This window comes from Microcaecilia unicolor, chromosome 2 (assembly GCF_901765095.1).
Source record: "Microcaecilia unicolor chromosome 2, aMicUni1.1, whole genome shotgun sequence".
Lineage (NCBI taxonomy): Eukaryota > Metazoa > Chordata > Amphibia > Gymnophiona > Siphonopidae > Microcaecilia > Microcaecilia unicolor.
Window position 1 is genome coordinate 338,930,006 of NC_044032.1, and position 140,135 is coordinate 339,070,140.

General features: G+C 43.6%; 1 protein-coding gene and 2 long non-coding RNA genes across 5 annotated transcripts; 2 read left to right on the forward strand and 1 right to left on the reverse strand.

Moving 5' to 3' along the window:
- Positions 1-3,555: 3,555 nt before the first annotated feature.
- LOC115462446 lies at positions 3,556-5,331 on the forward strand. Its single transcript, XR_003940850.1, has 2 exons — positions 3,556-4,978; positions 5,024-5,331. It is a non-coding gene; the product is annotated as an uncharacterized LOC115462446 (long non-coding RNA).
- A 12,830-nt stretch (positions 5,332-18,161) lies between these two features.
- SLC25A51 (solute carrier family 25 member 51) lies at positions 18,162-70,579 on the reverse strand. 3 transcript variants are annotated; one of them, XM_030192450.1, is made up of 5 exons: positions 70,573-70,579; positions 56,177-56,246; positions 55,668-55,707; positions 21,342-21,433; positions 18,162-20,009 (listed from the first exon to the last, which is right to left on the reverse strand). In XM_030192450.1, exons 3-5 carry the CDS (start codon positions 55,689-55,691, stop codon positions 19,085-19,087), a joined length of 1,041 nt encoding a protein of 346 aa, XP_030048310.1. In that variant the 5' UTR covers positions 55,692-55,707; positions 56,177-56,246; positions 70,573-70,579; the 3' UTR covers positions 18,162-19,084. The 3 variants fall into 3 exon arrangements, with proteins under 3 accessions (XP_030048310.1, XP_030048311.1, XP_030048313.1); XM_030192451.1 differs by lacking the exon at positions 70,573-70,579 and having other exon boundaries at positions 56,177-56,273; XM_030192453.1 differs by lacking the exons at positions 55,668-55,707; positions 70,573-70,579 and having other exon boundaries at positions 56,177-56,273.
- Positions 70,580-86,719: 16,140 nt separating this feature from the next.
- LOC115462448 lies at positions 86,720-104,450 on the forward strand. Its single transcript, XR_003940851.1, has 3 exons — positions 86,720-86,820; positions 103,333-103,360; positions 103,740-104,450. It is a non-coding gene; the product is annotated as an uncharacterized LOC115462448 (long non-coding RNA).
- The last annotated feature ends 35,685 nt before the right edge of the window (positions 104,451-140,135 follow it).

Consider the following 140,135-nt stretch of genomic DNA (forward strand, 5'->3'; position numbering starts at 1 on the left):
AGGCCAGGCCCGAAATTTCAAAGGACCGCTTCAGCGCGGATTCCAGCCGCCAGTCCTGCATGTCTTTCAAAGCAACCCCTCCCTCTACTGGGAGAGTGGTCTTTTTAGTCACCGCCATGACCAACGCATCCACTTTAGGCATCCCCAAAGGGGCCAAGTGCTCCTCACTCAGAGGGTAAAGCTGACCTATAGCCCTGGTCACTTTCAAAGGCCCATCGGGGTCAGACCATTGAGCTGAAATAAGCTCTTGGATGGAGTCATGCACAGGAATGGCCCGAGTAGGCTTCTTAGTTCTCGCCATCCTAAGATTAACAGAAGAGGCCTCGCCTTCAGCAGGATCAATCGAGAGGGCCTGCAAGGCGTCAGCAATGAGAGCTGGCAGCTCGTCGCGGTGGAAAATCCGAACCGCATTGGGATCATCCAAATTCAGTGGCAAACAGGCACCCTCCTCTGGATCATCTGTTCCTGAGGGCCTGCCAGATCCCCACAGCCCGACCACGGGGGAGGGGGGGGGAAAGGATATGCACCACTTTCAGACAGGGAATTTACCCGTCTATGTTTAGCGTGTTTCCAACGCTCAGGGGAGGAAATAACATCTGAAGCCATCCCCGGGTCATCAACACCCGGAGGGAACCCAGGATGCAACACAGTGTCAGATACCTGCGGCAGAGCTCTTTTCAGCATGAACGCCTTATGCATTAAAAGCACAAACTCAGGGGAGAAAAACTCACCCTGGCCCTCCGCCTCCGAATTAGGAGAAATGGATGTAGGAGCTCCTCTGGCAGCCTCTAAACGAGGCATCCCCCTGCACTCAGACTCCAATGCAACCGCGAGGGTCGAGATATGTGGTGCTTCCAAAATGGCACCTGCTGCCAGCTCCATCGAGCGGGAAGAATCATCGCTTGGCATGCTCGTACTAGCGCGTCTAAGGAGCATGTTTTGCACAGCCCTGCTGCTCATCTGCACTTGCCACAACGGGAGCAGCGCTTAACTCCCTCAGCAGCCATCGCCCGACTGAACGGAAATATAGCAATAAGATGGCAGCTTCGCGCCAAAATTTACCCCGTTCGGAATGGCGTCCGCGGGACCTGCTTGGAGGAGCTGGGCACCACTCTCATCTTAGAAGACAGAGTCAACGAGCTCCAGTCAAGCTGCACTGAACCAGAATATCTGGAGAAAGCCTCAGAACAGCCACGCAGTAAAAGCGCGCTTTTCTATTTTTTTAACGCTGTGAGGAAAGTTGGAGGCAGGCAGCAACAGAGGGACTCCGGGAGGAGGGGGGAATGGGTAAGGCAGGGAAAGGACGAACCTGTATGCCTTTAAAGTGGGCACCACTAGCCACAACACCCCTGCTCAACTGGCAAAGCACAGGAGCCACCCCAAGCAGAAATCCAGGAGCTGATCAAGCTACGTCCACACCTGCTGGGAGATAGAGAAATACTGAAGGCAGTTGGGGCTAGCCATCCAAGGGTCACTGTGGTTTTTCAGTGTTCTCTATCTCCACCTGCTGGTAGGCGGATACAACCCATCAGTTAATAGATTCATCTGCTGCTGATGAGAAGGAAACATAGGTTTCAATCGATACAACATATACAAATGTTTAAATGTCACCTGAATTACATTCACAACCTGTGGTCTCATTGTCAATTCACTATCCAAAATAATCCCCAGCAATTTCATCTCCTTCCTTACTGGTACACTTTTTAAAAGTTAGCACCAGCAGCTTGGTTCCATTCCGGTTAAAGTGGAGCCCCTCCTTTCGGAACAGTCTCCCACTTTCCCAGAATGTTGCCCAGCTCCTAACAAATCTAAATCCCTCATTCCTGCACCATCGTCTCAACCACGCATTGAGACTTTGGAGCTCTGCCTACCTTTTGGGTCCTGTGCATGGAACGGGGAGCATTTCTGAAAATGCTCCAAAGTCCAGATACTCACCTAGCGTATCTGAACTTCAGATTTGTACCTAAGTGCCTAAATTTGGCTTCCAGAATCTCCCTCCCACATTTTCCTACATCATTGGTACCCATATGTACCAAGACAGCCAGCAGCTCCCCAGCACTAAGATCCTGTCTAGGTGATGCGTGAGGACCACCACCTTCACACAAGGCAGGAAAGTGACCAGGCAATCCTCACGTCCATCCAGCTATCTGCATGTCTAGTGATGGGTGGGATTGAAGACTAAACTAGGCCCTGCTGTGCCTTCTAGAGGCTATCTGTTAATGTTGTAGGCTGTGGCAGAAAGTTTAAGTTTTAAAATTACGGGTTTTATATTATGGAAACTAAGCTGTGCTGCAAAACTAACGTTAAATCTCTAAACTTGGGTTTCCTGTGATTATCAGCTCTATATTTCTAATTTGAACAGGCTAATCTGTGCTGCAAAGTTAAAGTTAAACTCTACACTGGTGTTTCCTGTGACTATCTGTACTGCTCTACACTGGTAAACTCTAGAACAGTCCCTTAACTGCTAGCCTAGGAAACTGTAATAGAGACTTTAAATGCTAAACAGAGAAAACCCTAAATTCCTTAAACTGCCTTTGATAAATAAGTAAAGTAACTTCAAAATAAAGACACTGAGATAACCTATTTAACTGTAAATCTACTTTTCCCAAGTTTAAAAGCAATTTCCCAGCAAATACCAATGAAGATTTATCCTGCTCTGGAAGTCCTCACTTGTGGACGGAGAAGAACCACTGCTAAAATTGTTGCACTGGTTGCTCATTATCACATTAAATGTAAAATTCTGCTCTTAAGTGTTTAAGATCTTAACTGGTCAGGTATCAGAAATACTGGCAGCAAAGTTACATGTGTATCAACCCTTGAGAGCTTTAAGATCTGCACAGCAAATGTATTTAGATGTACCTTCAAATGGGTTGTAAGAGTGAATGAGTACAGAGCTAATATTTTCTGTGTAGCAGGCCCTACTCTATGTAATAGCCTTCCATTACAGCTTAAAAAGATACAGAATGTAAAACAGTGCAAGCGAGAGTGAAAAAAAAACTTATCTCTTCATACAGGCATGAGCAGCAGCAGCAGACAAAAATTGAGTTGACAGAAAGAATTACATTTCTTTTTATTTTATTCTGTTTTAGTTTGTTTGAAGTTTTATGTTTGTATAAATTTTTTTGTGTATATGTAATTAACTGCTGAGAAATTATGGATTGTCTGGTATAGAAATGTTTGAATAAATATATTCAAATTCTGCAAAGTCAAAAATATATAGTATTCAACTAATACTAGATAACTATTAAATAGCAAAATTGTCAGCTACTGTAAAGCTTAAAACATGATTGTGTCTATATAAGAACGTACCTGTCACCAACTGCTCTGTAAGAATTGAAAAACACAGTAAAAATAAACTGTACAAAGCTGGGTACTCAAGGGAAATCTGTTGTAGGCTTCTTTTCAATGTTGAGATATGCCCAAGGCTTTTCTGTCCATTTTTCCAGGGAATTTATCAATGCATTACAAAAAAAACAAAAAACAAAACAACAACCCCCCCAAAATCAAACAGAAAATCAAGGGAAAAAATCAATGCAAGAAACACTCATGGGTAACTGTCATGGTTTATTTTAGTGGATATAAGTATGGAGTGCTGTCCAACTGCTTCTTCTGTGCTAACAGTAGAAAAGTACCATAATGGTAGTGGAGTGTGCTGGTGGACAACTCAGTAGGGAGGAGAGAGAAATAAATACCTGAGACAGTCAAAAGCTATTTTATCTATCTGCTGCCTATTACAACATCAAAGTGAAAGTCAGTAAGAGCTGATCAATACTTGCAAAACAAGAGCATTTGGCAACAATTTTGGTAGACCAAATACGAGACAAATGAGAAAGCATATTTAACTACAACAATATTGCACAGATTTCATTTAAATACATTTGATCACAAAGATTCAAGTGTTTAGAGAAGGAGCTTCAGATACAAGGAACAAAAAATAAACAATATTTGCAAAGCATGAATTTAGAAAAACATACCTTAAAATGCATTCATTATTATTTAAAACAAAATTATATTTTCGAGCTAACAAAAAAATATGGCATTTCATGAATATTTGGTAAATATTTTATGTAAATGCAAATCTATTTTCAAGATTTAGGGGTCATTTTCCTAAGTTGAATTAGGTGTTAGAGCCTGCCTAATGCAGCATAAAATGAAGTACCATGGGATGTGTCAGGTGTCTTGTGGTAACTTTGAAATCTAAATAATTTTTTCTGATTTTGAGGCGGCATGTCATGAACAGAGAGTGAATGTTTTTGTGCTAATCAGTTAGCATGTGATAATGTAGATGGATAAAACAGGAGCCCTTACTGCCTACAAAATGGGTGGCTATAAAGTACTCATGGAGTAATGAAAAAATAAAAGTGTGGTAATGACAACATTGGCAAATGGCCATTAATGCAAAAAAAAAAAAGTGGAAATAAAAGGCATTTTTATGGCTGCAGTAAAAATGTCCTTAGCTTGCCAGAAAGACCCATGTATGGGTACATTAAGGCCTAGTTTTACTGGAGCTTAGCAAAACGATCCTTTAGTTCATTATTTTAAGATCCTGTCACCAATTATTTTTACCATGTGTGGAAAGAGAACGGCAACAATGAATTCAGTAAAATAAAATCAGTGGAAAAAAAAAAAGCTCACTTTAGCTTTTTGTCCGTCTCTGCCTTGTAACATATTAATGGCACAACTGTCTTTAACAACAGATAATTCATGTCCATATAGCTACTCTGTTCTTCTAGAAATAAACAGTTAAGCAATCTTTAAACAACACTGCAGTCACCAAAAGTGAAAAAATATGTATTGTCTATTCTAACACTCTCTCCTATGGTGCACAGAGGTGGCTCTACACGTCTATTTAAGCCACAAGACCATGTGTAAAGATAGGTACATCTTTTCGTTCAATACTCTTAAATGTTTAAGTATTAAAAAAAAAACAAGTTACAGAAAAAAAACCCTACTAAATGTTCAAATAACTGGTAAAAAGGTTGTGATTGATATGTATGCTCCCAACACAGTCCTGAGGATTCAGACCATCTCTCCACTCTTCAGAGTAGCTATTATCTGTGACAGCAAGGATGCCTATGGATGCCTATACCTTGCAGCTGAATAGGAAGCAGGTATCTCAAACAATATGCAAAATTAAAGCAAAAAAAAAAAAAAAATGAATTACAACTAAATTACTACTGTAACTATGGGATTCCAAACAAAGCCTGGCCATCATAAACATCTGTAATAAGCAAATTTTTGCTAATTCTCTGCATTTAGAAAAGTGTCTATGTAAGCATTTGTGATGAACAAATCCTCAACAGAATCTTTCAGCCAAGCATAAAACAGAAGGAAAAAAAACAAATGAGGCACCTCACATTCAGATACCAAGACAGAGAACAAATTTACATCACAGGCAATCACTATCCTATATTTAAATATAATTCTTTGCTATGAGAAAGAGGCTAAAGGGTCAGAAAATACTTTGTAATTTGAGCTCTCAGGATTGGTCCAATGACAAGTCTATGAGTTATCATGCAGCACACTTGGGTTTATCAGGCTAAGCAATCTTCCTAGTGTACACCATCCCTGGAGAAGAGAAGAAGCCACAGTCATCCTACAACTAGAAGCTAGGGTCCATGGTGACATGATCAAGGGCAGAATGTTCCCGAGCAACAGCCGAAAAGCTGGCACTGGTTTTAGCCTTGAAGAACCTGCTCTTTTGCAGTAGGCAGGTTGAAAGGCCTTTTTTTTTGGGGGGGGGGGGGGGGGGGAGGAGAATGATAGAAGGGAGAGAAACAACCAAAATGACAAAAAGGAAGCAAAAGAAACCAGTCAAAAATTATAACCAAACCAGAAAAATTGACAAAATAAAGCAAAAATGGGAAAAATGATTTGAAATGGACAATTAAAAGCAACAACAAAAATAGATAAACATAATAGTAAAAAGGAAAAATTGTTTACCTTGCTATTTAAACATCAAGGCTACAAGTCAATTTTTATTAATTTTCCAAAAGGAGCCTTGATGCATGGTCCCTGGCCAAAAAGCTGTCGCTATACTGAGTGGACTAGGGGAGTAATGCAAAATCTTGTATTAGAACCACATGCTGATGGCTGAGTACATGGCTTCTTAAAATCAACACCATAGTTTTATCCGCCAATACAGTAAGTTCAATTTATTTGTTATACCGCCTACATATCTGGGGAAATCTAAGTGGTCCACAAAATTAATAAAATAAAAGGGAAGGGAAGGGGGAGTCATCTATAGGGTAGGAACATCTACAAAGGAGCTGGTACAAAATTGAACACATTCAAAAGGATGGGGAAGAGGGAAGGGTTGAAATATTATATGGGAGAGATGGCTAAGGGAGACGTAAGAGCAAAGCTCAACAACGTTCAACACTGGGCAGAGATGCAACCCAGCTAAATTTGTCACCAGTCAAGAACTATTCCATGATCGAAATTTGAAAACCAGTAGAAAAGTAGAAAGCTTTCAATAAGGCCTTAAATTTGTTTTCAGAAGTTTGAGAGAGAGAGAGAGAGATTATTCCAAAAGGTAGAGACAACCATACCAAAACAGGATATCTTGATGGTTATCTAAATGGATTTAACAGGAAGTTGGGATAGTCAGATATTGTTTAGAAGAACAGGGGAGAATAAGGTACAAATACGCTAGCTTGGAAGGATGTATGCCGTGAAGATTGGATTTGATGGGAAAGAAGAAGTATCTTATAAAGAATCTTGTAGGCCACAGGGATCAAATATTCAGATAAGAAGAGGGGGGACAGTCATATTTCTTGTGACTGTGGAAGAGTTGAATGGCAGTATTTTGCACTATTTGTAGTCTGTGTATTTGGTAATTTAGAAGGCCAATAAGCAAAGAATTGCAGTAGTCTAGCTTAGAAGTTACTAAGGCATGTATGAGAATGCGAAGGAAGATTCCAACAAGGGTCTTATCAAATGTTACCTGTCTAAGTGTAAAAAAACAGGAGGAGACTACTTTTGAGGTAACTGAAAAGTTAATTATTTATCAAGAGTGACTCCAAGGATTTTGATAGAGAAGGTAGGCATAACAGCAAAGGAGGGATCAGAGAAGATTTCAAAGCTTCTGATTTATTGATATTCAGCTGCAATTTCCAGTGAACCTGTCTGCTATGATGTCTAATTTTGTTGAGAGGCAGGCTTAGAAGGTATCTGTGGTAGCATCTAGGGGATAGACAAATTGAACATTATCCATGTATATGAAACAAGTAAAACCCAGGGACTGAAGAAGTCAGAGGAGATAAAAAGACATTAAAGAGAATTGTCCCAGAGTAGACTCCTGAGAGAAGGGGATTGTGGTGTGAAGGTAGACTCAGAGTAATTTCGCTACAAAAGAGCACCCCATAAGGTAAAGTGCAAACAGGTCGAGGTAATCCCAAGATGTTAAGATTGGACAATCTCTGAAGCAAAATAGCGTGAATAACCAGATCAAAGGTGGCAGATAGATTGAGGAAGAACAATGTCCCTACCACCACCAAGGATCAATCTGACATAATTCACAAGTCCTAAAATGTCTGCTCCATAGAGTGATGTGAATGAAAGTCTATTTGACGCAGGTGTAATGCATTTGTTTGTTCTAGATCAGTGATGGCGAACCTTTCAGAGACCGAGGGCCCAAACAGCAACCCAAAATCTAATTATTTATCGCAAAGTGCCAACAGGTGCTGGTACTCATTACAGGCGGGGTCACCACATGACTCCACCCCTATGATAGCCACACCCCTTACACCAGCCATGGCGCATATAAACAGACATCATTGAAAATATTATACTAGTATAGGAGAAAAAAATATGATTTTTTTTCATTATACATCATTTCTGTAAGCTGTTACAGCTCCAGTATACCCAGTGCAAACTAAGACAGCAGCACCCCCACCGTCAACTTCCACTTCCAAAAAAGCATTTATACTTCATAACAGTGTTGAAAAATGAGCACAAAATTCAGTTTACCCACCCCAACCCTCAACTTCCACTTCCAAAAAAGCATTTATACTTCATATAGAACAGTGTTGAAAAATGAGCACAAAATTCAGTTTACCCACCCCCACCCTCAACTTCCACTGCGAATTAAACGTCAAAGTTTACCTGGGCTCTGTCTGCTCTGCTCCTCCAACTACAATCCGATTCTTCTCTTCTGCCGAGTGCTGACGATACCGGTGGCTCGGCGGGGGTGGAGTGCAGCACTGCAGCTGAAGCACAAGGCGGCTTAGGCGGGAGTCGCGGCTGCATGCTGGCGCACAGGGTGCTGCAGGGGAAGATGCAACGCCGTGACGTTTAGTCCAGATGGGCTGGACTGGAGACGCAGCAAACTTCCTTGGGCGGGACTCAGGGAGCCTTACAGGAGACGACACAGTGAGCGAGGAAGGTAAACGCCGGCGACACCCCCCTAGCTGCAGAGCTGAACAGCCAATGGGATGGCTGCCCGGGCTGCGGTGCCGCGATTGCTTGATTTTTGTCACGAAGGATGAATGGAAAGTGGCTGAGCGCATGTGCCCTCTCTGGCACGCGTGCCATAGATTCACCATCACTGTTCTAGATAATCAGTGCACTAAATCTCAACAATTTTGGACACACATGCAAGATAGGCCTATAATTGTTTACTGAAGAGAGATCTACTTTGGGATCCTTGATGTGAAGGCGTACTATAGCTTGTTTCACTGCACTGGAAAATTCCAGGTGTTAGGCTAATTAAGATCATAGTCTCTAAGAATGGAAGAAGATTGACTAAAGTACTGCAACAGGTAAGCAAGGAGTGGGTCAGTAAGAGGGGAAGACGTTTTAAGCTAAGATTAATTTTGTCAGCGTGTTCAAGAGGGAAGTTTAAAAGGAAGAGAAAGAAGCTGACAGTGTGTCATTAGTGACTGAGCATTCCACTGGCGGTAGGGAGGGGGTGGCAGTGGCAAAGATGTGGAAGGTTGTGTAAGATTGGCTATCTTTTCATTGAAACCTGTTTAAAATAGCTCAGCAGAGATGGGTTGAAGATGTCCAAGGTATAGCCAAAAGTGTTAGAATCATGTCAAAGAAGTTTGGATAGCCTTTGCTTTGGCTAAGACAGTTCTACAGAGATTTCTTAAAATGTTGGAGGGTAACCACTGAAGGGAATGTGTGTTCCATGTGATGAAGTTGATGGCATAAAACTAATCATATACAAATTTAATGTGCAAGAACTTGTATGCTAATCAAGGAGAGCACACCAGATATGTGCACAAGGTTCTGCGTGCAGGGCAGCTAGTATTATGCACATGTCCGACCAAAAAACTGTATACGTACACATCTGCACACGTGCTGGAAAGTTATTCTGCCCACACATAAGTTTTTTTTTTCCTGTAACTTCTTGCATGAAATGTTTGCAATGTCAACATCTATGTGCAGAATAACATTCCAGCACATGTGCAGATACTATTTTCTGCTCAGATCTGTGTGTAGAATTGTCTTAAAAGTTGCCAGTGGTGTTATGCTCGCAGCAAAAAGTAACAGGCATTAAATCCTCACAAACACTGCTGCAGAAGAACAAGCTAATTGTGCAAAACCTTATTCTGCATTATGTGCCCTGAAAATTGTGTGCAAATGTTGTGCTAACCGTGCATTAGTCCCTAAATAAAGAACAGAAATATAGAGGAAGATTATTTAGAACGTTGTGAATAAAAGTCTCAAGCTACTGCAGCTTGAAAGAGGTCAATTCTGATTGAGCTCGAAGCCCAAAGGAGGAGTAGGAGGAAACTACAGGTCCCCTTATACAATTAACTAAGTATCTGCAGAGTGGAAGGTGGTAGGATATTTAGCTCATACCCAGCAACTCCTCTTCTAGCACTAGTTAAGAGCCCTGAGTTTGACAGAGGCCAATTTAGTTTGCTAATTTGCTGCTCTGTTCACAAACCCACTCTAGGGGAGTAGATACTAATGTGCAGTAACACATGATATTTGCCACTTCATACATGGTAAACAGCAAAATCATACCTTATTTATACCACAATGCATATTAGTTTACCACAATACATTTAAGTAGAGATGGAAAGCATGCAAATTGAATAATACAGCTTGGGTTAAAACTTTGTAAGCTGTGTTAAATAAAATGCCAGCTTTGGCTGCTCCAATCTTATAGGCAAACACAATTTATGAGAAAACATCCATATATAATTAGCTCAATTACAATAATTTATTTATTTGTTGCATTTGTATCCCACATTTTCCCACCCATTTGCAGGCTCAATAATGCTTTCTCAAGGAACAGCTTCACCTTTGACCTCGGAAGTGCAGTTCGCCAATATGTATCTTTCTTAATTGACAAAAGTTCCACCCCCTCATCAGTCATTATGGTGATTATTTATTATCTCTATCTACTAGTATCTTTTCTTTATATAGCAAACTTTATCCAATTAAAATTCTTCTTTCAATTTTTAGAAAAATATACTCATCTCTTAGACGTAAGTTTTTGCCTAGGGAACGTCTTCCAACATAGCCTATGTCTTGCTATATACAAATAGCAGTCTAAAGGAAATTCCCTAGAATCAACAGGCATCAGGAACCTCCATTCTTTGGAGGCATATAGCTTGATACTCCATGGAGACCACTGAAAGGACCTACCTCTGCAGCCTCTGGTGTCTAGGCTGCTAGGTTCCAAAGCTTCCAAATAAGGGGTTAACTAGTACCACTTTGAACCTGGCAATCTAGTGGGCAGGAGTAACTGGGGATTGCTGCTGCCTCCCCACCATCACTGGTACCAGGGATTGCAAAAATATGTCTGGGGTGCCTTATTTTATGCACCAGCCCCTTTAGGAAGGCTCCCTGGAACATTGAGCCATGAGTTAGCAGTCCAACATTCCCAATGAGAAAAATGATGCAGCTTGGGAGGTTGAATGCAAGCTGCATTATTCATTTACTGAGAGTTAGTAAGCTAAGGTAAAATGTGATATTCTACCACAGCTTTGTATTTTCTCCCCTTAGCACCCAACAAGTCACAACAAGTGACTAACAAAGTACCCACCCTGACCACTAGAGATATTTTTAAAAAGTGCAAAAAAGTGGAGTGCTTACACCTTACAAATTATTTGTCTAAAAGCATTGCCATTTTTCTCCATAAAAAGTCAGAAACATCTTCCACAAAAATTCACTTGTTTAGTTTTTCCATTTTAACTTTGCATTACGCTACTGGACTTTCACTCATATTCTTTTTGTAAAAACTTTAGCCAAATTGCAGTTATTCATACAGAAAATTTTGAAAGTCTAATGGCCAGGAAGGAAAAATGTACAGCAACTCTGACTCTGGCCAAGGCTGAAGGCGTAGATACCTTTGGAACCAAACTCCTTCCTTGGGGAAAATGAGGCACCTTTGCATTGGCACAGGACACCATCAGGTCCACTGTTGGCATCCCCCCATTACCGTGCAGTCATTTGGAAGACCTTGGGCGACAACTCCCATGCCCCTGTGTTCAGAGAGTGGTGACTAAGAAAATCCACTTGAACATTCAAGGACCTCGCTATGTGCGCCACCAACAACATGGGCACATGCTACTCTGCCCAGAAAAACATCTGAGCTTCCAGAGACAGCTGGGTACTGTGAGTGCCTCCTTGACTGTTGACATATGCCACTGCCATTACATTGTCTGACAAAATCCAGACTGGATGGCCGCCGAGAATGGTCTGAAATGCCACCAGGGCTCTTCAAACTGCACAGAGTTCCAGGCGATTTATGGGCTGGAGAGATTGTTTTGTTCCTGGGAATAGTGAAGGAGAAGACAATGTGCTCCCCAACTTGTTAAGCTTGCATCCATGATCACCACCACATTCCACTGGGTCGACACCAACAGATTTCCCCTCTGCAGATGGGTGGATTGGAGCCACCAGGACATGCTGTGTGCTTTGCTTAAGGAATTCAAAACAGATGAACACTGTAATTCTGGGTCATTGGGGACCAGAGAGACAAGAGAAACTGTTGGAGGGGATGCATGTGAGCTCTGGCCCATGGAACCACATCCAGGGCCGCCACCACATATCACTTGCAAGGATTGGGGATTAATCTGCTCCTGAAGCTTTAACCTCCTGTGAAGTGGAAGAAACACCAGGCCTTGGCTAGTGTCAAAACGCTCCCCCAGTACTTTGTCTGGGAGGAGTGCAATTGGCTCTTGCCAAGGTTGATCACCCAAAGACTGAAGGAGCACTGCCACCACAGTGGTGACTGACACTGTCTGGAAAGGATGAGACTCTGATCAGTCATTTGTCCAGACAAGGATGAACCCCTGATGCCCTCTTTCCTAAGCAATGCTGCCACAACCATCATGACCTTGGAGAATGTTCTGGGAGCTGTTGAAAGCCTAAAGGGCAGTGCCTGAAACTGAAAAAGATGCCCACACACCGCAAATTTTAAGAAGCGTTGATGTGACGTCTAAATGCTACTATGAAAATAGGCTTCTTTTAGATCCAGGGAAGAAATTGTCTTGGAGATACCGCCGCTAATCATCAAGTGCAGGGGCTCCGCGCCGAAATGCTTGACCAAGAGAGACCTGTTTACCTGCTTTCGGTTGAGGACCAGTTAAAAAAAAAGTTTCCTTTCTTGGGTACTATGAACAACAGCCTTGACTCCATCATGGGAGAGTACTAAAGTGACCACTTGCAGCGGCTATCAGGTTTTGAAGAGTGGACCATACAGCTTCCTGATTTTGCAAGGCTTTGCAGGGGGGACTCCAGAAAACAATCTGATTGCAGAACTCTAACTTGTAATTGTCTTTGATAATGTCTAAGACTCTCACCGGTCTGAAGTAATCTTGGTCCACTCCTCGTAGAAAATAAGACAACAACAACAACAAAAAACCCACCCCAAAAACCTCAAAGCAGAACTTGAAAACAGACAAAACAAATAAAATAAATATATAAATCTTTATTTGAGGGATTATTTTTAATTAAAAAGCAAGACATTTCCTAGCTCCAAAAGCATTTGACTTTTTCTAAACATTTTTCCACTCTTGGAGATGCATTGTGTTGGAATTTAGGCTGATCAATTATATTGCACATTGTTTTTGAGTTTTATTTTTAATTACTCTTATTTTTAGTTTTAATGTATTAAGGGGTAATTTTATAAGTTTTTAGCATGTATATGCTGTTAGGGAGGCGTTTTGGCAGAGTCACGAAGTACATTCTTTGGTTATAAAATCCTCACTTCAGCCCTAATGTGAACAGATATTGTACAGGTATTTTCTGAATACAAATAACTGCCTATCAGGCTCATTTTCAAAGCACTTAGCCTCCCAAAGTTCCATAGAAACCTATGGAACTTAGCCTCCCAAAGTGCTTTGAAAATATGCCTCTATGTGTCTCAAGTATATAGGTGCTTACTTGCCCTGCTGACCTAGGCAACATATTATAAAAATTACCCTCCATACCCCAGATTCCATATAGCGCAACATAAGTTGCACGCACAAATCCAGTTGTATTCTGTAGTTGCACACACAACTTAATTAGGTAAAGCCAATCAGTACTGATAATTACCAATTTACAAGCAATTACTGACACTATTTCGCATTAATTAGAATTTACAAGCAGAACAAAGCATATTCTATAATGTGACGTGTGTAAATTCTAAGTCACATAGTTGAAAGGGGGCGTGGAATGGGCAGGTCGTGGGCGTTTCTAAAATCTATGTACATTGTTGTAGAATACACCCAGTCCATGCCTAATTTAGGCATTACCATTTACATCAAGTTCTTGGCTTAACTGCCTGCGACTAAATTTAGTTACGCGGACTATTCTATAAACCAATTTAAGCACACTTTATAGAACATGCCTAGGTATATTTTTTTCGGTGCCGATTTTTTAGGTGTGATATATAGAATCCAGTCCCATATGTATTGACCTAGGTGTGCTATGACAATGAGAATCAAGCACCAGCTGTGCTGCAATGCAAAAATGGTTGGAAATCGCTGCTCTAGCTAATGAGATTTTCTTATAAATAGAAAGTTAAAAGTTATTCTCAGATTGTTGAAGAAATCCTCCTATATGGCCCAATGTCACAGCAAAGCATTTTCAAAAATGGTCTGTTGGCAAAACCTGAACTTATGACACAAGAGCTATTCCGTACAGCATAAAAGCAATAGTGGCACTGAAGCCCTTCTTTTTCTCATAGCAGTCATATCTTTAATTAACAACAGCTAACACCCGCATCCCAAAAATGAGCAAGATATACCTACAGATGGTCAGATGCTGTATGCAATAGAAAAGTAGCAAAAGCTTCTCTCTGCAAATATCCCTTTCAAAATATAAGGAGTGCAAAGGCTTGTATTAATGCGGAAGCCTAAACTCTGACTTGTAACATTTTTCGTTATGGAAATGTCTTTATTTTAACCTAGTAATGAGTTAATTTTTTTAAATGGTCAGTATGAATTAAAATACCTCCAGACCCAATATTTTCACAAACACATTTTGGGGCTTATTATCAAAACAAAAAAATATCCAAAAAAACCATGACAAGGTGGCAGAAGGACGTTTCTCTCTCTCTCAAAAAACAAACAAACAAAAAAAATATATATATCCAAGCACCCCAATTTTAGACTATTTGCCCCACAGTTTGTCCAAATTTCAAGGAGGCATGTTTTGTGTGGGACATGGGTGGCACCAAAAGATAGTGACTTTTTCTGCAATAATGGAACGAAATGAAAACGTCTAAGGCAGAATTAAGATGTTTTTGGCTAGACCTGTTTCAATCACAACTAAGTGACAAAAGGTGCCCCAAATGACCACTGAGTGATTAAGGCATAGCCTCCTTTAATTCCCCAGTGGTCACTGACCCCCTCCCAGCCCCCTAAGATGCAACAGTGACAATATAGACCAGGCTCTGACAGCTTCAGATATTACAGCCATTTCTATTACAGTAGTAAGCTGGTCCCAGGAGTTGCCTAGTGGTCAGTGCAATGGACTGTAAAGAAGGGACCCCAGGCCCATATCCCCTTCTAACTAGTACACTTTTAGTGGAATGTGTGAGCCCTCCAAAAATACTGAGTATCTACTGTACCTACATATAGATGACACGTGCAAGCTTGAGAGCTAGGTAGTGGTGGTGTACAGTGAGGTACAGTAGGTATTTTCTGTTCCTGGAGGGCTCACCATACAGTATAAGGGGGGGGGGGGGGGGGTGATGGCAAGATGTGTACCTGGGACCTTTTATGTTAAGTCCACTGGAATGCCCCACTGCTCTTCTGGGATATCTGTGGCCTGAAGAAAAAACTGTTCCATTCTGCCAAAGACATGGGACCAGGGAAAAGATTCACCTTTCAGGACAATGACCCTAAGCACAAAGCAAAAGCAGCAATGGAGTGGCTCAGCAAGAAGAAAGTGTATGCTCTCAAATGGCCCATTCAAAGCCCAAACCTGAATCTAAAAGAAAATTTGTGGCAAGACTTGAAAACTGCAGTCTGTAGACAATTCCCCAGCCAGCTTGAGCTAAGGGGCAAAACTGTACTATCCTGCTGTGCAAAGTTAATGGACCTATACTCTAAATGACTAATGGATATTCTTGCTGAGAAACAGCTCCCACCAAGTACTGTGTCAAGAGCTTGTGAAGACTTATGCAATCAGGACATTTTGATTACAGATTTACTCATATGTTCTTGCAGTGAAATAAACTCACAATTTTTTAAATGCATTAAATTAAATATTTAGACAGCACAATGAGCATTTTTTCAAGGCACTATTTCTCTCTTCAGTTTAAAATCCCCTCAATCTAACTACAATAGGAGGTGAGCAGTGATTTATTTCTACAGCATCTCTATTCTACCAAATTCTTAGCAAAGTAAATGAATGAATGTTTGGGAGACATTTGGGACTGTGGCTTCCCCCCCCCCCCCCCCCCCCCCCTCATTCTGCAGAGATTATCCTCTGAGCCAGCCCAGATATTCAGCTCAGTCTGACTAACTGAACTTGGCAAACAATAAAACACTTTCTCATTTTGAACATGAGTGTAAATAAGATTTAATAAATATTTTCATTGGTTAATAGTAGGGAAAATCCTTACAATATTCAAAGTGGGACCTAGTTTAGTTGTACATCAAGGTATAACTAGAATGTTTTCACACCATAAAATCATCTCCGTTTTCAGACCTCTCTGTCCTCCAGGACTTGATGGTTATAAAGAACCTTCTTCAACCTAGATTCTTAAGTGACTAAGAATCCTTGCATAGTCTTCAAAACCAAAAATAAATTAAACAATAGTGCCAACAGTAAAACTAATTCTAGATGCCAGATTTCCAGGTCGGTAGGTAAAGAAAAAAAAAAAGTGACGTTAAGCAAATTTGCAGACAAATCAGCATCTAACGTCTCAAGAATTAATCTGGCAAGGTCCCTGAACTACATATGTCAGGTATATCAAACTCCTGACTAATGATGGGCCGCACTAAAATATCCACCCTCCCTATTCTCCCTTACAATTAATTAGAAGCCAAATTTACATTATGTAATTAACCAGATGTTAAATTTAGAATGTGTATTAGATACTATGATGTGAGCTGCATAGAACTTCCCTGCGAGCCACATCTGCATGTCTGACACACCTGACATATGTATATGCAAGACCCGAACACTTTCACACTACTATAAACTAATTTGATGGAAAAAAATATCAAAGAGCTGATTTTGCCCCAGAAAGAGAGCAATTCTATAAACGGGCACCTATCTGGAGCCTATTCTATAAAGGAAAGTAAACGCAAATATGTGCATATATTTTAAGCACAACCAAAGTAGGTGTAAATGCTTGTGCCTAGAGTGCTAAAAAAAGGTCAACAACCCCCCCCCCCCCCCCAAAAAAAAAAAAAAAAAAAACTTGTGTAAATTATAGTATTCTGTAATTTACATGCCTAACTGAACACCCCACCCACAGGTCTATCCACCTTTAAATTACACACCATTGTATTTAGGAACCCATTTCATAGAATAGCATGTAGCTGGAATATCAACATTTACATGTGTATGCACACATATTATGCACACACATGTGCACTGATATGACTACAGTCTGCTCATTGCTTGCTTAGGACTTCATGCAGCTGTACTACCACAGTGCTCACTATGCATTATGGGAAAATGCCCACAAAGTGCTACCAAATAGAACTTTCAAGACACTTATTTACTATCTGTGGACTGCATGTCATATGACATTGGTCACCAACATTTTGATTCCCTAGCATATTTTGACATTTTACTAGCTTCTTGGTTATCAGTACAAGCCAATCCTGGATATTTGGTAGACTAATATTCACAGACTACCTCAGAAGTGGACCCAATTATGCAGGGCTCAACATCAACAATAAGATTTTTTTTTTCCCTTTATAGAACTACTAGTAAAAAAGGCCTGTTTCTGGCACAAATGAAACGGGCGCTAGCAAGGTTTTCCTCGGAGTGTGAATGTTTGAGAGAGTGTGTGTGAGAGAGAGAGAGAGTGAATGTGCAAGTGTGTGTGTGTGACAGAGAGAGAGTGAGACTGGGTGCAAGTGTGTCTGTGAAGAGAGACTGTGTGTGTGAGAATAAGAGTGTGTGCCATGGGCCCCCCTCCCTCTCTCCGAGTTCCAGGATCGTCCCCCCTCCCTCCGAGTTCCAGGGGCGAGTTCCAGGGTCGTCCCCTCTCTCCCTCTGAGTTCCAGGGGACCGAGTTTCAGGTTCCCCCCCCTCCCTCCCAGTTCCAGGGTCATCGTCCCTCCCTTCCTCCCAGTTCCAGCACCTCTCCCTAAGAATTTTAGAAGTCATCTTCACTTACGAAGTCGGGGTTATGGCGGCTGTCAGCAGCGGTAAAAGGCGTGCAGGCTCGGCCCTTCTCTCTCTCTCAGCTCTGGTCCCGCCCTCATTTCCTGTTTCTGCAAGGGCGGGGCCAGAGCTGAGAGATAAGGAAGGGGCGAGCCTGCACGCCTTTCACCACTGCTGTCGGCCGCCGTAAACCTGACTTGGTAAGTGAAGATGACTTTTAAAATTTGGAGGGAGGGGGCCTGGAACTGGGAGGAAGGGAGGGATGACGACACTCTCATGCGTGTGACGTCGCGTTCCGTGGCCTGGCAACTCTGCAGCGTTCCCTTCTAGTGATTGGTCTTTACGAACACGGAAGTACGTGATGTCATTTCAGGAGATGGATACAGCAGGAGCACGAATGCTTCAAGGCTTCACTTTCATAGAGTCAGCTTTAGAATGTTGGAGGTGCTTTTTATTATATAGGATAGGAAGATTAGCAATTAAAGGTGCACTAATTATGTCAAAGTGAAAAACCACTGTTATTACTTAACACTGCACAGAGAATTCAAAGAACATTATAAACCTTAGATCAAACTTTTCCAAATTCTATATCCCTGAAATGGAATTACACATTAAAAAGAGCTCAAAAAATGATTCAAAAAAATAGACATTTTCTTCTCTGATACGACTACTATCACCAATCCAAATTAGGAAGATAGAAAAGTAGTTTTGACATATCAGCAATTAATGACAGCTTCTTTCTGACCTATGAACAAATTTCTCAATTATAGTGAAACAGGAATCAGAAAATGGCCTTATTTGATAAAATCAATTTTGGTAATGTGCTTTACACTGTTGTCTATTTAACTTCAATAATTAAATGTGTACTTCTTCAACTCCTACCAAATCTGTATAAATGAAACCATTTAAAAAAATTCTTCTGCTGTTCTAGGAGACAACAGCTAAATTTGTTTTTTTTCTTTACTTTACTTAAATTAACTTGGAGTTATCAGACCACACCAAACCTAGTCAGATAGTGCATAGCTTGGAATCCCAAGAATAAGCCTGACTAGTGCAAAGTACAGCCAGATACAGTACTTCAGACCTTCTTATCTAAATATCTGCAGTATCAGCTGCTCAAAAATGTTGCATTACTACAGCAAAACAAAACATGCTTCAATTAAAAGGTTCTTCTAGATTTAAAAATTTCTCACCGTATTTACAGAGAATTGGTAAAATTGACAAGTTTTGCAGCTAAACAGACACCAGGAAAATCACTTCTTTACTGGTCAGTATGCAAGGAAATAAGTGATGTTCTCTAGTCCTTGTGCCTAGCAAATGATCAGCTCAATCTCAACCTCTTTCATAACAATTTTAACAGGAGCTCATACATTGCATTGATGATGCCCCAAGAGAGAATGGAGCGATGGTAATTGAGATGAGCACCTCTAAAAAGATGTGTCAGTTTTCTATCACGTTCAATCCAGATAGTCATAAGCACTCTCCCGAAAGACTGAAAGTCCCCACCGATCTGGGACTGCATACGAGCTTTCACCACATTCACTGGGTAAAAAAGGAAACTTAACATGGCACCCAACAGCCCCCCGCAGATAAAATCATTGACTAAATTAGCACTATGCGTTTTGGCTTCAGGAAGACACTGTTTGATGGGTCCTCGTAGACCAAAGAAGAGAGCATTACTGGGTCCATTTCGGAACAAAATTGGTACCAAGCCCCTATAGTATTCTCTGAATCCATAGCTTCTCAGTACCTTAAAAGCTTGGAAAGTGTTTGTAAATTTGTCATGGTGTTTGTAGTCCTGTAGCAAAGTCTGAACCCGCTCAAAAGGTGTTAGCAGAGCTTCTGTGGTCCCTGCCAGCACAGCTGCCACACTGCGAGTCATAAGCTCAGGAGCACTTGTGTGCCTAAGGAGAAGGCTTGAGAAATCTTCGTACAAGCCAAACATCAAGGCCAGTGTTGTGGTCTTTTGCATTAATGGAGGAAGAATACCACGGTACAAGTTTCGAATTCCATCTCTCTGCAGTTGATGAATGGCATCTCTGGTTCTCACACCATAAAGTTGTTGGCGAAATAGTGCTTTTTGGATAGGAAAGGTAATGGATATATTGGTGAAAGCAGCACAATAGCCACAGATATAATACTTCCCTGAGCTAACATTTACAATTTGATCTTTGATGTCTTGTTCTGAACTTGGTAAAAGAGCTTCTGTATCCATCATAACGTTAGACTGTGAGCTTTTTTCATAGAGCTGTCTTCTTTTACTAGAGCTGAAATTAAAACAGCACAAGCAACAATTAAGAGTGATTTTAAAATACAACAGCATAGTATTCTGCCCATTATCTATATGTTATCTTAATGGATGGGAGTCAAGTGATTTCTTAGCTAATAGAAATAAAACTATGAAGAAGCAACACATAACCATAAACAGAAGAGTACATTTATATAACTTATTTTGGTCTGCATCTTTATATTAATTAAAACAACTTAAATCATGTTTAACATAGTAACATAGTAGATGACGGCAGAAAAAGACCTGCACGGTCCATCCAGTCTGCCCAACAAGATAAACTCATATGTGCTACTCTTTGTGTATACCCTACTTTGATTTGTACCTGTCCTCTTCAGGGCATAGACCGTACAAGTCTGCCCAGCACTATCCCCGCCTCCCAACCACCAGCCCCGCCTCCCACCACCGGCTATGCCACCCAATCTCGGCTATCAGAGAACTCCTCTGGCTCTACGTCCCCAGGACTCCGCAAAGTATTCCACCTGATCTACTACGGTCTCTTTTGCAACCTATCGGGATACCCTATCTTCCCTGTTTTGGTGATATCTTTGAAAGAGTGGCCTAGTGGTTAGGGTGGTGGACTTTGGTCCTGGGGAACTGAGTTTGATTCCCACTTCAGTCACAGGCAGCTCCTTGTGACTCTGGGCAAGTCACTTAACCCTCCATTGCCCCATGTAAGCCGCATTGAGCCTGCCATGAGTGGGAAAGCGCGGGGTACAAATGTAAAAAAAAAAAAAAAAAAAAGATACCTTATCTCGAACCATGCGCTTTTGAGAGGCTGTCGGCCTTCCCCCAGTTTCTAGTTTAAAAGCTGCTCTATTTCCTTTTTAAATGCCGATGCCAGCAGCCTGGTTAAGGTGGAGCCCATCCTTTCAGAATAGGCTCCCCCTTCCCCAGAATGTTGCCCAGTTCCTAACAAATCTAAAACCCTCCTCCCCAGACCATCCTCTCATCCACACACTGAGACTCCGGAGCTCTGCCTGTTTCTTGGGCCCTGCGCGTGAAACGGGTAAGCACTTCAGAAAATGCTACCCTAGAGGTTATGGATTTGAGCTTATGTTTATATAGAATAATTTTACCACTTTAACACTATCATGTAGTCTTACCCCAAACCTGCTACTGTAATTCCCTTTTTCAGGGGCTCTTTAAGTGCTTGTTGACGTGCTTAAAAATATTAAAATTCAGCTACTAAGCTATGTTTTAAGAATGATAATGTGATGCCTTGAGTAAAATTTCATGTTCGATTCAAGCTTGGATGTTTAGCTTTTAGATTCCTTAGTATTTATGAATATTTTTACAGTTTAGCTCATACCATAATGCAGCAATGCCATATCTAAGGCAGACAGTTGTTCTCTTCACTTTCAGCTGGCTGTGGATACCTGCATCATTTTCTCTCTGTTTTATCTGGAAGAGTATAAAATGTATTTTAGAATTCAATAGCAATCTGCTCCATAGTTTTGTTTCATTAGACTCTCTCTGTATGCACATTATTCTTGTATTCTCTGCCCTCCCTAACTGCCATAACAAACTGCAGAGATGAAAATAAGATAATGGAATTTAAAAAAGTAATGTCATAATATAGAAGTAGCAGCAAAAAAGAGGGTCCAAAAGTACACAATCAAAACAGCAAAAAAAGCACAAATGAGCCCTCAAGAGTGGAATAATGGACAGTCCTTTAATTCAATAGACCCGACACGGGCCATGTTTCAGCACCCACTGTGCCTGCCTCAGGGGTCAAATTAGTACTCTCAGCAATGGCAAGTATAATCCAAGAAGGATCATTCAAAACATGTTTGAAAATAATATCAGACAGCTTACCGTTTTAAGTAATAGCTCTTAATGGCACAAGCATGGAACAAAACACTGAGATAATCTACACAGAGTGATGCTTCTACTCACAAGAGGAGCAGAATGACTACTGCATGTCCAAGAAGCAGAGCAGTAAGCTTGCACAAAACAGTTACAACCTTACCGGAAATGACTGGATGGGCCATGTTGGTCTTCATTTACTGTCACCTACAACATTACTAAGGGCCAGATGCACAAAGGTCCCGTTAAGAATCCGACTGTATTTCCAAATCGGTAAAAATTTACCGATTCGGAAACACAGAGGGATTTGTAAAGAGAATGCATGCAAATAAGCTACTTGAAGCTTTTGCGACCCAGCTCACTGGCATGCGATATAGGGGAAGCCAATCAGTGAGCTGAGCATGCGCAGGTCAATTGCTATGAGTGGCTGCTCTGCAAATGCTACAGATGGCTCTCATACACGCAGACAAGCTGCGTGTATGAAAGCAGTAGATGCACTTTTTTTTTTTTTTGCAAGCTTAAAAGCGCTTTTGTTTTCGGATGAGCAGACCTGTGTTGGGGCTCCCTGCCCCCCCCCCCCCCCCCCCCCGCTGCTGGGAAAAAGTGGGAAAAGCCTCTCTGCTGCTCTCAGCTCTCATTTTCTGTGAGGAATCAGCATCAAGGCTTGGTTCCACCCCCTGCTATTCCTGCTGCTTCCTTCTATTGACCAGCTGACATCCTAGAACACCCATCTCCCTGAAGAGACTCCCGCCCTACAATAACCACTACTTCCAGGAATCTCCAGGCTGTCGACGCTCCCACTTTATCCTCTAGTATCTCTGATCTCCTCCCTTCCGTCTTGTCCTCCGAGTCTGTTGACAAGGCTGTCTCCACTTACAATGCCACTCTCTACTCTGCACTGGACGTCCTTGCACCATCCATCTCCCGTCCCACAAGGTGTACTAATCCCCAGGCCTGGCTGACCCCTTGCACCCGATACCTTCGCTCTTGCGCCCGATCGGCTGAACGCCTCTGGAGGAAATCTCGCACCCACACTGATTTCATTCTCTACAAATTCATGCTATCCTCCTTCCAGTCCTCCCTATTCCTCGCCAAACAGGACTACTACACCCAATTGACTAATTCCCTCAGCTCTAATCCTCGTCGTCTCTTCGCCACCCTTAACTCCCTCCTCAAAGTCCCCTCCGCTCCCACCCCCCCTCACTCTCTCCTCAATCACTGGCTGACCACTTCCGCGACAAGGTGCAGAAGATCAACCTCAAATTCACCACCAAACCATCTCCTCCTCTTCACCCTATAGCCCGCTCCCTCAACCAACCAACCCAGGCCTCCTTCTCCTCTTTTTCTGATATCACCGAAGAGGAAACCGTCCATCTTCTTTCCTCCTCGAAATGCACCACCTGTTCCTCAGACCCCATCCCCACCAACTTACTTAACACCATCTCTCCTACTGTCACCCCCTCCATCTGTCATATCCTCAACCTCTCTCTCTCCACTGCAACTGTCCCTGACACCTTCAAGCATGCTGTAGTCACACCTCTGCTCAAAAAACCATCACTTGACCCTACCTGTCCCTCCAACTACCGTCCCATTTCCCTCCTACCCTTTCTCTCCAAGATACTTGAACACAGCCATTGCCTTGATTTTCTCTCCTCTCATGCCATCCTCGATCCGCTTCAATCCGGCTTCCGCTCCCTATACTCGACTGAAACGACACTATCTAAAGTCTGCAATGACCCGTTCCTTGCCAAATCCAAAGGTCACTACTCCATCCTTATCCTCCTTGACCTATCTGCCGCTTTTGACACTGTCAATCACAATTTACTTCTTGCCACACTGTCCTCATTTGGGTTCCAGGGCTCTGTCCTCTCTTGGTTTTCCTCTTATCTCTCCCACCGTATCTTCAGAGTACACTCTCATGGCTCTTCCTCCACCTCCATCCCGCTCTCTGTTGGAGTTCCTCAAGGATCTGTCCTTGGACCCCTTCTTTTTTCAATCTACACCTCTTCCTTGGGCTCGCTGATCTCATCTCATGGTTTCCAGTATCATCTTTATGCTGACGACACCCAGCTTTACCTCTCCACACCAGACATCACTGCGGAAACCCAGGCCAAAGTTTCGTCCTGCTTGTCCGACACTGCTGCCTGGATGTCCAACCGCCACCTGAAGCTGAACATGGCCAAGACTGAGCTTATTGTCTTCCCACCCAAACCCACTTCTCCTCTCCCTCCACTCTCTATCTCAGTTGACAACACCCTCATCGTCCCTGTCTCATCTGCCCGCAACCTTGGAGTCATCTTCGACTCCTCCCTCTCCTTCTCTGCGCATATCCAGCAGACAGCCAAGACCTGTCGCTTCTTCCTCTACAACATTAGCAAAATTCGCCCTTTCCTCTCTGAGCACACCACCCGAACTCTCATCCACTCTCTCATTACCTCTCGCCTTGACTACTGCAACCTACTCCTCACTGGCCTCCCACTTTGCCACCTATCCCCCCTTCAGTCCGTTCAGAACTCTGCTGCACGTCTTATCTTCCGCCTGGACCGTTATACCCACATCACCCCTCTCCTCAAATCACTTCACTGGCTTCCGATCAGGTACCGCATACAGTTCAAGCTTCTCCTTCTAACCTACAAATGCACTCGATCTGCTGCCCCTCCTTACCTCTCTACCCTCATCTCCCCTTACGTTCCTACCCATAACCTCCACTCTCAAGACAAATCCCTCCTTTCAGTACCCTTCTCCACCACCGCCAACTCCAGGCTCCGCCCTTTCTGCCTCGCCTCACCCCATGCCTGGAATAAACTCCCTGAGCCCATACACCAGGCCCCCTCCCTGCCCATCTTCAAATCCTTGCTCAAAGCCCATCTCTTCAATGTCGCCTTTGGCACCTAACCACTATTCAAGAAATCTAGACTGCCCCAACTTGTCATTTCTTCCTTTAGATTGTAAGCTCCTTTGAGCAGGTAGATTGTAAGCTCCTTTGAGCAGGGACTGTCCTTTTTGTTAAACTGTACAGCGCTGCGTAAACCTAGTAGCGCTATAGAAATGTCAAGTAGTAGTAGATGGACTCTCATTGGCTAGCTGCTGTCCCAACTCCTCCTCCCTGCAGGGCTTCCCTGATGACATCACTCTAGAGCTGTGAAGAACTGATTGGATCCAAACTTCCTGGTGTCTCCCTCCGGTAGTGAGTTGGTGGGACATCTCAGGCTGACACTGTCCAATTGGTTTAGCCCTTCTCTATTGTGCTTCTAGCATGGGGGATGCTGTTTCCCTCAGACGCTGTTTGATGGACCCTAGTCTTCCTTGCATTTTTGGTAAGTCACCATTACTTTTATGCTTTACATTTCGGTACTGACCCCCCCCCCCCCCCCCCCCCCCCCCCAATTTCTTGCCAGTAAAATGTCATTTGAAAAAGAAGCACGACACGGCTTTCATACATGCAAAGAAGTTGCGTGTAAGCCGGTGTACTTTTTGTGCTTCCTCCCTACGATTCCCTAATGTGTCTGTTACACATGAACTTTATTCTACCACAACATCACTTTGTATTTATTGATACTGGAATTGGTGAATGCCTTTATGGTACTATGTAAGCCACATTGAGCCTGCAAATAGGTGGGAAAATGTGGGATAAAAATGTAATAAATAAATAAAATAAATAAATCTTCCCTGCCTTGTTTCTCCCCTTCTCCTACTTGCGACAATGAAGAACGACAGCTTCAAACCTCCCGTTAAAATTTCCACGGTAAAGGTAAGGACTGCTTGTGATTGGGGTCAGAAACAGCTGTGCATTGTCTTGCATGCACATTACAAGGGAAAATTAAGTTCTTACCATGGTAATTTTCTTTCCTTTAGTCATAGCAGATGAAGCCATTACGTATGGGTTGTGTCCATCAACCAGCAAGGGGAGATAGAAAGCACTCAACTTTTCACAGTGCCTCATGGCCAGCTAGCTCCACTGCCTCTTCAGTATTTGAAGCTTCCAAAGCAGTATGGCAAACCGCAATGGGAATAACATGAACTTTCCTCATAGCGAACGATGGCCCCTTAACAAGGGCATGAACTCAAAAAAAGGAGGGAATGAACTCATCCTCCTGGAGGGAATAAACTCGTCCTCCACTTTGTATAAACGGAGGGAATACTTGCATCCTCCTGGAGGGAATAAACTCATCCTCCCAAACCATGAACTGGAGGGAATGAACTCATCCTCCTATAACTGTAACAAGAATCCTGAAGACTGTTTTCCGACTCTCCAAGGAAGGAATACAACTTCAGGAAACAAGAACAGCACCCAAAATCAGAATCACTGCAATACAGACAATCATACAGGGAGGGCTCATGGCTTCATCTGCTATGACTAAAGGAAAGAAAATTACCATGGTAAGAACCTAATTTTCCCTTCCTTGTCATCAAGCAGATGAAGCCATTACGTATGGGATGTAACAAAGCAATCCCTAAATAGGGTGGGAACAAGCCACACCACGCGCTAGCACCTGTGCTCCAAAACGCGCATCCCTCCTGGCAGCCACATCCAGCCTGTAATGTCGGGCAAAAGAGAGCTTAGAAGCCCATGTTGCAGCACTGCAAATCTCATGAAGAGATACTGCTCCAGTTTCTGCCCAGGAAGAGGAAATCGCTCTTGTGGAATGTGCCTTAAAGGCTTCAGGCGGAGCCCGGCCCGACAGCAGATATGCTGAAAAGATAGCTTCTTTGAGCCAACGGGCAATAGTGGCTTTAGACGCTGAAGACCCTCTGCGAGGACCTGCAAACAGCACAAAAAGATGATCAGAGGTCCTGAAAGAATTTGTAATTCGCAGATACTGCAACAGAGACCTGCGCACATCCAAAAGGTGCAACTGCCCAAATGAATCTGGAAACTCCTCCTCAACAAAGGAGGGAAGAAAAACAGGTTGGTTTAGGTGAAACACTGAAACCACCTTAGGCATGAAGGAAAGCACGGTCCGAACCGTGACCCCTGACTCTGAGAATTGCAGAAAAGGGTCTCTACAGGACAGCGCCTGGAGCTCTGACACCCGTCTCGCCGAGATAATGGCCACTAAAAAGACAGCCTTCAGTGTCAAATCTTTCTCTGAAGCACGCCGAAGCGGTTCAAAGGAAGCCCCCTGAAGGGCCTTCAATACTAACCCCTGGTTCCAAGCTGGACAAGGTGCCCGCACGGGAGGACGGAGCCGAAGCACCCCTCTAAGAAACCGCGCCACATCTGGATGAGCAGCTAAGGACACGCCTTCAACCTTGCCACGCAGGGAGGCCAATGATGCCACTTGCACCCGCAGGGAATTATAGGCCAAGCCTTTGTGTACACCATCCTGCAAAAAGTCCAGAATCGACGAGACAGGAGTCCGCAACGGAGAAAACGCTCTTGAAACACACCAGACTTCAAACTGGCGCCAAATCCTGGCATAAGCCACGGAAGTGGAGTGCTTACGGGCCTGCAGGAGAGTGGAAATTACCTTATTTGAGTAGCCTTTATCTCTCAATTGCGCCCTCTCAATCACCATGCCATAAGACCAAAGCGGCAGGCGTCCTCCATGGCCACCGGACCCTGTGACAACAGGTGCGGAACCAGAGGTAACGGAAAGGGAGCCCCCAACAGCATCTGTCGGAGGTCCGCATACCAAGGCCTCCTGGGCCAATCCGGGGCGATGAGCACCACTTCTCCTGGATGCAGCCGAATCCGCAGGAGCACTCGCCCTATCAAGGGCCACGGAGGGAAGACATACAGCAAGCACAGGGGCCTGGGTTGAGCCAAGGCATCCAACGCTGCCGAGCGAGGATCCCTCCGTCTGCTGAAGAAGTACGGGACTTTGGCATTGGAACTGGTCGCCATAAGATCCATCACTGGCTTGCCCCATTTGGCACATAACTGCAGGAATACATCGTCTGCTAGTTCCCACTCCGCTGGATCGATCTGATGCCTGCTTAGATAGTCGGCTTGCACATTGCTCTGACCTGCAATGTGAGCTGCTGACAGGGACTGTAGATGCAGCTCGGCCCAGTGGCAAATTTGTTTGGCCTGTGCGGCTAGAGCTCTGCACTGAGTGCCGCCTTGTTGATTTATGTAGGCCACTGCTGTCGTGTTGTCCGACATCACTCGGACAGCCAATCCTTCCAGGGTCACTTGAAAGGCCAGAAGCGCCTGAAACACCGCTTTCAACTCCAGGCGGTTGATGGACCACTCCGACTCCTCGGGTGTCATAGACCCTGGGCATGCTTCCCCTTGCAATGTGCGCCCCAGCCCTTCAGGCTGGCATCTGTCACTACTAGACACCAATCGGGGAGCGCCAGCGGCATTCCTCGCTGCAGCATGCTGTCTGAGAGCCACCACTCCATGCTGAGTCGGGCCGCAGGGAGCCAAGAAAGTCTGCATTGATAATCCTGAGAAACTGGAGACCATCTTTGAAGTAGGGAATACTGTAGAGGTCTCAGGTGCGCTCTCGCCCAGGGCACCACTTCCAATGTGGCTGTCATTGATCCCAGCAGCTGGACAATGTCCCAAGCTCGCGGGCGGGGCATCCTCAGGAGCAGACGGACCTGATCCTGAAGCTTGCACTGCCATAGCTCGGGTAGGTATACATAGCCCGAGTCTGTGTCGAACCTGGCCCCCAAATATTCTAGAGATTGTGAGGAGGTCAGGTGACTTTTGGCCATATTGATGACCCAGCCTAGACATTGAAGTACTGAGACCACTCTGGCTGTAGCTTGATAGCTCTCTGTTACAGAGTCTGCTCTGATGAGCCAGTCGTCTAGGTACGGGTGAACCCTGATACCTTCTCGTCTGAGCAAAGCAGCTACTACCACCATTACCTTCGAAAAGGTTCGGGGAGTTGTGGCGAGGCCAAAAGGCAAGGCCCGGAACTGGAAATGATTTCCCAACACCGCAAACCTCAGAAACTTCTAGTGCGGGGGCCAAATTGGTATGTGCAAGTAAGCTTCTTTCAGGTCTAGAGACGTGAGAAACTCTCCTGGCTGTACCGCAGCAATGAAGGAGCGCAGGGTTTCCATGTGAAAATGCCGCACTCTCAGGGACTTGTTTAATTCTTTTAAGTCCAGAAAAGGACGAAAAGCCCCACCTTTTCGCGGCACCACAAAGTAGATGGAGTATCGGCCGTAGCCGTGTTCGGCGGGAGATACCGAGGACACGGCCCCTAACTGAATCAGACCTTGCAAAGTCTCCTCTACCGCCACCAGTTTGGCGGCAGAACCGCATCGGGACTCCACAAACACGTCTCTTACTGGGGCGTTGAATTCTATTCTGTAGCCATCTCTGATCAGGTCCAGAACCCACTGATCTGAGGAAATATTGGCCCACTCCTTGGCAAAGAGAGAAAGACGTCCTCTGAAGACAGGAAGCGAGGTGGCTGGCGCACCATCATTGAGAGGGTCGCCCCTGAACTCCAGGCCTAGAGCCAGTGGCTGCGGAACGCTTGTCCGAGCGAAAGGATTTCCTCTGCTGAAAAACGGACACGAGAAGTGAACCCAGCAGAATGCCCCGGGCGGTACCTTCTAGCTTCACGGAAGCGAGGTCTATAAGAGGAGTGGACCGCCTGGCCCTTGGAGGAAGGCCTCGGCCTATCTTCGGGCAAGCGCTGGGGTTTAGGATCTCCCAGGCCTTTAACAATTTTTTTTCCCAACTCCTCACCAAATAGGAGAAGGTCTTGAAAGGGCAACTTCACCAACCTTTGTTTAGAGGCCATGTCCGCTGCCCAATGTCGTAGCCAAATAAGACGGCGAGCCGCCACTGCTACTGCCATTTGTTTTGCCGAAGCTCTGACAATATCATAAAGGGCATCAGCCAAAAAGGACAAGGCCGACTTCAGCTGCGGAGCCACATCCGAGAAGGGCTCTGCTCCATCTCCGGACTGTTCCACTGCCTGTTGCAACCACGCCAGGCAGGCTCTAGCAGCATAACAACTGCATGCAGACGCCCAAACAGTAAAACCTGCAATTTCAAAGGACCGTTTAAGTGCTGCTTCCAGCCTACGGTCTTGTATATCCTTCAGGGCAACTCCTCCTTCCACAGGGAGGGAGGGTAGTTCTCTTTGTCACCGCAGTGACTAGGGCATCTACTTTAGGCATTGCAAAGCGAGCCAAATGCTCCTCACGCAGAGGGTATAATTGCCCCATAGCCCTGGAAACTTTCAAAGGTCCCTCGGGGTCAGCCCGAAATTGTGGATTTTTCCCAAGTCCATTTAGTAGCGGTCTACGGACTTGTCCTTTAGGAAACCGTCCAACCCCTTTTTAAACTCTGTCAAGCTAACCGCCTTCACTACGTTCTCCGGGAACGAATGCCAGAGTTTAATTACGTGTTGGGTGACTGCAGATAAATACCTGAACGGTCCATCCAGTCTGACCAACAGTCACACCCATTATCAATTCATAATTAAATCAACAATGAATGTGATACTATATACTTTATCATGAGTCTCTCTTTGGCATTTCTGGGACATAGACAATAGAAGTCCACCCAGATCTGTCCTTATGTTCCACCTGCTAGAGTTGCCGTCAAAGCTCACTCCAGCCTATCCAAACCGTATTGTCATTTGCGAGACCCAGACCTTAAAAGTCTGTCCAGCACTGTCCTTGGTTCCAGCTACAGAAGTTGCCATTGAAGCCCTTTCCAGCCTATGCTAAACTGGATCGCCATACACAGACACAGACCTACAAAGTCTGCCTCCCACTGGCCTTAGTTTTTCACAGCCAGAGTTGCCATCCAAGAGTTACTCACACATCCAACCCCTGCAGCCATTTAAGGTTTTTAAAAAAAATTATTTATTTTTGTTTTCTACCATTTTCTAAATAGGGATCCTCTGTCTCTACCACCTCCCTCGGTAGGACATTCCAGGCAACCACCCTCTCCATGAAAAAGAATTTCCTGACATAAATCTACCACCCCGCATCCTCAGCTCGTGTCCTCTAGTCTTGTAATTTCCCCTTCTCTGGAAGAGATTTGTTTCTATATTAATACCTTTCAATTATTTAAGTTTCTGTATCATAGCTCCCCTGTCCCTTCTTTCCTCTAGGCTATACATATTCAGGTCTTCCAGCCTCTTCTCATATGTTTGATGGCACAGGCCCCATATCATTTTTATCACCTTCCTCTGGACCGTTTCTAGTCTTTTTATATCCTTAGGAAGATACACCCTCAAAAACTGAACATAATACTCCAGGTGGGGACCTCACCAGCAACTTGTACAGGGGCATCAACACTTCCTTTCTTCTGCTGGTTACTCCTCTCTTGATCAACCTAGCATCCTTCTGGCTACGGCAACCGCTCTGTCACACTGTTTTTTCGCTTTAAGGTCCTCGGACACCATTACCAAGGTCTCTCTCCCCATCTGTGCATATCAGCCTCCCACCTCCTAGGACATACAGCTCCCTTGGGTTTCTACTCCCCAAATGCATCACGTTGCACTTTTTTGCATTAAATATTAATTGAAAACATAGGAGGGGTGGGTAAGATTGGCTCTTTCCAAATACTGGAGAAGACGTATGATTGTAAGTAAAAAGTAAGGTTTATTACAACAACTTGACTCAACAAAGCCGTGTTTCAGCGCCGTAGCGCCTTCTTCAGGAGTCTATAAAAACAAATATAAAACATGAATAATACAAAGAAAAAGCAATCAAACTAAGGGCGATCAATAATTAATATATAAAAAATATATATCAAGATCATAAAAATTGAAACATGAATAATACAAATACAAAGCAATCTTAAGAATAAAAACATGAATAATGCAAAAGGCAATCAATAATAGACATATGAAGCAAACGAAAGGCAATCAATAGTAAATATGTAAAAAAACATTTTATAAAACATATCAAAGATTCAAAAACAAGATCATAAGATTTAAAATACACTTAAAAACACATGGTATTTAGACACTGTAAAATGGTGTTGCAAAGAAAAAATAACATAAAAGGCATGAGAGATATACAGTGGTGGAAATAAGTATTTGATCCCTTGCTGATTTTGTAAGTTTGCCCACTGACAAAGACATGAGCAGCCCATAATTGAAGGGTAGGTTATTGGTAACAGTGAGAGATAGCACATCACAAATTAAATCCGGAAAATCACATTGTGGAAAGTATATGAATTTATTTGCATTCTGCAGAGGGAAATAAGTATTTAATCCCTCTGGCAAACAAGACCTAATACTTGGTGGCAAAACCCTTGTTGGCAAGCACAGCGGTCAGACGTCTTCTGTAGTTGATGATGAGGTTTGCACACATGTCAGGAGGAATTTTGGTCCACTCCTCTTTGCAGATCATCTCTAAATCATTAAGAGTTCTGGGCTGTCGCTTGGCAACTCGCAGCTTCAGCTCCCTCCATAAGTTTTCAATGGGATTAAGGTCTGGTGACTGGCTAGGCCACTCCATGACCCTAATGTGCTTCTTCCTGAGCCACTCCTTTGTTGCCTTGGCTGTATGTTTTGGGTCATTGTCGTGCTGGAAGACCCAGCCACGACCCATTTTTAAGGCCCTGGCGGAGGGAAGGAGGTTGTCACTCAGAATTGTACGGTACATGGCCCCATCCATTCTCCCATTGATGCGGTGAAGTAGTCCTGTGCCCTTAGCAGAGAAACACCCCCAAAACATAACATTTCCACCTCCATGCTTGACAGTGGGGACGGTGTTCTTTGGGTCATAGGCAGCATTTCTCTTCCTCCAAACACGGCGAGTTGAGTTCATGCCAAAGAGCTCAATTTTTGTCTCATCTGACCACAGCACCTTCTCCCAATCACTCTCGGCATCATCCAGGTGTTCACTGGCAAACTTCAGACGGGCCGTCACATGTGCCTTCCGGAGCAGGGGGACCTTGCGGGCACTGCAGGATTGCAATCCGTTATGTCGTAATGTGTTACCAATGGTTTTCGTGGTGACAGTGGTCCCAGCTGCCTTGAGATCATTGACAAGTTCCCCCCTTGTAGTTGTAGGCTGATTTCTAACCTTCCTCATGATCAAGGATACCCCACGAGGTGAGATTTTGCGTGGAGCCCCAGATCTTTGTCGATTGACAGTCATTTTGTACTTCTTCCATTTTCTTACTATGGCACCAACAGTTGTCTCCTTCTCGCCCAGCGTCTTACTGATGGTTTTGTAGCCCATTCCAGCCTTGTGCAGGTGTATGATCTTGTCCCTGACATCCTTAGACAGCTCCTTGCTCTTGGCCATTTTGTAGAGGTTAGAGTCTGACTGATTCACTGAGTCTGTGGACAGGTGTCTTTCATACAGGTGACCATTGCCGACAGCTGTCTGTCATGCAGGTAACGAGTTGATTTGGAGCATCTACCTGGTCTGTAGGGGCCAGATCTCTTACTGGTTGGTGGGGGATCAAATACTTATTTCCCTCTGCAGAATGCAAATAAATTCATATACTTTCCACAATGTGATTTTCCGGATTTAATTTGTGATGTGCTATCTCTCACTGTTACCAATAACCTACCCTTCAATTATGGGCTGCTCATGTCTTTGTCAGTGGGCAAACTTACAAAATCAGCAAGGGATCAAATACTTATTTCCACCACTGTATTGTATGATGTCATGTATAGTAATCATGAATATTAAAAAGCAGTACAGATATTCTTTAATAACATAAGTACATAAATAATGCCACACTGGGAAAAGACCAAGGGTCCATCGAGCCAGCATCCTGTCCACGACAGCGGCCAATCCAGGGCCAAGGACACCTGGCAAGCTTCCCAAACGTACAAACATTCTATTCGTTATTCCTGGAATTGTAGATTTTTCCCAAGTCCATTTAGTAGTGGTTTATGGACTTGTCCTTTAGGAAACCGTCTAACCCCCTTTTAAACTCTGCTAAGCTAACTGCCTTCACCACGTTCTCCAGCAACGAATTCCAGAGTTTAATTATGCGTTGGGTGAAGAAATATTTTCTCCGATTTGTTTTAAATTTACTACACTATAGTTTCATTGCATGCCCCCTAGTCCTAGTATTTTTGGAAACCGTGAACAGACGCTTCACATCCACCTGCTCCACTCCACTCATTATTTTATATACCGTTCCACTCCACTCATTATTTTATACACCTCTATCATGTCTCCCCTCAGCCGTCTCTTCTCCAAGCTGAAAAGCCCTAGCCTCCTTAGTCTTTCTTCATAGGGAAGTCGTCCCATCACCGCTATCATTTTAGTCGCCCTTCGCTGCACCTTTTCCAATTCTACTATATCTTTCTTGAGATGCGGCGACCAGAATTGAACACAATACTCAAGGTGCGGTCGCACCATGGAGTGATACAATGGCATTATAACATCCTCACACCTGTTTCCCATACCTTTCCTAATAATACCCAACATTCTATTCACTTTCCTAGCCGCAGCAGCACACTGAGCAGAAGGTACATAAGTACATAAGTAGTGCCATACTGGGAAAGACCAAAGGTCCATCTAGCCCAGCATCCTGTCACCGACAGTGGCCAATCCAGGTCAAGGGCACCTGGCACGCTCCCCAAACGTAAAAACATTCCAGACAAGTTATACCTAAAAATGAGGAATTTTTCCAGTCCATTTAATAGCGGTCTATGGACTTGTCCTTTAGGAATCTATCTAACCCCTTTTTAAACTCCGTCAAGCTAACCGCCCGTACCACGTTCTCCGGCAATGAATTCCAGAGTCTAATTACACGTTGGGTGAAGAAAAATTTTCTCCGATTCGTTTTAAATTTACCACACTGTAGCTTCAACTCATGCCCTCTAGTCCTAGTATTTTTGGATAGCGTGAACAGTCGCTTCACATCCACCCGATCCATTCCACTCATTATTTTATACACTTCTATCATATCTCCCCTCAGCCGTCTCTTCTCCAAGCTGAAAAGCCCTAGCCTTCTCAGCCTCTCTTCATAGGAAAGTCGTCCCATCCCCACTATCATTTTCGTCGCCCTTCGCTGTACCTTTTCCAATTCTACTATATCTTTTTTGAGATACGGAGACCAGTACTGAACACAATACTCCAGGTGCGGTCGCACCATGGAGCGATACAACGGCATTATAACATCCGCACACCTGGACTCCATACCCTTCTTAATAACACCCAACATTCTATTCGCTTTCCTAGCCGCAGCAGCACACTGAGCAGAAGGTTTCAGCGTATCATCGACGACGACACCCAGATCCCTTTCTTGATCCGTAACTCCTAACGCGGAACCTTGCAAGACGTAGCTATAATTCGGGTTCCTCTTACCCACATGCATCACTTTGCACTTGTCAACATTGAACTTCATCTGCCACTTGCACGCCCATTCTCCCAGTCTCGCAAGGTCCTCCTGTAATCGTTCACATTCCTCCTGCGACTTGACGACCCTGAATAATTTTGTGTCATCGGCGAATTTAATTACCTCACTAGTTATTCCCATCTCTAGGTCATTTATAAATACATTAAAAAGCAACGGACCCAGCACAGACCCCTGCGGGACCCCACTAACTACCCTCCTCCACTGAGAATACTGGCCACGCAATCCTACTCTCTGCTTCCTATCTTTCAACCAGTTCTTAATCCATAATAATACCCTACCTCCGATTCCATGACTCTGCAATTTCTTCAGGAGTCTTTCGTGCGGCACTTTGTCAAACGCCTTCTGAAAATCCAGATATACAATATCAACCGGCTCCCCATTGTCCACATGTTTGCTTACCCCCTCAAAAAAATTCAGTGTATTATCGACGACGACACCCAGATCCCTTTCTTGGTCCGTAACTCCTAACGTGGAACCTTGCATGACGTAGCTATAATTTGGGGGGGGGGGGGGGGGGGGGGGTTTCCCACATGCATCACCTTGCACTTGCTCACATTAAACGTCATCTGCTTGAAGATGGCCGCCAACTGAGACAGACATGTTTCAGTGCTCCTGCATTTTTTTCTTACTTACGATTTAATTTCCTCAAAATGCCGAAGAGAAGGGGAATTGCTGCTGCCTCCCAGCAGCAAAGATCTTTAATCTCCTCTGGCTTGATAGAATCATATCTGCAGCGAGCCCAGAGTTCAATGGTAGCGTCGGTGAGCGGTTCGCTGGTACAGCCCAGGATTGGAGACCATGGGGTGAACCCTGAACTGGAAGTTTCTCTAAGCCCCGACGGAAGGGCTCCTCCTGCTCAGCCTGTGGGAAGTAGCTCTCCGTTGGCAGCATCTGCTGCTCTGAATACTGAAGTGTTACAGGGTGGACTCGGCTGGGAAGCATCTTTAGCTACAGCAGAGAAGCAGGGAGAATTTCCAACTTACTCCCTTTTAGCACACACGGTCGGGAAATCACAGGAGGAGTGTGAGAGACAAAGGAAGGTGAGAAACATGTTTCACAGGAAGAAAGTGAGAACATAGCATTTGCAGAACTTTTGCAAAAACCGAAAGAAGTGACACTGGATAACTTGTGGCTGTTGATTGCTGAAATGGGGAAAACTTTGTGTCCCCAAATGAAGAAAATAAATAATGAAGTAGTGATATTAGATGGAAAAGTAAAGGAAATAGAAAATGAAGTGAAATCAATTAAAATAGACTTGGTTAAACAAGAAAAAGACTCCTCACAGATGCAGACAATTACAAACGATAATGCTTAAAGATTTGGTTAATCTGAGGAGAAAATCAGAAATGCTGGAGAATTGTTCAAGAAGTAATAATTTACGTTTTATTAATTTCCCGAAACCACCACTAATTTCTCCGAGATATTGAAGAATTACTTTATAGACGTCCTAGAGATAGAAGACAAAGATATACCACCCTTTTCACAGGTTTTTTATATTCCTGTGAAGGGAATGGAAAATCAACAAAGAAATAATATTCAAAATGATCAACCACTTGACGTTTCAGGTTTGTGGGAAATGTCGGATACTGAGCAAATAACAGCTACTACTCTATTGGCTACAGTAGTGTGACCCTCAGATAAGGTCTGGATTTTGAAAAAAAAAAGTTTTCAGAAGAAAGAAAAAAATTTTCATGGGTTGCAAACTCGTGTGTTCCCAGACCTATCGAGGGAAACACAAAAACGACGACAAACGTTTTTGCAAATTAAGCAGGAGGTACTCCAATTGGGAGCATCATTTTATCTTAAATACCCATGTAAATGTTTGATTTCCTACCAAAGCAAATATATGACAGCCAGAGACAGGATTCTCTGTTGAGAAAAAAAATATATATGTAAATAAATATATTTTGTTTTTCATGTAAGAACAAAGGTTACAATGCGAACATTGTGGTGAATGCATATGGATGAAGTGTGTGAAATTAGTATGGAATAAGGTATATAAACAAAATAAGCATCAATATACATGGTTACGTATAACTGTGTCCCAGAGCAAACAAAAAGCAGTAAAAAACTGATGTATGTAGCTTGATAGAAGTGTCATTGGCATGGAGAGTAAAATTGGTCATATTATTTCACCAATATTGCAGGTTAATAACAAAATAATAATAATAAAAAGTTTTATATATAGCAACTTCTTGAATAATAGAAAAAAAGAAAGAATAGAAAAAACATAAAGGTCAGTAGCAATTTCAATAGCTCCTTTCAGCCTAAACCACTGTCTTTCCACTTCTCGTATGTATTCCCATCCCCTCAGCTCTTTCTTCAGGTATGCCTCCATTTTGTTAGTCAGTATGTTTGAAATCCAGCACTTTTGAGTGGCTGCCCTCTGCTCTAGCCGTTATATCAAACCAAACCATTTGATGATCACTACTGCCCAGGTGAGCACCTACTCTGACAATTTCCCCATTTGTGAGCACCAGATCCAGCACTGCTCCTTCTCTCGGATCCATTACCATCTGTCTGAGCAGAGCAATCTGAAAGGAATCCACTATCTCCCTACTTCTTTCCGATTCTGCAGATGGAACTGGCTGCAAACCTTAGGCGCCAGGTCTGCTTTTTTAGTCACCATGGCGACCTGGTGCCTGGGGTTTGTCGAGCCTTGGTTCAGAAACTGGCAACTAAGATTTAATGCTAAAAAATGCAGGGTCATGCACTTGGGTTACAAAAATCCAAGGGAACGGTATAGTATAGGGGGTGAAGTACTTCTGTGTACAAAAGAAGAGTGGTACTTGGGGGTGATCGTATCTGATGATCTTAAGGTGGCCAAACAGTTAGAAAAGGCGATGGTCAAGGCCAAAGGATGCTCGGGTACATAGGGAGAGGAATGGCCAGAAGGAAATAAGAGGTGATAGTGCACACTGTATTCTAAAAGGGCCTTATCAGAGACTTATTCAAGTCTCTGATAAGGCCCTTTTAGAATACAGTGTGCAATTCTGGAGACCACACATACAAAAAGACTGAAACAGGATGGAGTGGGTCCAGAGGGTGGCTACAAAACTGGTCAGTGGCCTCTGTCATAAAGCTTATGGGGATAGACTTATAGACCTCAATATGTACACTCTGCGGGAGAAGAGATATGATAGAGACGCGTAAATATGTCTGTGGCATTAATGTGCAGGAGGTGAGCCTTTTTCAAATGAAGGAAAACTCTGCAATGTGAAGGCATAGGATGAAGTTCAGGAGTAATCTAAGGAAATACTTTTTCACAGGTGGTGGATGTGTAGAATAGTGTGGCGGTGGTGGAGACAAGGACTGTGTCTGAATTTCAGAAAGCATGGGACAGACACATGGGATCTCTTAGGGAGAGAAGATAGTGATTGCTAAGGATGGGCAGGCTGGATGGGCCACTTGGCCCTTATCTGCCGTCATGTTCTATGTAAGCTGGAAACATTTAGAAAAATTGTATAGCCTTCTCCTGCTTTGTAAGAGTGATTTGTCATAATTTCAAACGCTTACACTGCTGGTTCTTTAAAGTAGACTGAACAATTACAAGCTGAGTTTATAAGGATCAGAGTGTCTTCATCTGACTAAAGGACTTAATAAGCCACTAAACTTCTTGGGGATAATTCTATAAATAAGGTGTTTATATGCACCTATAATGTGTGCAAATGATTAAAATACTAGCACATACATGCATATATACTAAAATATAGTGCCTTAACTGCTGTTCCGTAAAATACATGTGTATTTGAAAGGTGAGCCAGTTGATCTGGTATATCTAGATTTTCAGAAAGCTTTTAGCAAAGTCCTTCATAAAAGACTCCTGAGAAAAGTAAAAGGCCATGGGATAGGAGACAATTTTCAGTTATGGATAGGGAACTGGTTAAAAGATAAAAAACAGAGATTAGGGTTACATGGCCAGTTCTCTAAATGGAGGAGTGCATCAAAGATCTGTACAGGGACTGTTAATTTTTAACATATTTATAAATGATCTGGAAATGGGAGTGATGAACGAGGTAGATCAAATTTGAAGATGACAAGACAGCTACTCAAGGTTGTTAAATTAAATGTAGACTGCGAGAAACTGCAAGAGGACCTTATTACTACTTATTTTTATAGCGCTACTACACGTATGCAGCACTGATATATGCAGGCACTTTCTCTGTCACTAGTGGGCTCACAATCTAAGTTTTGTACTTGGGACAATGGAGGGTTAAGGTCACTAGGGTAATCTGATTAACTTTGAAGCAGCCCCCTTAGAATCAAAACTATATAGAGAGGAAAGGCCCAAGGTAACCTTTCTTATGGTAAGTTCTGACAGAAGAGGACATTTCTCTGGGTAAGTGAACATTATTTTACTCTGTGTTTTTGTGAATTAAAGATTGGGGATAAAAGAAAAATTGTAGGTTTACTAATAGAGATAGCTTGAATTTAAAAAAGCAAACTTTATTAACTAGTTGGAGGGTGGCCAATGCAAGGTAAAATTATGTATGATACCTGATAATTTTCTTTCCATTAATCATATCTGATCAATCCATAGACTGGTGGGTTGTGTCCATCTACCAGCAGGTGGAGATAGAGAGCAATCCTTTTGCCTCCCTATATGTGGTCATGTGCTGCCGGAAACTCCTCAGTATGTCGATATCAAAGCTCCATCCGCAGGACTCAGCACTTAGAGAATTACACCCTCAAAGGGACACTCTGCCCAGCTCACCACTGCCGAAACGGGGGAGGGGAATCAACCCAGCTCATCCCCACACAAGTGGGGGAGGGGAATCCGTCCAGCTCATCCCCGCGGAGCGGGGGAGGGACACCACACCCGCCGATGCGGGGGGATCTGGCTTATCCTGCAACCGCAACCGCGGGAGGAGCTGGCTGACCCTAACACCGCCGAAGCAGGAGGGATATAAGGCTGCCCTTCTGCCGCACGAAGTGGGAGGGAGCGCCGGCAGAATTTATGTCTCAATCCAGCCCCGTAAAACGGAGGGGAGAGGAATGCAGCAGCTCACTGTAACACAAAATCGTCTCAACTCCAGAAGAATTCAATCGAAAAAACTTGAACACGAAGATCCTCCTGAACAGGAACTGAAGACTAAACTTGAACCTGAAATGCAACCAGAATATAAACAGTACAGATATCTGGGAGGGGCTATGGATTGATCAGCTATGATTAATGGAAAGAAAATTATCAGGTATGACACATAATTTTACCTTCCATATCATCATGCTGATCAATCCATAGACTGGTGGGATGTACCGAAGCAGTACTCACCCATGGCGGGACATAGAAATCCCTGACCGCAACACTGAAGCTCCAAACCGGGCCTCCGCCCGAGCAGCCACAGTCAAGCGGTAATGACTGGAGAAGGTATGAGCCGATGCCCAAGTTGCCGCCTTACAAATCTCTTCCAAGGAGACGGACCCGGCCTCTGCCATTGAGGCCGCCTGTGCTCTAGTGGAGTGAGCCTTCAGCTGGATAGGCGGCATCTTCCCCGCGGCCACATAAGCTGCTGCAATGGTTTCCTTGACCCATCGTGCCACTGTAGGCATGGATGCCTTACGAGGACCTGCGAACAGCACAAACAGATGATCCGACTTCCGGAAATCATTGGTCACTTCCAAGTATCCGATGATGACTCGTCTCACATCTAGATATTTGAGAGCAGAGTACTCCTCTGGGTAGTCCTCCCTACGAAAGGAGGGTAGGCAGAGCTGCTGATTCACATGGAAACGAGAAACAATCTTGGGCAGGAAGGAAGGCACCGTGCGAATAGACACGCCTGCCTCAGTGAACTGCAGGAAGGGCTCCCGACATGATAGCGCCTGAAGCTCGGAAACTCGTCTGGCTGAAGTGATAGCCACCAAAAAGACTGCTTTCAACGTCAGGTCTTTCAGAGATGCCCTCGACAAGGGTTCAAAAGGCGGCTTCTGCAAGGCTCTTAGCACTAGATTGAGATTCCACGCAGGCACCACCGAGTGCAGAGGAGGGCATAGGTGATTAACTCCCTTGAGAAAGCGCACCACATCTGGCTGCGAGGCCAGGGAAGCACCCTTCAGGCGACCCTTGAAGCAAGCCAGAGCCGCTACCTGGACTTTAAGGGAACTGAGCGACAGGCCTTTCTCCAGACCTTCTTGCAGGAACGCCAACACTGAAGAAATTGGAGCAGTGAAGGGAGAAAGAGAGCCTGCCTCACACCACGATGCAAAGGTACGCCAAACCCTGGCGTAAGCAGTAGAAGTAGAGCGCTTCCTCACTCTCAGCATAGTGGCGATGACCTTGTCTGAGAAGCCCTTCTTCCTCAGACGCTGCCGCTCAATAGCAAGGCCGTAAGACCAAAGAGGGAGGGATCCTCCATCACCACGGGACCCTGATGCAACAGGCCCCGCACCGCTGGCAGCCACAGAGGGCCGTCCACTGAGAGCCTGATCAAGGCCGCATACCAGGGACGTCTGGGCCAGTCCGGACCCACCAGGATTATCCGACCGGAATGCTTTGCCACCCGGTCTAGCACCCTGCCCAACATGGGCCAGGGCAGGAACACATAGAGAAGCTCCTGTGTCGGCCACCGTTGGAGAAGAGCATCTACTCCCAGAGATCGAGGGTCCCGTCCTCTGCTGAAAAAACGCGGCACTTGGCAATAGGCCGATGACGCCATCAGATCTATGCTCGGCTGGCCCCAGCGCTTCGTGATGTCCAAGAACGCCTGAGCAGATAGCTGCCACTCTCCGGGATCCAAGGTATGGCGACTGAGAAAGTCCGCCTTGACATTCATGACTCCCGCAATGTGGGCCGCCGACAGCTGTTCCAGGTTCGCTTCTGCCCACTGGCATAGATTCATGGCCTCCTTGGCTAGAGGGGCGCTCTTGGTACCTCCCTGGCGATTGACATAGGCCACAGCCATGGCATTGTCCGACAGGACCCGTACTGGCTTCACCGCCAGTACCGGGAGAAACTCCAAAAGCGCCAACCGAATGGCTCTGAGTTCCAGGAGGTTGATAGACCACGTTGCCTCTGCAGGAGACCAGAGCCCCTGCGCTGTCCTTCCCAAGCAGTGGGCTCCTCAGCCCGTCAAAGAGGTGTCCGTCGTGACGACAACCCACTCCGGGGTCAAAAGAGGCATTCCTGCGGACAGCTTGTCTGGCCTCAGCCACCAGCTCAGCGCCTTGCGCACCGCTGGATCCAAGGGAAGGCGCACAGCGTAATCCTCCAACACTGGAGTCCATCGCTGCAGCAGAGAGTGCTGTAGAGGTCTCATATGGGCCCTGGCCCAGGGCACTACTTCCATCGTGGCCGTCAAAGAGCCCAACAGCTGCACACAGTCCCAAGCCCGAAGAGGAGAGGCTACTAGGAACTGGTCCACCTGAGCCTGAAGCTTGACAATCCGATTGTCTGGCAGGAACACTCTGCCCACTTGGGTGTCGAAACGAACTCCCAGATACTCCAGGGACTGAGTCGGGCGCAGCTGGCTTTTCTCCCAGTTGATGATCAACCCCAGGGAGCTCAAAAGAGCAATCACCCGGTCTGAAGCTCTGCCGCACTCTGCATAAGAGGGGGCTCGGATCAACCAGTCGTCCAGATAAGGATGGACTTGTACTCCTTCCTTGCGTAGGAAGGCCGCGATGACCACCATTACTTTGGAGAAGGTCCGCGGAGCAGTAGCCAACCCGAACGGGAGGGCTCTGAACTGGAAGTGTCGGCCCAGGACTGCAAAACGCAGAAAGCGTTGATGAGGAGGCCAGATGGGAATATGCAAGTACGCTTCCTTGATGTCCAAGGATGCCAGGAACTCCCCTGCCTTCATTGCCGCTATCCGCAAAAACAAGAAAGGTCCAAAATTTCCACAAAAGTCCAGCACAAAAAAAAGGTGGAAAAATAACTTCAAGAGACCAATCCAAGATAAGAGGTAAGATGCTCCAAAAGAAACTTTATTAAGGACCCAACACGGTCCGTGTTTCGGTTTTTAAAAAAACCTTCATCAGGGGTCTAAAAAATAATAATAACAACAAAACACATATATAATTAAATGAAACATTAAATAAAAACAAATTATATCAAATATGTTACAGCCAAAATAAATTAATATAAAAAATAATAACATAAAAAATGTAATTCTTAATACAAATCAGATTTTCAAATATAAAATATAATGTATAGACTAAATCAATACATATATTATTGCTATACCATCAGACGGACCACATAGAAAGCAAAAAATAGACTATACATAATTTAATTAGCATTATAAGAACCTATTTCCAAAATTATTATATATAAAATGCAGACATATAATAAAATGAAATAAATCAATACATAATTGTGTATGATATGTGACAGAACAGATTTGTTTAAATGAAAAAACTGGTGATAGATATCATGTAATCATTAAAAAGCAGAAACGTACTAAATGAAAAGCAAATAGCGAGGAGTCACTAACAAAAATTCCTTAATACATACATATGAAAATGAAAAGGAAGATAAGAATACAAATAGGATTAGAGATAAAATTGAAATAAAAATGAGATAAAATGAAATAAACATACCAATCAGTAGTTGCACAGGGGATATACTGACAGACAAAGGAGCTCATACAATGTAGTCTCTATAAAAATTTTGTAAATAAAAAATTACAAAAATTATTAAATGTAACATTATAATGAATTATATCAAAACGTTTAACGACCAATATCATAAAAGTTAAAATAATTATTGCATAGAAGATCTTTCATAATAATAAAAACAAGATAATAATAGCCATTCTAAAAATAAGACAAATATTTGGAAAAGTCTTATTTAGTAAAATATATGATAAATCCAACGTCTATACAGAACCATAAAATTGAAATTAAATGTAAATTTAAAAATGCTAATATTAATAATAATATATTTGTTTTTTGTTTTGTGCATCCAAGTATCTATGTAGAGGTACATACAAATAATTTTTATCACAAAATCTATCAAACGCATAGTCGTCAAAAAAGAAGAAGGAAAAAAGGAAAAGGGAGTATACACTCACACACCCCTCAAAAAACGAAAAGAGGGGTGTGTGAGTGTATACTCCCTTTTCCTTTTTTCCTTCTTCTTTTTTGACGGCTGGCCTTTGTTTTGACGACTATGCGTTTGATAGATTTTGTGATAAAAATTATTTGTATGTACCTCTACATAACTTGGATGCACAAAACAAAAAACAAATATATTATTATTAATATTAGCATTTTTAAATTTACATTTAATTTCAATTTTATGGTTCTGTATAGACGTTGGATTTATCATATATTTTACTAAATAAGACTTTTCCAAATATTTGTCTTATTTTTAGAATGGCTATTATTATCTTGTTTTTATTATTATGAAAGATCTTCTATGCAATAATTATTTTAACTTTTATGATATTGGTCGTTAAACGTTTTGATATAATTCATTATAATTTATAAGTTTTGATATAATTTATTATAATGTTACATTTAATAATTTTTGTAATTTTTTATTTACAAAATTTTTATAGAGACTACATTGTATGAGCTCCTTTGTCTGTCAGTATATCCCCTGTGCAACTACTGATTGGTATGTTTATTTCATTTTATCTCATTTTTATTTCAATTTTATCTCTAATCCTATTTGTATTCTTATCTTCCTTTTCATTTTCATATGTATGTATTAAGGAATTTTTGTTAGTGACTCCTCGCTATTTGCTTTTCATTTAGTACGTTTCTGCTTTTTAATGATTACATGATATCTATCACCAGTTTTTGCATTTAAACAAATCTGTTCTGTCACATATCATACACAATTATGTATTGATTTATTTCATTTTATTATATGTCTGCATTTTATATATAATAATTTTGGAAATAGGTTCTTATAATGCTAATTAAATTATGTATAGTCTATTTTTTGCTTTCTATGTGGTCCGTCTGATGGTATAGCAATAATATATGTATTGATTTAGTCTATACATTATATTTTATATTTGAAAATCTGATTTGTATTAAGAATTACATTTTTTATGTTATTATTTTTTATATTAATTTATTTTGGCTGTAACATATTTGATATAATTTGTTTTTATTTAATGTTTCATTTAATTATATATGTGTTTTGTTGTTATTATTATTTTTTAGACCCCTGATGAAGGTTTTTTTAAAAACCGAAACACGGACCGTGTTGGGTCCTTAATAAAGTTTCTTTTGGAGCATCTTACCTCTTATCTTGGATTGGTCTCTTGAAGTTATTTTTCCACCTTTTTTTTGTTCATTGCCGCTATAACAGAGCGGAGAGTCTCCATTCGGAAGTGTCGAACTTTCAAGGCCCAATTGACCCCTTTGAGGTCGAGGATAGGCCGCACAGAACCTCCTTTCTTTGGTACCACAAAGTAAATGGAGTAACATCCCTTGCCAAGCTGATCTTCTGGCACCGGAACGACCGCACCCAGGCGGATCAGATTGTCCAAAGTCTGCTGCACTGCCACAGCTTTGATCGGAGACTTGCAGGGAGAGTGCACAAACCCGTCTCTTAAGGGTCGGCAGAACTCTAGCTTGTAGCCGTCTCTGATGACTTCCAGCACCCAAGCGTCTGAAGTTACCCTGGTCCACTCGCCCAGAAACGAGGATAGGCGTCCTCCAATCTGCTCTGAGCCATGGACCAGGGCCCCGTCATTGGGTACGAGACCCTGGGGGAGGACCGGAGGACGCACCTCCGGGACGGCGGTCTCTGCGAAAGGAATGCTGCTTGGGGGAGAAGTTCCTCTTGAAGGAAGAGGGGGCAGAGGAGCCCGACTTGCCCGGGCGATACCGACGGGCTTCCTGAAACCGTCCTTTGGAGGAACCGGGGCGGGCACCACTGGCCCGAGCCCTGACCTCCGGTAACCTCTTGCCCTTGGACGTGCTGAGATCGGTCACAATCTTGTCCAGCTCGACCCCAAAGAGCAGCTTGCCTTTAAAAGGCAACTTAGCCAGGCGAGACTTAGAGGCGTGGTCAGCAGACCAATGCTTCAGCCAAAGCCAGCGCCGAGCAGAGACTGTCTGAGCCATACCTTTAGCCGAGGCTCTCAAGACATCATACAGCAAGTCTGCCAAGTAGGCCAAGCCCGATTCCAGCGCCGGCCAATCAGCCCTCAAGGAAGGATCCGAGGGGGAAGCCCGCTACACAATCGTCAGGCACGCCCTGGCCACATAGGAGCCGCAAACTGAGGCCTGCAAACTTAAAGCAGCCGCCTCGAAGGACGACTTTAAAGCCGCCTCCAATCTTCTGTCTTGGGCTTCCTTTAGGGCCGTGCCACCTTCCACCGGCAACGCTGTTTTCTTAGTCACCGCAGTGATTAAGGAATCCACGGTAGGCCAAAGAAAGGCCTCCCGTTCGCCTTCAGGCAGAGGATAGAGGCGGGACATAGACCTAGCCACTTTAAGGCTCGCTTCTGGGAAATCCCATTGAGCCGAAATCAAGGTGTGCATGGCTTCATGCACGTGAAAGGTTCTAGGCGGGCGCTTCGTCCCCAGCATAACGGCAGAGCCAGCAGAGGCTGAGGGAGAGACGTCCTCCGGAGAGGAAATCTTCAAAATGCTCATGGCCTGCACTAACAGGGTGGGCAAATCCTCTGAGCGAAAGATCCGCGCTGCAGAGGGGTCATCTGCTCCATCTGAGCAGGAATCCGTCTCCTCCAAGGAATCCCCAAAGGACCGTTGGGAGAACTCATATACGCTGCCCTCATCTACATCAGAGGAGACAGAGTCCTCTAGGGCTTGGAAATCCACCCGAGGGCGTTTGCTTCCGGAGGCCTCAACCCCTTTATCAGACAGGGGAGCAGGGGCAGCGTTTTGCATAAGAAAAGCCTGATGCAGCAGCAAAATGAACGCAGGGGAGAAACCCCCCAGACTGTGGACTTCTGCAGCCTGGGCCACGGCCTTAGACGCACCCTCAACTGGCGCTCGCAAGAGCGGGGCAGAAACATGCTGCGCATCCAAAATGGCGTCCGGTGCAAAACTCCGAGAAGGAGCCGCGCGGGAAGAACGGCGCTTAACTTTTGCCGCTTTCTTGCCGTCGCCCGAATTAAGGGCGACAATAGCATTAACGTCTCCCACCTCGAGGGCGGCCCAAGAAGAAGCCATCCGAGCAGAGTGGCCGGCCAAAATTGGGGGGGGGGGGGGGGGGGGGCGAGCAGCGGGGGATGGGCGCTTATGGCGGGAAAAACCGCCGCACTGGAGGAAGAACCGGGACACTGACCGGACTCCAAACTGACGCCCAAAAAAGGCGATTCAGGCTTTGAAACCCCCGCATCCCCGCGCACACTCGGTCTGGGGAGCGATTCTTCACGCCCTCGCCCTGCGACGCAATAAGCCACGTGGAGACCGATGGGGAACCCCCTGCCCACTACCAAAGGTAAAAATTACCTGCTTCTCGCTCCGAGCTGTACCGAACTGGTGTCCCAGTGAGCAGCTGCAATAAACGCTGATATAAACGTTGAAATAAACGCCCTTAAAGGACGTCCAACATTTTTTTTTTTTAAACGGAGCCAGCGGGAGGGGGGAGAAAAGGAGGGACCTGGCACCACCAGGTTTGCACTTGCTCAAGAAGAGCCCTCAACCCCAGGTACTCAACAAAACCTAAGAATTAGGCTTGGAGACCTAGCCAGAGCTGCTGCTGTGTGTGACCACCACCTGCTGAGATAGAGAACATACTGAGGAGTTTCCGGCAGCACATGACCACATATAGGGAGGCAAAAGGATTGCTCTCTATCTCCACCTGCTGGTAGATGGACATAACCCACCAGTCTATGGATTGATCAGCATGATGATATGGAACGCCGATTTTTAAAAAAATGTTCTAGGGGTAATCCGGAAAATTACAGACCGGTAAACCTGACTTCAGTGCCAGGGAAAATAGTGGAAACTATTATAAAGAATAAAATTACAGACCACATTGACAAACGTGGTTTAATAGGACAGTGTCAGCATGGGTTCAGCCAAGCAAAGTCTTGCCTCACCAATTTACTTCATTTCTTTGAAGGCCTAGACATGTGGATAAAGGCGAGCCGGTTGATGTAGTTTATCTAGATTTTCAGAAAGCATTTGACAAAGTTCCTCAAGAGAGACTCCTGAGAAAATTAAAAAGTCACAGGATAGTAGGCAGTGGTGAACTGGATTAGGAACTGGTTGACGGACAGACGACAGAGGGTGGTGGCAAATGGAGTTCGCTCGGAGGAGGGAAAGGTGAGTAGTGGAGTGCCTCAGGGATCGGTGCTGGGGCCAATTCTGTTCAATATATTTGTGAGTGACATTGCCGTAGGGTTAGAAGGTAAAGTTTGCCTATTTGCGGATGATACTAAGATTTGCAACAGAGTGGACACCCGGGAGGGAGTGGAAAGCATGAAAAAGGATCTGAGGAAGCTAGAAGAATGGTCTAAGGTTTGGCAATTAAAATTCAATGCGAAGAAATGCAAAGTGATGCACTTAGGGAGTAGAAACCCAAGAGTGACGTATGTGTTAGGCGGGGAGAGTCTGATAGGTACTGAGGGGGAGAGGGATCTTGGGGTGATAGTATCCGAGGATCTGAAGGCGACGAAACAGTGTGACAAGGCGGTGGCCGTAGCGAGAAGGTTGCTAGGCTGTATAGAGAGAGGTGTGATCAGCAGAAGAAAGGAAGTGTTGATGCCCCTGTACAAGTCGTTGGTCAGGCCCCACCTGGAGTATTGTGTTCAGTTTTGGAGGCCGTACCTTGCGAAGGATGTTAAAAAAATGGAAGTGGTGCAAAGAAAAGCTACGAGAATGGTACGGGATTTGCATTCCAAGACGTATGAGGAGAGACTTGCTGACCTGAACATGTATACCCTGGAGGAAAGGAGGAACAGGGGTGATATGATACAGACGTTCAAATATTTGAAAGGTATTAATCCGCAAACAAATCTTTTCCGGAGATGGGAAGGCGGTAGAACGAGGGGACATGAAATGAGGTTGAAGGGGGGCAGCCTCAGGAAAGATGTCAGGAAGTATTTTTTCACAGAGAGGGTGGTGGATGCTTGGAATGCCCTCCCGCGGGAGGTGGTGGAGATGAAAACGGTAACGGAATTCAAACATGCATGGGATATGCATAAAGGAATCCTGTGCAGAAGGATCCTCAGAAGCTTAGCCAAAATTGGGTGGCGGAGCAGGTGGGGGGAAGAGGGGTTGGTGGTTGGGAGGCAAGGATGGTGGAGGGCAGACTTATATGGTCTGTGCCAGAGCCGGTCATGGGAGGCGGGACTGGTGGTTGGGAGGCGGGAAGTACTGCTGGGCAGACTGGTACGGTCTGTGCCCTGAATAAGGCAGGTACAAATCAAGGTAAGGTATACACATATGTTTGTCTTGTTGGGCAGACTGGATGGACCGTACAGGTCTTTTTCTGCCGTCATCTACTATCTCCTTCTGTGGACTAGGAACTGGTTATTGGACAGAAAATAGAGGGTAGATTTAAATGGCCATTTTTCTCAATGGAGGAGGGTGAATAGTGGAGTGTCACAGGGAACAGTGCTATTTAACATATTCATAAATGATCTGGAAAATGGAATGACGAGAGAGTGATTAAGTTTGCAGATGATACAAAACTATTCAAAGTTGTCAAAACACATGTGGATTGTGAACAATTGCAGGAAGACCTTAGAAAACTGGAAGACTGGGCATCCAAATGGCAGATGAAATTTAATGTGGACAAATGCAAAGTTATGCACACTGGGAAGAATAATCTCAATCACAGTTACCTGATGCTAGGTTCCACCTTAGGAGTCAGCACTCAAGAAAAAGATCTAGGTGTCATTGTAGACAATATGCTGAAATCTACCCAATGTGCGGTGGCAGTCAAAAAAGCAAACAGGATGCTAAGACCAAGAATATTATGTTTCTGTATTGCTCCATGGTGCAACCTCACCTTCAGTATTGCGTTCAATTCTGGTAACTTGAGGTCAGTAAAATCCTGATTGGCGTAGAATGGGTAGAAGTGAATCGATTTTTCACTCTTTCAAAAAGTATAAAAGACCAGGGAGACACTCAATGAAACTACATGGAAATATTTTTAAAACAAATAGGAGAAAATATTTTTTTCACTCAAAGAAAAGTTAAGCTCTGAACTCACTGCCGGAGGATGTGGTAACAGCGGTTAGCATATCTGGGTTTAAAATAAGATTTGGACAGGTTTCTGGAGGAAAAGTCCATAGTCTGTTATTAAGACTGACATGGGGGAAGCCATTGCTTGCCCCGGAATTGGTAGTATGGAATGTTGCTACTAACTGGGTTTCTGCCAGGTACTTGTGACCTGGATTAGCCACTGTCAGAAGCAGGATACTGGGCTAGATGGACCATTGGTCTGACCCAGTATGATATGGGATAGTGATTAAATTTACACATTGCTACATTGCAAATTTATTGGTGGCAGGCAGGTCCAAAGATGCAAATAAAAGCTTTTTGAATGTGCCTGCCGAAAGGCGGCTCTGTTATATTCAGTGGCTTGCATGACTTGGATTAGTCTTGGCTGAAGACCTTCCTTAATTTTGTAAAAAAAATTTCAATGGTGTACTATCTCCTTTCATGTATCTAAAGGGCATTTTCCATTTTGTTTTTGCTAGTTACAATGGAAGCAGGTAGTGCACGCTAACTCACAGTGGTGGTGGTGGGGGGAGGGTGGAATGTGGGGAATATAGAACTGCAGACTAATGGTCAGGGAAGGGAATCAAAAATGGACGGTTGGGGGGGGGGGGAGAGGAAAGGAATTAAAGAATAAAACAAGATTCTGCAGAGCTATTAGTTGAAATCACTGAACTAAGGAAAAAGCTCTTCATATTGTTAATAATGTCTATAATATCTAAGGTTTGAAAAGCTGCTCCAGGTTGGCTAGAAGGCCATATAGTGATAAGCACACCACAGGCTAAACAAAAAGGATATGAAAAGTGGATGGAAACAAAACTTGGCAGTGCTTAGACAGCAATTCTGGTAGTTGGGAAGTAAGGTCAGTGCTGGGCATTCTATGGTCTGTGTCCCAAATATGGCAATACAGGGCAAACCTTTACAATCTGTGTCTAAATTATGGATGGGCTGGAGTGGACTTTGACAGCAATTCTAGCGATTGAGAAGAAGGACCAGTGCTGGATAGACTTTTACAATCTATGACCCAAGAAAAGCAGGGACAGATCAACAACAAGTATGCCTGTTTTCTGCCACATTCATATCATATGCTGTGAGAATATCTCAGAGGGAGAGGGGAAGACTTCCTAAGGTTGATAGCAAGTAAAATGTTGTTTATGTTTATATACGTGATATACCACCTTTCTGAAACAAAGTAGTCGACAAATCAAAACTCAAACTTGAAGCAGAAAGGAACTACAAAATAAATAGGTTAGAGGAAATCAGAGAACAACAGAGAAAGTATAAGTTATGGGGAAAAAGAATCCTTTGTTTACTCTTTCTAAAACTACAAGGGCTAGGGGGCATGCAATGAAGCTACTAAGTAGTAAATTTAAAACAAATCAGAGAAAATATTTCTTCAGTCAACATGTAATTAAACTCTGGAATTCACTGCCAGAAAATGTGGTAAAAGCAATTAGCTTTGTAGGGTTTAAAGAAGGTTTGGATAATTTCCTACAAGAAAAGTTTATAAGCCAATATTAAGACAGACTTGGGAAGATCCTTTCTTATCTCTAGAAACACAGAAATATGACTGCAGATAAAGGCCAAATGGCCCATCTAGTCTGCTCATCCTCCGTAATCCTTAAGTCCTTCTTTTCCTAAGGGATTCCACATGCTTGTCCCATGCTTTCTTAACTCTGACACAGTCCTCGTCTCCACAACCTCCACCATGAGGCCATTCCACGCTTCCACCACCCTTTCCATAAATGAATACTTTCACAGATTCCTCCTAAACCTATTTCCTCTTAACTTCACCATATGTCCCCTCATTTCAGAGTTTTCCTTCATTTGAAAAAGGCTCTCTTTCTGTATATTAATGCCCCTGAGATAGTTAAATGTTTTTATCATATGTACTCTCGCCCTCCTCTCTTCCAGCGTATACATGTTGAGGTTCATAAGCCTGTCCCTATATGTTTTATGTCCAAGACCGCTTAACAATTTCATAGCCGCCCTCTGAACCGACTCCATTCTGTTTATATTTTTCCATAGGCTTGATCTCCAGAATTGCACACAGTACTCTAAATGGGGCCTCACCAGAGACTTATACAAGAGCACTATCACTTCTTTGTTCCTGTTGGTCATCCCTCTCCTTATGCACCCAAGCATCCTTCTGGCTTTGACCATCGCTTTTTCTACCTGTTTGGCCACTTTAAGGTCATCAGACACAATCACCCCCCAGTCCCGCTCTTCCTTTGTACACAGAAGCAATTCACCCCCTATATTGTACCGTTCCCTCAGAATCTTGTGACCTAAGTGCATGACCTTGCATTTTTTAGCATTAAATCTCAGTTGCCAAATACTGGACCACTCCTCAAGCTTCGCTATGTCCTTCCTCATGTCATCCACACCCTCCTGCAGAATTTGGTATCATCTGCAAAGAGAAAAACCTTACCAGACAGCCCTTCTGCAATATTCTTATCAGTTTCCATATATTCCTCCCCTTCTGCTTTGAGCCTCACAATGGGATCTTGTCGGGTACTTGTGACCTGAACTGGCCACTGTTGGAAACAGGATACTGGGCTTGATGGACCTTTGGTCTTTCCCAGTATAGCAATGTTTATATTCTTATGAGAAGAAAGAAAAAGAGTCCATCAAGAACACCAACCAGACACAATCATCCCATCATTCCCGGGGCTTGGGTGAAAAGATGGGTTTTTAATGCACTTCTGAATCGAAGATATAAGGGTTCTGTCTGGAGAGACAAAGGAAGATCATTCTATAGTGACAGCGCAATGCAGTAAAAAGCATTTTCCTTGTCAATTCAAGATTAGACAGAGAGAATGACAAGGCGTTGCTGAAGAGAACAGGGAGCTTGAGAAGGAGAATATGATGTAATCTGGGAACAGAAATAGAGGAGGTATTTGTGTGTAAACTTAATGAGCATGTCAGGATTTTGTGTTTAAGATAGTATGGATGGAACTGGAAGCCAGTGATGATGGAACAAAAGAGGTGCGACACGATCAAAATGCCGAGCATGGAACAGAAGACAAACCACAGTATTCTGGACTATTTGAAGATGTTTCACTGAACACGTAATGCCTGCATAAATGTTTCTATAGCTGATAGGGGAAATCACAAGGGCAAATAACATTGTTGGATTGCTGGTTTGATTAAGTATTGACAAAGAATGTGACTAATTCTTATGAAGCGTGATTATTGTAACATCATATATCTTGGTTGTAAGAAAAATCTAATAAGAAGACTTAGAACTATTCAAAATATGGCAATTCGTCTTTTATGTGGCCTGAGCACATTTGATAGAATTTCTTTATGAAAGGCTCCATTGGTTGCCAGTGGAGGCCAGAATTCTTTATAAGCTTTGCTGTTTTGTTCATAAGATTTTGAAGGGAATAGCACCATGTTATATGTTCTCAATGATCAATATAATGAATTCTAATTATAAAACTCTTAATAATTTAAACCTCTCTGCCTCTCAAATATGGAATTCTTTACCAATTTTGGTGAAATCTCACTCATGTTATCTGGTTTTTTGTAAATGTTTAAAAAATGGAAAATAAGACACAACATCAAGTTTAAGAAACAGCATGGTGAAAAACAAGATGCAGATGAGATGGGTGCAGAGAGATGGGCATCAAATGTTCTACCAGGCATCATTAAAGAGTATCAACCATTTGACATTTTTAATGCAGATTAAACAGGTTTTTATTGGAGAACTATTCCAGATAGGACGCTGGCTTTCAAGCAGGCTGAGGTGGCCAGAACAAAAGTGCCAAAGGAAATACTGACACTGCTGCTCTCATGCAACATGAATGGAAGTGAGAAATTGAAGTCACTCACAATTGGGGAAAGTAAACAGCCACATTTCTTCAAGAATGTTAAAAAAAAAAAACTTTCAGTGGCCTATAAGGCAAAAAAAAAAAAGCACTTCCATGATTGACTACTCTATTTATTTTATTTATTTGTTACACATGTATCCCACATTTCCCCACCTATTTGCAGGTTCAATGTGGATTTGTGATGGCAGTAGTTGATCATGAAGAAGTGTAACTTGCACAGAGCGGCAAGTGTGACTCTGGCCACCATGTTGAGCAGACTGGATGGACCAGTGGGTGTTTATCTGCCATCATATACTATGATACTCATCTTCAGAGCACATAGACTTACAAAGTTACATAGAAGGGCATTTTCGAAACGTTTAAGTTGGAATTTGGATGTCTTTGTAGAACGTCCAACTTCGGAGGTAGGGAAAAGGTCATTTTCGAAAAAAGATTGGATATCCATCTTTGTGTTCGAAAATACCTTGGACGTCCTTGGATTTTCGGCCATTTTCGAAACCAAAGACATCCAAGTGTTAAACGTCCAAATTCAAGCCATTTGGATGTGGGAGGAGCCAGCATGTGTAGTACACTGCCCTGACATGCCAGGACAGCAATTGGGGACCCTAGGGGGCACTGTAGTGGACTTCATAAAATGCTCCCAGGTACACAGCTCCCTTACCTTGTGTGCTGAGCCCCCCAAAACCCCTACTCCCAACTGTACACCACTACCCTTACAGGTGAAGGGGGCACCTACAGTATATGTGGGTACAGAGGGCTTCTGGTGGGTTTTGGAGGGCTCACTGTTTCCTCCACAAATGTAACAGGTAGGGAGGGTATGGGTCTGGGTCCACCTGTCTGAAGTGCACTGCACCTACTATGAAACTACTCCAGGGGCCTGCATGTGCTGTCATGGACCCGAGTATGACATCTGAGGTTGACAAGTAATATTTTTAATCATGTTTTTTGAGGGTGGGAGGGGGTTAGTGACCACTGGGGAGTAAGGGGAGGTCATCCCTGATTCCTTCCAGTGGTCATCTGATCATTTCAGGCACCTTTTTGTGCCTTATTCATAATTAAAACAGGTCCAGGTGAAAACATCCAAGTTTTAGTCCTGGACATCTTTGCTTTTTTCCATTATGGCTCAAAGACGTTCAAGTCTTAGGAACGCCCAAGTCCCACCTCAACCATGCCCCGACACGCCCCCTTGAGATTTGGACGTCCCTGTGACGGACCTCTGAGAAAGATGTCCAAAATCGGGTTTCGATTATACCGATTTTGGAAGTCTCTGTGAGATGGACGTCCAAGTACCGATTTATGCCACTTTTTGGACATCCATCTCTTTGGAAAATGAGCCTGATAGTAACCTTTGTTACTTTGTAAGTTTATGTGCTTTGATGATGAGTCCCCCTAAGTGAGAAGAAAGCATAACTGGTAGATCTGCAGATAGTATTATTAAGAACTACGCCCATCAGGCATAAGACAGCTTTTCTACTATCAGATTTTATAATTTATTATAATTCAATGGGGCAATCAGTGAAGAAATACCTTATTGTCTAATTAAAATTATTCAAAAAATACAAAAGGAAAGCAATGTTAAGCTTTTCGATGGACAAGAAAATCACAAAGTAAAGCCTACCTCTAACTCTGAACGACTCTCCATTGATCTTAGTTCAAAACTGGCAAAAACATAATGAACAGTAGTAAAATAGAGCTCAAATTATTTTACTGTAAGCTAGCCCCAAAACACAGAAAACACCTTGACTTGCAATTTTTTTCACTTTCTGCACTGCAGAACCTTAAGAGGGATTTATGCATGTACAAAGATGCTTAAACGGAAAACAAATTATTTTTTTTTATAATAAATTAGCACATTAAAATGGCTCAATACAGGAGCCTATGACAAAGCAAGACAACCTGATTAGTCCACACTCCACACCTATCTGCAAAGATACCAAGTCACACACGTTCGACTGTTCTTACACGCCGAGCACCCCTCACATGCGATCGGGGGGGGGGGGGCGGTTTCCTCACACGTATTCGGAATCGGCCTCCCTTCCCGATCTGCCATCTTTCCCTCTATCTTCTGCTCTCCTCCTTGTCCGCGATACGGCACCTCTCCCCCACACCCCCCGGTCAAACTCATACCTGAGGTCGCCCACTAACAATCCAACAGCTTTCCTTCTCCGGTGCTCCGTCCCTCCCCTATGATACACAACTTCGTTCTCTCCTTCTACATCCCGCCTTGCCGGAAACAGGAAGTTCCGTCAGAAAAGAGCGCAGCACAAGGAGAACGGAGAAAACAAGGAGGTTTAATAAACAGGAGTGGAAGTGAGCCTATCTAGTCCACTGTTAGCAAGGAAGACAATTAGGACTAAGTTTCCCTTCCCAACGCAGCCGTCATCCCCGTTCACTCAAAAAAAGCAAGCAAACCTATGAGCTGCTGCTCCGTTTTTTTTTATTTTTTATTTTTTTTTATTGTTGGTCCATCTGTTTCAGTTGGATAGACAGTGCCTTAAACGGTGGAGGACAGAATAATAGAATTCAGTAACATCAAAAACTTATTTTTTATGTTGTAATCATCTTTATTAAAAGCAAAACATGTTGGTTGATAAGCTTCATACAAAACAAGAATAAAAAAACAGTAAACCATCCAACATGGCACAATAAAGCGAAGATACTAACCTGTAGCTGGTATTCTCCGAGGACAGCAGGCTGATTGTTCTCACAAGTGGTCGACGTCCGCGTCGGCCCAAGAAGCGGCAAAATTTTTCCAGCAAAAATATAAAACTTTGCCAGTCTTCTGGCGCATGAGAAGTGTGCGTGGACGACTTCCTGCCCATCGCGAGCGTGCCTCAGTTAAATCAAAAAGCATATAAATAAGAAAACAACTCCAAAGGGGAGGAGGGCGGGATTGTGAGAACAATCAGCCTGCTGTCCTCGGAGAATACCAGCTACAGGTTAGTATCTTCGCTTTCTCCAAGGACAAGCAGGCTGCTTGTTCTCACAAGTGGGGTATCCCTAGCATCCAGGCTCACTCAAAACAATGAACATTGGTCAATTGGCCCTCGCAACGGCAAGGACATATCATAGATTGACCTGAAAACATAAAGAACCAGTGCTTTTTTTGTGCCGGTACGCGCCGGTACGGCATACCGGCACCTTTTTTCCCTAGGGTTCCTGAGTTGCGTTCCTGCCGCCCGTCGAGATCCAGCGCCCCTGCCCGCCCTCTTTGCTTCCCAACAGCCCTGCTTTCCGATCCAAACCCCCCCCCCCCCCCCCCGCAACGTGTTTCAATCTTTTATTTATTTTTTTTACTTGCAGTCACAGCGCCGGCGTTGTTGAGAGGACCAGGCTCGCCTCCTCATGCTTTTCCTTCCCTTCGCTGTTCCGATTCGCTGCCTCTCAGTGTCCCGCCTTCGCGGAAACAGGAAACACGTCACAGGAAGGCGGGACACTGAGAGGCAGCGAATCGGAACAGCGAAGGGAAGGAAAAGCATGAGGAGGCGAGCCTGGTCCTCTCAACAACGCCGGCGCTGTGACTGCAAGTAAAAAAAATAAATAAAAGATTGAAATGCGTCGCGGGGGGGGGGGGGGGGAGGTTTGGACCGGAAAGCAGGGCTGTCGGGAAGCACAGAGGGCGGGCAGCTGGGGCAGGGGCGCTGGATCTCGACGTCGGGTGGGGAGAAGGTCTGATGTGGGGGTTGGATGAATGGCAGACCCTGGGGATGGGAGAACAGGGCACATGCTGGGCGCTAGGGGTTGAGGAGAGAGAAGGGTATTTTGCTGGGGCTGGGAGAAGGGAGCTGATTTAGGGAGAAGAGTCTGACTCTGTGGCTGGGAGAAAAAGGGACCAAGGACAGACACTGAGGTTTGGGGCTGAGGGTCTGATGCTGGGGCTGGAGAAGAAGGGGAGGGCAGGGAAGAGAAAATTGCTGGACATGAAGGAGAGGGGAGGGGAGAGAGGATAATCAGTGGACATGGATGGCAGGGGAGGACAGGGGGCAGAGAAGAATGGGTCGCGGATGGCAGGGGAGGACGGAGCAGAGAAGAATGGCTGGTCATGGATGGCAGGGGAGGACGGAGCACAGAAGAATGGCTGGTCACGGATGGCAGGGGAGGACGGAGCACAGAAGAATGGTTGGTCACGGATGGCAGGGGAGGACGGAGCACAGAAGAATGGCTGGTCACGGATGGCAGGGGAGGACGGAGCACAGAAGAATGGCTGGTCACGGATGGCAGGGGAGGACAGGGGGCAGAGAAGAATGGCTGGTCATGGATGGCAGGGGAGGACAGGGGACAGAGGAGAATGGCTGGTCATGGATGGCAGGGGAGGACAGAGGAGAATCGCTGGACATGGGAGGGGAGAGCAGGGGAGAGAGGAGACATGCTAGACATAGATGGAGAGGAGAGCAGGAGATAGAGGAGAATTGCTGGACATGGATGGATGGAGGGGTTGGCGGGGAGAGAGGAGAAATGCACTTGGATGGAGGAGAGGGGAGAGAGAATTATTTCTTTATATGGATACAGGGGAGGGAAGAGAGAGGAGAAATGCTGGACATGGATGGAGCGGAGGAAAGAAAAAAAGAAGATGCACATAGATGGAGATGAGGGAAAGGAAAGAGAGGAGAAAAACTGCACTTGGATGGAGAAAATAGGCAAAAGCTGGATCCATGTTGTACCTCCTCCAGTCAATTCCGCAGAGGAGGATCCAGCTTTTACTTATGGATGTAGGGCAAGAAATGAAGAAGAGGAAAGGAAAGAAATAAATGGAAAGGAAGCTCTAGAAATGGAGTTAAGAGAACAGATAGAGAGCAGCAGAATCAGAGGCTGGGACCAATATGGATAGAAAAACAAAGTCACCAGACAACAAAGGTAGAAAAAATCATTTTATTTTCATTTTAGTGTTTACATCTGTTGTCTTATTTTGCACTGGGTATACTGGAGCTGTAGCAGCTTACAGAAATTATTTATAATGAAAAAAAATCATGTTATTTTTTTCGCCTATACTAGTATATTTTCAATAATGTCTGTTTATATGCGCCATGGCTGCTATAAGGGGTGTGGCCAATGTGGGTGTGGCTATCATAGGGGTGGAGCCATATGTGGTGACCCCACCCACAATGAGTACCGGCACCTTTTTTTCTACAAAAAAAGCACTGTAAAGAACTAACTGAGAGTGCAGCCTGGAACAGAACAAAAATGGGTCTAGGGGGCTGGAGTTGGATTCTAAACCCCGAACAGATTCGGCAGCACTGACTGCCCAAACCGAATGTCGTGTCGGGTATCCTCCTGAAGGCAGTAGTGAGATGTGAATGTGTGGACTGATGACCACGTTGCAGCCTTGCAAATCTCCTCAATGGAGGCTGACTTTAAATGAGCCACTGACGCAGCCATGGCTCTAACATTGTGAGCCGTGACATGGCCCTCCAGAGTCAGTCCAGCTTGGGCATAAGTGAAGGAAATGCAATCTGCTAGCCAATTAGAGATTTGCGTTTTCCGATGGCGACTCCCCTCCTGTTGGGGTCGAAAGAAACAACTGGGTGGACTGTCTGAAAGGCTTCATCCACTCCACATAAAAGGCCAATGCTCTCTTCTTGCAGTCCAAGGTATGCAAACTGCTTTCGCCAGGGCAGGTATGAGGACGTGGAAAAAATGTTGGCAAGACAATAGACTGGTTCAGATGGAACTCCGACATCACCTTTGGCAGGAACTTAGGGTGCGTGCGGAGGACTACTCTGTTGTGATGATATAAGGTACATGCACTACCAAGACCTGAAGCTCATTGACCCTACGAGCTGAAGTAACAGCCACCAAGAAAACGACCTTCCAGGTCAAGTACTTCAGATGGCAGGAATTCAGTGGCTCAAAATGAGGCTTCATCAGCTGGGTGTGAACGACGTTGAGATCCCATGACACTGGTGGAGGTTTGACCAGGGGCTTTGACAAAAGCAAACCTCTCATGAAGCGAACAACTAAAGGCTGTCCAGAGATAGGCTTACCCTCTACACGGCGATGATAAGCATTAATCGCACTAAGGTGAACTCTTATGGAGCTGGTCTTGAGACCAGACTCTGACAAGTGTAGAAGGTATTCAAGCAGGGTCTGTGTAGGACAAGAAAGAGAATCTAGGGCCTTGCTGTCACACCAGACAGCAAACCTCCTCCATTTGAAAGAGTAACACCTCTTCGTGGAATCTTTTCTGGAAGCAAGCAAGACTCGGTAGACACCCTATGAAAGACCCAAGGAGGCAAATTCTAAGCTCTCAACATCCAGGCCGTGAGATCCAGAGACCAGAGGTTGGGATGTAGAAGCGACCCCTCGTTCTGAGTGATGAGGGTTGGAAAACACTCCAATCTCCACGGTTCTTCGGAGGACAACTCCAGAAGAAGAGGGAACCAAATCTGACACAACCAGAAGGGTGCAATCAGGATCATGGTTCCACAGTCTTGCTTGAGTTTCAGCAAATTCTTCCCTACTAGAGGTTTGGGTAGGATATGCATACAGAATGCCTGTCCCCCAATGCAGGAGAAAGGTATCTGACGCTAGTCTGTCGTGGGCCTGAAGTCTGGAAAAGAACTGAGGGACCTTGTGATTGATTTGAGTGGCAAAAAGATCCACTGAGGGGGTGCCCCACGCTCGGAAGATCTTGCGGACAACGCCCATGTTCAGTGATCACTCGTGAGGTTGCATTATCCTGCCAGATAAGTGGCTTGGAGAAACATGCCATGACGGCGAGCCCAAAGCCACATCTGGACAGCTTCCTGACATAGAGGGTGAGATCCGATGTCCCCCTGCTTGTTGGTGTAAAACATGGCAACCTGATTGTCTGTCTGAATTAAGATTAGGTTGGACAGCCGATCTCTGAAAGCCTTTAGAGCGTTCCAGATCGCTCTTAATTCCAGAAGGTTGATCTGCAGACCTTTTTCCTGAAAGGACTAGGCTCCCTGAGTGTGGAGCCCATCTACATGAGCTCCCCCACCCCAGGAGAGATGCATCTATCTTCAGCACTTTTTGTGGCTGAGGAACTTGGAATGGTCACCCCATGGTCAAATTGGATCGAATCATTCACCACTGAAGAGAATTGTGAAAGTCAGTGGACAGTTAGATTACATCCTCTAGATCCCCTGCAGCTTGAAACCACTGGGAAGCTAGGATCCATTGAGCTGATCTCATATGTAGACATGCCATGGGCGTTACATGAACTGTGGAGGCCATGTGCCCCAGAAGTCTCAACATCTGCTGAGCCGTGACCTGCTAAGACAATCAAACCATGGACACCAGGGACAGAAGGTTGTCCGCTCTTGCCTCAGGGGATAAGCTTGAGCTGTCTGAATGTTCAGCAGAGCTCCAATGAATTCCAATTTTTGGACTGGGGTGAGATGGGATTTGGGATAATTTATGACGAACCCCAGTAGCTGCAGCACCTGAATAGTCATTTGAATGGACTCCAGAGCACCTTCCTTCGAGGTGCTCTTCACCAGCCAATCAACGAGATAAGGAAACACATGCGCTCCCAGTCTGAGTAGCAACACTGTGACTACAGCTAGGCATTTTGTAAACATTCTGGGCGCAGACGCCAGGCCAAAAGGCAGTGCACGGTACTGAAAGTGCTATGTTCCCAGCTGAAATCAAAGATACTTTCTGTGAGCTGGAAGTATTGTGATGCATGTGTAAGCATCCAGGGGTGGAGTCGGCACTTAGTCAGTTAAGTGCCGATTTTCCACACTTAACCGACTAAGATAATCATAAAACACAGTCCTATCTTTATACAGTTCTTCATAGCTGATTAAGGGGTATGTTGATTAAGTGTCACAGGGGCCACAGGCTCATCATTAGCATCTCTCCTCACCAACATAATTTCAGTCGCGTGAAGTCTACCACTTTCGCATCAGGCAGGCAAGTCACCAGGCCATCCTCACGTCCACCAGCCACCCAGCTATCTAAATGCCTAATAATCAAATCACCAACTACAACAGCTGTCCTAACCCTTCCCTCCTGGGCAATAGCTCCTGCAGACACATCCTCAGTGCGAGAGGATATTGCATCCCCTGGGTTGCTACAGGATTACTTCCAGCTGCACCAAGGCAATGCTCTCCTTTTAGCTGATATTGGAGTGGAAGGCAAAGGAGAAACTAATGCTCCTAAAGATGTTGGTATGCTTCTCTCTCTTACTCTTCACAGACAAGATCAGGATCTTGCTTTTGTCCTAGGCAGCAGAGGGCCTAGAAGAGCCAACCAGCTCAGTAGCCAAAACATGGGGCAGGGCTATGGTTGCCTTCACATGAATATAACCAGTATTCCAGTGTCCATTGCGGATAGCCTTCCAGTAGGAGGGAGGCTGAATTTTTTTTTGCAAACAGCTGGCCCTGTATAACCACCTATTGGTGGGTTCTAAAATTTTTCCATTTAGGATATGGTATTTGATGTACCACCAAATTTTATTTATTTGGATTTTGTTCACACCTTTTTCAATAATAGCTCAAGGTGAGTTACATTCAGGCACACTGGTTATTTCTCTGTCCTAGGAGGGCTCACAATCTAAGTTTGTATCTAAGGCAATGGAAGGTTAAGTGACTTGCCCAAGATCACAAAGAGCAGCAGTGGAATTTGACCCGGCCACCTCTGGATTATCAAGACTGGTGCTCTAACCACTAGGCCACTCCTCCACTCACAGAAAGTAACTTGGTCAAGCTCTCAGAGTCAGGAACTGGCTGTTATATCTTCATTGCTATATATGTGGTTTTCTGTTGAAGTGCTCGTTTTATTGTATGGCTGGGAGTCATTTTTCCCTGGCCCCTGACTCCAACCCCAACCTAGAGGTCCTTCACATGGTTGTGTCCCTAAAATTGAACTGGAGGTTACATAGTAGGCAGTTGCTATATTAGCAATACCACTGCAATGATGTGCTATTTTGGCTGTTATACCTTCTTTGCTAAATCTGTGCTTTTCTGTTTATGTACTCTTTTTATTGTAGGGCTGGGGGCCATTTCTTTCCTGGTCATTGACTCCAACCTAGAAATCCATCATGTGGCCATATTCCTGAAATTGAAGCAGAGCTGACCTCAGTAGGGCGTTAGTCTATTAGTGATATTAGTGAGTGGAGGAGTGGCCTAGTGGTTAGGGTGGTGGACTTGGGAACTGAGGAACTGAGTTTGATTCCCGGCACAGGCAGCTCCTTGTGACTCTGGGCAAGTCACTTAACCCTCCATTGCCTCATGTAAGCCACATTGAGCCTGCCATGAGTGGGAAAGCACGGGGTACAAATGTAATAAAAAATATTATTATGACGATGTTCTCCTATTGCCAGTAACTGTGGCTTTGTTGAGCTATCTTTTACTTTTTCTGTTTTTCTAATTGCCTTTGGGGATTTTATTTTTTTCCAGCATAGACTTCCCCAGAATGATGCCCAGTTCCTAACAAATCTAAAACCCTTCTCCCTGCACCATTGTCTCATCTGCACATTGAAATTCTGAAGCTCTGCCTGTCTCTTGGATCCTGAATGTGGAACGAGGAACATTTTTTAAAATACTAGAGGTTCTGGATTTTAGCTTTCTACCTAACAGCCTAAATTTGGCTTCCAGAACCTGCCTTCCACATTTTCCTATGTCAATGGTATCCACATATACCAAGACAACTGTCTGTTCCCCAGCACTGTCTAAAATCTTTGAGGTCTGCAACCTTTGCACTAGATAGGCAAGTGACCAAGCAATCCTCACATCCACCAGCCACTCAGCTATCTACATGCCTAATGATTGAATCTCCAACTAAAATGGCCATCCTATCTCTTCCCTCCTGTGCAGGAGCCCCTGGAGACACATCCTCAGTGTGAGAAGATATTGAGTCCCCTAGAGGGCAGGTCCTGGCTAAAGGATTAATTCCTGCCTCTATAAAGTAACTCTTTCCCTTCAGGTAACCTTTCTCTTCCACGGCCAAAGGTTGTCAGACTAGAGATGGTGCTTCTCTACTGTAGGCCTCCTCTATATTCCGTTGTATATGCCTCTTCAACTCCAAGTCTGCTACTCTAGCCTCCAGAGATGGGACCTGTTTCCTGCGTGCTAAGAGCTGTTTGCACCGACCAAGTACATATATATGACCTGTCACTAATTAGGAGATAATCAAACATGTGACTCATGTGCAAAAGACTGGAGAGCCCCCATCTCGCTGCTGGACTGTTGCCTGTGTCTTATTATTGGTGCTTCATTAATTAAGTTGCTAATGGAGCAAAAGTATGTAAACTGAAGTCCCCTAAGATTGCTAGTTATATGCTAGGCTATACTAACATTTAGGTTTTATTTTTTTTTATATTATTATTTTTATTTGTAGGCTCCCCTTTTTTTAGACCTAAGTAGACTATCAGGCTCATTTTCAAAAGAGAAAAACATCCAAAAAGTGACTTAAGTCTGCATTTGGACGTTTTTCTCAAAAAATGTCCAAATCAGTATTTTCAAAACCTATTTTTAGACATTTTTCTCTGAAGTCCATCAGAAGTATGTCCAAATCTCAAGGGGGCGTGCCAAGGGCGTGTTTTCGGGTGGAACTTGGGTGTTCCTAGGACTTAGACATTTTTCAGCCATAATGGAACAAAAAAAAAAAAAAACGTCCAGGACTAAAACTTAGACGTTTTGAGCTAGACCTGTTTTTATAAAGAATATATCCACTACCCCAGGATCAAAGTCCATTGCACTAACCACTAAGCTACTCCTCCACTCCACACAAAAGGTGTCCCAAATGACCAGATTACCAATGGAGGGAATCAAGGATCACCTCCCCTTACTCCCCCAGTGGTCACTATCCCACCCCCCCAAAAATGTGATTAAAAATATTACTTGCCAGTCTCTATACCAGCCTCAGATGTTATGCTCAGGTCCATTAGAATAGCATGCAGGTCCCTGGAATAGTCTAGTAGTGGTGCAGTGCACTGCAGGCAGGTGGACCCAGGCTTCTACCTCCCCCTACTTTTTACACTTGTGTAAGAACCTGTGAGCCCTCCAAAACCCACCAGAAACCCACTGTACCCACATATTTGTGCTCCCTTCACCTGTAAGAGCTATGGTAGTGGTGTACAGTTGGGGTAGTGGGTTTTGGGTGGGTTTTGGGGGGCTCAGCAGACAAGGTAAGGGAGCAATGGTGAGATGTGTACCTGGGAGCATAGGCACCGACTCTGTGGGTGCTGTGGGTGCTCGAGCACCCCCAATATTTCACCCGCCAGAACTGGAAGTTCCCTTCGCCTTCCTGAGGGCCGCCCAGAATTTTAAAAGTCATCTTACTTCGGGGTCTCGGTGGCAGCAGTGAAAGGCGTGCAGGCTCGGTGCTTCAGCCTTTTCTCTCTCTCAGCTCTGAACCCGCCCTCATTTCCTGTTTCTGCAAGGGCGGAACCAGAGCTGAGAGAGAAAAGGGAAGGCTGAAGTGCCGCGCCTGCATGCCTTTCACTGCTGCCGCCGGGACCCTGAGCAGGTAAGATGAATTTTAAAATTCGGAACTCGGAGGGAGGGAGGGGGGGCTGGAACTCGGAGGGAGGGGGCCTGGAACTCGGAGAGAGGGAGGGAGGGTGTGGAACTCGGAGGGAGGGGCGTGGAACTCGGTGGGAGGGGTGTGGAACTCGGAGGGAGGGAGGGGGTCTGGAACTCAGAGGGAGGGGGAGGGAGGAGAGGGAGGGGGAGAGTGAGGGGGAGAGGGAGGGGGACAGGGGGAGAGGGAGGGGGATGAGGGAGGGAGAGGGGGAGGGGGAATGCACCACCTGTAAAAACAAAATTCAGCACCCACAATCATTTTGAAAAGTTGGCTCCTATGCCTGGGAGCATTTTATAAAGTCCACTGCAGCGCCCCCAAGGATGCCCTATTGCTTTCCTGGGATGTCACTTTTCCACTATTCTACCTGATGCCAAGCTTTCTATTTTTTATATAACATCTGAGCCTTGTGTCTATTGTTTATAAAGTAGATTTGGGCTTTGAATTCAGATCTATAGATAAAAAGGAGGTCTCATTACATATATCTAAATACCAGAGTGCTATTTTTCCATACTTCATAGCAACTGAAGCTTTTGCCTCCTCAGTGCATGTAAATAGTTTCATCCCTGTGTGGATTCTTTGATGCCGTGTGAGGAGGGTTTCTTTCAAACCAAAGCTTTTACCACACTCAGGACATGTAAATGGTTTCACTCCTGTGTGTATTCTCTGGTGCATTGTGAGGTTTACCTTCTGACCAAACCCTTTACCATACTGTATACATGCAAATGGTTTCTCTCCTTTGTGAACTCTTTGATTCACTTTCAGATTTACATTATAACCAAAGCTTTTACCACACTTAGAACATGTGAATGGTTTCACTCTATTGTGGATTTTCTTGTGTATTTTGTATGTTTTGCATTTGGACATTTTTTGTTTGAAAATGGACCAAAAATTAAAATGTCCAAATCACAAAACGTTTTTCCACACAGTATTTTCAAAAGGAAAAGAGAGACTTTTTTTTTTGTAGAAAATGACCTTCTTTCCTGTTTTGATTTTGGACGTTTTATAAAAATGTCCAAATTCAGACTTAGATGTCATATCCAAAAATGTCCCTTGTGCACTTAACTTGCCCAAGGTCACATGGAGCTGCACAGGGAATCAAATCCATGTTGCCAGGATCAAAGCTTGCTGCACTAATCATTAAGCCATTCCTCCTCTATTTTGGACGTTTTGCATTTGGATGTTTTTTGTTTGAAAATGGACCAAAAAATAAAACATCCAAATCACAAAACGTTTTTCCAAACAGTATTTCCAGAAGGGAAACATAGACTTTTTTTTTGTTGAAAATGACCTACTTTCCTGTTCTGAATTTAGACGTTTTTATAAAACGTCCAAATTCAGACTTAGACGTCATATTGAAAATGCCCCTTCACATTTCTCAGAGCTAATTACTGGCTGATAGAGACAACCCAATTAAACCTTCTAGCCTCCTAATTGGTTCAAAGGCCTATAAATCAGAGATCAGGCCAGGAATGGGAGGGAGGGAACTCTAAACAGAGGTTTCTTTTGACTATTAGCTGAGCTATACTGTAGAATGATGCTATGGTAAACTCTAAAACAATACATTTAAATGCTAGCCTATGAAACTGTAACAGACTTTAAATGCTAAAAAATGTTTCCTAAACTAGTCTTGTTAAATAAGCAGATTAACTTAAAATATATACACTCTGCCCAATATTTTAAAACCATTTAACTGGCCAGTAACAGCTCCTGGCCAGTTAAATGGCATTTAACCGGCTATCCGGCAATATTCAGTAGGAGATCACCAGTTATCTCCTGGTGAATATTGTCAGTTAATGCTTAGCGGATAACCAGTTATATAACCAGTCTCATCTGCCCGCAACCTTGGTGTCATCTTCGACTCCTCCCTCTCCTTCTCTGCGCATATCCAGCAGATAGCCAAGACCTGTCGCTTCTTCCTTTACAATATTAGCAAAATTCGCCCTTTCCTCTCTGAGCACACCAACCGTACTCTCATCCACTCTCTCATTACCTCTCGCCTCGACTACTGCAACCTACTTCTCACTGGCCTCCCACTTTGCCACCTATCCCCCCTTCAGTCCGTTCAGAACTCTGCTGCATGTCTTATCTTCCGCCTGGACCGATATACTCACATCTCCCCTCTCCTCAAATCACTTCATTGGCTTCCGATCAGGTACCGCATACAGTTCAAGCTTCTCCTCCTAACCTACAATGCACTCGATCTGCAGCCCCTCCCTACCTCTCTACCCTCATCTCCCCTTACGTTCCTACCCGTAACCTCCGCTCTCAAGGCAAATCCTTCCTTTCAGTACCCTTCTCCACCACCGCCAACTCCAGGCTCCGCCCTTTCTGCCTCACCTCACCCCATGCTTGGAATAATCTCCCTGAGCCCATACGCCAGGCCCCTTCCCTGCCCATCTTCAAATCCCTGCTAAAAGCCCATCTCTTCAATGTCGCCTTCGGCACCTAACCACTATTCAAGAAATCTAGACTACCCCAGCTTGTCATTTCGTCCTTTAGATTGTAAGCTCCTTTGAGCAGGGACTGCCCCCCCCCTTTTTTGTTAAATTGTACAGCGCTGCGTAACCCTAGTAGCGCTATAGAAATGTCAAGTAGTAGTAGTAGTATATTGTGTGATATAACAGGCTATCTGCTAATATTCAGCGCATTGCCGGCTATGTTTGGTGGCCAAATTAGGCCAAATAATCAACTTCTGGGAATAATTCAAACAAAACCTTGCACTCAATGCCTAATAGATGATTAATGGTATAGAATTGTAATAATTACATATAAATAACTAAATAAATAAATAATACATTTATATAGTGTGTAAATGTGTTCAGTTCATGCAATTACAACCACCTTGGCCAAGGTCTGAACTGAAGGGACCATCACGGCACATTTCCTGTTCCTGAATTAACACATGAAAAATGCCATTACAGGCATTTATACATATTGCTTGCACATACAATCTTCAAACAGTAGAAAACTGTGGCTCCCTCATACAAAAAATAAAGTTTCATGTAACACTTATCTCGTTGATTGTTCACGTAGGGAACAACTGAATGCTGCTAATGGAACTTCTGTGATGGATCACAGTCCTTCTAAAATTCCAGTCCAGCTACCATAGTCCAAAAAGCCCAGTGAAATAAAATCTCTTGATACAGATAATCCAAATATTTCCCCAAAATAGGCCGGTTAAACTTAACCGGCCAGCGCTGCACATTGTCATGGCTGATTATGTTTGGCCAAAAATAAATCAGATATTCAATGCCAGTCACTGAAAACGGCCTGGCATTGAATATCTGAGCTCAGTGCTGACTGTGGGAGGCAGCCCGGCTAACTCCCGCAGTCTGAATATTGGGCCTACTGAGAGTACATATTTTTTTTTTATTATTTTATTTATTAGTATAAGTCATTATTTCACTACAAATTATGAATATGCAATAGGCATTAACAACAGGAAATAAAAAAAGGGAATATCATTTAAGGCCTTTTCGTCCACAAATTAAGAAACATTGGTTCCAAGAATCAAGAAATATAAATAACAAAAGCAATAAGAAAGAAATAATCCCCACCAGTTGCTACCTCGGGGTTACTGATCCCAGCCTGCTATTTTATGGAGGGCATACAACATTCATATCTACTCTAGCATCAAGAAATTCTTTTAACTGTTTAGGGTCAACAAATTGAAACTGTTTGCCCTCAAGCATTAAATTACATATACAAGGAAATCGTAAAACAAAATTTATTCCCAGTGCCAACGCTCTAGGACGCAGTTCCAAAAAGGCCCTGCGTCTAGCTTGAGTAGGCCTTGAGAGGTCAGGAAAAACACGAACCTTTGAGCCCATAAACAAGTTTTCTAAATGTCTTAAGGAAAGTCTTAATATTGCATTGCGGTCAGGCTCCAAGACAAAAGTAACAAGCATAGTAGACCTCTGGGTAATAATCTCCAGTGAGCTCTCGAGGAATGAAGTTAAATTCATTCCATCCCCTACCACTGGGAGGTTTCCATCACCCCCTTGTGGGTTCCAGATGTAGTAGGCCCGTGTTATGGGGGGCAACGAATCCTTGTCCATTCCAAGAATGTCCACCATATATTTCTTGACCATTTCAACAAGTGAAATTAGAGGAGACTTGGGGAAATTTAGAAACCTAAGATTAAGTCTCCGAATCTGGTTCTCCAGGTATTCTGTTCGTTTATGAAGAAAAGTATTATCCTTAACCAAAACAGTCTCTAAAGTTCCCATCTCTTGTAATTTAGTATTCAGATTTTCCAATTTCGAGGCCTGCTGTGCAGATACCTGTGCTTGGAGTAGCGCAGCTTCAGAAATAATTCTTATATTATCAGTGTTCTCTTTTAATGTAGGTTGCATAGAGATTTGAATATTATGTACCATGTCCCATAGTGACTCTAATGTCACAATTGCAGGTCTAACCACGCCAGAAATTCCAGGAGAGGGTTGAATTTGAGCACCAACTTGAGATAGTTTAGAAACAATTTCTAAAGGAAGTACCTGTAAAGCTGATTGAAAAAGTGCTTCTTTCGGTTGGGGTTCATATTCTATCGCTGCAGACCTTCCCTCGAGCAGGTTGGGCTGAACGCCTTCATTCTCCGTCCCTGCTTGGGCTGCCAGCAATTCCCTTCTGGGTTGAGGCGGAGCAATGCGCTCTACAGGGCTCAGGGAAGCCCCATTGGCGCTCTCAATCGACGCCGATGCGTCGAGAGCGGCAGAGGGGGTCGAAGCTCCCCGAGGTCCCGGTAGCTGCTTTGGAAACTGGAGAGTCGTCTGCCGTAACGCCGAGGACGTCTCAGGAGCCGAGGAACGCTCCTTAACTTTCCCCCTCCGTTTCCCCATCAAGGAGGCCACAGAAGCAGCGAAACCAGCAAAAGAACAACGGAGTCACCTCAGCAGCTAACACAGGTGCGTCCGGTCAAAGCGCCATCTTGGAATCCAGAGACAACCGAGAGTACATATTTAACTCTAAAAGTCTACCGTTTCCCAAGTTCTAAAAGCAATTTTCCAGCCAGCAAAATACTCACCAGTGACGTTCTCTTCCTCTCTGGAAGTTCTTACACAGCACCTCTTCTGGAGGGACAAAGATAAACTTGGTATCTGAACAGACACCTTTATATCTCTTTTCCTAATGACTCCACATATGTATTATGGGAGGCTTCTATCTATAGTGGCTGGAGTGGAATAGCACAACTTTATAATAAATGCAATGTGGTATGGTCTGTGTTACTCTTGGGCTCATTTTCGAAAGAGAAGAACGTTCAAAAAGTGACATAAAAGGCACATGGACGTCTTTGTAAAAGAAAGACGTCCAAAGCCAATAATCAAAACAGAGACGAAAATATGTTCTAATCACAAGGACATCCAAGTATAGATGTCTCCATAAGCGTTTTTGGGCGGCGTTACGAAATGGATGTCTCCAGTGTATAACAGATAGCAAAATGTTTTCACATTGGCGGGAATGTGGACATCCATAGTTAGACCTGATATAAAAGCGTCTAGGGTAAGAGGTAAGTTGTCTTTAGATGCATTAGCGATTTTGTGGAGTTGGAGAGTGGAAGAGTGGAAGAATAGTTGTTTTGAGAGAATGTTGAGAGTTGTTCAGTGCCCTGTTACCTTTGTCTTGTGCCCTAGTCTGAATGTTTTCACCCTCACTTGCCTCTTTTGTGTTTGACCTTTTCAGCTTTCCCTACCCCTTCTAGCCCCCAACCCCAGCCACTACTACTCCTTCCTCTATCTCCCCCATCCCCTCCCCATCCCTCTCCATTCACTATCCCCAAGTTCATATTTCATTCATTACATCCCCTTACCTGTTTGTTGTCTGTGTTTCTCTCTTTGTCCTGTGTGCTGCTGCTGCTCTGTGTGTGTTTGTGCAGACCTTCGGTTGCTGCTTGGAGAGTGAGTGGCTAGAAGGTATGGCAGGAGAGTGGGTGAGTGATTGCTTTTTGGCTGTGCTGTGTGTGACTGCATTGTTTGTCGGTGGTGGGAGAGTGAGTGTCAGCTTGTGTTTGTTGGTGGTGGGTTTCACCAGGTTGGTAGGGAGAGGTGAGCACTGGTGTCATTACGTTGCACCTATAGTGTGGGGAAATGGAGGCACTGAAATCACAGGTGGCTCACATGTTGGAGGAAGAGGAGAGGTGCCACAGGAGATACTCACACCCCAGAGTTTTCAGGCCCCATAGCAGTTTCCTAGACCTTACTGACCTGCAGTGTCTCACTAGGTACCGCTTTGACAGGGCTGCCATTTAGCACCTTTGTGAGCAGCTCCAACCCCTCCTGCAGGCCAGGACCCGTAGGAGCAATCCCATCCCTGTGCACATCAAGATCATCGCTTCTCTCTCTTTTTTGGCCACTGGGAGTTTCCAGTCTGTGCTAGCTGTGAACACGGGCCTCACCCAGCCTGCCATTTCTAACTGCCTCACCCAGTTCCTTGATGCCTTTCTTACTCACACCTCAGAGAACATCACCTTCCCCACCCCATCCCAGGCCCTGCAGAACAACATGGCTCACTTCTACGCCGTAGCTCAGTTTCCCTCGGTCATAGGTGTCATTGACTGCACACATGTTGCACTCAGAACCACCCCCCCCCCCCAGGCACGAGAGGCCACCTGTAGGAAAGCATTCCATTCTATTAATATACAAGTTGTGTGTGATGCCCAGGGGGAGATTGTAGACGTGTTCAACCCATGACGCCTACATATTACAGCACTCAGGATTCTTCCGCAGGTTTGACTGAGGGGAGATCACCGGCAGATGGCTCCTAGGTAAGGGCAACATGGATCAGCCAAAACTATACCTCCTCCACCAGGCAACCTTCAGCACTGTCTTCCTCCAGGTCACTCCACAACCCACTATTCCCACTCCACCTCCACAAGGTACCCACTCCAAACAATACAAACACATATTTCTCATCCTGCTTCTCCCCAAAGGTGACAGAGGCTACCCACAGCGGGGTTGGCTCATGAACCCCCTAATGCACCACAAACAGGGCCAGAGGAGAACTACAACAGCAGACATCGGACCACATTTGGCATCATAGAGCGCACCTTTAGACTACTGAAAAACAGGTTCTGATGTCTAGATCATTCTGGAGGGTAGCTCCTGAACAGCCCCCAAAAGGTGGCCTGCTGCATGCTACATAATTTGGCCCTGCGCAGAGGACAGGCCCTCCCAGAGGAGCCATAGCAGCCAGAGCAGCAGGCCCCAGATCAAGATGATGAGGAAACCCCTCCACCTCCCGGCCACAGAGCAGAGCAGTGCCCACCAGCTGGGTGTCCGAGCCAGGCAAAGACTCATCGAGACAAGTTTTTTGTGACAGTAAGCAAACATTTATCGCAATCACATACTAGTTACACACCACCACCACACCCTCCCACCACCATCACCCACTCTGTGCATATTCCTCTCCCTCCAACCCTCACACTCCTTCCTCCCACCTCCCAGCACACCCCCACCCCTACCCCTACCATGTCCATACTCCCCCACCCCCCAGCATGTCCCATCAAATACATTCTTGTCTACTTTCCCCGCCCCTTCCCCTGGCCCCGTCCCCGTTGCCTCCTACCCCTCCCACCGTATTCCTGAGCAGCTGGTGGCAGTCTAGCTGTTGGTGCTGCTGGGGAACTCTGTTGAGAGTCCTCCCCTGATGAGGTCCCACTGTCCTCTGTGTCAACAAGGCAGTCTGCTGCCTTGGCTGCCCTCTGGAAGTCCGGCCACCTTGTGGTCTGTGTTTTGCCCTGCAACTTGGGCACAGGACCCAGAAGGGGAGTTGGTGTGGTGGCTGCTGGTCTCTTGTGTGCTGCTGGACCAGTGGCTGGGGGCCTGAGGATCTCAACCTCCTCTGCTTTGCTGGTGGTTGCTGTGCACTGGTCGAAGGAGACGGCACTTGTTGCTGCATCAGGGCTCTAGTGTGCACTTGGAAGTCATGACGTAGGCCCTCGATGCTCTGCTCCAGTCATTAGAGCTGCTGTACTGCTTCCCATTGGGCCTGTACTCCTTCCCTTTGCAGCTCCAATTTCAGGCGCCGGTAATCCTCGAGCTGCACATTGTGGCCCAGCAATTGGGTTGCAATGTGCAGCAGCTGCCTCCTCTGGCATATCCTGGCAGGGGTCTGGGACACCTCCCATTCCCCTAGCTCCATTACCACACACTGGTGCCTTTCCACTGCCGCCTCCTCTTCTTCTGCCTTCTCCTTCTCTTCCTATGCCTCCTCCTCCTCCTCTTCTGCCTCCGCCTCCTCCTCCCTTCCTGCTGGGGTGACTGCTGCCTCCTCCTGCTCGTCCTCCAGTTGGTGCTGCTCCTGCCACCCTGTGTGTGTAAAAGGTTTATCCTTGAGATCATCACATCAAACATGGCTTGCATAGTGCAGGAGCTGGCTGGCATCAGTAGGGTGTGGGGAAAGGTGTGGTTAGTGCCCTGGGGTATAGGCCTGGAGTGGGAGATGCATGAGATGAAATGACAGGGAACCCTGGAAGCTGGTCTGACAAGGAGTACACAGGATTGTTGGCAGGGCACACTCATTCCTCAGCAGTATGTTAGCATTTTGAGTTGTGACTATGGTTGGATGACCAGTTTTTGTGTGTGTGTGTGGGGGGGGGGGGGGGGAGCGCTATTTATTTAAATTACTTTAAAATCATGCTATGACATCCACTAATAGCAGGACCTCAGGCAGGAATACCATGAAACATTATCCACCCCAGAAAGGGGGATACAGAAGTGAGGCACCCTTCCCTGCCATAGCTGTTGCAATGTCACCCATTCCTTTGCATGTCATCTCATTCATCTCAGAGGAGGTTAGTTGGAAGTTGCAGCCACACTCATGGGAGGGTAGCTGCAACCTCAGGCTTTGATCTGGGACAGAGGTGTTATGACTTACTTTTTGTCTATTAGCCACATGGAAACTGATTTTGTACATGAAATTTGCATTATTAAATAAATGCATTTACAAATGACTACAGGTGCTCTGTTTATAATACTTATGTCATGCCCTGAGGCGCTGTCACACACTCCTAATAATTTCAGGGCTTTCCCAACGTATGTGGCGGAATCTCCGCCTTAGGGATTCCAGGTCACTACGTATCCCAAATCTTCTGCAAGATACAAGTTTGAACACCAGGAGTCAGGGGATGGCCCTTCTTGCTTTCACAACACAAATTCCTTTGGAAGCCAAATTGGAGAGACACACAACACTGATGGGGGGGGGGGGGGGGGGGAGGACATTACATTGGTACAGGTGATGTCATTGAGGTGGACATGAGGACAGAGAGTACTGTTTCTATGCAATATTGCAGGGATGTGGGAATGGTTTTCCTTTCTAGTATATTGATTCTATTAATGGATGTGCATGTGCACATAATCACTGATTACACTTGAATGCAGACTACAGTTAGTGCTTACATTGCTGAGGGAACTCTTATATGTGGTGCTACAGGAGAGAGACCTGATAGCCCATGCCCAGTGCTGGGGGGGGAGGCATTCCCAAACAGTTATCTTTCCAAAGTGTCCCTTATTAGAGTCCATGCTCTAATGGAGATGGTCCTTGGAGGCAGATGGTGGTGATGCATGAAGAGGCACCATCTGTGCCTCAGGCAAAGCTGCACTAGGCACATGCTTTCTGCCATACTGAAATTGGGCTCTCTTCGCAGTGCCATGTTTCTCAGTGAATAAACATTCTATAACGTGCATTGCCTTATATGGACGCCCAACACATATGAACGTGGTTACATACACAGCTCCATATATGGACGTCTAGCCCATATATGGATGGTCATCACGTGGACGGCCATCAAGTGCATGGACGTCTTCACAAGTGCGGAGCCTTATATGGATGATTATCAAGTATGCGAACGTCTTCATATATACAATGCAAAATATGAACGTTCCTTACATTTCCAGTACCTGGATGTCCTGCAAGTACAGTGGATATTTGTAGCTGGCGATATTTGCCTTATAGACGTTCTTCGGCGGTTGTGCTGGAAAGACGTCCTTTTTACTTTACTTTGGACATTTCTGATTTAGTCGTTTTACACTGCAATTTTGGAATGTCTAAGGATGTCTATACTATCTTTCCATTATGCCTACCCGATTTTGGACGTTTTTGTTAGGACGTCCAAATTCGGATTTAGACATTCTATCAAAAATGCCCTTCCACGTCACATATCTGTTCTAGTTTTGATATGGTGACAGAAAGCAAAAGTGCTGTCGGCTACATAGGCCTTGGTTTTTAATTTAGTTTAATTTCATGATTTAATATTTCACTTTATCTCACTATGTCCAAAGTGAATTACAGCAAAAAAAGGAAGAAGAACAAAAAAGGTGAATATACAAATTAATAACACAAAAAAGAAAATAAAGTAAAAGTAAAAAAACAACACATTCTAAAACCTACAAGGCCAATAATAATAGCAAATACTGGGGGTGTTTTAGAAAGGTGCACTAGCATTTTTAGCACGCGCTAAAAATGCTAGTGTGCCTTTTTTAAAAGGACCCCATTAAGAATAATTTAACAGTACTGGCATTCAATATCAAATAACTTTATTATATTTTGATCAACAAACAAGGTGTGCCAGAATTCTTCAAAAGAAACATTTACATTTTAAACAACAGTTTAACACTGACAAACAACTTAAATGATCTATAGCTCTTTTCCTTCCAACCCACACCCCCATCCAACAACATTGCTGTGCTCCACCATATAATGACGAACATCAGAGACCTGTACTCTTATGGCTCCCAACACTCCCAGAGAACTATAACCATATCAACAAAACTGATCCAAATCTCTCCTCCCTCTTACTCCCTCCACCTCCTCTGAAAGCAAACCCATGACAATGCAGTAACCATCTACAATTACAATTTATTCACAACCAGACTATGCCCTCTAAGTGACAATGTTTGCAAATATGCATCCCAGATCTGTAAAAACAATTTATGTTTATGAGAACCCCGAGTTTCTCCAGCCTCCCATACTATATGTTGGTGTACTTGATTCCTTTAGAACCAGAAGTTGGGGGGGGGGGGGGGGGGGCTCAGAGATAGTCCATGATTGCAAAATACATTTTTTTGTGATTAAACACATCTTATGCAATAAAAGTGTGCCCCCTTTATCCTTCCCTCTACATGTCCCTGACTTGTCCAATAAAAGCTGTTCTGGTAATCCCTGAACCCTATAACCCAAAACAGAAGTTAAGTAACATGCCATAGATCTTCAAAATGATGTAATCTTAGGACATCCCCAGAAAGAATGATACATGTATTTTCCAACCCAAGACATTTAGGGTTTCTTTTACCAAACCGTGCCAACAAAGCTCAGTCAAGTGAATGGGCTTTGTCGGCATTGCTGCGCCAGGATCGCTAGCGTGGTTTGGTAAAAGAGGCCCTTAATGCATAATGAGGAGTCCAGACCCCCTGATATATATACAGCTGTACTTTTATGAAATAGGGTCTATGTAATACTCTAAGGGGCCCTTTTACTAAGCTGCGGTAAAAAGTGGCCTGTGGTAGTGTAGGCGCGTGTATTGGGCGCACGCCAGGCCAGTTTTTACAGCATCTACAACAAATGGCTTTTTTTTAATGGGATGGGAAAAGGGCCTGCGGTAAAAATGAAACCAGCGTGCGCCCCAAACTGGCCTGAGCCCTTAACACCACCCATTGATCTAGCAGTAAAGGCTCACACGCTACTGTGTGCCAAGTGTTGATTACCACTGGAATTGGTGCGTGTATGAGGAAATAAATAAATAATTCATTCATGCGTTATGGGCCTACACCAAATGTGAAATAACCGCCAAGAGAGTGTGCTGGCCTGGTGGTAGTCTCATTTGGGCGCATGCTGCATGTGCGTAGAGCCTACCGAGGCATAGTAAAAGAACCCCTAAAATAGTATTCACAAAGACCAGCATTTGTTGTTAGCCCTGGGGTGCCTTTAATATTATTTAACATTTACCAGTGCCCTAAATTATACCTTATATCTGCTTCCCACTCTTGTTTAACTTCCCTCATATCTTTCACTATCTCTAACCTAGAAAGCACGCGATGTAAGCCGGAGATGGATACAGATCTCTCCGAGACCTCATTAAAAAGGTGCACAGCCTATCACCCATTTGGAAGACTATTTTGTTCCAATCCAGAGAATGCACATATGGGTCCTTTTACTACGCTGCGGTAAAAGAGGCCCTGCAGTGTCCTTGGCCTGTGGATTTGCTGCGTGCTGAAGCCCCTTTTACCACAATGGGTTTTTTGTGAAAAAAGGAAATGGCTGTGTGGTAAGTATATTCTTGTCGCGTGGCCATTTCCGGGGGGGGGGGGGGGGCCCTTACTGCCTCCTATTTAGGGGCTCCCACACTGATCAGTTACTGCCGGGTAAGCCCCCAGCGGGAAAAAAAAATTTCCATCGTGCAGTGGTGGCAGCACTACCACTGGCTTCCATGGTGAACTGGCAGTAGTGCCAGATTGGCATGTGACAAAGTGGCAGTAGCTCTACCACCACTTTGTAAAAGGGCCTTGTGGTGGTTCCACTGGGCAAAGCAAATCTATTTCCCCATCTTTGCCCAAAGCAACCTTGCAATTCCTCAAATGTAAACTAAACCTATGTGGAACCTTGGTTTAATTGTTTGCCCTGATATACAGTGCTTTTTAATACTGAGGTCAGCACTAGATCAGCTTTTTAATTATAGATTTTTCTTGTAGTTGCTACTGTATACATACTTATGTGGCTTGTTGATTTCTATGCAGTTCTTTTCTAACAGTGTACTCTGGGCTTGGGGAGCCCTCTGTAGGCAGCCTTTGGAACATTTAGTGATTCCTATTAAGGTAAACTCTTTAATGATCACATGGAGGTTTTTTTTTAGCTTCTCCCTTTTCATCTCAGTACTTCTTTTTTGTTCTATAGTTTGCTTTTTCCCCCTTTTGATATGATTTTGGATACAATTTTATATTTTATGTTCTGGTACTTAAAGGGCTACATATGTTTACATGACCTTAGTCATGTTTTTAGGTGTGATGTGTACCCTAGGAGCATTATTAATTTGCCCCCGATGCAGGCATTATATACATGGGTGTAATGATCAATATCAATAATGCACTTGTATACCACTATATCCCCTTTTGGGTTCAATGTCGTTTATAGAATACAAGAGAAAAACAAGAAGCAACAATAGCATATCCTATATAATAATTCTCACCTCCAACGTTCGGTCTCTGCCTGGGACGGTGGCTCCATGGTCTGATTCCAGCAGTAGATCAGTGACGTCATCCGCATCACACAGCCTCTTCTATCACTTCTGTTTCTGCTGTACGTGTGGTCCCGCCCTTGAGGGCGGGACCACACGAACAGCTGAAACAGAAGAGAAAGAAGGGGCTGTGTGAAGCGGCGTCCCTACAGTGCAGGAGGTAAAAACATGCAGAAGGTGGGGAGGGGGGTCCTGAAATGACAGGGGAGGGAAGGGGAGGTCATGAACGACACGGGGGGAAGGGGGTCCTTCTTTCGCTTCTGTTTCGGCTGTTCGTGTGGTCCCGCCCTCAAGGGCGGGACCACACGTACAGCAGAAACAGAAGCAATAGAAGAGGCTGTGTGATGTGGATGACATCACTGATCTACTGCTGGAATCAGACCATGGAGCCACGGTCCCAGGCAGAGACCGAACGTTGGAGGTGAGAATTATTATATAGGATATGCTATTGTTGCTTCTTGTTTTTCTCTTGAGCCCTTGAGCTCAGAAGTTTTCTTTCTCCATTTTCCTAAGGTGTTGTTAGAGTAATCCAGTGTCTGCACAAGACTCTCCTTATGAGAACCAATAGCACTTTGCCATACAGGGACTCCTGAGGCAGGCCTGAATGGCCGAAACACAACTCGTGTCGAGTCCAGTTTTTTAAGAATAAACTCTTGCTGTGAACTTTTTTCTGAGTCCAGTAGAAGTTTGTTTGGCATCATCCATCTTGTCACCTTTGCTGTGTTCTTTTCTTGGTTTTTCCATTGCGGAGGTCCGCTTTCTTCTGTTTTTGCCCGTGTCCCGTGTGGTAAGTGAACCACTTGCTGTGCAGCCATTTTGTGGGGGAGCACTTACTGCTACCTATTGAGGTGGCAGTAAGGAATCCCATGCTAACCTGGCAATGCGCTGCCCAATTACCCTTGGGTAAGCACCAGAGCTACAAAATTGAAAATATTTTTGTAGCACCAGAAATGGTGATAGGAACTACTGCTGAAGTTTCAGATTGGCGCAGCAAGCCTGTTGCCATGTGCCGACCCTTTAGTAAAAGGGCCCCTCAATTCCTGTGGGCTTCTTCGCATTCAGCAATTGCTAATTGCTAGCACTGCTTTATAAAAGGAGCCCTAAGATTGTTGCACAAATTAAGTGGGCTTATTTGCTCTTTAGAAAAGAGATTAAGTACTTGTGATTATAAGAACTGTTTTTGGTGAAAGCACTATTTTTGATACATAAGCTGCACAAGTTTCAAATTTAGGGCCCCTTTTACAAAGGAATGCTAGCATTTGTAGTGCATGCATTAAATATGTGTGCGCTAAACGCTAGAGATGCCTTATGGGTGTCTCTAGTGTTCAGCGCATGCTAAAAACACTAGTGCACCTTTGTGAAAGACCCCCCTTAATAAATTGAAAAAGAGATACTGGGAGGGTTTTCAAACCAATAATTAAAAGGAGGTAGCATAAACTGTTTGTTGAAGCTACCCAGCTGTTTCTGAGGCTTTTTCCGCCCAGGTTTTTAAAGTAAGCTGTTGCAGTGGAATATATTTTGAATATATGTGTGTCTAGACCACTGTCCCCAAGTTTATGTTTGAGTTGCATATAAATATGAACCATGTCTTTCAAAATCTTAAATTATTAGGCATAGTTTAAAAGTAATACTAGCTGTTATAGGTTACCGGTACAGGGTGTATAATAAAGGTGAAGCTCTGTCAGATTTTCAGCTTATAAATATAAATATAAATAATGCTGGGCAGACTTATACGGTCTGTGCCATAGCCGGTGGTGGGAGACAGGGATAGTGCTGGGCAGACTTATATGGTCTGTGCCAGAGCCAGTAGTTGGGAGGTGGGGCTGGTGGTTGGAGGTGGGGATAGTGCTGGGCAGACTTATACAGTCTGTGCCCTGAAGAGCATAGGTACAAATCAAAGTAGGGTATACACAAAAAGTAGCACACATGAGTTGTCTTGTTGGGCAGACTGGATGGACCGTGCAGGTCTTTTTCTGCCGTCATCTACTATGTTACTATGTTAAATTTGGCTGAAGTATTCTACAGCACCTACAACCTAGATAGAAGTTTAATTGATAGCCCCTAGTAAAGAATACAATAATAGTCAAAAGGGTCTTCATACTAAAGCACGTTAATATTGGTAGTTAGCACGCTTTAATGCAAGAAATTAATGTGACGTAAGTGAAATTTAACATGGCACCTATTTGGAGGCATGTCCACCACTTCATTTGCAGAACATGTGTTAAAATACCTTTCTGAAAAGCTCCTTGGAGGTTATAACAGCTAAAATGACACTCCTAGTGACATTTGCCTTGGAACGTGATAGAGATTAAGATTTGAAGTTATATTTTCAACATTTAAATGAGCAGTTTTTGGGTTCAAATATACGTATATTTCCTGATTTGTCACAAGCTATGCAGAGGTGTAGGAAAGAATTTTTGACTCTCAGACCACATTTATTTTGAAATTTCCTGTTAAGTGTTGTATTTTTTTTCAGTCTAAGAATTACCTTTTTTTTGAACCCAAACAATTGAATGATTTTATTGTGGCCAGAGTGGGTTTGAGTGACCAGCCTCAGAGTTAATGCAAAACGGCTGCAGGAGTTAATTTGTGTATTCATTCATTCTTTTCTTTTTCTCATGGGATTTTTCTTCTTTGACCCCTAAATATGGTGGACTAAATAATAGATAATTTACTTCTGTATATTTTTACTTATATATTTTTTTCTGATTCTGCTCAGGTCTATGGATTATTATATACCTGGTTAATAAATGAAATATATAAATAAAAAAATGTCTATTAGTGCACGGTACCCTGCTCACAGTTGTGCAGATGCAGTTAGGGCCTCCTATTTAGGAGGTGCTAAAGGGACCCGCACTAGCTGCAGTAGACTCTTTATTCCCATTGTCTGCCCATGCCCCTCCTAGTTACACCACCTAACACAAAATGCCCTTACGCATGAATTAGTACATGCTAATTGTAAAAATAACGCAAAGCAGTTGTGTTTGTGCAGTAGCTGTTAATGTGCACTAATTTAAGCATCAAGGGCTAAATTCTATATATGGCGCCTGAAAATTCTGCGTGAAAAAATATGCCTAGGTGTATTTTCTAAAGTATGCCTAAATTTTATAGAATAGACTTAAATTTCCATGCAGTATATAGAATATGCCAAGCGTCTCTCCACACGACCAAATTTAGTCATGGCCATTTATGTCACATTTTACTTGGCGTAAATCCTGACACCTAAATTAGGCACAGAGCGGGTGTATTCTATAACAACGCGCATAGATTTTCAAAATGTCCATGGCCACGCCCCCTTTTCAACTACACAACTTAAAATTTATGTGCACCACGTTACAGAATACACTTAGCGAGTTGTGCATGTAAATCTTAATTAATGCCAATTAGTGCTGATAATTGCTTGTTAACATCCAATTGACAGTGTTGATTAGCTAGTTAACCAATTAAGTTACACGCATTATTATAGAATATGCTTCATTGTCTGTATGGAAATTAAAAGAGTCCAAAGAGAATCCACATGTGTGGAGCACTCAAAAGATCCCATGGAGTAGCTCAAGAAGAGAAGAAAAGTGGGAACTAAGACCACGGGTTCCAGAGACTGGAGCACATAATATCTTGAGTTAAAACAAGGTTTATTAAAAATCAAAAGCAACTCAACACAACATTGTGTTTTGGCCTGAGGGCCTGCATCAGGAGTCTGAAACAATAATTATTTATAATATACATTAAAACTTGTGTAACTTATGACAGACCACAGAAGGCAAAAGTAGAGACTAATAGACGATTCACCACTGGAGACGTGAGTCCAACAGTCTTTATTATATCAGAGATAACGACCCGACACAGGCCGTGTTTCGACGCTAAAAAGCGTCTGCATCAGGGGTCAATAAATACACCAAGTAATGAATGCAAAACGAAGAGTCCTACTTGTATATGTGTTGTCAACTCACTGATCACGTAGCACCAAACAGAATATGCTGGATACAAACCAATGAGCTTTGCAAAACATGGATCCACCCTGGGAGAAGGTGTGATACTTTCTGGTGCTATTCACCCTCATATATGGAAAACTCACCATGGTGAGGACAGCAATGTGGCAGCATATCTCTCAGCAGCTGAGGTCATGCCATACACGCTTCATAGTACGGACCCATCCACAGGATGCTTTTGGTGGCATTTGGGGGGCACAAAACAGAAGAAACACAAACTTGTCATTCCAGAGGCACTGCTGTCTTGCTACAGATGGTGACTGTTACCATCAAAAGCCAGGAATGTATTGTGCAGTTCTGGTCATTTATGTTTATAGGTGTTGGTTCAATTATGGGTGTGGCCATTGAATGTAGTGTGTAGTGTGTATCCTCCTACCATGCAGAGCTTATCATAGCCATAGTGATCCTCTAGGAATATGGTAAAATATCTACATTGTGCATGCATTCACAAACAACGGGTAAAAGATTAATGAATTACACACTTGGTGGCAATCAGCATTTTTAAAACACTGACCATAGCCAGCTAAATTAACTCCATATATTCAGTGCTGGGCCATGTGCGGGCATTGACACCAAATATGCAGAGCAAACTGTTCTAGAGCTAGACGCCGGAGCTTAAATGGGTCCCCGCTGATATCCAGCTGGAGCCCACATAAGACAGTTATGCAGGACCTGGCTGACTATCAGCCAGGACCTGCATAACAAAAATAAAAATAAAAAATGCAGATGCCCTCTGATCCCCCCTTATGAAGTACCTTGAGGCTGCCACTAAAGGCCACGGCAGCCATTGTAGAAAGGCAGTCGCTAGGAGCAGCAGTGAGTGGGCTTTGCTCCTGCCACCACCATCCCTAATGGAGGCCTATCCTGTATGTTGGAGGAGTGGGAGGGGTCTGTGTGGTCAAAGGGAAGGGGGAGGGGACTTGGAGTCCTGTAACTGGGGGAGAAGGGATTGAGACCAGAGAGGGGGATTTTTTTTTTTTTGCTATGTGAGTCCTGGCCAATATTCAGCCAGATAGCTAAACATTTGAATTTAGGACAGCTTGTCAAACAGGGTATGGTGGTGGGCCACAACTTTCCTACAAAGAACACTGCAAAGATGACACAACAATATAGTCTTCAGACGATGTAGAATTAATTCCAATTTATTAATAGGTCCAGATAAGTCATGTGAATCTACAGGACTTGACACGGCCATCTTTCAGCAACCGGCCTGCCTCAGGAGACTTATATTCTTATATATGGACTTGGAAAATTACTATGGCTGTCAGCTTGTAATCAGAAGGAGACCTTGTTCAAAAAGCTCCACTGAGAAAGGAAATGTTATACTAATACAAAATCAGTACTCAGTAAACTATGTCATACAGGTGCAGAATTTATTCTACATCGTCTGAAGACTATATTGTTGTGTCATCTTCGCTGTGTTCTTTGTGGTTTTGAGTTTGCGAAGACTGTGTGCTTCTGTGCCTACATCCACAACTTTCCTAACCAGCATCTCAGCCTTTGCAGGTGAAAAGTTACCCTTGCGGGCCAAAACTTCCTTTCCAATGGTCATAGAAACATAGAAACATTTTAGTAGATAAAGGCCAAATGGCCTGTCCAGTCTGCCCATAGGCACCCCGTATAAGAGGCTTGGGGAGGCTAAGCCTCCCCAGCCAAACCAACCGTAACCTTTTCCCCCTGCTGCCTCCACTCCGTGAGCTGCAGGCTTCCCCGCTCCCCAGCCAGGTCGTCCATCACCTCTCCCGTCTGCCCCGGCCCTCGTTTCCTTCCTGCCCCGGCCTCCCGCCGTACCTTTAAATATTGTATTTTTCCTGGAGTTGCGGGCGGTGCCGGCATTGAAAGCAGCAGCAGGCTCATCTCGGCTCCAGCCTTCCCTCGCATGGCTCTGCCCTCTTCTGATGTATTTCCTGTTTCTGCGAGGGTGGAGCCATGCGAGGGAAGGCTGGAGCCGAGATGAGCCTGCTGCTGCTTTCAATGCCGGCGCCGCCCGCAACTCCAGGAAAAATACAATATTTAAAGGTAGGGCAGGGGGGGGCGGGGCAGGAAGGAAACGAAATCAAATGCACTGAAAGAAGAAAAATGGATTATTCTCATACCAGGAAGAGGGGAGAAGGCATTGTTGACGTTAAGCTCTTTCCAATTTATCATTGAAACATCAGACCATACAAGCAAGTAGAATATGCCAGAGTTCCAACATGCATTATCCAGCACAGAATTGCTTGTCATGCTTTATTTAGACTCATTTATAACTAAATAAGAGAATCTAGTGAGGAGTGCCATAAAGAAATGATGCACTGCCTTTTGAGATCAAAATTCAGTTTCTCTTCATTATGCTTTTCTAACTTCTACATTGCAGAGTTAATACAGGAAACAAAAACCCTGATGCCTGTCTAGATTTATGCAGTGAAAATGCGTACACCTGGAGACTAACTTGGATTCAAACTTTTTCCATAATTTAGCTAAACCAAGTGGAATTTAATCTGTCAAATTTTCATAATTTCTGCATTGGACATAATGGTCCTTTTGAAAATTGTAAAGGGTAGGTTACCAGTTGTACAGTTCCAAAAGATGTTAGTAGGAAAGACACAGTATCCATATAGCAAAATGGCCCTCCTGTCTGTCATTGTAAATTTGGGCCACTTTCATCCACAGCTGTCTCTCTAAGCCACTTCTTGCGATGACTGGCTAATCAGCATGAGACTCTGCTCCGCTGATGCTGTGGCATTCCAGAGCTTCTCCTTCACAACTAGATCTTTCCATCAACGAGGGCTATCGGGAAGCTGAGGGCAGCAGATGGGAGAGATGATGGACGACCTGGACATGGGTGGATGGAGGGTAGGGGAGAGGAGGGTTGCTGCACATGGTGGATGAAGGGGAGAGGAGAGGGCAGGGGAGAGGAGAGTTGCTGGACATGGGTGGATGGAGGGCAGGGGAGAGGAGGGTTGCTGGACACGGAGGGGAGGGAAGAGTGAGGAAGGAGATGAGGGAAAAGGAAGAGAGAAAAACTGCACATGGAGGAAGAAAATAGGCAGAAGCTGGATCCACTGGACAGTAAAGTCTGTGGAGGACCCAACTTTTACTTAAGGATTTAGGGCAAGAAATGAAGAAGAAAGGCAGAAAGTAAAGAAATAAATGGAAAGGAAGCCCTGGAAACGGACTTAAGAGGACAGATAGCAGCAGAATTGGATACTGTGCCAGCATGATCAGAAAAACAAAGTCACCAGACAACAAAGGTAGAAAAGATCATTTTATTTTCATTATAGTGTTTGGAATATGTCCACTTTGAGAATTAGGTGCTCAACATTAAAAGTTTATATTTATTTACTTATTTATGGCATTTTATCCCAAATTAAACATGAATTAGGGTGTTTTGTGGCTCTACACGTATCATGATATTATGATCCCTTGTTTCATATTGTTGACGGTCTGCATTTTCCGTATGGGTGGTATATTGGTGTATTAGGTTCTGCCCAATGTAATAAGGTTCTGTGTGTGTTTTTGCACAAAGTTGTGCATAGTGTTTTGCAGTTGAGCGATTGTGGTTAGTATATGCTTTGAGCAACCACTTTATTCTTTGACATATGATACATATTGTGATAAACACAGTGACTGCCCTTACATGAGGAGGCCGCCAGAGGGCGCTCTCCCAGTGAAAACCTAAAAATGCCCATTCTGGCCACTAGAGGGAGCCAAAAAGTATAGTCCATGGTAGTGACCAGAAGGAACAGCTAGGGGGTGCTCCTGGCCTAGGACTTGTACTTCCCTGGGAGGCCACCAGGGGGACTCTCTGAGTGGAAGCTGGAAAGGTGGAGAGAGTTCTGGGTGCGGACCTTTCTGGAAGCAGGGGGAGAGGCCTAAAGAGAGGTGGGATGGATTAGTGGGCACCCTATAAAAGCACCCTCTAAGCCAAGGGAGGAGAGAGAAGATAGGGGGATCTGCAACACCCAGAGCCTGACATACTAGCAGAAAGACTAAAGGAAGAGGCCTGCTGAAGGAGAGCTCAAGAGAACTGCTGAAGGAGAGCTCAAGAGAAAAGGCAGGAGAAGGGTCCCTCCAAGCCCAAAAAGGTACTTACCTGGTGGGGAGCAGGTGCTGAGGTTGTGGACAATTGCAACTGTGAAACTGGTAAAAAGAACAAACAGCCATGGGGTGGAGGATAGGACCGTAAGGTTAATGTGAATAAAGAAGGTCCTATCCAGGGGAGGAGGCTGTTATACCCTGAGACCCAGATGTCCCCAGTAAATGGTCTCAGGGGTGAATCGCAGTAACAGATTAATAGTGGGCAGGCCAGGTTCCCACAAGATTGTAACCGAGCTAATAAACTGAATTTACATGCAACCAGCTAATTTGCATATTTTTGCAAGCAGAGGAAGCTGTGCTACTATCCAGAGAAGGGTGACCTGGGGGCCCCACCAGAAGAACTGGTAGGGGGGGTCGGTTACCAGGGGATACAGTGGAGAGGCCGGGCCAGGACTGCAGGTTAAGAAAGAGGTCACCCTGAGGGAAAGGGGAGGACCAAACATAGAGGCCTGAGTCAATGCAGTCTCAGAGAAGTCTGGTTGCCAGGTGGTTCCCTGAGGCAAAAGGCTGGTGAGGCTGGGCAGGAGCCACTAGAGGGCCACTGCACACCAGAGAGCACCTCTGTGGGGGATTACAAAGGGCATTATCCCAGATGGCACCTTGTTGTTGGATAACCCCTTTTGAAGACAAGGACATCAGAGAATCCCTGCTACCCTTGGCAGTTGAACAGTGTCTGAAAGTTTAAACCAAGGGAAGAACAGAGGGTTGGTGGGACCCAGGCAATAATTGTATCCCCAGGGAAGTGTGCAGAAAGGCCCACCTGACTACAGGCGGGTTCTGGGGGACTAGCGAACTCAAAGTGAAGCTGAAAGGAAAAGGGCATCAGTCTCCAGAGGAGGTCTCCTGTGTGGGGATAGTGGGAGCTGTTGAGTTCCAGAGGCAAGTCAGCAGAGTGCTACGAGGTCTCCTGTGTGTCCTTTTTACAATATCTAATATCTAAGTTTAATAAAAGGTATTAATTGTGACTTTTATTTTTATTTTTTTTTCTGTATGTTATCAGACAATTATGGATTTAAGCTCCACCCCTGGCCCCACCCATAACCCCGTCCCCCTTAGCCTCCCCAAACAGTTGGGCCACCGACCGCCTATGAGTCTGCCCATCCTCCATAAACACTAACTCTTCCTTTTCCTAAGGGATCCCACATGCCTGTCTTACTCTTTCTTAAATTCTGACACAGTCCTCATCTTTATGACCTCCACCTGGATGCCATTCCATGCTTCTATCATCCTTTCTGTGAACGAATATTTTCTTAGATTCCTCCTAAGCCTATTTCCTCTTAACTTCATCATATGCCCCCTCATTCCAGAGTTTTTCTTCATTTGAAAAAGGCTCACTTCTTGTACATTAATGCCCCTGAGATATTTAAAAGTCTCTATCATATCTCCTCTCTCCCTCCTCTCTTCCAGCGTACACATGCTGAGGTTCTGTAACCCTAAGGGGTTAAAATAATCTTACCTGAGCTCCTCCAGAGGAATAAAAATAAGGGTTCTATAGTGACATCACTCTGGGACAACAGCTGAGCAAGCTGAGACCTGGTTGCCTTGGCAATGGCTTGCTGGTCAGTTGAGAGTTGGGCAGAAGGAGAAGGTGAAAACAGTGAGAGTGAGAGGTTGTGTTGGTGGTGGCTTGAGAGAAAGAAAGAAAAAGTTTTAAGTTGTATTTGGGAAAGGTATGAGTGCTGAAGTGCACAGTTGAGATACAGATGGTGAGTGTCTGGTTAGAGGGAGGGAGATTGTGATTCCTGTTTGTGAGAGTATTAAATGAGAAAAATCCTAAATGTGTTAGAAGAAAGGGTGAAAAAGGTTTTGAAGTGTGATAGGGGAGAGTCTGAAGGTGGGTTTGAGAATTGAAAGAGAAAATCCTTAGGCTGGGTCTGGGGGAAAGGTGAGATGAATGATAGTATGCTGTGATGAGTACAGGGCTTGGAATCTTAAGAAAGTACCATGCTGCTTCTCTATGATGGTGTAGTATTTACCAGATTGAACTGAAAGTTACAAAAGGTACTGTTAGGCATTTAAGAGAGGTTTGTAGGATGGAATGTTGAAACACCCTTTGAACACAACAAAGCAGTGGGTAAAAAAACCAGGAGTCCCAGAGTGAAGATGAACCAAACTTTATTAATCAGTATATTGACTCGACACAACATTGCATTTCGGCCAAAGGGCCTACATCAGGAGTCTAAATACTGGAGTTGAGAACGATAACGATGATCCAGAATTAGCAATGCTGTAAAATAGTCTGTATTGTAGTGGTCTTGGAAAAGACTTTGTTCTGAAGCGTGAGCCAGATCACTCGCGTGAGCGTCTGTGCTGTGCAGTCAAAGAAATAAATGAAATTTCAAGCTTGAATTTGGATATTAGGTTTAGTAGTAGTTTCTGTGCTGTGAGCTGATCGAAAGCCCGATTGCGACTCATGTAGAATGGAGAATTTTTGAATGAATTCGTTGAATTGGGAGGTTACTCTGTTTTCCATCAATTTAGTCAATAGTGGGATGGATGTGGGCAGTAGTTGGTAATGTCACCTGCTGGTTTCTTGATATTCTTTGGTATTGGCGTAAGTAGTATGTCAGCGTGTTCAGTGGGGAAGGATCCCTGTTGAAGAAGGAAATTTAAGTGAATGGTGAGGTCTGAAATGAAACGTGATGGAGCTTTTTTCATTAGATAATTAGGGCATGGGTCAAGGTACAATGGGATTTTGAGAGTTTGGATATTGCTGTAGAAATTTCCTCATTGGTAAGAAGTGTGAAGTTCACCCAGGAGCAATCAGCAGGAATCTCGTCCATGATTGGGTCTAGTTCATCAAGAAAGTTGTCAATACTGATATCATCATGTGGGATTGAATTGCATAGTTTCTTACATTTAATAGTTTATCTTACATTTAATAAAATATCATGGACAAAAAAAAAGGATGTCAATTTTTTCAAAATGGACCACATCTATGGATGTGCAAGAAACATGGACATTGGAGTCGGCCATTTTGGAAATGATGCAGTGCTAATAACACATATGGAGGGGCATTTTTGAAAGGGACATCCAAGTTTTGATGAGGACGTCCTCGCAAAACGTCCTCATCCAGGGGCGGGGAAACCTGTATTTTCAAAACAAGATGGATGTCTATCTTTTGTTTAGATAATACAGTCAGGGACGCCCAAATCCTGAAATGTGGTCATCCTTAGAGATGGTCGTCCCTAGACTTGGTCGTTTCTGATTTTCGGCAATAATTGAAACCAAGGACGTCCATCTCAGAAACGACCAAATGCAAGCAATTTGGTCATGGGAGGAGCCAGCATTTGTAGTGCACTGGTCCCCCTCATAAGCCAGGACACCAACCGGGCACCCTAGGGGGCACTGCAGTGGACTTCATAAATTGCTCTCAGGTACATAGCTCCCTTACCTTGTGTGCTGAGCCCCCCAACCCCCCCTAAAACCCACTACCCACAACTGTACACCACTATCATAGCCCTTACAGGTGAAGGGGGGCACCTAGATGTGGGTACAGTGGGTTTGTAGTGGGTTTTGGAGGGCTCGCTGTTTCCTTCACAAACGTAACAGGTAGGGGGGTGGGCCTGTGTCCGCCTGCCTGAAGTGCACTGCAACCACTAAAACTGCTCCAGTGACCTGCATACTGCTGTGGTGGACCTAAGTATGACATTTGAGGCTGGCATAGAGGCTGGCAATCAATATTTTGAAAGATATTTTTTGAGGGTGGGAGGGGGTTAGTGACCGTTAGGGGAGTAAGGGGAGGTCATCCTCGATTCTCTCCGGTGGTCATTTCGGGCACCTTTTTGTGACTTGGTCATAAGAAAAACACAACCAGGTAAAGTCGTCCAAGTGTTCGTCAGGGACGTCCTTGTTTCTTTCGATTATGGGTTGAGGACATCCAAGTGTTAGGCATGCCCAAGTCCCGCCTTCACTATGCCTCTGATACGCCCCCTTGAACTTTGGCCGTATCTGCGACAGAAACAGTTAGGGACGTCCAAAATCGGCTTTCGATTATACTGATTTGGACGACCCTGTGAGAAGGATGCCCATATTCTGATTTATGTCAAAAGATGGGCGTCCTTCCCTTTTGAAAATGAGCCCAATGGTCGTTCAAAATCTTGTAAGTTATATAATGGACATTGAAAATGTGCATTATTGTAGCTAATTATATATTCTGGGGGCTTTTTTTCCTAATGTGGGTTTTACTGTGCTAAGACCCCCTAAATAGACAGTGTCTACTCTTCTTGAATGTTTTTCTCTGCAAAGCAGAGTTGTGGAAATGGACAATGGACTCATGTTTGGACCTACATTGCACATAAAAGTTATGTCCAGCCATCAGTGGCAGCTCTGTTGCCTTCAGGAATACTATCTACGTGGTTATTTTACTGACTATGGATATGGCTTCCAGGCACAAACTTTGTTTTTTCCTCTGTGTCCCCAGAAATATAAAATACCCACTATAGTTGATGCCTCTGAAGGATTTCCTCTGGGCATTCAGTGTCTGTCATGAGATGGTGCTGTAGCCCTTCCAGAGTGTGAAATAATAATGATATGATAAACAAACAACCTGTCTAAATGTGTCTTGAGATCACAGAGGCAGCATTGTGCTGTTTTTAAAGTTAACATACCCATGTTTGTCTGACATGGTGGGCATGTGGGCAAAGATCAATGTCATTAGATGTCGGTTGCCCTGGCTGCGACGCAGAAAGGCATTGCTGTATAGATGTACTCTGCCACACCTGATAATTGATAACTCCCCATGCCGTATGCTTATGGCTGTAACACAAAAAGGTTTTGTTGTGTAGATATACTCTGCCACACCTGATAATTGATGACTCTGCCTGCCCTGTGCCTATGGCTGTTTGAGCTGTACATGTGAGAAATACTATGACAAGAATGCATAATATGCACAGCATTAACCAGTGTACGGGTGCCTGTACGCCATAGAAGAGCATGGTCCTGTGTCATCATACCCCACCCCAATTACAAGGTTCTGAGCAAAAACCATGAAAGATGAGTGTAAGAAATGCTATAGTTTAATTGCATTTGACTTCAACATATATGGCACTGTACAAAAGGGAACACTTAGACAATATGATACATGATATAACCCTTGCAGCACCCCTCACCAATGCAAACCCATCCCTGTCCTACACTCATACACCCAGGCTGTTGCCCCCACGATGGCAGTGTTTGCCCATAACCCTTCCTTCCTTCCTCTTCCCTCAAGGACCTACCTCCAAACAATCAACTTCAACACCCAAACCCTCCCCTACCCAAACAACCTTTTCTTATAAATGGCATCCTGCTCTCCCCAGTGGCACACCACTGCACTACCCTCATGGGCCCTATATGTAGCACAAACTCTTTAATTACAAATGTGGCTCAGGTGGTGCAGAGCTGAGCGAGTCATGCTAAGCACCACCATCACCCTCCAGGTAACTAATTTTATTTATTTAAACACACTTGATGTACCACTAGCAGCCTACACATAGGCATTAAAGTGGTTTAGATAAGGTATTACAACTAGAAGAAAAGGAAAAGGGAGGGATAGAGTTAAGTCTGAGGAAGGGGGACAGTAGAGACGTGTACTAAGTCGTACAGAGAAAGGCAGTGGAGAAAAGATGGGTTTTTAAGGCCTGCTTAAAGGAGGGCAGGGCAGGCTGATTTCTGATGTGGAGCAGATTCACGAGTGGTAGTGTGACAAATAAGTGAGGATGAAGGAAGTGTGAGGAGGTTGTTATTGGCCAAGCAAAGGCAGCGGAGGAGGGTGTAGGGGATACAGAGGTTATTGAGGTAGGAAGGGGCAGGGGGCAGCTTGGATTTGTAACCAGTAGGAGAAGTTTGTATTTGAGGGGGGCGGAGATGGGAAACCAGTATTCAGAAAGAAAAAGGGGAATGGCATGATTGAACTGGTGAGCATTGTGTAAAGGTTTGACGGCAGATGGAGGCATTTGAGAGAGTAAAGAGGAAGACCGGCATAAAGACCATTATAGCAATCAAGGTGGGGAAATAACAAGATCAAGGATAAAAGGGTGCAATAGAGTGGCTGGAAGGAAGGGGTGGACAGATTGACTCGGTAAAGTGCAAAGAAGGACGCGTAAAGAACCGCATCAATTTGAAGTGCAAAGAAGGACGCGTAAAGAACCGCATCAATTTGAAGTGAGAAAACTGTCAAAAGTAACTCCCAGAATTTTAAATGATGTTTGAAATCAGAGTAGGTGACCATTCAGGGAAGGGTAGGAAGAGACACATTACAGGAATATGGGAAGAGAATAGCTTCACATTTGGAGAAATTAAAAAAAAAGATTAGATTTGAGCCAGGTCAAAACATGGTCAGACAGGAATTGAGACGAGTAATGGAGGAAGTGTCTGAGACCCTACAGCAAATCTGGATATCGTTAGCGTAGCAGAAGGGAATGCAAGCATGGTCTTTGGATGATGGTGCACAGCAGTGCCAGAAAGATGTTAAAGATGTTAGGTGAGAGAAAAGAACCCTGCAGTACTCCAGAGAGTAGAGGAAAGGGTGATGTAGAGGAACGGTTGAAGGAGAGTTGGTTAGAGCAGTTTGTGAGATAGCTGGAGAATTAGGAAAGGACCATGCCAGAGATGCCAATGGAGTGAAGGCAGCGGAGTAAAAGCATGTGATCTACCAAATCGAAACCTGAAAATAGGTCAAGAGAAATCAAGATAATAAAACATCATTGATCTAGAGAGGTACAGATAAAGTCCTGTAGAGCTAATAGTAGTGTCTCATTGCTGTGATTGAGATAGAAGCCTGACTGATAAGGAAGGAAGACATTGCTGTGTTCAATGTACTGCACAAGCTAAGAGTGAACTAATTTCTCCAGAATCTTAGAGAATGAGACACAATGCTTTCATCATTTCAGTGAGGCCCTGCTGCATGTCATGGTGCATTGCCTGTGTTGACTGCAAGACATCAGCATGAGTGGGACTCTCTAGGGCCTCTTGAGGAGCTATCAGTTCCATGGCAGGAGCCTCTGACCTGGCCCCTATGGCCTGTTGTCCATGCTTTACCTCTGATTTTTCTGTGACAGCTGGTGTCAACCAGGTGTTCTGGCTTGTCTGTTCATCTTGTGCTTCTTGTCCCTCAACCTCTGCGTCCTCCAGGGGAGGCATCTCTACATAGGGGTCTATCTCTTCTACAGGTTCTGTTGTAGAGGGATGTTGGGGAGACCTTGTGGCAAGCAGTGGACCTGAGGCTTCACCATGACTCATAATGGGGGACATGAAGCCAAATAGTGTTGAAGGATGCCCCTCCCACTGAACCTCCTCCATGTCCGATGTTTCTTCTGTCCCTGCCACTTTCTCCTCAAGTTTCTCTTTGTTCTCTTTATCCTCCAACTACTTATCCTCTGGATCCTTGGCTTCCTCCTTCTGCTCCTGCATCTCCTCCTCATGGGTCCTGTCCAGGGTGGGCCAGATTTCTGTTTGTTGAAAAAACATGCATGCCATTTAGTGTCACATTACATAGATCTATTACCATTGTCTCATCCTAACCAATGTATAATGTACGTGAAGCTGGGATTGGCTGTGGGTGCATTACAGATGAACATGAGACTACTACTACTTATCACTTCTATAGTGCTACAAGGCATACGCAGCGCTGTACATCATACATAAAAAGACAGTCCCTGCTCAAAGAGCTCACAATCTAAGTAGGACAGACAGATAGACAGACAGAACAACTAAGAGCTAAGGGAATTAAAGGAGGGGATAAAAGGGTACAGGGCAAATGAGTAGAGGTTAGGAGTCAAAAGCAGCATTAAAGAGGTGGGTTTTTAGCCTGGATTTGAAAATGGCCAAGGACGGAGCTAGATGTACAAGGTCGGGAAGTCTATTCCAGGCATGAGGTGCTGTCTCCTGATGTGACCCTGTTATTTCTCAGACCCAGATTCCCTGCAGGGGACGTGACAGGATCCAACGCAAAATGCTACTCAAACCCTTCTGATGTCCACAACTGGTCAACGAACAGACGATCGCCAGTTCACACAAACAGGCAGCACTCTTTCTCCCAACCACCCCAAAACAGCCAGCACTTTTTTCTAACCTTCCTCCCCAAGAAGCAGCACTACTTCCCCCCCCCCCCCCCCAAACAGAAATAACTTTGTCCTTTTTGGACCCTTGTATTGGCAGCACTAGCCTCCAGTAAGTAGGTGAAAATGAACACTGTAGTTGCCTGCTATGTGGCCTGCCAACAAAGCCAAAAGGTTTGCCTCTGCCCAATGGCAAAGGGCTACTGCTACAATGTCTGACTCCTGGTGAATCCCTGCTTGTTGATATAGGCCACTGCTGTCATCATCCACATCACTCGGACTGCATGAGACATATATAGCTGAGTCCACTTGAGCATATGGTTGGGATTATGGCAGGTACAGATGATCAATATATTCACCGTGTTGAGTCAGGGGCATGGGTGTGTAACAAGTGCTTTATTCAACACCATACCTAAGGTTGCTTTCCAGATAGACACTTATGTTGTGAAAGCAAATATTTACAAATAGGTGACATAGAGGGGCGCTTTCGATATGACATCTAAATCCAACTTTGGATGTTTTGCTGAAAGCATACAAAAATCAAGTGGTGAACATGACCATTTTTTAACCTGAAAAAGTCTATCCCTGTTTCAAAAATGGCAATTTCCTAGATTTTTTCTAGATGTTTTATGCTTAGTGTGTCTATCTTTTTGGACCATTAAAAAAACAAAACCCCATCCAAGTGAAAAATGTACAAAATCAAGCCATTGGTATGTTGGAGGAGCCAACATTCTTAGTAGACTGGCCACACAGATATCCCAGCAGAGCAGTGAGGCACCCTAGGGGGAACTGCAGTGTTCTTCACATAAAAGGTCCCAGGTACACATCTCACCCTTACCCCCTTATATTATATGATGAGCCCTCCAAAGCCCACCAAAAACTTACTGTACCCCACTACAATAGCCCTTATGGCTGCAGGTGTCACCTATATGTGAGTAATACATCTCACTAGCATTTGTCAAACTAATTGATTTTGAAAGGTGACATGCCCACTTTCAGGTTCTCGGCCAATCAGGACATGCTCAAGCCATGCCTATACCCGGCCCAAGTCATGCTGACTCCTCTGACTCCTTTGACATTACCGGATATGATGACCCCACCCTAGCCAACTTCTTTTGCATAGTTACACTCCTTGCCCTGCCTTATTTGTATAGCCCCACCCCATTTATATAATCCTGCCCAAACCCTGCCCCTTTTGGTGATATCACAGGAAATGACATCAAAGCCACACCCTTGTTCCTAGATGGCGGCCACTAATGCATACATTACATCACTTCCTGATTCCACTACTAGCTGGATGGGGTCATGTGATGGGAAGTGATGTAAAAAAAAAAACCCCAGCACCACCCTCTACAGCCGTGGAGGAATTTGTGCAGCTTAACCTTTTTTTTCACAGGAAAGAAAGAAAACAGGCATTTGTTTTCTTTTTTCTTTTTCTTTTTCTTTCTAAAGAATACAAATCTGAATGTTTATTTTGCTTTTAGCAGTGTTCACCTAAGAAACACATACGTTTTAAAAAAGTTACATAACACACCAGTAAAAGAAATAGCGATGAAAATAGTGGTAGAATAAATGCTTTTATACAGGGATTGTTTTGCCCTAACAGTATTCATCTACAAAAGCATACATGTTTTAATGCTTTGACCTTCAGGTGTGTTTCCCTGCTGGATAACTTGTACCAGTATGCTTTAGGGCTGGCCGAGACAAACTCTTTGATATGCTCACCCTTAGGGATCTCGCTCATTAGTTCACCTAGCTAGGGGGCTCATTTTCAAAGCACTTAGACTTACAAAGTTCCATAGGTTACTATGGAACTTTGTAAGTCTAAGTTGTTTGAAAATACCTAGTCACCCAAAGGATGATCCCAATCACCTTCTTTACTCACAAAAATCAGAGTCTCTATCCTGTTAAAGACAGCGTTCTTGTAAAGCATAAAGAACCATGTGCAGCTCTAGCCAGGCATGCATAGTTGTAAAAGAGGCTATGAAGATGTTAGTGTTATCTGGTGGTGCACAAAGTTCAGTCATGATGCACGCCGCATCATCGTCTATAAGATCGCAAGATGACACGGTGTATTCGGGGGAAAACTGATACATATATAGCTCATCGGGGTCTCTCACGATGCTAGGGGCAGGTAGATTTCTTCTTTGACCACATATCCCCACAAAGAGTTAAAGAACAATTTTGCAATTTTTCATTTTGCAGAGGTCACAGTTATCTGATCAGCATGTAAAAGCACATCTTATTTCTGATAGAAATCATCTATGTACCTGTTTTTCTGTTCAGCATCAGTACACCACTGAGGAAACCCCGGTGCTTCCTGCTTTTGTTGTAGATTCATGTTTATGTATTCTGCAAAGAGTTGTAGAGATGTCTGTTCAAAATACCAGACCTCATAGATTTCCCTCACTCTGTACCCTTTTGCTATAGCCATTTCCAATTCTACGGTACACCACATCCCCACCAGAGCTCTTTCTCCATCATCATGGGCACATAAGTTTACTATGCAGTCTAACGGGCAGTACAGGGAAAAAGAGTCCAGCGGTGGGAACACCTTGACTTTCAGACATCTGAAATAATCAGAGAGGAGGCAAAAATTTTCATAAATGATTTGGGATTGACCGATCTGATATTCTTTAGTTTTATTGACAAAAGGGTACAGGCTGGTAAAATCATAATAGTGTATTTTCTCACCCTGTTTAACCTGATAGTACAGACACACAGCATTTATTCTGCTTACAATAAGGTGCATTGTGAAAGTAAGGTTTGGGTCTTATAGCTTTGCTCAGAAAGGCCGTACATTCCCTATCTGTTTTAACCAAATTATCCCACTCATGTTCCCAAATACTGACGACCTTAAACCCTTTCTATTTTAGGTCATCTGCCTTGCACTGTGAGTTGTAGTTGAGAAACCCAAAGGCGGTGTCCGTTAATGGATTCATAGCAGGTCATACAGCCGTGGTAAAAGCACCTGTTAAATTCAAAGGCAGTGCGTTTGCTGTTAACGACAGCATAACCGTCGAGAAAGTAGTCACCCACCTGCAGTTCGCCACCCTTTAAAATGTGCCTGATTTGTATGTGTTCGTTGTCCTCGGTGTACCTCAGACAATGAATACTGGTGGTTGAATAACTCTTGGTTTGCTGATGATAATTGTTGGCCAACTGCAGAGCTATGGTTCTTGGTTGTAAACACATGAACCTGAACATGACCATACACATGGAAGCAAGTGTGATGTATTGGAATGCGTTTGTACATTTCCTTACGATCATTGCCCTACCCCCCAGTATTTCTTTTACATTACCTCTGCAGCCCTCTCTGTCATTTTCATCATTTCCTCTCTATACAGGACACAGGCTTTTTGTAAAATATAGACATGCTGCTTACAGAAGAAGGCCTGTTCTTTTTGTAAATCAAACATCTTATGCTTGTTTTCACTGTACCAATGTGTGAAAACCTTCTTCTCATCAGGCATCATGCTCTCAATGCCGTAGCACTTTTCTTCAGACATTTTCCACACATAGTTTTGATTTTCCATGGTGTTAAAAAAAGTGAGGAAAGTACCCTTTGCTGTCTTCAAAGCCCATGCCTTGTTGTGGGAGCTTGCTAAGCTTCATAGGCAGAAAATTTAGAGAATCTATAAAGCGAATGCCCAGTGCGTCAACCCTGATTTGTAAATCTTACCGCCCTTTGCTAACAAACACATAAACATCTTTTCCAACAACAGCTGACTGGCAATGAAATAACTGTCATAACCTTTCAAATTGTGAGCTATGAAAGTGTAGTCCTTGAACTGCTTGTCAATAAAAGAACCTATGAACTTGGAGAAACAATTCACCCCCTTGAATTCCCATTCGTGCTTAAGGTAAAGATACATTGCAAAGAAGGAGAAGCTCCATACATTTTTGGGCCACTGTCAGAAAGGTCGATTGCGACCAGATGTGCTGACATTGGAAGAAAACAAAAGGCTGTGAACCTTTTTTACACAGTTTCATAAGAATCACACATTACGCTTCATTAGTTTTATGATTTTTATTATTATGATATATGGCACATCAGTTACTACTGCCTTTTCATATTTTTTTATTTAACGACCATAGATTGCACAGGCCATGATCTACACTTGTACGTGTTTTCTCTGTTCAACATGTCCCAAAGTCTGAAACAGATACAAACATATGGAGAACTACACAGTTTTATAAAAGGAATCATGTTTTCTTTCAAGTATAATACAATGATTATAAACATGCCCCAAAGTCTGAAACAGACACAAACATATTGTGAATTACATGCTTTTGTAAAAGGAATCAAGCTTTCTTTCAAGAACAATGCAGTGTATATAATTTATATAATTTCTGTCCTTCAATTTGTTGGCAAAACTATCTAGCTTTTCAATAGGATTAGGTGCTGATTTTACACTTTCAGTGAGGTCCATGATGGTGTTAATAGTTTCATTATAAACCATCAGTATTTCCATTTTATACCCAGCTATCAGAATGACGGCTACAATATGCTCCAAGCACAGTCTCTCACAAAGTGCTCACAGTTTCTCTGCTCTGACAAGGTGCCATCTTAGGCATGCGTGTTGGCTCAGACCCCACCTATCCAAAGCACAACCATGACAGCCTTTATCCACAGCCTTGGACCAACATTGATGTATAATGCAGTAAACTGCTATTTGTACGAGTGAACTGAAGATGCTTTTCAGGTAAAGAGTGTGGATCCTCGGTTACTTAGTAAGGTTGATATGATACCACCATCACATGTCAGACATCCTCGAGACTGGAGGCCCATTTGCAAAATCTCTGTATACCTTGCACATTTTGGTGGTGTCTTCACAGCAGCACAAGCAGCATAAACATGTGACTGACCCCAGAACATATTTTGTCAAAAAAGAAAACAAAACTACGTGCATACCTGTGAAACTGGGGGAGACAACTCCTCTGTCTGGTTTAGAAGATTCATGTGTATAGTATCCTCAGCCACTTGATATATTTCTGTGTCATCGATGGCATCTCCGAACGTGTCTTCTGCCAAATCGGTGGCATTTTCAGTCACGGTTAGATTCTGTTCGCAATCTAGGTCTTGTTGTCTTCATGAGAGTCAAACAGCTTTTGTGCACATGGCAGTTCATCCATCAAGGACTCTGTCATTTCTTGGCCCTGCAACGGGTCCTTCTGTTCCATTTCAGCCATACACTATATGTTCTGGTCACTAATGATGTTTTGTGATTCTGACAGGTTGATTACTGGTGGGTAGCCCTTGGCCTCAGCGTCAAAAGCGGAGCCAGGTTGACGGCATGGGGGGAGCGAAAGCGGACTTCCGCCGGTGCCAGAGCACATTTACAATGCAACACATTGAAAAAAAATAGGCGCCAGCGCCGGCAGAACTCCGTTTGGGGGAGCGGCCCCTCCCCTGGTGCCCCCCCCTGGCTACGCCACTGCTCAGCGTCATTACCCTCTCTTTGACAGCAAGGGCTGTTTACCCCTTCTGGTCCTCTGCATATTAGGAGTTTTGTAGAACTCCATGTTTAGCTGATCTTTCTGATTCCCGATAGATGGAAAGTAACTGAGGTGGTGTAATAATGGTAGTAACACTTTTTTTATATCTCTCGATCACGTGTTGTTCTTTCTTAGGCTTCTTACAGACTGCCTGCAGACTTGTCCAGGCATGCTTGGACTATGATTTTGACTAACTTTGCCATGTGTTATTACATTTTCATACATGTGACCTTGTAACACTGCTAAAGCAAAATAAAGCATTGTTCTGTTTTGGGCTGATTGTTTTGCTAAATGAAGGGAGAAATGGGGCTGTTGCGGATAGCCATGGAGAAAGAGGAGGGTTACGGGGGATGGCTAGGAAGAAGGGGGGCTATGTGGATAGCTAAGGAGAAGGAGGGGGTGTTACAGGGATGCCTAGGGAGAAGGAGGGGCTAGAAATCTGTAAGACAAAGCAATTCCTGTATAAAGCATTTATCCTGCCATTATTTTCATTGCTATTTCTTTTCCTTGTGCTTTATGTAACTTTTTACAAATTTGTATGTTTCTTAGATGAACACTGCTAAAGCAAAATAAAGCATTCAGATTCAACACAGCTTTTTTTCTCCCTTTCAGCGGATGCAGAGAGAGAGGTTTGCTTATGTGTAACTTTAATCCCCAGCTCTGAAAAGAAGGGAGGATTATGTCCAGCTCTGAAAAGTAGCTATTGATTATGTCTACACTTCTTGGAAAGGGCTAAAGCAAAATAAAGCATTGTTCTGTTTGGGCTGATGAGAAGGGGGTCTGTGGTGGATGGCTTGGGAGAAGGAGGGGCTGTGGTGGATGGCTGGGAAGAGAGGTTGTGGTGGATAGCTAGGAAGAAGGATGGGGTTAGGGGGGATGGCAAAAGAGAAGGAGGGCTGTGGTGGATGGCTAGGGAGAAGGAGGGCTGTGGTGGATGGCTAGGCAGAAGGAGGGGCTGGAATTTAGTAAGGCAAAATAATCCATGTATAAAGCATTTATTCTGCCACTATTTTCATTGCTATTTCTTTTACTGGTGTTTTATGTAACTTTTTAAAAACTTGTATGTTTATTAGGTGAACACTGCTAAACAGCTACTGATTATGTCCATACTCTTTGCATATACTTTTACTTAACTTTTTAAAAACATTATATACTTCCTAGATAAATAGGGCAAAACAATCCCTATATAAAGCATTTATTCTACCACTATTTTCCTCACTATTTTTTTTTTTTACTGATGCTTCATGTAAGTTTTTTAAAACTTGTATATTTCTTAGGTGAGCACTGCTAAAAGCAAAATAAAGCATTCAGATTTGTATCCTTTTGAAAGAAAAATGAAAAGAAAAAACCCCCAAATTCCTATTTTCTTTCTTTCCTGTGAGAAAAAAGGTTAAGCTACACCCATTCCTCCATGGCTGTAGAGGGCAGTGTCAGGGATTTTTTTACATCACTTTACATCATGTGACCCCATACAAGATGGTGGCTAGTAGTGGAAACGGGAAGTGACAAAGTGATGTGATGTGTATATTAGTGGCAGCCATCTTGGAAAAAGGGGTGTAGCTATGTCACTTCCCATAATATAACCACAAAGGGCAGGATTTGGGTTGGGGTTATGTTAAAGGGGGTGGAGAATGGGGATATGGCTATGCAAAAGAGGTGGGGATTGGGCGGGGTCAAGATGTCATATCTGGTGATGAAATGAAAGGAGTGGGAAGTGGGCATAGCTTGGGTGGGGCATGGGCATGTCCTTGCTTCTGATTGGCTGAGAATCTGGAAGTGGGCATGTCACCTGACAAAATCAATTGACAAATGCTAGTGAGGTATACTACTTATGTGGGTATACAGTAGGGTTTGGTGGGTTTTAGGGGCTGACACTTTCCACCTCAAGTGAACAGTTAGAGTGGGCTATGGGCCTGGGTCCCCTTCTCTAGAGTGCAGTGCACTAACCACTAGGCTACTCCAGGGACCTACTTGCTGCTTTAATAGGATTGCCCATAACATCTGAGGCTGTTATAGAGGCTGGTATGTACTGTTTCAATCATATCTTTGAGGGGGGCTGGGGGTGGGAGGGGGTCAGTGACCACTGGGGGAACAAGAGGGTGTCATTCCTTTATTCCTCCTGTGGTCATTTGGCCATTTAGGGCACTTTTTGTGGCTTAGTCAATATCAAAACAGGTCTAGATGAAAACATCCAACTTTTAGCCCTGGACGTTATTGTTTTGTTCCAGTATGGCAGAAAACACCCAAGTGTTATAAATGCCCAAATCCCACCCTTAACATGCCCCTGACATGCCCCCTTATGATTTTGACATGCTGCTGATAAACAGCATAGAAACACATCTTAAAAATAGGTTTTGAAAATAGTGATTTGGATGTTTTTAAGAGAAAAGCATCCATCTGCCGGTTTATGCCACTTTTTGGATGTTTTTCTCTTTTGAAAATGAGCCCCGTGGTGACCTGAGGGCAGGGGTTGCCAGAAGGTTGTGGCTACCATGTGATATGCATCTAGCATTGAACATACTGTAGATAGTTCCTTCTCTGAGCAGGGTAATGTTCTGGGGACAGGACTGCACGAAGGTCAGTGACAGTATGGAAAGCTGCCAAAGAGCTTGTGATGAATAGCACCTATTTGGTGCTGTCTCAGGTGCTGTTTAGGGATTCTATATGTGGCCTGAAGGATAGAGCACTTCCTGTTAATGGGGGATCAGGGTTCAAATCTCTCATGACCTTTTTTCTGGTGTGTGTGAATATATAACCTCCAGAGACTCTGTAGATTTAATTGCTGGAGAAACATTGATTGATATGGAATAAAATGTTGTTCATGTTAATGTAACGCTTGAGTTTACTTTACCGTGCTGTTGGGATATGGAAGGTTAAAAGCAAAGGGCCTCTAATTTCAATCGTCACCAGATGATGTAATGTTTTGTCTTTGACAGTATTCTCTTCTCGTCCTTTTTCTAGATCTTTTATAGTGATGCTGCAATGACTGGTAAGAAGGTTATTTGTATGCATGATAAGGATTGGCCATATTTGGGATACGGTGTGTGACAACCACTGCATACCTACTTATCATCTATAGACGATGATGGTTGCACAAATTGGGTGTCACTGTGGTAGTCGGTCACACCTGACTAATGGGGTCTAGCCTCTGATGTTACATACATGCTCTGGGTTGCATTTCATAGAGCTCTTGGATTGATACATAGTGCTCATCAATGTGTAGTTCATAGCCTAGGTGTGTGGTCCATGGTACTGACATGTTACACTGTGTATCATAGTATTTGAGATTTATCCTGGGTACTGTGTATGTAGGTCTTACAATGAGGCTCCAAATTGATAAAAGCTTAAAACGAACATTCTCTTCACAGTGAGCTGCATATCAAAGGGGGTTGTATTACGTGATACCCACCTTTCTTATCAAGATGCCGTTGGATCCAGTAGATGAATCAAGGCATATCCCTGCACATCCACCTGAAGCATCTTTTCAGCACATCAGTGTCTTTCTGATAGCCAAGTAGTATGGAAGACATATGTGAGAGTGGAACTGATCACTGTATAGGTCCTTAAGATATATGGACATCTGTGTACTCTACAGAAAAGTTGTCTTGGAACCTACACAGGCACGGACCATGACAGAGAGGCATAGCTGTGTTCATAGGGTAGATGGTGAACATGGCACTGTATTGCATGCACTTCATATGTGCTAGATATGTTGGCCATAGTGGTGTCTCACCAGGGCATGCACATTTCATTCATTTTTATTATAGTTGCATGTGAGAGCATTGTGCTGCAGGCTCTTTTCACCTACAAGGCCTTATCTATCTATCTATCTCCATTATGAATGGGGTATATATGTGTGTTTGGGGGTGTGGATGTTGGGGGAGAACTGCCAAGCAAAAAAAGGAGTAGGGTGGGCTGGCTGTCTGCCTCAGGAGTCTATAAAATATGTAAAAACTAGTGTAAACATATAAATTACTAAAAATAATGCTGAAATAATTAACATAAAACTTAACATAAAAGTTAAAAATAGCAAGACATGACATGAAATGATGAATAATGGAAATGTGTAACAGAAAATACTGTGCTTATATAAAATAGAAAATACTTGGTAAATATACATATATAAAGAGTAAAATATACAATATATAAATTAAAAGTTTCAGAAGTGTCTTAAGGTTAAATACAATAAAGCAATGATATGTCATTGACATATTAACCTTAGAAAATGTATCAACCATAGAAGGTAAGACATTAAGAAAATAGGTGCAAATGAACCACTAGACCACTAACCTTGTAGTGCAATAAAATGATGTTTCCAAGATCTAGCACAAAAGAAAGCAAATGCCGTAGTCCTATATGAGGGAGAGAGATGAAAAAGACAATAGCATGTAGAAAAATGCTCACTCACCAGACACTACTAAAAATGTTTTTTAAGTGTTTAAGGGGACATATAAAATATAATAAAAGGCAACTGAGCAACAAAAGTAAAATGTGCTTCATGCCAACACAATACGTAATAGAACATTTTAATTGATAGTGAAGGGTAAAGCAAAGATGGAACATATAGATAGGTAAGAGGATATGAAGAGTTAGAAAGTAAGGTGATTAATTTAAAGAAACTTGCACAAAAGGGTTGGACAAATTCCTAAAAGAAACGTCCATAAACCATTTTTAAGATGACTTGGGAAAATCCAGTGCTCATTCCTGGGATAAGCAGCAGAAAATCTATTTTGCTCTTTTGGGATCTTGCCAGGTACTTGTGACCTGGATTGGAAACAGGATACTGGGCTTGATGGACTTTCAGTCTGTCCCAGTATGTCCATGTTTATGTATTTATGCACTTATCTAATATACATATAGGGCTAGATTCTATATATCATGCCTACAAAAATTGGCGCCTTAAAAAATACGCTTAGGCATATTCTATAAACCTCGCCTAAAGTTAGGCACGGTTTATACAATATGCCTAGTGGTCATTCCTGTGATAAATCTAAGCACACCTATGCATCTAAAATTCTCCTCCTGCTTTGTTCCATGCAGTATATAGAATATGCCTGAATTTTCGCGCCATGTCTAGAATACACCTACATTTCCGTGTACTGTATAGAAACTAATCAGTGCTAGTTTGACTTCAACTGTGTAAAAACGTTGTAATGTCATGATGTGATGCACACAGGGACATCAGCAAAAATGCCTCCAAGAAAGAGACAGCCAAATATTTCATTTCAAGAGCAAACTTCTAGCAAGACTGTTACTGCACAAAGAAAAACGGTATTTTGTCCTCCCAGGCCACAGAAGTGCCTGTCTCAGGTATTGGAGAGCCTGCGAGAGACTCACCATGATCTACAATGCCCAAGCCACCTTCCCCAGGGATGTAAATATACTAAATGCAGTGTATAAGTTATTACGTTAATTGATAGCACTGGTTTACTTCCTCCCCTGCTTTGCAATGCCTATTAGGCAGGATGTGCAGGGTGCATGCAGGGTGAGGGTGAGGGGGCAGCAACTGCAACAGGATTGGAACTTAAAACCCAAAGAAACAGTGGATACTCCTATAACAATGCAAGAAAAAAAAAAAAAACCCCCAAACCCTATCCACAAGATTGTTCAGTAATTAAACTGGTGCTGCTTAAATACTACGAAAATGACACAAAGGAGGCAGAGCTTACAGTAGTTTGAGACACACATGTCTGCACAAACCTTTATGAGCTACCTCATAGGCATAAACACCTCCTAAGCACATATTGTAAGTTATTTTTATATTTCATTCAAATCATTTAATAGTGAACTTGTTCAGAAAAACATAATTTGGGAAATGAATGAGAATTGATATTCTGCTTTTCTGTGGTTTTTGCAACTACATTCAAAGTGGTTTACATACATATACAGGTACTTATTTGTACCTGGGGCAATAGAGGGTTAAGTGACTTGTCCAGAGTCACAAGGAACTGCAGATCTTCAGAAATGGCAAAAAAGTTAACTTATGTGAATTTTTCTTCTGTTGAATAAAGTAATGCACGGTCCTACCGACGGTGGCCTGTGTTTTGCAAAGAAAATGCTGCTTCATGGTGATGGGGACCTAGTAAGTTTTCACATAGGCAGAGTTGCTCAATACTGCAATGTTATAAAAGTTTGTGAGGATGCCTGTGTCCAGTGGTGTACTGGTAAATTTTTAACAGTCTCTCTCCCCGGTCCACCTCTGCGCCCCCCGTCCACCTCTGCGCCTCTGTGCCCCCCCCCCCAAAAAATTGTAGAGCTGGCTATAGCCGGGGAGAGAGCCTGGGGGGGGGGGGGGGGCAATGCATTACTCTCTCTGGAAAAAAAATGCTCCCAGGTTCCAATTAATTCATGTTTAATGTGGGATAAAATGCCATAAATAAGTAAATAAATAGATAGAAACTCTGAACGTTGAGCACCTGATTCCCATAACATGATGTCTGTTTTAGAAGCCCTTTACCAGGAAAAAAAATCTCTGCACCAATAACAGGGTTAGCTGTCCCTATAACCAGCCCCTCCAAATGATACACTGATTACGATTTATAACAAATTACTACTCTATCTATGAAAAATTCCCTTATTATACTTCCTCTGTGTACATCCCTATGCACAAGCCAGAGGCATTTTTAAACATTTAACTTTTTTTTTTACAGTATCCTCCCCACCCCACCTCACCTACCAATTACAGACCTCCTTCCTGCTCCCCCAAGCCAAAGGGTCCCACTCCCACCACATACCTGAAGGCAGCGTCCCTGGTGATCTAGTGGATTCTTCAGGGCAGGAAAGATCCCCAGTCTTTCCTGCCCGCTGCCGGTGCTGACCCTCCTCCTGCCACATGTTCTTTAATATGGCTGCCAAGACTTACAAGAGCAGGCCTCGCAAGACTTCAGTGAAAGTCTCACGAGGCCATCCCTGGAAGTCTCGGCAGCCATTTTTAAAGAGTGATGCACACTGGGAAAAGACCAAGGGTCCATCGAGTCCAGCATCCTGTCCACGACAGCGGCCAATCCAGGCCAAGGGCACCTGGCAAGCTTCCCAAGCGTACAAACATTCTATACATGTTATTCCCGGAATTGTGGATTTTTCCCAAGTCCATTTAGTAGCGGTTTATGGACTTGTCCTTTAGGAAACCGTCTAACCCCTTTTTAAACTCTGCCAAGCTAACCACCTTCACCACGTTCTCCAGCAACGAATTCCAGAGTTTAATTATGCGTTGGGTGAAGAAAAATTTTCTCCGATTTGTTTTAAATTTACTACACTGTAGTTTCATCGCATGCCCCCTAGTCCTAGTATTTTTGGAAAGCGTGAACAGACGCTTCACATCCACCTGTTCCACTCCACTCATTATTTTATATACCTCTATCATGTCTCCCCTCAGCTGTCTCTTCTCCAAGCTGAAAAGCCCTAGCCTCCTTAGTCTTTCTTCATAGGGAAGTCATCTCATCCCCGCTATCATTTTAGTCGCCCTTCGCTGCACCTTTTCCAATTCCACTATATCTTTCTTGAGATGTGGCGACCAGAATTGAACACAATACTCAAGGTGCGGTCGCACCATGGAGCGATATAACGGCATTATAACATCCTCACACCTGTTTTCCATACCTTTCCTAATAATGCCCAACATTCTATTCGCTTTCCGAGCCGCAGCAGCACACTGAGCAGAAGGTTTCAGCGTATTATCGACGACGACACCCAGATCCCTTTCTTGGTCCCTAACTCCTAACGTGGAACCTTGCATGACGTAGCTATAATTCAGGTTCTTTTTTCCCACATGCATCACCTTGCATTTGCTCACATTAAACGTCATCTGCCATTTAGCCGCCCAGTCTCCCAGTCTCGTAAGGTCCTTCTGTAATTGTTCACAATCCTGTCGCGAGTTAATGACTTTGAATAACTTTGTGTCATCAGCAAATTTAATTACCTCGCTAGTTACTCCCATCTCTAAATCATTTATAAATATATTAAAAAGCAGCGGTCCTAGCACAGACCCCTGAGGAACCCCACTAACTACCCTTCTCCATTGTGAATACTGCCCATTTAACCCCACTCTCTGTTTCCTATCCTTCAACCAGTTTTTAATCCACAATAGGACTTTTCCTCCTATCCCATGACCCTCCAATTTCCTCTGTAGCCTTTTATGAGGTACCTTGTCAAACGCCTTTTGAAAATCCAGATACACAATGAGGCATATTTTCTATCACCCAGCTCCCCTTTGTCCACATGTTCGTTTACTCCTTCAAAGAATTGAAGTAAATTGGTTAGGCAAGATTTCCCCACACAAAAGCTGTGCTGACTCGGTCTCAGTAATCCATGTCCTCTGATGTGCTCTGTAATTTTGTTTTTAATAATAGCCTCTACCATTTTCCCTGGCACCGACGTCAGACTCACCGGTCTATAATTTCCCGGATCTCCACTGGAACTAGTTCTGCTTCTTCCATAGCTGGAACTAAAACAACTGTCAGCCCTGAAACAGTAACTTCTGCAGCTGCAGTGTTTGACAGACATGATTCTCTGACTGATACATCAGACTCTGAAAATACATCATCAGATTCTGACATTACATTACTTGATAATGATTCCTGAACCCCAAATATTCTTTGCTTTCTTATACTGCTTGCATGTTTTATTATTTTTATCATTGCTTTTATTTTGTTTATAGTTGAAAGACTTCACAACAGAACTACAGTCATCACAAAGCCAATCTGATTGAAGTACAATTGATAATAGACTTTTCTAATTTATGTTTTTGAAATTATGCAACCACCACTTTCCTTCTGATAATCTGAAATATATTCTTTGTTACACTTTCTTATTGTCACAATTGCAATGTGAAAGAGGTTTCCTACGCTTTCTTTAATATCATGCCTCAAGTACAGTTACAAATACAGGAAGTTCCAGCACGACACTCTATTTATAACCCACTGACGGTGTTGTATATTTTTTCGACAGTTTTCATTCTTTACTTTCTATTGCTTGTAACCTTGTACTTGTTAGAACAACACCAATACATATAGTAAGTTATATGGCTGATCCTAATCCTCTAATACTTCTGTACATTTGCATGGTTTTGGTACTCTCTATTTTCTCTTGTTTTTAATCTTATACGCATTGGAAAAATACCATTATATTCCCTCTACCTATTGAAAAGAATACTAATATATTTAGTAAGCTTGTATGTCTAATCCTAATTCAAATCCGAACCTTTCTGCAAAACCCTTTCCCGCTTTTTTGGCACTAATAATCCATATTATATATATATATATATATATATATATATATATATATATATATATACTTGCTGGTGGGATCCTGGTCCAGATGATGATCCTACTTGGGATCCAGTTGATAGATATCAGATGCTAATGAAATAGGCACTGGCACTATAATAATAGCTGAAGAAGACCTATTTCATGGGCATGCTAGATATAAAATTGAATGTGGAACACTTTCTCTACCTAGACGCCATCTTGGGGAACTTGTAACATATTGGTTAATGTCATTCCAGCTCTTGGGTGGACCCTGGGTACCCCAATATTTCTTCCAAGTACGGGGAACTGATACAGTTAATTCAGTTGAATTATTTGAGATTTTTCGGGTACCAGGAAGAACTCCTTTTACTAACATTGGAGCTGTACCTGTTACTCATGATTTTACATTGTAAATATGTCACAAGGGCCCACTGACTCATATGAAAGGGACCCTGGTCCCGACGATAATGAGATGTGGAACCCTTTTGTTTGATTCTATACTCTGTGTGAACCTTTACTTGATAGTTGGACCACAGGCCCTAGCACCCATATTATAGATACATTTGACATCTATGGGGTTGCCCTGATCAAAATTGAGGAAGGGGACATACCACTGTCCCGTCCAAATAGTGAATTAGTCTGGTTTTGGCTAATTTCTTATAATATTTTGGATGGAGGATGGAAACCTTGGATTTTTATCAGAAAAAGAGGAACTAGATTAGTTGAAATGTTCCAGCTAATATACACACAGGCTTGTTGGGGAGCTATTCCTTTACATTATTAATGTTTTATTCCAGATCAATTGCTACCATTGAGTTGACCAACCTCTGTGGGATAGGTCATGTCAAATTGGAACAGATGGAGCACCCTATACCCCGACCTACTAACGAAGATTTAGCACACTTTTGGGTCATTTCATATAAAATTCGATCAAGACAGTGGCTTCCCTAGTTCTTCTTCAGATAAAGAGGAAACGGGATATCTGATATATTTGAAATAATATTTCTGATTACCCCTACCCCTATGGGACTGCACAAAAGATTAGGTGCTATTCCTTTACTTTTTTAATGCTTTTTTTCAGGTTGACACTTCATATCTGCAATAAAAGGACATCATAATACCTTTCTGCCTTCACTGTATACTACTGACGAATGTAGAGTGAAACTCAACTAGAATCTGATTCTGAATTGCACTCTGGAAACAGTTATATTGTTTGCCTCTTGATAATTGCTGCAATAATCCCTTTACTGCTTATTATTCTGTAGTTTTTAAGAAGCCATAACCCATGTTAACTCCTGTCTCATGATGATTATAACAGTACTGCTTGTAGTTTCTTCTCTCTTGCACTTGCTTCCTGTGGCTTTAAGCACTGATTGTTCACATGGAAACTCTGAAAACTGTGACATGGATCAGTTCTATCTTAAAAGCAATTATCCTGTCAGATTTACTTTTTGACTGATTCAAAGCAATAGAACAATGACAATAGAGTTTGATGTTTGTGCAATTGCTGACTGTGGGGATTTGTCTTGGCAAAGATCCTATTCAAAATTCCATGTTTACCTGTGCACTTATTCTGTTTTGGATGCTGCTATTTACTACAATAGCCCATGTCATTCATGGTCTGATGCATGGTGGTATACAGGCCCAAACTATCCTACAAGTAGTCACCCTGCCTGGAATCAACCTTTGAGAAAGAAAATTACGCTGTACCGTAGACCTGTTAACAAAGATACATGTACTGATAGAAAATGCAATCCTGTTTCCATAAAATTTCAAGGAATTGACCTTTCTATAAACCACACTTATGGTATAGGCATAGAAGCTACCAACACAGATCCTGTTGGTCATTTCCATGTCCTTGTCTACTCTTCTAGGAAGACTGCCTTACCTAGATTGGTTAATCCCTTACTTCCACAACTTCCAGAAATTAATATCCCAGTTCAGATCCAAAATGTTTCTAGCCTTAGAGATACATTTACTATTGAAACAGGTTATGCTGACTCAAATTTATGGCTAGATTGGGTAAAATATACCACTAAATCTTTACAATTGTCTTATTGCTATGTTTGCACTGCTTCTCGCCCTCAACCTGAAGTAGTTCCTTTTCCTTTGAATTTTCAGAATGATTTCGCTGGAGCTATGTGTATGTTATATGTGCTCCATGGTGATCAGAACACTAATGCTTCTTGTAAGTCTCTAGCACTAATGTTTCCTGAAGTTCCTACAGAGAAAGTAAGAGTGCCTCCAGTGTTCCAACTACCTAATAAAAATATAAAATTTGAACTTTGTATACGAAGGAAGAAGGTTACAAATCCAAATAAAATAGGACATCTGAGTGCTTGCAATACCAGCTTGATTACTAGTGGTTCCATGGACTTCTCAGATTTTACAACTGCTAGAGCTGATGTTTGGTGGTACTGTGGGGATAGAACTTTATATTCTACTTTGCCCCGTGATTGGGAAGGACAATGTACTATTGTTCAATTGGTAATACCATTTACTGTTGCTGCCTTGCATACCAACAAAGGTGTTTCCCAAATCAAGAGAGATGCTCCACATGGTTCTTTTGATCAAGTCTATCTTGATTCTATTGGATTGCCAAGGGGGCTACCTAATGAATTGCTGCTGGTTTTGAAACTTTGGCATAAGTAAAAATGTTGACTGGATCAGTTACATTTATTATAACCAACAAAGAATTATCAACTATACAAGAGATGCTGTCAAGAGAATTGCTGAACAATTGGACGCTACCAGCCGGATGGCTTAGGAAAATCGTTTAGCCCTTGATATGATACTCGCAAAGGAAGGAGGAGTTTATGTAATGATCTGAAGTGGAGACTGTTGTACTTACATTCCCAACAATACAGCCCTAGACGGAAGTATTACCAAAGCATTGGAAGGACTTACAGCACTTGTTAATGAATTAGCAGAGAACTCTGGTATTGACACTCCATGGACTGGATGGTTTGAATCTATGTTTGGTAAATGGAAAAATATCATACTTTCTGCCTTGACTGCAATCATTGTTGTTATTGCTGTTTTTATACTTTGTGGCTGCTGTATTATACCATGTACTAGAAGATTGGTGGAACGTGTTGCTAAAACAGCTATAGGTGAGAAAGAACTTATAGGACAATATGTTTTGTAGGAAACAATGATTCGTTGTGTCTCACCACCAAATTCTTTAAATGATGGTGATCTAGAACATGAAAGACATGGTGATAATGACTTTGTTGACACTGCAAATAATAACACTGTTACTATTGATGATGTTAATAATCCGAATGATATTGTTTAGTTTATTACCTAAGTTTTACCTATGTCTTCTCAATTGTACATGTTTGCCTGTAACTAAATACATAATGGGGATTTAATAACATTATAGGATAAATCTTCTAAATATCCTACAGAAATCATATTTCCTTCCTATGTTACAGACCTATGAGGAATACTAGTCGTCACAATTAAAAGCTCACCTCTTCTTACAGGCCGAAGACACATTGCTCTACATTGTAGTCTCACCTGTACAACACCTCTGAAGGCCTGTCGTTCGCATGCCTTCAAGGGGGGGGCTGTTAATATGGATCATATAGGACATGCTAGAAATAACTATAAGACCATATCACAGGCTGAACAATAGTCTGTCAGATTGTGTGCTGAACTAGGCCTCAAAAGGTTGAAAGGACAAACTGAAAAATGCTTGCAATGATATATTTACTGACATTTACTGGAAATGGTCCAGTAGCAGCTGTTCTTGTAAAAGTTTTGCAATATGGCCTAACCAGGAAATAAAAATGGTTTGCAAACAGTTTTTGCTAAGGAACCAAAATATGATTTTATTAGAAAATAATTTATAGACCCAGAATTTAGGGGAATCTTGATAGTCCAACAGGTGGTAGGCAGTAAACAGAAACTTGTGGTAAAAATAAACAGAACATGTGGTTATGAGGACATTGATGTCGCAAATGAGAATGACCCTGATGACTCTAATAGGTGAAATTACAGTAAATATTAGGTTAAGTAATTTCCAGTAACTAATTGCTGAATTGTAGAAAATCACAAATGCTGAGAAAGTATTTTCATTATGCTGATTTTTGATAACTAAGTAAAATAAGTAATTAACAGAAATATGAATGACGTAAATGCATGTGATTTAAAGGGTATACAACTGACAGCCTAAATCATCAAAGATTAGAGAAGTAATACTGAGAATTCGCGCTTGGTGGCCAGTTTACCACTCTCTATGAGAAAAAGCTTATGGACTATGCTGATTGATTTATTCTGATTTGCTGTACTGAGAAGAAACTGAAATAATTATATACCAAGTGTACTCCTGATTGGTACGTTTAAATAAACTGCTTATTCTCATATTCTTTACAGTCTTCTGTTTCTTTTTCCTTCTTTTAGTACAGTTTATATGCTGCAGTGGTGGACACTGGTAGCTACTGTATAGACTTGTGTTTAGTTACCTAGAAGGAAGGCAGACAGGTTGGAGTAAATACACCTCTCATCCATCCATGTCCATATGTTTTCCTCTCCCCCTCCATAATCCATATCCAGCATTTCTCCTCTCAAATTTAACAACTGGCTCACACCACTGCCTGTGTCCCAAACTGAGCTGTGAGGCTTTTCCTCCTATTTGTCATTATTTTAGCATTTAAGCAGCATCAATTTAATTACTGAACAGTTTAGTGAATGGATTGTTTGGCATTGTTACAAGATTTGAACTTCTCACCCCCAGAAGGATAAGGCAAGTGTTCTAACCACTATGCCATCTCCTTCCTTGAGTAGCAAACAGTCTTATGATGGGTAAGCCTATGCCCCTGAGGAGGCAAGTGCAAAATGCAACCAGATTGGAAGGGGAGCCCCTGCACCAGTGACAGAATTTAAACTCCCCACCCCAGAAGGATACAGCAAATGATCTAACCAGTAAGCCTCCTCCTGCACTCCACCCCACAGAAACACAAATTAGCTGAGATAATATTTAACCATCTCTCTGACCTCAAGTGCAACTGTCTTTAAATTAGTCACTTTACTTTCTAACTCTTCTTACTCTCCTACCTATCTATATGTTCCATCTTTGCTTGTATCCTTCACTATCAATTAAAATGTTCTATTACATATTGTGTTGACATTGTAAGTAGTATACCATGCCATACTTTGTATTGTTATTTGAATATTTTTACTGCTGTAATTGCCTATTGCTCAAGTTTGATCAATTCTTACTGTACACCACCTTGAGTGAATTTCTTCAAAAAGGTGGTAAATAAATCCTAATAAATAAATAAATAAGCTTCACAAAGACTGTGAGGTTCAGTGTGGATGGACAATCACACCAGCCTTTCTATCCATGTCATGACACCATATCTATAGACATTGACAATGGCAAGCTACACTGTGAGATGGAGGTGGGGGCAGGAATAGGCATATCATGTGAAACAGCTGTATGCAAAATCTGTCAGGTACCTGCCGCTCAACTTCCTTCTCCCTTTCCCTTCTCACCCCTCCCCTTGTCTCCATACAGATGGAGGACCTCTGCAATAGAGGCCAGACCATGAGTTCCTTCAGAGGGTGCATGCTGAGCTACGTTCTGAGGGAGGTGAGTAACACTTTAGTATCCAATGACCCTCTCTGCTTCTTGCTAATCTTTATGGCAGCCAATAGGATCCAATGTCTAACCAATTGCCACCAATTGGAATCCGAAGGTTGTTCCCTAACCCCCATACTCAACTCCCAAACTTCAATGCCCACCTCAACTGTGAAGGTGACGGAGAGTATGATTGTAAACAATGTCTCTGTTTCTCATTTTTGTAGCTCATGTATCAGCAGCCCCACCCTCTGGACTCAGTGCTGCCGCAGGGCTAGCCTCACCAGCCCTGAGGGAGAGTGAAGAGGAGGAGGAAGATGATGAGAGATGGGCAGCTGGGAGGAGGAAGAAGAGGATGAAAACGATGTGGAAGCAGATGATGAGGAAGAATACAATGATGATGATGAGGAAGAAGATGACAAGCCAGGCAGCAGCTGCCCCCACAGCCCAACATCCCCCCCTCCTTCTCCACCCCAGAAGCAGCATTACCTCCATCAGAAGGGGAACATCTCCTCAGGAGAGGACAATGACATTCTACATGTCTCCTCATCTTCCCCAAGACAGCAAGCTGAGGCTCATGTGGATCCAGGGGCAGGTGATGTTGCAGGTGGAGCCCCACTTCTGCCCTCACCTGCCACTGGATCAGAAGCTGTCTTGGAGGAGATGGGGTACATGTGGGATGCCATTGATTGGTGACTAAGGGCCCTGGAAGCTATTCAGGGCAGGTTGGAGGATGCCCTAGAGCAGATTGAAGCCACCTAATCCCAAATTCTCTCTGCTCTAGGGCATGCTGCCATCTCTGGATCCCTCACCTCCCAGGACCCTTAGTTGGTCCCACATCCTGAGGCAGCTCCTGCTGCTCTTTGGGTCTTACCCCTTCTCCCCAAGTGACCCTTTTCCCTTCCCTCTCCCTTTTTATTTGTATTATATACTTGCCATTTTATTTTAGTTATCATTCATTTTTCCCTCTCCCCTGTAAGTTTTATTTATACTTTTTTATAAATAGTTTTTATTGTGCAATATTTTATTTTAGCATATTGTAAATATTTGGCCAAACTTTTATCTTATTATATTATAAAAGTTTTATATTTGCAGTTGATATGGGTGTCCAGTGTTTTCATCTCAATGCCTATGGATGCCTTATCTGAGATCAACATTCTGAGGTGACTCCATAGGTATCCTGAGCAATGTGAAGGACAGAAGGGACAGAGGGACAGAGTAATAAGGAGTGCTGTCACAATGTCCTGTCAGATGAATGTGTCACTTGCAAGACTATCAATTGGGCTATTTTGTGCAATACTTGCTACTCCCAGGGATGGTATGAACTCGTTTCATCTCTGAGCTGCAATACTTGATCTCAATGGGCCCAGGTCCTCCAAAAGCATATGACCACAAATCTCTAGAATGAGTAAGAGGGAGTGAGCCCTTTATTGGCCTCCCACAATCAAGTTAAACAGAACAGGCATTGAAACAAGATAACAGGGTCTGTAAATGTCAGCACATGGTATGAGGCAGATAAAAATATAGGCGCACTGGTACACAATTAATTCAGCTTGAAAACAGAACAATTATGCTCTACACACATCTTTACCCCATGAGCCCCAGCCAGAAGATGGATTCAAATGTCTGGATTAACTGGGAAAAACACTCTCAGTGGGAATGGTCTATGGTATGGTACAAGGTGCCAAGATGTGACAAAAATATCTCTCTGTCCCTGATACTCACTATCCTTGTGTAGCAAACTCTCACACTGTATAGGGTTACATAAGTGGGTGAGCAGTGGATACGGTGGAATTCTAAACCACTATCCCTGGCTCCTAGGCTACAGCCCTGGCCTTTCTGGCTACTGGAACTTTACTGACTCCACTAGGAGCTGCAGCAGGGATCAGCCTAACAGGACCTAACAGATGAGCATTGTGTGGCTGGGTTTGGATTTAATGAGATCATAGCACACTTGTGTGAAGAGCTGACTACTTGGAAGGGGGCATACCCTGCAGGTGCATGTGGAAGTCACCCACAGTGCTGGCCTTTCTGGATAATGGAACTTTCCAGACTCCACTAGGAACTGCAGCAGGATCAGCTAGCCAACTGCATCCCTTATCATTAGCCAGTTTCTGGAGGCCTTCTGAAAATGGGGACACCACGTATATCCATTTCCCCATGTGTGAAGCTGAACAGCAGGAAACAACAACAGCTTTCTATGACATTGCTCATTTCCCCTCTGTGCTTGGGGCTATTGATGGAACTCATGTTGCCTTCAGACCACCTGCTGTCAGTGAGGCTGAATATTGTAATAGAAAGGCATACCATCTCATCAATGTGCAGGTTATCTGCAATGCAACACTTGGCTAGTAGGTGAGGAGCATTCTATAACCCCTACACACTTCAAATGGTTGATCATCAACCCCCAGAGGCTAAAAGAGTTTTGGTACAATAGGGCACAAACTGCTACCAGTGTGGTCATAGAGCAACCATTTGGACTTCTTAAATCAAGATTCCGCTGTCTTGACCACTCTGGCAGTGAGCTATTATACAGTTCCACCAAGGCATGTGACTATAGTTACAGCCTGCTACATGCTGTATAATTTGGCAATTAGAAGGCAGATGCCAGAACCAGAGTCCCGACCCGGGCAACAGGCCAGGGAGGCGAAGAATGAAATTGAATAGGAGGAACCCCACATGGGGGACCTGCCACCTCACCAGGCCCTCCAGAGAGGCCAGCATGTGAGAGATATAAGTACATAAGTACATAAGTAGTGCCATACTGGGAAAGACCAAAGGTCCATCTAGCCCAGCATCCTGTCACCGACAGTGGCCAATCCAGGTCAAGGGCACCTGGCACGCTCCCCAAACGTAAAAACATTCCAGACAAGTTATACCTAAAAATGAGGAATTTTTCCAGTCCATTTAATAGCGGTCTATGGACTTGTCCTTTAGGAATCTATCTAACCCCTTTTTAAACTCCGTCAAGCTAACCGCCCGTACCACGTTCTCTGGCAATGAATTCCAGAGTCTAATTACACGTTGGGTGAAGAAAAATTTTCTCCGATTCGTTTTAAATTTACCACACTGTAGCTTCAACTCATGCCCTCTAGTCCTAGTATTTTTGGATAGCGTGAACAGTCGCTTCACATCCACCCGATCCATTCCACTCATTATTTTATACACTTCTATCATATCTCCCCTCAGCCGTCTCTTCTCCAAGCTGAAAAGCCCTAGCCTTCTCAGCCTCTCTTCATAGGAAAGTCGTCCCATCCCCACTATCATTTTCGTCGCCCTTCGCTGTACCTTTTCCAATTCTACTATATCTTTTTTGAGATACGGAGACCAGTACTGAACACAATACTCCAGGTGCGGTCGCACCATGGAGCGATACAACGGCATTATAACATCCGCACACCTGGACTCCATACCCTTCTTAATAACACCCAACATTCTATTCGCTTTCCTAGCCGCAGCAGCACACTGAGCAGAAGGTTTCAGCGTATCATCGACGACGACACCCAGATCCCTTTCTTGATCCGTAACTCCTAACGCGGAACCTTGCAAGACGTAGCTATAATTCGGGTTCCTCTTACCCACATGCATCACTTTGCACTTGTCAACATTGAACTTCATCTGCCACTTGCACGCCCATTCTCCCAGTCTCGCAAGGTCCTCCTGTAATCGTTCACATTCCTCCTGCGACTTGACGACCCTGAATAATTTTGTGTCATCGGCGAATTTAATTACCTCACTAGTTATTCCCATCTCTAGGTCATTTATAAATACATTAAAAAGCAACGGACCCAGCACAGACCCCTGCGGGACCCCACTAACTACCCTCCTCCACTGAGAATACTGGCCACGCAATCCTACTCTCTGCTTCCTATCTTTCAACCAGTTCTTAATCCATAATAATACCCTACCTCCGATTCCATGACTCTGCAATTTCTTCAGGAGTCTTTCGTGCGGCACTTTGTCAAACGCCTTCTGAAAATCCAGATATACAATATCAACCGGCTCCCCATTGTCCACATGTTTGCTTACCCCCTCAAAAAAATGCATTAGATTGGTGAGGCAAGACTTCCCTTCACTAAATCCGTGCTGACTTTGTCTCATCAGTCCATGTTTTTGTATATGCTCTGCAATTTTATTCTTAATAATAGCCTCCACCATCTTGCCCGGCACCGACGTCAGACTCACCGGTCTATAATTTCCCGGATCTCCTCTGGAACCTTTCTTAAAAATCGGAGAACCTCATCCAGATATTTTTGGTTAAACAGGTGGGAACATTTATTATATACAGATAACAGTGACTAAATGTGACCCCCAACATTCATTAGGCCACATCAGAAACCCCACACAGCTTTATCCCACTGGCCCCAGCCAGAAAAGGGATCCTATTGTCTGGTGTAACTGAAAAAAGTACTCTCAATGGGAATGTTCTATGGTACAGGGTACTAAGGTCTAACAAAAATCTCTCTATCCCTGGCAGTATTCCCTCTAAGGTGTGCATGTGAGCGATTGCTCATACAAATCGAGAGTGTCGCTCACTTAAGATCAATGTACACTCACCTCAGAGGGATGTGGGAACAAAACATTTTACAGCCCCGTGTGAACGTTAAAAAAGTTTTGTTTCGAGGAAGTGACGTCACGGACCGGGATGGCAGCTTGAACGCGGAGCTCTGTCGGGGCATTGTTTAGAGCGAGCAAATCCCACAGACTTTAGCAGCATCCCGAAGAGTGCATCGAAGGGGAAAGGTCCCTGAGGTATGCCGCCGAAGAAGGGACTGAAGCGATTTCATTTTTCGACGGAACAAAGTAAGAAAACGCCGGCGGCTTCAGCAGGGCCAGAGCGGAGTGAAGCAAAGATGGTGGCGAGCACGCAGAAGAGGGACCCGAGGCTGGCGAGATTGCAAAATCGGAAGTAGTGGCTTGGTTTCAAGACTTGAAGGCTGATCTGGCGGGGGTCCAAAATTATATACATAGTAACATAGTAGATGACGGCAGAAAAAGACCTGCACGGTCCATCCAGTCTGCCCAACAAGACAAACTCATATGTGTATACCTTACCTTGATTTGTACCTGCCTTATTCAGGGCACAGACCGTACAAGTCTGCCCAGCAGTATTTCCCGCCTCCCAACCACCAGTCCCGCCTCCCATCACCAGCTCTGGCACAGACCGTATAAGTCTGCCCTCCACTATCCTCGCCTCCCAACCACCAACCCCTCTTCCCCCCACCTGCTCCACCACCCAATTTCGACTAAGCTTCTGAGGATCCATTCCTTCTGCACAGGATTCCTTTATGCATATCCCACGCATGTTTGAATTCTGTTACCGTTTTCATCTCCACCACCCCCCGCGGGAGGGCATTCCAAGCATCCACCACCCTCTCTGTGAAAAAATACTTCCTGACATCTTTCCTGAGTCTGCCCCCCTTCAATTTCATTTCATGTCCCCTCGTTCTACCGCCTTCCCATCTCCGGAAAAGATTTGTTGCGGATTAATACCTTTCAAATATTTGAACGTCTGTATCATATCACCCCTTGTTCCTCCTTTCCTCCAGGGTATACATGTTCAGGTCAGCAAGTCTCTCTTCATAAGTCTTGGAACGCAAATCCCGTACCATTCTCGTAGCTTTTCTTTGCACCGCTTCCATTTTTTTAACATCCTTCGCAAGATACGGCCTCCAAAACTGAACACAATACTCCAGGTGGGGCCTCACCAATGACTTGTACAGGAGCATCAACACTTCCTTTCTTCTGCTGATCACACCTCTCTCTGTACAGCCTAGCAACCTTCTCGCTATGGCCACTGCCTTGTCACACTGTTTCGTCGCCTTCATATCCTCGGATACTATCACCCCAAGATCCCTCTCCCCCTCGGTACCTATCAGACTCTCACCGCCTAACACATACGTCTCTCGTGGGTTGCTACTCCCTAAGTGCATCTCTTTGCATTTCTTTGCATTGAATTTTAATTGCCAAACCTTAGACCATTCTTCTAGCTTCCTCAGATCCTTTTTCATGCTTTCCACTCCCTCCCGGGTGCCCACTCTGTTGCAAATCTTAGTATCATCCGCAAATAGGCAAACTTTACCTTCTAACCCTTCGGCAATGTCACTCACAAATATATTGAACAGAATTGGCCCCAGCACCGATCCCTGAGGCACTCCACTACTCACCTTTCCCTCCTCCGAGCGAACTCCATTTACCACCACCCTCTGTCGTCTGTCCATCAACCAGTTCCTAATCCAGTTCACCACTTCGGGACTTATCTTCAGCCCATCGAGTTTATTTAAGAGCCTCCTGTGGGGAACTGTGTCAAAAGCTTTGCTAAAATCTAAGTAGATTATGTCTATAGCACTCGATGATTCAATTCTGCAGTTACCCAATCAAAGAATTCAATGAGATTCATTTGACACGATTTCCCTCTGGTAAAACCATGTTGTCTCGGATCTTGCAACTTATTGGCTTCCAGGAAATTCACTATCCTTTCCTTCAGCATCGCTTCCATTACTTTTCCAATAACCGAAGTGAGGCTTACCGGCCTGTGGTTTGCAGCTTCTTCCCTATCACCACTTTTGTGAAGAGGGACCACATCCGCCGTTCTCCAATCCCTCGGAACAGTGGCATAGCCAGACTGCTGATTTTGGGTGGGCCTGAACCCAAAGTGGGTGGGCACAAAATTTTCTCTCTACCCCCCCCCAGCAAAATTTAGTCACATTTTCAGTGAGCTTTCAGAGGCCAAAACCTCCTGCCTCAGGTCAGTATAATGCTGTTATGGTATCCTCTCCTGACCTAAGGAAGGAAGTATTGGTCTCTGAAACTTTATTAACACAGGTACCATATTACTTTATCCTAAATTAAAAATAAAATTATTTTCTTTACCTTTGTTGTATGGCCATTTACTTTTTCTCATTGTGTTGCTCCCAGTCTCTAGATTCTGCTTTCCTTCATTTTCGCTGAACTCTTCTGCCAGGGTTTCCTAGCTATTTGTCATTTTTCTCTTTTTCTTTGCTTTCTTCAATATTTTTCTGCCTCTCTCTGTCCAGATTTAATTCATTCTTACTATCCATTCTTTAATTTCCTTCATCTACTTATGGCTTTTCATCTTTTTATCACCCTTGTTCTCCCCATGCCCCTTTCTCTTATTCTCCAGTCTTTCACTACTCCCCTTTTCCATGCAGCAACTCTCCTCTTTCTCTCCCCATCCTTCCAGTGTCTCCCCTCTCTTTCCCCATCCTTCCAGTGGTCTCCCCTCTTTCTTTCTGCATCCTTCCATCCATTGTCACCTCTTTCTCCCTACCCTTCCATCCAGCGTCTTCCCTCTTTCTCTCCCCATCCTTCCACCCATCTACCCTCTCTCCTGATCCTTCTATCTAATGTCTCTCTCTCCCTCCTTCTAACCAGTGTCTCTCTATCTCTCTACCCTTTCCTATTCAGTGTCCCTTCTCTCTCCACATCCTTCCAGTCTCGCCCCTTTCTCTCTGCATCCTTTCATCCATCTCCCCTCTTTCTCCCCATTCTTCCATCCGTTTTCCCTCTCTCTGCCATCCTTCCATCCGTTTTCCCTCTCTCTGCCATCCTTCCATCTGTTTTCCCTCTCTCTCCCCATCCTTCCATCCGTTTTCCCTCTCTCTCCCCATCCTTCCATCCGTTTTCCCTCTTTCTCCCCATCCTTCCATCTGTTTCCCTCTTTCTCTGCCATCATTCCATCTGTTTTCCCTCTTTCTCTTCCCATCCTTCCATCCGTTTTCCCTCTCTCTGCCATCCTTCCATACGTTTTCCCTCTTTCTCTCCCCATCCTTCCATCTGTTTTCCCTCTTTCTCTCCCCATCCTTTCATCCATTTTCCCTCTTTCTCTCCCCATCCTTTCATCTGTTTTCCCTCTTTCTCTGCCATCCTTCCGTTTTCCCTCTTTCTCCCCATCATTCCATCTGTTTTCCCTCTCCTGATTCAGGCCCGCCAGCGCCAGCCCCAGCCCCAGCTCCCATTGCCAGCCACTGCTGCTTTTCTAGTTGAGCAGCAGGGCCGGCGCTACAAAAAGAAGCGCTCAGCTGATTGAGCTGAGCGCCAACGCTAACGAGAAAAAATGTAAAAAAAAAAAAAAGCGCAGCACCAGGTCCACAGGCAGCCTTGAGGCATTGGTTGCTGGCTCTGCAGGCTCCTCCCTTCTCTTACATCACTGCCCCTGGAGCGAAACAGGGGCAGTGATGTAGGGAGACCGGAGGAGCCTGCAGAGCCAGCAGCCAATGCTCCAAGGCTGTCTGCAGTGCCGTGCTTTTTTTTTTTTTTTTAACATTTTTTCTCATTAGTGTTGGCGCTCAGCTCAGTCAGCTGAGCGCTTCTTCTTTTTGTAGCGCTGGCCCTGCTGCTCAACAGGAAAAGCAGCAGTGGCCGGCAATGGGAGCTGGGGCTGGCGTGGGCCTGGAAGAAAAGTGGGCGGGCGTGTGTGTGCGATTGGGTGGGCGGGCCAGAGGTGAAATTGGGTGGGCCTGGGCTCACCCAGGCCCACCCGTAGCTACGCCCCTGCCTCGGAACCTCTCCCGTCTCCAAGGATTTATTAAACAAATCTTTAAGAGGACCCGCCAGAATCTCTCTGAGCTCCCTCAATATCCTGGGGTGGATCCCGTCCGGTCCCATTGCTTTGTCCACCTTTAGCTTTCCAAGTTGTTGATACACACTCTCTTCCGTGAACGGTGCTCTATCCACTCCATTTTCAGGTGCACTTTTGCCAGTCCCTCGTGGTCCTTCTCCAGGATTTTCTTCAGTGAGAACAGAACAAAAGTATCTATTTAGCAAATTGGTTTTTTCTTCATCATTATCTACATAGCGTTTTGCTGTATCTTTTAGTCTCACAATTCCCTTTTTAGTCATTCTCCTTTCACTAATATACCTGAAGAAAGTTTTATCTCCCCTCCTTACATTTCTAGCCATTTGTTCTTCTGCTTGCGCCTTCGCCAGACGTACTTCTCTCTTGGCTTCTTTCAGTTTCATCCGGTATTCCTCCCCGTGTTCCTCTTCTTGAGATTTTCTATATTTCTGGAACGCTAACTCTTTAGCCTTTATTTTCTCAGCCACTTGCTTGGAGAACCATATCGGTTTCCTTTTTCTCTTGCTTTTATTTACTCTCCTTACATAAAGGTCTGTGGCCCTATTTATTACTTCTTTCAGCCTGGACCACTGTCGTTCCACTTCTTGTACGTCCTCCCAGCCCATCAGCTCCTTCCTCAGGTATTCCCCCATTTTACTAAAGTCAGCACGCTTGAAATCCAGGACTGAGTTTATAGTGGCCGCCCTCCACTTCAGCCGTCATATCAAACCAAACTGCCCTGAGAGAAATTAGGGCAGAAATTTGCGATTTGGGAACGCGTGTCGGTGAGGTGGAGGAGGGGATGGAGACTTTTAAGCTGGACATGGGGAAACTGCATAAAGTGGTGAATGCTGACACACGGGAATTACAACAACTCAGGGAGCAGGTGGAAGACACTGTTTGTTTTGGGGTTTTTTTTTATTCAGTGCTCATTTTAAACTCTGATCATTGGTTCTGCATGGTGAATGTAATGACTAGCCGCTAAGTGGTAATATTCAGCAGAGATAGCTGGCTATCTCATGCTGAATCTTATCATTTAGGTGGCTTAAGGCTCTGTAATCCCCTGGCAGATTGGGTGTGTAGATTTCTCCCAGGGGATTAACAGAACTGGTGTAGAACTCTCCAGAATCACTGGGAGGAGGGACAGTATGAGTGTGAAGGTGAGGATCTCTGCCCAGAGGAGGGTATTAGGGGAATAAATAACAAGGGATGCTGAATTACCATGCTGATCACCACAGGTGCTATGATTAACTGTAAACAATGTTTTATTGAACAGACAAATAAAGACACATTAATTCAAACAGAAACATGTGTTGTTCAATATTTTTACAAGATTCATTCCTGCCCCAACTCCCCACCTCCCGCCCAGCCCGTATGCCCATCTGATTCCAAGATTTTATAAAGAATTTAGACAGGATTAAATCGCCAAACCTAACATCAAATTGTATTTGTTTCCATACTGGTTTAGGCGATCGCAAATAGGTGGGAAAATGTGGGATACAAATGCAATGAATAAATAAATAAATAAATAAATAAATAACAGGCAGCTCCTTGTGACTCTGGGCAAGTCACTTAACCCTCCATTGCCCCATGTAAGCCGCATTGAGCCTGCCATGAGTGGGAAAGCGCGGGGTACAAATGTAACAAAAGAAAAAAAAACTAAAAATGTCAACCAAATACAGAACAATAAACACTAAAAAAACCTTTTGTAATCCTGACTTACCAAGTCACACCCCATTCCCACCATACTGTAAACATTACCTATGAACTACAACTAAGGTGACCCATTATCTGGAACAGGTGCTATGATTACTGCTGAGGTGAATGCCATTTTGTCTATAGGACTCCAGAGTGTGTTGGCATGTTCTTCTGTGATTTTGGTGTTACTTGATGATATTTGGCAATTTTTCTGTGTCCTGTGACTCAACTCTATACCCATTTCATCTCCTGCTTCTTCCCTTCTTACCTATACCTGCTCCATGTCTGTCCATTCCTCCCTTCCCACTACTTGCTCTCCCTAGCCCCCTCTCTCACACAGGCCCAGAACCAGGTTTCTGGAACTAACAGATGAGCAGTGTGTGGCTCGGTTTAGATTTAATAAGGAGCCCATAGCATACTTTTCTAAGGAGCTGCAAGAGGACCTGGAGCTTCGTGATTCATTCTTCTCTGTTCACTCTTAGTTTTCTTTCCCATCTGTTGAATACTTTCTTTTTCTCTCTTTTGTGTGATTGTTATCCTGACTATTTCTTTTTCATTCTTAGTATGATTGCAATGCTTTCCTATGTTTTAATGGAGTTATTTTCTTTATTTTTAGCTTGTACACCGCTCTGCTCTGCTAGTCAGTTAAAGCGGTAGAGAAAGTTTTGGAAATAAATAAATAAATAAATTTGTAAGAGCTGCTATACTGTGTCTGACCAAAGGTTTGTGAAGGTTATGTGTGCAGTATGTCACATATGTGAGTATCATCTGGCTGGTGAGTCCCAACTGAAAAAAAGTTGAGAAGCACTACCCTAGATATTTAGATTTGTAGAAGTCTAGGACATAATACAGAAGTACAATAAAAGCCTAGGTTGATATATTAGCATATTGCGAGAGAAGTTAATATTATTGTTTTTCATTTCTGAACTTTTCGTGATGTATGGTGGTGTGGGATTAGGCAGATCCAGGGAGGAAAGACTTCTTGAAAAGATGTGTTTTCAGGTTTTTTCTGAACTGTAGGTAGTTTTCTGTGAGTTTCAGGTCTTTGGGTAGTGAGTTCCAAAGTTGTGTGCCTATAAAGGAGAGGCTGGTGGCATGTGAAGATTTGTATGTTATACCTTTGCAATTGGGGTAGTGAAGGGTTAGGTAGGATCTTGCTGTTCTCACCATGCTTCTTAATGGTAGATCGATAAGTTCCGTCATGTAATCTGGTGCGAGTCTGTAGATGATTCTGTGGACTACTGTGCATATTTTGAATGTTATGTGAGCGTTAATAGGAAGCCAATGTAAGCTTCTTAGGAGGGGTTTCGCGCTTTCGAAACGTGTTTTTCCGAAGATGAGTCTGGCAGCTGTGTTTTGTGCTGTCTGTAGTTTTCTTATGATTTGATCTTTGCATCCTACGTAAATACTATTAGGGACAGTGGTTCGAAAAGCCCGGAAAGTAAGTAAAGTTGCTTCATATAAAATCCATCGTTCAATGGGAAGCCAATGATATTTTTTAAAGAAAGGTGAGGTATGATCTAAACGATGAGCACGACACAATAACCCAATTGCTATATTCTGCAATGTTTGTAATTTCCACAATGTAGAATCAGGTAAACGAGTGTAAATAATATTGTGATAATCGAGTCGCGATGTAAAAAATTAAAAAATTAAGGCATTGAAATTGGAGTCATCAAAGAGATGTCGAATAGCTCTGAGTTGATGAAAATCCAAAAAAAACTTGTTTTTGTTAGATGAGAAATTTGTGGAAGAAAAGAGAGAGAGAGAAGTCAAGAATGACACCTAAATATCGAAACTGGTTACTGGAGTTATGGATGTACCAAAAAGAGTAACAGGAGATGGAGGATGCAGAGGAGCACAGAAGAACCAACAAGCAACTGTTAAATGAAAATGTGCTGTGCATCCACAAAAATCTAACCTTCCCGCCCCCCAACAAACGTACAGATCAAAACTAGGACATTTCTCTATGGAAGTCACCATGCAAAAAATATTCTGGTGCTCATGTCTTCTTAGAAATAGCTGAAACCATTTAATATAAAGAAAACGGAAAAAAAAATTTCCAGCACAACGAACATGCTCACACACAGCAAAAGCTGGAAAATCTACAGCTTAACAATATATACAGGGGCCAATATTGTGTTTTTATGCACCCCTCTCTAGATCTCCGTTGGACCCGTGTTCACGGAGGTGAAGAGAGGGTTTCAGAAGGCTCATTCTAAGTCTGTTGAATAAGATCTCGGCTTTCTGACTCCTAGTATCTAAGTGCATCTTTGTGCATCTATTCTCCCACATAATGTACTACTGAGTAGGAGTTTTCTTGCTTATGTGAATACTATGGGGAATAATTTGTGTAGGTGTGCTCAGAGAAATAGGTATGCAGCCAAGAAATTTAATACAGACTAGAGAGATAAGTGTTAGAATTGATCTTTATTCTTACCAACTAGTACTTCAATTAATCTGGCACACTCATCAGTCAAGATCTTAGGTTAACTGACCATAGTTCTGCCCTCTGGGTAGCGTTGGGGAAAAATCCAAACTCCTCCCAAATTGGCAGAGCTTAAATACCCTCTCTTTACTCATTAAACCCAATGGGCACACAATTTTTTCATATGTAAATCATATTTTCTGACAGTTAGCTCAACCGCAGATCGGAAGCCCATCTCTTCCTCCCTTCACCTATTTCTTCATAACTGTAACATCCTGACTTGTAAACAAGTCTTAACAAAAAAAATGCAAAGACAAGTATTCATATTTCATGAACAGGACTCCATCTTACAAAAACAGACTCCATCTTGTTGACCTAACGTTTTACTATCCCAGCCATTTATTCCTTCATCTTGGCCCTTACACTGTATTTGGATGTCACACCGGATAAGTACATAAGTACATAAGTAGTGCCATACTGGGAAAGACCAAAGGTCCATCTAGCCCAGCATCCTGTCACCGACAGTGGCCAATCCAGGTCAAGGGCACCTGGCACGCTCCCCAAACGTAAAAACATTCCAGACAAGTTATACCTAAAAATGAGGAATTTTTCCAGTCCATTTAATAGCGGTCTATGGACTTGTCCTTTAGGAATCTATCTAACCCCTTTTTAAACTCCGTCAAGCTAACCGCCCGTACCACGTTCTCCGGCAATGAATTCCAGAGTCTAATTACACGTTGGGTGAAGAAAAATTTTCTCCGATTCGTTTTAAATTTACCACACTGTAGCTTCAACTCATGCCCTCTAGTCCTAGTATTTTTGGATAGCGTGAACAGTCGCTTCACATCCACCCGATCCATTCCACTCATTATTTTATACACTTCTATCATATCTCCCCTCAGCCGTCTCTTCTCCAAGCTGAAAAGCCCTAGCCTTCTCAGCCTCTCTTCATAGGAAAGTCGTCCCATCCCCACTATCATTTTCGTCGCCCTTCGCTGTACCTTTTCCAATTCTACTATATCTTTTTTGAGATACGGAGACCAGTACTGAACACAATACTCCAGGTGCGGTCGCACCATGGAGCGATACAACGGCATTATAACATCCGCACACCTGGACTCCATACCCTTCCTAATAACACCCAACATTCTATTCGCTTTCCTAGCCGCAGCAGCACACTGAGCAGAAGGTTTCAGCGTATCATCGACGACGACACCCAGATCCCTTTCTTGATCCGTAACTCCTAACGCGGAACCTTGCAAGACGTAGCTATAATTCGGGTTCCTCTTACCCACATGCATCACTTTGCACTTGTCAACATTGAACTTCATCTGCCACTTGCACTCCCATTCTCCCAGTCTCGCAAGGTCCTCCTGTAATCGTTCACATTCCTCCTGCGACTTGACGACCCTGAATAATTTTGTTTCATCGGCGAATTTAATTACCTCACTAGTTATTCCCATCTCTAGGTCATTTATAAGGCCTTGGCCTTGCCAACTGGTCCTGCTTCAGCAAGTACTCTGCTGCACAGCTATCATCAGATTCCTGGCCTAGTCAGTGCTTCTTAGCAGCCTAGGCTATAGAGCTCGGCCCACCACTATTCCAGTGGAGGGGTCTCTAGTTGTAACACATATTAACAATTGAGACCTACAGGAGGGAGCCCAGCTAACTCCCATGGTTGGCGGTGAACCTGGAAATTCAATGTTGGGGCTGTATCCGGTGACTGGCATTGAATGTCCGGGGTTTTTTGGCCACTAAAACCATAGCCAGTTAAGCCAATATTCATCAGCTGACTGGTTAAGTTATAGTGGCCAAAGACAGACCTGCTATTTACACAGGTCTATCTGGCCGCTAAATTTAACTGGCCAGCTAATGAATATTGGCGCTAACCTGCTATGTCATGTGACATAGTCAGTGAATGGGCTAGCCGCTAAGTGGTAATACTCAAGCTGAGATAGCCAGCTATCTCGTGCTGAATATTAGCACTTAGCTGGCAGATTGGCTGTGTGGCTTTCTCCTAGGGGAATACTGGAGCTGGTGTAGAACGCTCCGGATTTACTGGGGGGAGGGACTATGAGTGGGAGGGTGAGGATCCTGGCCCAAAGGGAGTATTGGGAGAATAAGTGACAAGGGATGTCATAGTTGGAATGGAGTTTGAATATTATAAAAATTATGGGATTACAGAGCACATTGTCTTTGGTTGCCTTCATCCCCACCAGAACCTGTGAGGAGAGGGGGTATCCTGATAAGGCCCAATAACCTAAAGCTGACCAGAGGTACTTCCTGATAACAGGAGCAGTAACTGTAGAAAAGGTTAACCCCCCAGGAGCAGAACAGGAAGAGCCTGTTCGATGCCAGAGGCAGCTGCTTATGGAAGTGCATCTCTAGAGGAGTAGGACAGACAGAGAGGTGCGATCTAAACAACAAAAGAAGGTTCCGTTTAATCTGTGTTTATATTTCTATTTTAAATTTGCAGTCACTTATTCTGTACTCTCTGATGGTCTATCTATGTTCTAAGTGTGTGACTGATACCTGGTATCCTGTTAGCATGGAAATTCTAAGTAGGAATGTTTAGTAATCTGACTTATTTAGTTATCCCAGTAGGTGTATTGATGTTGTAGATATTTTTTGAAATGGTACTGCTGACCCTTAGTGATTGTCTTGCAGTAGAACCGCTGGCAGGTTCAAGCTGCCATATAAAGGCTTTCTTTTCCATGGCAGCGTGAACCCCTTAGTGGCATCATTTTGGAGAAGTCAAGCACCAGGACAAGAACAAGTGGGAATCAATCCTGCCCTGTCACCTCTGGGATCCCTGGGCTAAGTTGAGGTTAGGTAGGTGGGCTGACTGGCTCAAAGGGAGCTGATGTGGGAGAGCACTGAGGTGAGGGGAGTATAAACTGATGTGAGGGAGGGGATGCTGATGTATAGAGGGGGTACCAGAGCAAAAGTTGGCTCAGGGCGCCACAGTCTTTTCAGCTGGCCCTGTCAGCAGAGAGAACTACAGACCGATAAAATGATGAACACAGTAGTAACGTAAAAAGACTTTATTGCAGCAAAGGAAATACTGTGCCTGACATGGCCACATTTCGCCTACACAAGGTTGTATCAGGGGCAACGACTCTCAACCAGACATAACAATGAAAATTACTTAATAAAATCACAAACAATGAAATAAAAATAATGTTTCATAACATAAATTAAAACATTAAGAACAACATTAAAAAACATGCATAATATATTGAGAGTATAGTGATTACAAAACCAAATAGCTTATTATAAAGCATAACATGAGTGTACATATACTGTGATAAGTACACAAACGATATGTCAATTATTCAAGCGCAGGCAGTGTGATTGGATGTCTGTTGAACAATAAAATTACTATACAAGGACCTTAAAAAGTCTGATATGGTAAAACATCATTCATAGTGTGCACTGCATCTCCAATTATGATCAATAACTAAAGTAGAGCAAATGGTGACAATCCAGCGTATTTTCGAAGGAGAAGGGCGCCCATCTTCTGACACAAATCGGGAGATGGGCGCCCTTCTCCTAAGGGTGGCCAAATTGGCATAATCGAAAGCCGATTTTGGCTGGCTTCAACTGCTTTCAAAGTTCAAGGGGGCGTGTCGGCAGTGTACCGAAGGCAGGGCGGGTTAACAGATGGCCGCCCTCGGCCGATAATGGGTAAAAGAAGGGCGGCCCTGACGAGCATTTGGTCAACTTTACTTGGTCCCTTTTTGTTCACGGCCAAGCCTTGAAAAGGTGCCCGAACTGATCAGATGACCACTGGAGGGAATTGGGGATCACCTCCCCTTACTCCCCCAGTGGTCACCAACCCCCTCCCACCCCCCCCCCCCAAAAAAAAATTATAAAACATTTTTTTGCCAGCCTCTATGCCAGCCTCAAATGTCATACCCATCTCCATCACAGCACTATGCAAGTCCCTGGAGCAGTTTTAGTGGGTGCAGTGCCCTTCAGGCAGGCGGACCTAGGCCCATCCCCCTCTACCTGTTAGACTTGTGGTGGTAAATGGGAGCCCTCCAAAACCCACCTGAAACCCACTGTACCCACATCTAGGTGCCCCCCTTCACCCATAAGGGCTATGGTAGTGGTGTACAGTTGTGGGGAGTGGGTTTTGGGGGGGATTTGGGGGGGGGGGCTTAGCACCCAAGGGAAGGGAGCTATGTACCTGGGAGCAATTAATGAAGTCCACTGCAGTGCCCCTAGGGTGCCCAGTTGGTGTCCTGGCATGTGAAGGGGACCAGTGCACTACAAATGCTGGCTCCTCCCACGACCAAATGGCTTGGATTTGGCCGGTTTTGAGATGGCTGCCCTTAGTTTCCATTATCGGCGAAAACCAATGTCGGCCATCTCTAAGGAAGGCAATCTCTAAGGGCGGCCCAAATGTTGAGATTTGGCCATCCCCGACCGTATTATTGAAATTAAAGATGGCCGCCCATCTTGTTTCGATAATACGGTTGGAGACGCCGCTTTCCGGGGTCATCCCTAGAGATGGGCACCCTTATAGATGGGCACCTCCGTTCGATTATGCCCCTCAATGGCACATACCCAGATTGGAAGGAGCAAAGTGTGCTTACCTCTGAAACTAATAAGACACTGGCAAATCTTGAAATTATTTTGAAAACCACAAGTCAATTATAGTTCAAAAGGCATTAACAGAACTAATAGAAAAAAGATTTAGAACAAAGTACTTATTGCCACAGTCTGTTCTTAAAGAATCTCTGTAATGAGCAACCAAATGTGATGCCAATAAATTGATGAATTTATCAGCAAAAATGGAACAGGAATCCAACATGGGCGTAGGGAGGAATTTCTCCAAGGAGAGGGGAGCAAAGTCATTGTTTGCATTATCCAAAAGAGTGTTTTCGACGGCAGTCATGATTTGTTTTTGTTCCAATCTGCACATCAATATCTTTACAAATACCTTCACAAACACAAACACTGACATCAGAGGTGCAGAGTCAAAAACACATGCTTCTTTGTGTCCTCTCAGCCGCAACCACTTCATATTTACAAAAAAGAAAGTGTTCCATCACTAATGCATAGTAAAAGTTGATGTATCCTTCCAAGTCTTTAACCAAACCCCAACGTACTCCCTGTTATTCAATCAATACAATTTTACCAAAATATTTCAATTTCTTTAATTTATGAATATAAACAAATATAGACAATACAAAACATACAACCCCAAAGTACCCTCAGTACTCCTAAAGACCTCCCCTAACCAATTCCAGTCACTCACACACATACATAGTCCGTATCCCAGCTGTTGTTAAATGCATACAGATAAATACAAGTAAATACAGATTTCATAGTCACTTTCTTCTCTGCTGCATATTCCAAAATCCAAAGCCAACAAGCTCAAGAGACTGTCCGTAATGGCCGCTTTTAAATGTTCAGCGTAAAAGCCGTAACTGTATATCCAGTGTGGTACTACGTCAGACAAAAGATCTGCTCAGTCAAACTTCAAATGCTGGCAACACTCCATGCTGTTAAGGAGCTTCATATTTTAAGCATCCAAATATATAATCCACTGTGTGATGAGAACGTCAGTGGTTAAAGGATCCAGCTGCTGAGGGCACCTTCAGCGCGTCCTTAATCAGAACATATTCTCACTCTCGGTTCTCAATGCGAGACCACATTTCACTCTTGGCTTCCTCAGGAGAACCACAACTGACAACCTAAAAAGACACACATAACATTCCTACATAAAATAACCCCAACAAACTTTACTACAACTCCTTATAGACTCATTTAACCCACATTATATCTCCACTAATAATAATTACTCATTTAGCAGCTTACCCAGCAGGCTGTTTCCCAAATCTACGTGGTCAGGAAATGACGACGCTCACTTTCCAACCCATACTGGCGTTCCTAAAATATCCAAACAGGCCACACCCACTGTATACGTCAGAACCTTATATCCATTCTACCTCAAGATTTAACCCTAGAGGCGCCACAGTTCTCCATTGGAAAATGAAGCGCTGTTCAATATTGAATAGATAATCACTCACATTACCTCCACGATCCGATAAGGGAACCTGCACCAGCACTAAACATTTAATGTCTTCAATTGTGTGCTTGTGTTCAACCCAGTGAGCAACCAAGGGGCATCACTCCTTAAAATCCTAACATTGCTTATATGCTCAGCTAGCCTGTTCTTTAATTTCCTCCTGGTGTGACCAATGTAATATTTATTGCATGGACACACTATGCAATAAACAATACGCTCACTATTACAATTAGTACGTGAACGAAGGTAGAAAAATCTATTGGACCCAGGAACTCTTATGGCATCCGTATGAATAGCATGCTTACAAAATACACAATTATTACAAGAGGAATGATGCCCCCCATATCTCGCTCCACTGGGCCGTTTCAAAAGTTCCCCTAACATTTTAGGGTGTTCTTTAAACACTGGATGAACACTCAGAATATGCCAGAATTTTTGACTGGAATTGGTTAGGGGAGGTCTTTAGGAGTACTGAGGGTACTTTGGGGTTGTATGTTTTGTATTGTCTATATTTGTTTATATTCATAAATTAAAGAAATTGAAATATTTTGGTAAAATTGTATTGATTGAATAACAGGGAGTACGTTGGGGTTTGGTTAAAGAGTTTGTACTTTGTTTAAAAGTTTCCCAGTATTTGTTAATATGTATCCTTCCAAGTCACAACTGTGAGGTCAATATTCAATGCGATTTAACTGGCCAGAAATGGCTTCTATCCAGTTAAACCACCTATTTGGGGATAACTGGTCATTTTTAACCAGTTAGTGCCACTGAAAATGACTGGTTAATGCTTAAAGCAAAGTTGGCCATTGTGGGGGCATTCTAGTGGCAGAGTTGGCACTTTGCCGGTTAAGTGGGTGGGAGGCAGTGGCAGATTGACAGTGATCTAGGCCCCTGGTAATAAGGATCATGGCCCCCCTCCCCCTCTTCAACCTCCTGCTCAACAGGGATTACTAATTCTGCATTTTTTTGTAATACAGCTAAAGCTCTCTCACTGTGTGATAAGACCCCCTTCTCTTCCTTCTGCTACATCTTAATATAATTTGTATAAAATGATCCACCCCCTCTTCTCCCAAGCTGCCTCATACTCTTTACAATAAACCCCCCCCCCCCCCAAAGACTGCTGTTAGGGGGTACCTCTGCCCCCGTCCCCAAGCTGCTAATAAGAATGATGACTAGGAATCCTCTCCATCTCCTCTCCAAAAGAAAGACAATATTGGTTCCTCAACTAGAACTCTCTTTTTAGGGTCAGTAGGGAAAGAAGGGTGGGGAATTCCCCTGCTAGTAACTGGTTTTTTTTTTTTTTTTTTTTGCAAGCAAAAGGTAGTTTTATGTGTTTCCAAATATGAAAGGAGGATGGGAAGGGGGCTGGGGCCATGGGGAGCATTGTTAAATATAGGAAGGAAATGGGTCCAGTAGCTCATAGAGGTATTTTGTACATTGCAGATGGCGAAGGAGAGAGGACAGGGATCTGGTGACACTGTAGTAGCTGAAAGTAAGTTACATTCAGGTACATTAAATGCTGCTGCAGCTCTAGTGGTTTTCAACCTATTTTCAGTTGGGACATCACCAGGACAATGATGCTCGCATATGTGACACACTGCATACATAACTCTCATGGATCTTTTGGTTTGACACAGTATAGCAGTTCTTATGCGTTAAATGTAAGCATGGTCTGCACCAACAAAGATACAACCTCCCCCCTCCCCCCAACAACAGGTGCAGATAAGAATTAAGATATTTCTCTATGGAAATCACTCTATGATAAAATATTCGGATTCTCATGTCATCTGAGTAATAGCAAAATAAATCTCTCCACTATCAGGCACATTGTGAAATAATAAAAAAAACCTAAAAAATATCCTAACCCACATACATGTAGCAAACGTGTCTTCAAACAGTAGCACTGATCCTATGATTCAATTAGCAAGAACCCTACCTGTGAATAGGTAGCACTACAAATGTTACACTGTGCCCTAAAACACCACACAAGTGGGATTGCTACAGATCTCTACACAGAAATATCAAACCTTTGTCACATGCAAAACACAGACCTTCACCAAACGCAGAACAAGGGATCACAAATTAGAAATATGAAGGCAAAAATTCAGCTGGGAGCCACAAGAAGTCAAACTTGCAGTATATGCTAAGTATACTGTATCATGTTTATAATTAGGATCTGCCTCACCCATTTGCGCAGCGGAAGCCATGGGCTCTCTGTACTATCCTAGAGAGAACTGCAAATCCCCTCTAGATACTTAATTACCCCAACCTTAAATCTGCTCATGACAGGCTTACACCGTCAGGCAGTATGGACCCTTGCAATTAGAAAGGAACCCAGTATGTAGTAGATATAATAAGATAGTTTATTACAGTCTTACCAATGGTAATACAGGTAGGTTAAGCATTCACATAATGGAGCAGCATATCATGGCACGTCCTCTCTCTCTAGCCTTCTGGAGTCTTCCTTCTCTGGTCTTCTTCTCCTGTCGTCTGATCTAATACCCCTCAAACTGCTGCTTATATACAATTTTGGCCCTATTCATTTCAAAGGACCCCAGTCTTTCTCACCAGGGCTCGTGGTTCTTATCAGTTGATCAGAATGACTTCACATGTTCCCAAACCTTCATGTAGCCTCCCCTTTGGATGTTCTCACCTGGGGTGCAGCTGACCCAGTACTATCTCTACATAACCATAGCAACTCTTGCTTATGACGTCTTGCAGGTGCCAATCTCAGGATTGTTTATAGAGTAGATTGACCCCACCCTTGCCAGCTCTCAATTACCTCATTTCAGCACTTGCCACAGTGAAATGTAACTGTGTCAAAGGTGATCTCTGATTTTTACAGGCTAGCTCTCTTTTGTATCAGAGATGATTCTGATTTTAAGAAGCCTAGCTCTTATTATGAGCCATTGGCCTGTATTTTACTGAGAGCAAGGGCTAGCATAACTCTTCATTCCCCTCTTGCCAGGCCCCTCAGGGGGGGCTGGCACACATGACTACTAGTGGGTGTGGCCATCCTTTCCAGAGGGCTCTTAGAGTTCTGTGGGGGGGAATGTATAGGGTTGAGGTGACAGGGGTGCTCTGTCATGACGTGGGACTTAGGCTATAGCAAGAGTCAGCATGTGGATATATAATTATATGCTGGATGAAATGCAGCATTAGGTTTCCCCTTTTATCATAACCAAGGGACCTAACTATCCTAGAACTACCCCTCTAGGGCGGAGCTAGACTTGGAAACATGTGAAGTCAATTAAGTCTAGGTACCATACAATGGAATCAATAAGGTTGAGTGTATATGATTGCAATTAATATATCATGATTACGAAGCTGATGTTGGAAGGCAGGAGAAAGAAAATTTTCAATCAAAGTTTATCATTAGTCAAACTTTGAATGTGTAAATATAGCTAAAACTGGTGTTAATAGGGAACAAATATTTCATTTTAGCATTCAAAAAGGATTATTATTGGCCAAATAATGAATAACTACTGCAAACTCAGGAGCATTATAATTACAAGTATTGCAAAGGCTAAGCTATGGGTGTTATAGGCCTACATTATATATAAAGGGCCTGCTGCTTAACCTGCAGTAGTCTTATAATTATGAGCAGGATAATAGTTTTGGCACTCTCTTACTGCTAGGTGTAATAGATCTAGATCATATATGAAGGCACTGTTGAGTTATAGTGTTTTGGGAACATACATAGGAACATAATCTTCTTGTTCCTTTATACAGAATATGAAGCAAATATGTGTTAAAGAAAATGAATTGATCTGCTTCACTTTCTCTTGATGAGTAAGAAATCATCAATAGTAGAAAACAGTCTGCTTAGTTACTATTTGAGGTCCAATGATGAAAGGTACAACAGTTTAAAAATAGAGAGAAAACAATCTAAACTTGTCTATACAAATTAGCAAAATGTAACAAACTAGAAAGAAACATAGGATAGTTCAATTAAACAGCATAAGAAGAATAAATATCTTCCTTAATAAAATAGGTACACTTGTGTTACATGCTATAAGAGTAAAATAAGTAAAATAAATAGCAGTGGTCCTACATTTATGGTGGAAATGTAGTTTGCCTTGTACTGAGAGTAGTAACAAGGAGGCTTAAGGCAAACCTCTGAACATAGGGAATAATGCACCAGATAACAGTATCAACACCTGATTTAGTAGTTAATTTTGTAGGCTAAGGCAAAAAGGTCTTCTAATGCCTTTATAACAGAATCATCAGTGTCAGTATTACTGGGAATGTAAGTATAACAATGATTTCTGGCTTTAAATTGATCAAGTACCCCTCTTGATAGTGACAATAGAGGATGAAAAACCAAGGATGCCACCCACTTTGACCAATGTTGTAAGTGACATACCAAAAGTATACAGGTTCTCTGTTAGAGGGTCTGATTATTGGATGTGTAATCTGTTCAATTTTAATTTGTCCACATCCCTGAAAAATTTCAAAGTTATCATACATGGACCTATTAGATGTAGTAGTCCATGTATCAAATATAGGATAACAGAAAATATTAAATGTAGTTAAAGGGTCTCAGTTAGGATCATCATCCATTCCAGGATCCCAATTTAGGGGGTGAGTGGGACAGGTACCGTTCAGAGGCTCATTAGAGTGAGCACCAGCCATTTAATAGCCAGGCAGGTGTAATGCAAAAAATATGGAATGTAAAGTCAAAAGAAAATAATAAAACAAAACAAATGATGATTGGTATTGTCAGGAATTATAAAATTAAATAGAATTAAAAAGGGCAAGTAATGATTAGATATAGGGTTTCAATTAAAACAGGGTAAATCAACTGTTGGAGTACCTAGGGTGGATTTTTGTGATTATTACTATGTATACTGAAAAAACCTGTGAGTCTTTTCAAATGTATAATAGATTAGTCCTGGAACCAAAATTAGGAATAATAGAAGTACAACAAGTCCCAATACAGTTGTTGGAGTACAGAGTACAGTGTCCTCTTGTGGGTAGGTGGACTTGCATCACACGGTTCCACTGGAAAGATGGCAAGTGCAGTAGTAGGCTCTCTTTGATGTGCAATGTTCCGTTCAGGTAAGGTGGTAATGTCTGTAGTTATCAGATGCTTGGAAAATGTTCTTTTAGTCCATCAACTTGAAGTGGTGGTGGAGGCTGCAGAACCAGTGGTAACTGCTGAGCTGGTGGGGATGGCTTGAAAGGGACTGAATCAGGAGCCTTGTAGATGTGGATGTCTTTTAGGTGGACCCAGGAGGTGTGGTCTTGCAACTTGACTAATTTAGAAAGGTCCTATATAAATAGGGATGTAGTACTTCCGGTGAGCCAAATCTCCAACTTTGAGAGCTTTTGGATAACCGGTGGCAGGGGAAGGGCTATCATTACCCTCCCCTCTTCTGACTGAGATTTCCTGTGAAAATCGAAGACAGAAAAAGTAATGATAATAAACAGAATATTGGCAGGCAATTTGTTATCAGGATTGGCTTTAAAAAGGCAGATGGGGTGGCTTGAAGAGCTAACAAGGCAAGCGGCAGAGCATTGAGCCAATTGTTAATTCAATTTACCATAAGTTGTATTAATTTAGTTTTTTAAAAGTGCATTGTAGTGCTCAACTAGGCCATTGCTAGTAGGTTTGTAAATACAAATAGTATGATGTGAAATACTTAGTACAGGAATAAAAAGACTTTAAGAACTCATCAAAAATGAAAACCATTGTGTGTAGTAATTTTGCAGGGATTGCCAAATATGGGAATAATCTCTTTGATGCAAGGATAAGCTTCTATTTATTATTATTATTTTGTTTTAAATTTGATTAGAAATCATCCACGTAGACAAGCAGGTACCTTTTATTTTTCACAGGTATCTGCATATCTGTAAAATTAGTATAGGCCTGGCCCATGCACAAGTGACCAGTAGGTATACAACAGACGATACACTGATCTGGAATGACATTAGATAGAGAAGCTTGCTCATGTGGTATTCAAATATGTTGCTAGTAATTCTTATATACTGCCTGAGAAACAGAAAAGCATTATGAAAAGAAAAATTTAGAGAATTAGGGAAATTCAGTATTGGGTATATTCTATGGGATACCCATTCTTGTGAAATACCTAATCCAGAAAAGGGTACTTATTATTATGAAAAAGAAATAAGCAGTTTGTGTAGAGACTTCAACTATTGTTGTGTAAATAAATGTGATCTGTTTG

What these genes read in the sequence shown, in the direction of transcription:
- SLC25A51 (XM_030192450.1), bottom strand. Translation starts at nt 55,691, where the DNA reads ATGGAGAGTCGTTCAGAGTTAGAG. An exon ending in AGAGTCGTTCAGAGTTAGAG is followed by an intron (nt 21,434 to 55,667) that starts GTAGGCTTTACT and finishes ATACTCTTCCAG; the next exon opens with ATAAAACAGAGAGAAAATGA. An exon ending in TATGGCATTGCTGCATTATG is followed by an intron (nt 20,010 to 21,341) that starts GTATGAGCTAAA and finishes TTTTAATTTCAG; the next exon opens with CTCTAGTAAAAGAAGACAGC.